Source organism: Heterocephalus glaber, unplaced genomic scaffold, assembly GCF_053883595.1.
Source record: "Heterocephalus glaber isolate CG9 unplaced genomic scaffold, H.glaber_assembly_v1.0 deba00001579, whole genome shotgun sequence".
Taxonomy (NCBI): Eukaryota; Metazoa; Chordata; class Mammalia; order Rodentia; family Bathyergidae; genus Heterocephalus; species Heterocephalus glaber.
In genome coordinates, this window is record NW_028258360.1 from 5,623,273 (window position 1) to 5,767,451 (window position 144,179).

Sequence of the window (144,179 nt, forward strand, 5' to 3'; positions counted from 1 at the left end):
CTGAGGGCTTGTCCTTCAGGAAGGTGCCTCCTGGGTCCCACTCAGCACAGGCTGCAGACCTGTGAGAGAACAAGGCTTGGAGGCTCCAGTATCCCATGGCTGAGAAGTTCTCAGTCCCGAGGTCTCCTCACTGAAGCTGAGACACCGGGAAGCAAAGCTGAGCCCTCCCTGAAGGCCCTTTTTTTACTCCTTATTATTACAGGCTGTGAAGATGCAGTTATCAATTGTCCTACCCTTCCAATGTAAGCTCACCCTTTCCTTATTCTCTTGTAAGCTAGGATGAGCCCTTTAGTTCCTTTCCTTCCTTTCTTCACCAGTGTGATCTTAGGCTTCATCTATAGAAGGCAGGTGAGGAAGGCTCTTGCAGAAGGAGTAGCTCCTTCAGGGTGATGCTTCAGGTAATTCCCTGCAGCCAGCAGTCCCCAGTGGGCAACTGTAGTTCCTGGGCACAGTGGAGGGACAATGTCTAGCTAATTCCACAGGGGAATTTTCAGCAAATTCCATCAATGGCTTATGCCCCACACATTGACCAATGAGCATGTCCTCAACAAGGGGATCTGAACTTCAGCTTGGCATGGGGGCAGACTCTTCCTCGGGTCCCGTGTCTCAGCCAGACTGGTAGAGGCTACTTGTATCCTATTCTAGCAGGTCGCATCATCTCACATCTGCCCATGCAATGTTATATTGCATTGTTTTACAATACATTATATTACATTATTTTCTACTCTTCCTATAAACTGTATATCACATAGGTATATTTTACTTAATTGTATTTATACTATATTACACTTATGTCTTCTCTCATGTTCTACTTATATATTCTCTGTTAATTCTTTAGATTTATTTTCACCACTTGATATTCCTGTATTGCTCCAATGCCCAATTATAATTAAGAATTTACATTATATATATCCTATTTTCATTTTTAATGTTATACTTGTACATAATGTTATGCTATATATGATATATTCTCACATATATATTTTCTGTTCAACTTACTGCATGATTTCTCTCACCTCATTGCATGATTCTCTCACTAGGTTGATAAATAAAGTATATTAAAATTCATGTGGTTTTCTGGGACTGACATTTGGGTGATGTCTTATCCACAAATAGTAACAGGAAACAGGATATAAATAATTAAATAATAAATAAATTATTGTAAATTTTGCTTTATTGTTTGAACTTGCAATGAGATCACACAAATTTTTTAAATAATTTCTATTCTAAGTTTCATTTCTTTGATTTCAAAATGAGAGTTTAAAAAGTTAAGCTCTTAACATATTTTACTGTGAATGTCAAATATATACTAAGATACTCAACATACGATGCAGGATCTAAAATAATTGGTCCTTTGTATATATCCTTCATAGTTCTCATGACTGCTACTTAAAATATTTAAATATGACATATATTATATGGCATGAAATTTAAGTTGTTCAGAAAACAGAACTCTGTCTAGTATGTAGATAATCACCTCATAAATCAAGAAGATATGAAATATCACCTTGCATTTTCATATTGCTGTACATTTTATATTACTTCATAGTTCTGGGTGATATACAAGGCTGCATTTTCCCTTCAACTTTCCAAATAAAGAATCCTTCTGCTTTTAACCCATCACCATATGGCAGTGCTTACTTTTTCCAAGCTCATCAATTACTTGCTCAATTTGGTAAAGTCTTACAAGGCTCCGATCCCTTCTTCAAAGAAGACCCCAGACTCCAACTCTGATGCCCTGTCTGTCACTCTGTTACACCTCCTCCACATGCATTGTACACTTCTTCCTCTGACCCAGGACAGAAACCAAGGCCTTGCAGTGGCAGAGGACCAGCCTGGTGCATTACCATGCAAGAAGAATAAATGAATCAATTAAAAAATGACTCAGTAAGTGAAGAAACGAATTTCATTTATTCACATTTCTAGGTTTCATTGAGCAAAACCAGAGAGCATAAAGACAATGCCAAAACAAGAAGAAAGCAAGTTGGCAAGTTATTATAAAATATTTCAAGTATTTAATATAATACATAGAAATGTACACATACAGAGTTTGAAATAAATATTGAGCATCTACTTTATATATATCATGTAATTATGTTTATATTATCCTCAATTATCATTTTTAATGCAGAAATATGAATGTATAAAAAAATGCAGAAATACATTAAACATTTCTCCTCAATTTTTCCATGAAGCTTAATATTATACAATTAATGTTACATAGGTGGTCATTTTCCATGTTAATTTTAAATGTAAAAGTAATAAAATGAAATAGTTATTTATAAAATTAATATAAAAAGCATTGCCTTTGATTATTGTGAAGTACTGAAACTACAAAGTCTTGGTGTTTTACTGCAATAAGATTAGAAATCAAATGAAATTACCTCATTTGTCTACGTGTGTGTGTGTGTGTGTGTGTGTGTGGTACTCCTGTTATATGCACTTTGCTTATTTTGAAGACAGAAAGATCAGGTTAGAATTCTTATATTGGAAACTTTCCAAATATTGGAAGATTTACTTAACTGAATGGGCTTTGTAGTTACTTCCTCTGACAGTTGGATGATATTCCATAATTTCTTGACTTTTGAACTGTTTATCTATGTACTAATTGGAGTTCTTGTTTCTTTTTCTGGGCAACTTAGGTTTCACACTGTATAACATATGTAGTATTTAGAATTTTTCCCTGTATTCTGCTTTTACAAGAACTTGTGGTCCAGTGCAGCTAAGGCAAATAGGGTTTACACCCATAGTCAGAGAGCAAGTCATCTGGCTGACTGGTAGCAAACAGTAGATCTTAAGCCTGACCTAAAAAACCTAACATTTGCACTGGCAACCTATGTTTGATTAAAATAAAATGTTAGTCAGATAGGTAATGTATATGGCAGAGATTGAAAGAATAAAGTGGTTAGATGGTAGAGAACAATATCATTTCATAATAAAAGGACACAGGTTCACAGGGTTAAGCTGATTATTTTTATCTAAATAAATACTATATATCACAATTAAAACAATATGAATGATCATACTAATGACTCCTGAATCACATCCTTAAATCACTGTGAGCCTTTAAAAAGGTGTACCAAACACATCATTGGCTTCATCTTTAGACCGTGATTTCTAAGCAGTGTCTGGATTGATCCTCTCCCCAAAAGTCATTTCCTAGTTTCTGCATAATTTTCCGTCTGGTGAAGGTAGAAAAGAGGAAATCCAGCAGTTCTGGCTCATTCGTATGTGACAGTCTTTCTCTCAATATTCTCTACTCTCAGTTATCATAAGGTGAGCTCAAGCCAAGTGGTACTTGAGATCATCCTCAGGCTTCCTTTCTGCCAGTTCCTAATACCATTTCCCAGATTTTTCTTTAAGCCACTCTGAAAGCCTCCTCGGAGCTTCTTCAGTGTCTGCTTCTTCTGGCCAAGTCTCTTTTGTGCATACTGTGTGCAAGGCCATCCCAATTTCTCTCCATCACCTTGTCCCTGGGCAAATTCCCCAAGTCTGGGTTGTGACAGCAGCACCTTTTTCCAGGAAACAAACTATTTTCCTATTCACCTGAAAGCTACATGATGTAAGACATCCACAATCTCTATTTTCTTACTAGTCAGAGCCAGGCTTCAAGGAGTCACATTGTGTTGGTCCCAGGAGGTAACATTGTGGTTTGAATTAGGAATGTCTCCTGAATGACTCATGTGTTCAGAGTTGAGCTTTTGGAAGGTGATTGGATCCACTGATGAATGCGTAGCTGAATGTGCTCCTAGAAATTGGGTGTGTTCATAAGAAATGTATCTCTGGGGCAGGAGCTGGAAGGCTAACTCTCCCTTCTCAGTTTCTCCCTTTGCTCTCTCCTTCCTGACAGCCATGACACGAGAAGCTTTTCCCTCTTGGACTCTTACACCATGCTCTTGCAACCTTGGAGCCAACCAACTCTGACTGAATCTTCTAAAAACCACGAGGCAAAATAATCCTCCTCCTTTAAGTTGAAGTGTCACATATTTTGAATCCTGGATGAGAAAATGACTAAGGTGGATTTTGAAACCAAGTGGGTCATTGCCGAAGATATACCTGATCATGTGTTTCAGAATCCTTTGGAATTGGATTGTGGGAGATATTGGGAAAGGATTGCAGATGCTGGCTAGAGAAGGCATAGAATTCTGTAGTCAATGCTTAGTGGGATATTCTGGTCAGAGCTCCGAACAGAATACTGGTGAAAATGCACACACAAAGGGTTTGACTAAGGAAGTTTCATTTGGGACTGAGGTCTGCATTAGTATTTGACTGGAGACCATATGTGCTATGCTCTATTAGAATTATTTTTCCACTTTTCCTTTGTCCTGAGATTTTGTGAGAAACTGAGATTAAGGGTGGTGGACTTATAAATTTGGCAGAAGAAATGTCAAAGCAGCCCAGCACTTAGGCTGTTGCACAGATACTACTGGCAACTTTTAGCCAAATCTATAGTGAAAATAAAGAGCAAATATTATAGCTAAAATATCCAAAATGTTTCAAATTTCACCAGAAAGGTAGTACCTGCAAAGTTAGGCCAAGAGACCATGGTTGTTGAAAAGATTAGCATTAAAACAAAGACAAGTTTTGGGTTTTTTTTGTTTGTTTGTTTGTTTTTTTGGTACCAGGGATAGAACTTGGGAACTTGCACTTGTGGGACAGGTGCCAGAACTACTGAGCTAAATCCCCTGCCCAAAGACAAGTATTTTGATGAGGACAATAGAAAATATGATCTGAGGGCATCTCAAGAATCATCAAGACTTCATGCTTCACTGGCTGAAGCATGTAAAGGACTATGGTAAACTCCTTTGAAAAATTTTGCTTTGAAAAGAAACCCTAGGGTGCCTTGCTCCAAAAGAGTTTCATAGGAAATTGATTCCCCAGGATTTGGTCTACACTGCTCAGTCATTTGGACATTCAGTGGCCTCTGAATCAATGATTCAATGATCCAAGGGGGTCTGGCTACTGCTTGACCTGGAGGCAGTCCTTGGCATCACCCATGTGGTGCTTGTTTGATGAGCATGCAGAATACATAAGGTTGTGGGTTCACAGAGGCTTCCACTTGGATTTCAGAAGAAGGCTTGGAAAGTCAGGCATCATGTCCCTGAGGGGAAAGTGCATGAAGCTAAGAAAGTAAAGCCATAAGTGCAATGGAGATCCCAGAAATTTGGGGAAACTAGGAACTTGGAATGTCTGCTGAGAAATACCTCAGACCGTAACTAGATCCACCATAAGAGACAGGTTGAGAGGGCTGCAACTGGCAGTGCTGCAGGGACAGAGCACTCAAGCCCTTTGGAGCTCACATTTTGCCACAGCTTGCCATGGTGCTGGGCCTGGGTCTATGGGATTTAATGCTTTTCCTGTTGGGTTTTGATTTTATTTCATTCTGATTTGTTTCTATCCACGTCTTTCTCCCTTTTGAAATGGGAATGATTATCCTGTGCCTATATATGTCAGCAATATGTAACTTTTTGCTTTTTACAGGGCCTCATAGATAAGAGTTTGCCTTGAGTCTCAGAAAAGACTTTAGTCTTGGAGATTTCAGCAAAAGTAAGAATGTGATAACTCTGGGAACTCTTAGAGATGGGATAAATACATTTGAGTACTGAGATGGATATGACTCTTTTGGAAGCCGGGGTTGAAATGCTGTGGATTTGGATCTGGAATGTCCATAAAACTTCATGTTTTTAGAAGTGAGGTTTTTGAAAGGTGATTAGATCATGAAGATATTACACTCATTAGTAAATTAATCCACTAATCAGTCCATAGCTGAATATACTGTTAGGAAGTGGACCTGGCTAGAAGAGGTAAGTCATTTGAAGCATAACTTCAGACGATGCAGTATCTCCCTACCAGCTCCTCCCTTCACTTTCTACATTTTGGTTGCCAAGAAGTGAGCAACTATCCTCAACCAGACCCTTCCTGCCATGGAGTCAGCAGAACATGGATTGAACTTACCAAAAAACCGTGAGTCAAAATAAACATCTCTTTTACATTATGAATATCAGGTATTTTATCCCAGGAACAAGTGACTAAGGTGTGTCACAGTGGCCAGCTGGAAGGCTGGGATGACCTGCTTACCACATTACAATCACAAAAGTGCTGCTCATTCATGCTCAATGAATGATACCAGCTGTAGGCTAAGAACCAAGTGCTCCACAGCCAAGGCAAGTGCGTGTGTTTCTACTTGTCTTTCTGGCAGCATGGTGACTGGCTCCAAAATGTAAGTTTCCCTTAAGAATATTAGGAATGCACGGCACCTTATTGCCTTACTTTGGAAATCATTTTTCATCACTCTCACCACTGTTTCTCATTTGGAGCAGCTTGTAAGATCCACCTGGTCTGAAGGGCTGGGATACATCCACTCAGTGTAAGTAGATGACACAATAAGAGAGGAGTGGGAAAAGAAGAGGTGTGGCCACTGTTGGAAGTGCAATCAACATAGTTGACAATGTTCTCTCCCTTCTGTAGTAAGAAATCATCAGCCATGGCACAAAATGAGAATTCTCAAGAAAAAGTCCTACAAATAGACAAGCACACACTTCCTTATAGGGATCCTTAATTTTTATTCTAAAAGAAGTGAGAGATGGTTCTTTTAATGGCCTTTAAACAACAATGAAATACCTTACAGGATTTCAGAACTGCTGTTCACTGGTGGTCATCGGATGTCACTGATTTTCCTCCATTTGGAGTAGGATGCTCCTGTCACCATTGTATGTTGTTTGGGTGGGGAGTGTTGAGGGAGAAGTCAGTGTCTCACCTGTTTAGTCCCAGGGTCTTCAGTCTGAATGCCATATGCAGTGGCAGCACTGAGGAACTGCCTCCCTCCCCGAGATGGTTACATGACACCACTAAACACTCAAACTGCTGCCATTTTACGGCTCATTTATGTCCCTCAAGACCTCATCGGTGAGATCAGTGCACCCCTCCCGGGCCTGGTGGTAGACATCCATATTCCCAGCATCCTGGGATCCTGAGGAAGGGGCATTACAAGTTTGAGCCCAGCTTGGCAGTGTAACAACATAGTGAGAGCCCGTCCTGTCTCAAAGTGTAAAAAGAACAATGAAAAGGGCTGCGGATGTAGCTCAGTGAAAAGGCCCTGAGTTTAATCCCTGATAATTAAACAAAAACAGCCCAGCTCCTCACAGTATGACTATATTTGAAAACAGAGTCTTTAAAGAGATAATTGAGTTAAAAGAAAATCATCCAGCTGCACTTTCATCCAACATGACTCGCATTCTTAGGAGAAGAAAATTTGAGAAAGCCAAGGAGAAGCCTTATGAAAGCATGAGGAGAAGCTGACTGGAAGAATCAGAAGGATCCAGCCCTCCTGTCCAGGATCTCTGACTTCCAGCTTGAGGGGTGGTGAGAAAATGTATTTCTATTGTTGAAGGCATGCAGCAGATATGCTTCATTCGATACAGCAACCTTGGCAAGTTCATGTATCAGGAGCCATGGGCAGAGCAGGAGGGAGCTTTGCCCGGGGAGAGGGCAGGTATGAATGGTGGTGTCCAGACTGCAGAGTGTAGCAGACCACATTTACTTGAAGAGCATATTTTTTCTTTTCCCTTCTTTCCTTTCCCCTACTCCCCCCACTTCCCCTACTTCATTAGACCTTTGCTTCTGGTTTCACATTATCCGTTATACATTTTGATCCTTATTTACACTTTTAATTATTCTTAATGTCTCCTACCTCCATCTTCCCTCTGGCTGCAGCATACTTAGAGGGAAGCTCTTCTTTTTATCCCTGTGTATGTCACTGTGATTCTAGTAACATTTTACCCTCCTTTTTGTTATAACAAACAGAATTCTAGCCCTGCAGGCAGCTATTAATGGTTATTGGCAAGAAAAAGCTGTCAGAAACCTGAAGCTGAGCCCTATGATGAGGGAAGGGTCAACCACATTAGCCCTTTCAGCCAATCCCAACTCCTATTCTAAATGGACCTTGCATAGGAAGTCAGTGGCTGGAAAAACCATCCAAACTGCTAGTAACAATGGCAGGAGTCAAAGAAGGTCAGGAGGTATGAATTACACCTGGAGGAGATAACAAGATTTCTGCCATTAAGAAAAAACAACCACCAAAAGATGAAAAATCTTTCCATGGTGAGTATGATTCTACTGGTAAAATATACACATATTTTGACACAGCTATAATTATGCAAAGTACAGTGACCCAGGGTAAAGTGCTTGCCTCACATGCATGAGGGCTTGGGTTTGGTACTCAGCACCACAGATTATAATAATAATAATAATTAATTAATGAAAAACAAAAATACTTTTATAGTAAGAAATACTAAGAAAACAATGTATTTGAAGTCTTCGGAGAAGAAAGGGAAGTGTGCATTTTAGGATCCCTTATCATTTGCCAATTTGTGCTGTTTTGGGATTATTTTACTCAAAAAGTACAAGATGAATTGCATGGAAAAAAAAGAGTAGATGAATGCAGATTCAATGAGATAAAATCACACCATCATTTAAAATGGACTTTCACTTCCTAACTTTCTCCAGCTTTGGAAAATCTCAGCATCTTAGCAACACCTAATTCCTTAATTCCCTTTTATCTTTGGCAGGCTGCATAAATTGTACTGATTAACATGTTGTAAAGTGCATTTAAAGCTGAAAGAAATAACGGTAGAGACCACAGATATCCTCTTCTAGTGCAAGCCTTTCCATTAACTTTTTTTACATAACTAGGTAAAACCTAGAAAAAAAATTCACCAGAACTTGGCTAATAGACATCAAAAAATATTGTTTTTCTAAAATGAGTACACGGAATCTTAAAGTAGACTTTAAATTCAGTCCACTGCACTCACAATAATCTTTAAAATATGGGGCCGTTATAATTTTGTCCTAAATCTTCTGATGTTGAGCAATGGAAGTATTAAGCAAAACTGCAGATAGGTCTCAAAATTGGAATGCTCTTCTTCTATTCTCTAGACCAAAACCAAGAGAAGCTGAGCTCGGCAATTGGAACGATCTAGGAATATGAGAATATTTTATCAAAATAAGAGAAGACAAAGAAACAATATGTCTTTTCAAGGACTAGAAACTATGCAAATGGCTTTCAAATGCCCCCTTATCATAGAAACACAAAGGATGAGAGGAGACAAGAGGGGACTTGGCAGTGCTGCTTTATTTCAATTCAAGAGCGATGCTTCCAGGCCTATTATGTCCATCTGTGTGTGAAAGTCTAACTGCTGCTTCACAGCCAGTTTTCTCTCACAAACGTACAAGGAGAATGGTCCAGGGCTTGATGAATGTAACTTTTCTCTGTTGGTATTCTCCTTTGAAATTGCAAGCAACTCTAGTGTAACAGACACTCAAATCTACGTACAGTTCCTTTTTAACCACGTTTTGCCTTATGAATAAATACAAAGCATACTTTTCAGTCTATATTACTTCTCTGTAAAGAAACTAAGATGTGCAGCCTTGCCCTAAACCCATCTTGATAATCTTTTTTTAAGGAGAGTAATTTATTATTTAGCATAAATACTTACTACTTAAAAATTATCAATGACCCACTGTGTTCTAGTCCTGGGTAAAACAAACACCATATTTTGATTTGTTTTTTTCAGTATAAAGTAAAATAATGAATCTCTAGTATTCAATTTTGGGGATTTGTTTTAAGGTTTGTCTTTTATTTTATTTTTTAAAATTTTGTGCCATTTCTGTGTAAAGTCTTTGACAAAAGGGAACTATATCTTAGAGTGGTATTTCAGCAATTATAGGGTTGCCTCAGAGTAAGTGTTCAATGAGTATTCATTAAATTAGTATGGAATATGAATTACTGAGTGGATGGGTACAATGCAATTACAACTCATATTAAATGAATACAGTCTATTGCAATTTCTAAGTAATCCAGGGCTTAAGTGTGTTAGAAAAGTTATTTGAATAATATTACCAACTAGCAAAGTAACTTCTACATCTCTCACATATCATTTTATGAAAAACTCTACTCAATACTAATATTGTTCATTATAAATATTATTAAGCTCATATTGCTTGATGAACTGTTATTGATGGATATAGTAGAAAAACAGAAGAAAAACTATGTAAATTTTCAGTCTACATGAATCAAAGCTCCAAGGGAGTCTGTAAATTTGTCTGTGCCTAAGACAGTGAAAGATAGACATGTGAATTGTATATTAATATTGAATTTCATAACAGTAAGGTGGTAAAGTTGTAGTTTGAATTACTTAGTATTAAGGTCAAGTAAAAGCTTTGTTTTTTAACAGTGCGTAGTAAGCTATTATCACGAGATTTTTTTTCAGCACTGGGAATTGAACTCAGGACCTTGCTCTTGCCAGGCAGGCATGGTGCCACTAAGCTACACCCCCAGCCCAATCATGAGAGTTTGAACAAGATGCAGCTAAGCAATATTTTCCAGTAGAGCTTAGGTCCATGCAATATTTCAGAGGCAGTCTTGGAAATGCAATGCCAAGTGCTGGCAATGGACACTGCTGAAGAGCACACCTTCAACCATCGGGTTCACTGAATTCCTGTGCTCCTCTGCTCTGTTACACATTCATTATTTTCAGACTTCTTGTGACAGAAGTATTGGAAATACTCACTTTTCTCTAAATCATATTACTTCTCATGAATTTATTCTCTTAATATGGACATATATTTAGCAGAAGAGGCACATTAAGAAAGAAGCTATCTTCTTATTCCAAGGAATGCATTAAAATAAAAAAGTTTGTTTTGACGTGAAAGAAAAATAATTTAAACTCCAGTCTTAGCAACTTTAAGAAGCAACAAACAAAAAACATTAATTGCATATGAATTGTCTAAAGTCTGAACAGATCCATTACTAAAGGTACTTACAGTACAAACAGCAATTCTGGCTTCCTATTTCACACTATACAAATACAGGATATTCTATGTGAAAACAGCAGGCTTCAGGAGTTAGGATAAAAAAAGAATATGTACATAAGTTATCACCAGAATTATTTAGTAAGAAACAGAATTAAATAAATCAATGTTATAGTTTTCTTCTAGCCTTTAGATCTATGCCATTTGGATCTGATAATGGTACAATGAAGTCCAACCAAGAGACAAACTGATCGAGAGAAAGGGCCATTTCTAATTGGAAAGGTCTTGGAGATGGTCCATGTGGAAACCAGTAGAAAACTTTCTTTCTGTAGTATGAAGCTGCACACCCAGGGTCATCTGAGTGTCATCTTTTATTACTGCTGAATGTAGAAATGCAGCAATACAGGAGCTTCCCCTGAGAACTGAGTTATGGATTATTCTATCAGAGAATTAGGCAGCCATTCACTTAAAAGCATTGCTCCAGTTTAACATCAACAAGACTTCATTACTTCCCCTGCTGCTACTAGGAAAACACTGCTACTCCTCAGGGCTTATATATGTTTTTGGTAAAGACTCAATTTCCTGAGGTTGATTTGTCTTAATAGTCATTTTTAGTTACAAATGGAATCTACTCTCACTGTACATAAGTTGTCAGCTCAACTGAAAAAGGTGTTTTACAAAATAGTGTGTCACTTGCAAAGAGTGCGGTGTGGTCTTAAGAATGAAGCAACATGATATTATTGAGTCCATTAAAAATAACACCAGGGAGCTCAGTGAGCATGCTTGATACAGATAAAAGTTACATTCTTAAAATGCTAAAGTTCATTTACCAAATAAGAGGTGTTCTGCTGTGTACTATCTTAAAGAAGAGCTGGAATTTTTGCACAGAGCAATCAAGATAATCACTATAGGGTAATTTGTTACATTTAAAGAGAAAAATCGCATAGCTCAGATTTTGAAATTTATGAGATTCATTCAGCAGTGTTTATTTAAAAACTGATATTTGTGATGCAGAAAAGTAAATTGCAACAAGGGTCTTGAACTTATCCCTACGTGTCCACAACATTCTTTCTGAGATGGCACATGTTATTTTAGCTCATACAAACAGAAGAACAACAACAGTGAATTCTGGTTTTTGATAAACTTAAAGCAGTAAAGATTTTAATATAAATGCCCTGAAGGGCAGAAAATAAATTGCAGCATAGAAAGTATAATTAGAGAATTAACTCTAACAGAAGCTATAAATGGAACTTGGAAATGGGGAAAATCAGAATTGTGCATTTCCTTTGGCATGGGGAACACAGGGTGCCAAGTGCCATTTCAGGGAAATTAGAATTTAGCTGTTGGTGAAATCATTCATGATGATCGTACACATAGCCCTCTGGCAATATCATTGGTTTAATGAAATTAGACACTTCAGCGTTGGTGGGGCATGTCTTAGTTGAGTTATATATTATTATAAAGTAAATAAGTTTTTAATTGGGTCCACCTTTTTATATTGAAGTCATGGTAACAGAATACCATCTATGTAAATCAATAATAAATAACTTACTCACTCCATGAAAAATAGATTGAATTTCATTAGATATCATTATTTCCTGGGGTAGAGTGAGCTGGGAACAAAGAAGGGTCTGCCCTTACTTTCCAATATTCCTTTCTAATATTGCTCTGTCTTTCCCACTGTACATTAGTTTATTTTTCCTACCAATATATGTCAGGCTAATGGTGCCAAATATGGCAGATCTCATTCCAGTAGGCAGACAGATCAACACATTGAAGACTGGATGCAGCTTATAAAATAAAATGTATTAAGGTTATTTTTATACATAAGGAAACAGATTTCAAGAAAGAATAAAACATTGCCTAAAAGCTAAAAATATATGAGATAAGACTCAAGAAGTCCTAATCACAGATCTTTCCTTCCTTTATTATTTGTACTGAATTCTGTATGAGGCAGGACAAGGAAGAAGACACTGGGAACATTAATGCTAATACTGGTTCTAATAAAAAGGGGGACACTTGTAGTGCTACCTTGAATAATATCTCCATCTCTGCTTGCGTCCTTCACGGGAGCCGTGCCACTGTGCTACATGCTGCTTTTCTCAGGTGTCTGAATCTCAGCTCCTGTGTTACCATTATAGCATATTCAGAGAGATGATTTTACAACATTGCCATCTAAACATATACTCACAGTTTTTGTTTCTTTCCTCATTATTTTAAAAAAATCATCGCTATATAAGCAAACAAATAGCTTAATACAATTTTATTATGAATACTCACAAGCCCATATAGTATTTTTGACTAATTTAGTTTTCTTTTAACATTTCAAAATTTTTTTAAATTTTATTTTGTTGGTACATTTTAGGTATACAATATAATGACATTCATCATTGGAAATTTGCACCTTTACATAAGCTCTCCTGGTTCTTATTTTTCCCCCTTCCCCTGCCCTCCCTTCAAGCCCTCCATCCCTCCCTATTTACAAAGACTTTGTTTCCTTTTTTCATTTTCTCATATGAATTCCATTCAATTCTTTCCTTTCCCCTACCCCTCCCACTTCCCCTTCCCCTTTGCCCCTTTTCTTCCTATTTCACATGATCTATTATACCTTTTAGTCCTTATTTACACTTTCAGTTTCTCACACCAGAGAGACTATTTGGTATTTACACATGTGTGTCTTATTAATTTCACTTAAGAGTATTGCTTCGATGTGCATCCATTTAGCTATGAATGTCTCTAATTTCTCATTTTTTATGGCTTAGTAGTACTCCATTTTTTTCATTTTCTCATATTAATTTCATTCCTTTCTTTCCTTTCCCCTTAATTTAGTTTTTGAAACAAATCAGATAAGCTACCTATAATTCAATTAGTGCCTGGCTATTTAATTAATGCATATTTCACCACATGGAGAATAAGCTATGTTTTGATGTTTGGGACCAGGTGGGGGCTTTGTTCTGTCCTGCGCATTGTGGGATACTTAGCAGCATACGTGGCCTCCACTTATTCCATGGCAGTAATCCCCAGATCCCATCAGTTAAGAACCTCAGGATCAGTTTATATAGCAGTCCCATGGTGAGAACATCAGAACCTATAAGTGAGTTTTACTCTGCTCAGCCTGCTATAACAAAAGAGCAGAGATTGGGTTGTTCATACTCAACAAGCATTTATTTTTCCCAGTTCTCAGATGGGTAAGGGTCAGTGCCTGAGGAGACTCATTGCCTGCTGTGTCCTCACATGGTGGAAAGCTTGAGGAGCTCGTCTGGTGTCACTTTGCAAAGGGCACTAACTCTCTGTATGGGGGCACCAGCCTTATGACCCAGTTCCTCCACAGTGGTCCCATCACCAAACACCACTGCACATTAGGAATTGGGTTTCAGAGTATGAGCTTTGGGTGGACGTGACCATCAATCCATGCTAATATCTGAACCTTAGTTTTTGCATCTGTTCTTAGCGTCTAGGCTTTCTTGGACTGACTCATTGTCTCTAGTACTTCACACCAGCAGTATTTCTATTGTTGCTCTGGAGCTACAGTCACTGAAGCAAAAATCAGCCCCTCTTTCTTAGTATTGCTGGGTAAAATCAGTTTTTTAGAATTAGAAGCCATTGGTGAAGAGAATACCTTATTTATCTTTTTCCTAGACTCACCCTGTACAATCAACCTTTCATTATCTGCAGGTTCCGTCCGCATCAGCAGATTGAACCATCTGCTGATTGAAAGTGTTTTTAAATAGTTGTGCCTCTATTTGAACACGTACAGAGTTTTTTCTTGTCTTTATTCCCTAGAACACAGTTCAACGATTTACATAGCATTTAGAGCACATTGTACGTTATAAGTAATGCAGCGATGTTTTAAAGTATAGCAGAGGATGTGCATGTGTTGTGTGGAAATGTTATACCACTTTACATAAGGGACTTGAGCAGGGGTCGATTTTGGAATGGCTGGGAGTTATGGAAACAAAGCCCACATGGAGTGGGGGACTGGGCGACCTTGAACACTGTGGAACTTTACCTCACATTGTGGATATTGAGTGCACTTCTTGTTGTTGGTAGGCAATTTCTCTGCCTATACTGATATAATCTCACTAGACACATTTGAAAAATAAGACATAAACTTGAAAGAAGTGAGTGAAATGCTAAAAGAAGTAAAGTGCTTTTGGAGGACAGATGACCTCAAAATATGGTTATGATTTTTTAAAAGACTGGTGCACTAGGACTTCACATTTTCAAAAGGAAACCTCTTATTTTTGCTAAAAAAAAAAAGTCATCACATGACATGAAAAAGGGAATAAGACAGTAAGTCATTAACCTACCATACACAGTTAAATACCCAATGTTTAAAATGCAGATTATCCCACTATGATAGAGATTCACAGTTTTATACTTTAATCACTGGTGTGCTGGTGCTACAGTACTCCTTCAGTACCACATGGTTAAAATTTAGCTTATTTAAGATGCCTGTGAGACACAAATAAGCCTAAAAATTGGATAAATGGAAAACTCATCCAGTTTTCCCTCCCGGGTTTGTCATGAGTTCTGCAGTTGTCTCCATCTTGGCTTCATTAGCATGGACGCCTTGACTTGACCCTCTCCTGAGGCCAGCTGGAGCCTCTGCAGTCCGTGAGCATCGCTTCTGCTCTTTCCTCCTCCTCTGCCTCACTGGTGGCTGACCGCTGTCCCTGGCTGCCTTCTCTGCTCCTTAATGCCCAAATTAGCTTCACAAGATTGCTCTTCTGAAACTTGCTAAGGTATAGTTGTATGAAATACACAAGAGATGAGCAAGTGGGGTAAAAGCACAAATAAAACAACAAAAAAAATTAGAAAGATCAAAAATATCATTTAGAATAGAATATTAAGCACTCTATGTATTAATGGAAAACTAACAGTGATGTTATAATGTAGTTATAATAATGTAGTTAAAAATTTATAAATATCTCTCAATCTTTTTGGAGATTCCTATTAAGGTATATTGCATTTTTCAATCCACTACTAAAGATAAAATCCCTAAAGAAAACACGTTTCATCTTATCACAAAAACAAAGGAGACCATTTCTACTTATCAGCAAGTAGAAGTTCGTGGCCTAGAGAAAATATGTATGATCTAAGCACACCCAGAGACAATACCCAAATTTAATTTAAATACTTGGCAAGTACAAGGACAACTGCCTGGTAGACACTTCATAAGTTTCACAGCCTGCTCAATCTTTCTTTTTACTTTATTTTTAGATCAAGCTGAGCACAAATAGTTTGGGAGAGGCATGCACACTCTGCCCATAATACTTTTCATTTATTAAAGATAGCTGTGACTCTCTGGGAGCTGTCTCATGCTAGCAGATTCTTGTGATTTTGAGGGGAAAAGGATACATTTTTGGTCTCATCATGTAGAAAGAGAAGAAGGAGACAAAATTTAACTAGTATACTCAGTTTAGCTTTGTCTATGCCCTTAATTGGTTTGGCCTTCCAGATTTTTCTACACACTGTCAATGAGCACTTCAATTACTGGAAAGGCTGCGGTTTGGGTAGTGCTTCCAAGAGTGTCTGGGAGTCCCTTAAGTTTTGGGCCTAAAAATGATTCCGGAAACAAATGCGGTTGGGTTTAAAAGACAAATTATAAGACAGCGGCTTCGTTTAAAACTTCAGGTCACCAACGTAGTCATACTCTTCGCTACCAGCTTCATTTCTTTTTATGTGCACTTCAGAATACAGTCTTTTATGTAGGCAGATGACTGAATTGTCATTTATTAGAAAATTTGTAATTTATTAGAAAATTTATAGTGGTCTTTTTCAATAGTTCGGCCCTACCCATGTTTGAGCACATAAAGCTGATACAGGAAAGTCTTCTGACACAGTGCACACGTGCCAGGGTGTGTTCCACACCAAGCAGGGAAGGCCTCCCCCGTGTGCCATGGACCTTCACGTGTGCACCTGACAGATGCCACTGCGGTGGAACACATGACAGCAGCTGCAGTCAGAAATCCACACTGACTCTGGCCTGCATTTCATGTTCATGACAAATGCTTTGAGCAGAGATGACACCTCTTGGACATAACTGCTTTTTTTTATTAGTTCACGTTTGCACGATATCTACATTTCTTGTGTGGAAGCGGTACAAGGACATAACGCATCTTAATGTTCTTTCCTCCTCTTTTCCTCCTTACCCTCATCTCTTCATCCCTGCCCCATTTGAGAAAGATCTATTTCCTGACTTCCGATTATCTATCTTCTATTTTGCTCTTTATTTACAGTTTGGGTTCTCATATAAGAGAAACCATGTGATAATTAAGCTTGTGTGTCTGATTTATTTGACTTCTCATTATGGCCTCAAGGTGCATCCATTTCCTTACAAATGACTTTAGTTAACCCTTCGTTATGGTAGAGTAGTATTCCACTGTGTATTGATACCACATTCATCTGTCAGTGGACATACAGGCCACTTCCAAAATACAGGCATTATGAATTGTGTTGCTATAAACATAGGTATGGATTTATCACTGGAACACTCTTTAGGAAAGATACCTGGGTCAAATGGAATTTCCAGTTTTAGTTTTTTGAGGAATCTTCATGTTGATTTCCATAATGATTGTACTAGTTTACAAGCCCACCAACAATGTAGAGGGTTTCTTTTTCCCCCACAGCCTTGCTGCAATTTGTTATTATTTGATTTATTGATCATGGCCATTATTTCTGGGATAAGATGGGATCTCCGTGTTCTGACATAAAATGTATACCTTATCCTATGATTTGCATTCAAAAAGGCTCTGAGGCTGTGAAACCAGCTGACAAAAAGTGACCACGTACCTATAAAAGTCAAAATTCAGCCTTTCTATGTCATGCAACCAAGTCCAAAACAGAATATATGTAAATATTTGGGAAAATCTTTAATACAGAAGAATAACTAGGGTTAACAGCTTGGGAAATATCAGTGTGGTAGAATTAGGGGGAAAACAGAACAGAAAAAAATAGATGTTCTGATGTATTGATCATTTCAAGAGTTATTTCAAAACATTGGGCATGGTTACCACAGTGACATTGTCTTAAATGTTGTGTCTCACATTCTTGAGAACTTTTTCCAAGTTCTCAAAAGGCAAATGAAGAGATATCTCAAGATTTTGTGCAAAAAATGCTATTTTGTTTCAGTTTTCATACCGTATGATATTGTAGATAAAAAATAGTCAAATGTGGAAAATTTAACATTTTGAAATCTTGGAAAATCTCTTTGAAAAAAATCAAAATTTTACTTTCAATTTCAGATACATTGAAGTAGCTTCTTCACGTGTGGCTTGCCTGGAAGAAAACAAATGCACCACTAGGAATTTGAGCAGTAATGAACTCAGAAACTGGGCTTCAAGACTGGCACAACTGGGTGCTTAATGTGGTAATGAGAAACAGCAAAGACAGGAATAGCCTAACACTGCATCCGTCTAAAAATTGTTTCTTCTTATGATTAAGGAATAACGTTAAGACTGTTCGATGTTACTGAATTGTAAGAAGAAACAATTTAAAATTTTGCTGATCAAGTACTTCTTGAAGTGGAAAATCCTGTAGGAATCAGCCATTGGTAAGTGGCCACTGCCAGGCACTTCAGGGCTGACTGCATCAGTAGGAACAGGCACAGGCTTTAGAAACAGGCCTGTGTCTGGCTCTGCTCTCTTACTTTTTTCGTCGGAGTATTTCCACTTACCCCAGCCAGTCTTCTGGCCCAAGAAGATAGGACAAAACCATTTAATTCCATGCAACTCTGGATTGTAAATTTTGAAAATATACAGAACAAAAATTTCAAAAGGTATAATTGAAAATGATTGACCCAAAGGTATCATCAATTACGGGTGAAATAATTTAACTGTTGAGGGTTTTTAAAGTAGCAACATCAAAACAACAACAAAAAATGCTGAAAAGGATGCCTGAGTTACCCTCTTGAAAATCTGTAGTGAACAAATATTATGCTAAGCTTTCTAAAACATTGTCTAAGAAGGCTAGTATATGCTTATCTTTGAATTAAAATTAGTCATTCATTTCTCAGAATGAAAACTCTTTCTTCCATTCCTCGTTTTTCAAGTTACTTAACTTCACAAAAAAGATATACATAGTCAAAAACTCAATTGTCTAAAATTAAATGCAGAGTTTGTTCTTGTAAACATTTTTTTCTTTTTGGTACAAGGAATCGCACTCAGGTCCTTGTGCTTGCGAGGCAGGCTGTGAAACCACTGAGCTAAATCCCCGGCCCTTGTAAACATTCTTTTTAAAGCAACCTACAAAGAATAGATCCCTCAGATAGCGAGGTAAAATGAAGCACAGATTATCAATGACTAAAAATATATGTACCTTTCAAAAGAAGTTTTAAAAGACAAGGGAAAAAAAGAAAAACCAGGGGTGAGAGTAATTCGACCTAGTTGAAAGATGACCGGTAATTACTCTGAGTCACAAAGGAATTGAAGCTGAAGGGAACAATATACATTTTTCTAGCAATTAGCAATTAAACTGCACAATAAAAACAGCATCACTTTATCATCTTTCACTGTATGAAAACATGAATACCAAACATCAAGGAGTTGCATGAACTATTAAGAAGGCACATAAATGAACTCCAGTGCAGAGTGTAAACAAAGATATCGATGGCAGCTAATTCCTAGAGTGCTGGCTCATGTCTCTCCTAGGGCCCCGTAAATCAATTTGAGAAAGAGATTCAGCTGTCTGTCACTTCACAGTGTGATGCCTTTTAAGCAAACGGAGTGCTTTGTGTCATCAGTCTCAATGTGCAGCAAGATCAGGAGTGAAGGAAGCTGGGAAAAGATACTCGTGCAGGAGTGACCTGTGTCCAGGGGACACGTGTTACCTTCGCACATGCAGGTGCTGAGCACTGCAGGGAGAGATCACGATGTCGGGAAGAGGAGAAGGTTAACAGGAAACACACAGAACCCCTGCTGCTCCAGCCCTTCGCAGTCTGACTTGACTTTTGCCAAATTCCGAGGTCACGAGCGATGGATGGGAAGGAAAATCACCACCACATCAGTGAAGTTCGGGTGACGGGCTGAGAATGGTGAATAAGCAGAGGAGAGGCAGCTGCTCAGATGGTAATAGTCACTGGAGAAGAGGGGAGCAGCTGAAAAGACTTGAAGTGAAAGAAGAATGAGTTTTGCGCTTCAGGTCTGTGTCCAGCGGAAGGGGAAGGTGTACCTGTACCTTACACAGCAGGTGGTGTTCCGGGCTGAAAATTTAAACACACAGTGTGAGCTACCATGACCTTCAGAGCTTCCAGAAGCCCACATTCAGGTTCAGCCAGATGTGATGGTGCACACCTGTAATCTTGGCACTTTGGGGCTGAGGCAGGGGAATCTAAATTTGAGCCCAGCCTGGGCAACTAATTGGTTTAGCAAAACCCTGTCACAAATTTAAAAAAAAAAACTTAAAAGGGTTAAGGGTAGGAATTGTGGCTCAGTGCAAGAACCCTGGGTTCAATCCTCAGTAACACACACACACACACACGCTTGCACATGTACACATGCACATGCATGAAAAGAGAAAGGAATAAAAGAAAAAGACCTCAGAATATCATTTTAAGAAGATAACATCCAGAAGTTTGAGCCTAGCCTACGTAACTTAGTGAGGACCTGTCTCAAAGAATTAATTAATTAATTAAATTAGATTAAATTTAAAAAGAGGCTGGGAATGCAGGTCAGTGTGAAGCCCCTGGGTTCAAATGCCAGTACAGAGAGAGAGAGAGAAAGAGAGAGAAAGAGAGGATGCTTCATGTTCATGTTCTCATGACTTAGTAAAGAACACGCATGTACTGTCCACTCATTCTGTACATCAATCAGAAAATGGATACATACATTCACATTCTCATACTCACATGAAATAAATGCATATATGTATACACTTTGCCTTTTAATATTTTTATTATTTCCAAAACCAATGACACAAACTCATCCTCATGCTATTTTACAACAAAACTATCCATCCCAGTCCTGGACTTACTTTGATTTTTCTCTATATTTTTATATTATGAGAATAAGAAAAAAAGAACCTCCTTACATTTCTAGCTATTTAAATAAGATTATATGTTGCATTTTAAGGTGCCGTTTACAGAGATGTTTTGTCCAAATAGAGTAAGATTTTATTTAAATACATGAAGAGTACTTTCAATTTTATCCAGATATTTAACAGGTACATTTAAGAAGAAAGTAAAAAATGCATTTTCAGCTTTGTAAAGTAAATTCTATGATACATTCATGAACATGTTTTCATGTATTGGGAAAAAGAACAAAGCGGACAGTATTTCTTCAGGGAGACTAGGCAGGGTGCTATTAGACATCTGTTTAAGGAGTTAAATCACTCACCAAACCTTGATCCATGTACTTCTAAGGATCAAACTATCCTGATTTTATAGAGGGTTACTTTGCTTTGCTAATTCATAGCTGTTTCCTCTCCAGTTGCCAGGATTTAAAATGAAGGGATTGTGAGAACTTCCACACTGTTTAGGAAGAAGGTGTAATTATGTGTCTCTACAGCATCTAAGAGGTGGCCTGCAACCTAGCTGGAAATTCTTGCACTGACGAATTTCCTGTACTAATAATGAGTGTGCCCCCTTTGCACAGCTGCGGGGTGTCAGCAGGAAGAGTTGCACTCTCTTTTCTCAGCAGTCCTTGTAAGCGCTAATCAAATCACAAGTTTAATTGATCAGATCAAGCTGAGGGGGGAATTAAAAAACTATATATACAAGAGCAATCTGACCTGTAACAAATAGTCTTAACCCGTGCTATTTTTATAATATGTACATACAGAATAGTCACCATTGCCCCTAAAGCATATCATCCAGGATCTTACCCCTCTAAGGAAGCTTAGACAACTCAGTCTCACCCCATAGCTGTTAATAACATTGATTTTACTGGAATTTAAAGACAACAGGAAACTTTTGAAGACAAAAGAGAAGCTTTCATTGTTATTGTGTTATAGCTGATTATACCGGTAATGGACTACAGGAGAGATTTGGTATTTTTTTCAACTGATTGTTCTATATGTCTTCCCTGAATTCTAAGGTAGGCACAGAAAACACCTTTTAGTGCTTGGGATGTTGCCATTTCCTGTAAATGCAGCCACATCCCCATCTGAGTCCAGAGGTCTCTTTCCTTCACATTCTGAGGGCACAGGGAGAGGACAGAGGATTCTTTTGGCATCATTTTCTATGAAGAGTTTGTCTTGATAGGTGGAGGAAAGTCACGGAGTATCTGCAATGGTCTTGTTTCGTTTAGCCTTTCCTATGACATTTCTGTGAGCCCCATTTCTTCTGTGAAGCTCCCCATCCACTATAGAGTAGCAGATCTAGTAGATCGGGTGGAGGCAGGCAAAACTCCCAGGAGGAGTCGCTCCTGGAGAGTGAGTAGGAGGTGCTGAGCCCCAGGGCAGCAGGGAGCCCCCCCCCACCCCGGGCAGAACCTTCTGCATTCTGTGAACTGCATGCTCTGTGATGTCCACAAGCACCATGCTTTCTTTCCCCCTTTAGCTTCTTCTTCTTGAATATTCCCTAGGAAACTGCTGTATACTTATTTTTCTAAGATTCTTTCTTGGAAATGGGGAATCCCCCTGTGGTGGATTGACTAATGGGCAACTTGGAGCACCCAGCTGAACTGAGTCAGCATGGTCTGGGCATGAAAGATCCACCTGAAGACTGTTACCAATAGCCATAAAAAGAGAACTGGAGGGGAAAATCTTGGCCTGTTGATTTGCTAGGAGAAGCTTGCTGCAGATGGTTTTCCTGATGTGAACTGGGCTGTTCCTGTTAGAGAAGGATCTCGGTCCTCGCTGACGCTGGGAATGGCTGCTGCTTTCATCAGGGGAGCTCTGGTCTTCACCAGAAGCATCACTTCCTGGCTCTGATGTGGATCCCTCAGCCTGGTGGCACAAATCCTTCACCTCACCAGCGTAGATTTTCTGGCTTCTAGCAGTGGCCTTTGGGCCTTCCAGGTACAGATCCTCAATATGGACAACCATGAGACATTGCTGTGGGCTCCAGGCCACTGGCTGGACTTGAGGAGGACACTGCCTTGGACTCTAGGCCTTCAGCAGGACTTGTGTGGGAAACTGCTGGGATTCAGGCCCTCAGTTGAATGCTTTGGGCTTCTAGTGTGCGGTGAATCTCTTGCACTCCTTTGCATTTGACTCTTTGGGTAATTATCATAAAATAACCTTATAAGTTATGTGTCCAGTATTTAATGTATTCCCTTGCCGAATCCTGCTGACTCCAACACCCACCATAATGTTCCTAGTTCCCTTTTACATTTCGCCTTGAGCCTAAGCATTATTCTACACACTTATCACCAAATATTCTTACTCTTGTTATGCATGTTGTATATGCTTACTAGCTATGCTCAGATGAACAGTATTACTAAATAAAATTAAAATAGGTGATGAAAATATACAGTGATGTTTACATTTTTAAAAATTATTACAGAAAAAGACACATTGCCATGAATCCCCCTCAAATGCTCCTCCTAGCTTTGCACTAATCCCATCATTCTTGCCCCTTGCAGAAGCACTTTTCCAAGCCCTCTTCCTGAGTGTCTTCATGAGTGTGATGAAAAGTGTGGTGAGTGCAGTGCCAGGTGCCCTCCAAGGGAAGTGCAGGTGTCTGAAGTCTGTGCAGCAGGGTGTCTTCATCGAGCTGTTCACCAGATGCAGCCCCAGGCCACTCCTGGCTGCTTCCCAAAGTCAAGAAGATCATGAAAGGTGTAAGTCTTGCATCGGTTCAGTACACTGAGGGAGCCAGGAAAGCAAGGCTGAAGACAGGAAAGAGGTCTTCCGGAATGAACTCTTAGAGTGGCCAGATAGGATAAAGGGGAGCGAAATCTTGAGAGAGATTCATGGCAATGTATCTTTTACTGTAATAACATTTTTGTTTTTGGTACTGGGAATTGAACTTGGGTCCTTGCACTTGCGAAGCAGGTGGCAGAACCACTGAGCTAAATCCCTGGCCCCTGTAATAATATTTTAAATCAAACATTCACTGTGCTTGTGACCATACCTCATACATGGCGTATTTATCAGTTGCTTATAAGGTTCAGGCATTGCCTCAGAGACCTCAGATAGAGTCTTGTCTTTCAACACGGGTCACCAGGCCCTAGCACTGAGTATAGCAATTACTCCACCTTCAGGGCACATCTGCAGGGTGAGCTGAGACACATGGAGTCGCTGAGGCCCCTGTGTGACTTCTCACATGGCTGCTTTCTCTCAAGACATAATTCAAAATCTTTTTTCTCTTGAGGCCTTTGAGATTTGGTATTTTTAAGACTGACTGTATGACCATCATATGGAAATGGGATGCTTTTTGTTTTCTCTTTATTTTGAGATGAGTAGTTTTACTATTTCTAATGTATTAAATATACTTCCAAAGTGGGTATGGAGAACAAACAGGAAAAAGAATTCCTCTATTTCTTCATTTTCCAGATTATTATTATTATTATTACTTATTGTACAGAGAGATGTCCTACTCAGAGAAAAGTATTTTGTTGATAGGACTCAAATCATTAAAACAGATAATCTACAATCAACCAATATTAAGAGGAATAGAAGCAATTAATTCAGATATACTCACACGTAATTGAAGGCATCATGTAATTCTACAGTAGTACTCTGAACTGTTAAATTACATGTGCTTTAATACTCAACTACCCAAGACCTTTCAGATAGATCAAAATTCAATGGAAGGTTATGCAAGTACTCTGAAATCACAGCCCTGCTCCGAATACTCCAAATGCTGATAAATGATAGCTAAATTGCTCTCACTCATTACCTTGAAAGACCTGATACATTAAAGTATCACATGAGTGCTGTGAAATTCAGTCCAAATCACAAATGAACAATAATATTCTGATTCCCTGGGTTCTATAGTATCAATTTAATTTGGAGGTTAATAATGTTCTTGATTACAGAGTCGTAGGAAATGCCACCTTGTGAGTGCGTGCGTGTGTGTCTGAGTGTTGGACCAGATCCGAGGGGGGGCTATGGCTTCAGACTAACACAGTACCAGAGAGTGGGTGATTTACCAGTGACTGACCTCTCACAGTTCTGGAGGTCGATGACTCCAGTATGGTGGTGCTGGCAGAGTCTGTGTGTGGGGACCCGCTCTGGTTTCCAGGTGGCTGGCTACTCATCTCATCCTCCTGTGGCAGAGAGCAGAAAAAGAGAGCATGCTTCCTGTCCTACTGACTCCACTCATGAATCTCTACCACCAGGACCTGACTACGTTCCATGCACCCCAATTCCTAGTATCATTTTGGTAGGAAGTAGAGCAATGACAAGTAAAGAACCAAAAGACATGGGGTATAAATTGAGAAATGAGACAGCAAGGACTCCTTTGTCAAAATATGAGAGAAGCAAGAGATAAAGGTCATCCTATTCCCTAAATCTCTGATGCATGTGCAAAACCAAAAGCACAAGATGCTGACTTGTGTCCAACTGCATTTGCACTGCAGTTTTGAACCCTGCCCTGGGCTTGAGGGCCATGAAACATCTTCTAAAATCCTTCTATCTACAAAAGTGTCCTCTTTCCAGTGGGTGGGCCGAGTCAGGCATCCACTGGGGCCATGATGCCTGCCAGTCTCAATTGCAGCTCCTCCCATGATCTCAGGACCTTAAGAGACCCAGCAGCTGTTTCTGTTGGGGCCATGAGCTCTTCACACTGGTGAGCTCCCACCTCCTGGCTTGTATGTTAGCTTCCGCTCTTAGTAAATCTCACTGTTGTTACTCCTTCTCAATATACTGTTGAATATCTTGTTCAGGATACCAAAAACCTGGAAACAGCTCCCCTAGGACCTTCTATCCAATAGCATCATGACACTGGGAGTTAAGAATTCAACAAATGAATTTTGGAGGTACACAGACATTCTGTCCCTAAAGGTAGTCCTAGGTGATCTATTGCCAGTAGCAACACAATGACATTCGCAATCTCTTTCCCTCTGGTTCCTTTATTGACTATTAGCTCTATAAAAATAATTTTACAAAACTTTCATCAAAATGGAAATACTTTAAGAAGTGCACAATTGTGTGGTAAATGAATATGGCAACACGTCAGCACACTCTCACTGTTCCGGAGAATTGTCCTTTGCTGGGTTTGCAATTCTTTCAAAAACAGAGAGGTGAACATTTAAAGAATTTAGAGGTCGCTTTTATGTTGGCCAAAGTGGTACTTTGACTTCCAAAACAAATCCCCATTTTTTTCCAATACCAACACAGAATTGTAGAACATTCATCTATTTCTCTGAAGAAATATTTTGGTTGAAGGGAAATAGACATAAACTAATTAAGTTGCACATTTGTGTCATCTTAAAGTGTATATATTACACTTTAAAAAGTTGAATGGAAATTAAAGGAATGTTTACTGTTAGGAATACTTTTCCCATTTTACTTCAGCATAATAGAGCTGCTGCCCCATTTTGGGATTAGCAAGGTGGTTGGCACCGGACTGAGGTGAAAATTGTTAGCTTCTGAGGACCAGGCTTGCACCTGGCTTCTCTTCTGTGAAAAGAGAAACAGTCTGAAGTGTACAGGTGGAAGGAAATTTCGGGTATTGGGCATGGCACTCTGATGAGTTCACACAAGTCTCCCAGTAGCTTTATTTTCTGAGATTTCTTTTCAAAAAGAAGCACTGCTTGTTTCTCGTGTTGCATTCTCATGTAACTTAAACCTCATTACTCTTATTTCTGTAGACGTAGCTATTCACATCATGTGTTTCTTGATCCATTTTCAAGATTTTAAAGAAAAATTTCACTTACATCTCTCAACCTGCTTTACTGAATATGTTTTTCAGAGAAAGACCAGAGTCCTTTAGTTCAATCCCTTATCAAATATTGCTACATGCCGACTAAATCTCTTCCAGCTTTGTGCCAGGGGACTGAAAGGAAGAAGAACAAAATTAAGGTAGTTTTGTAGAGAAAAAAGGGGCCCAGGGTGAAGAGGAACAGAAGCAGAGGCAGAAAACGGGGGTGTTTACGAGACACTGCCTGCAACATTCAGCATGCTACAAACATTAGCTCATTTAATCTTCATAAAAGAAGTATTTTTGTATCAGTTTTCCAAATGAAGATATGGAGAGCAGAGAGGTGGAACAGCTGTCGAGTGCTTGGAATCCTCACTGCAAACCCTAGATTTCGTGCCTTGTTTATTTCTACCTAATTCTCTCCTAACCATGGTCTCTCATGAGTGACATGTCTGTCTCTCCTACATCCCCCAAAGTCAGGTACTTCACCTTCTTCACCAAACACAGCATCTGTTTGGCATCTGGTGTACAGCAGCTGCTCAGTAAAATCAGTACAATACTGTGTGATCCAGGTGTGAGCTAAGACACTTCCCAAACTACTTCAGGAAGACTAAATGAGAAGTAGAAACTGACTTCTAAAAGAACCATTTCCGTGTCCTCTGAAAAAGGATTGCTCTCATTCATTCTCAGTGTAAAAACAACTTCTGTTTTTGGTTTTTTCTCTTAGCCATTACACAGAAACCAGCAAGATAATTAGGGATTACTTTTGTTTCTAAAATCCAAGCTGACCGAACCAGAACTTTTGTTTGAAGGCCATCTCTCAGGTGCAGGGACTCAAATAAACTCTGCCCATGACTTTTATGACCCATGAGTATTTTGAGCACACGTGATTAGCACTGTGTGCGCAGAATGAGTGTCTTTCAAGTAGAGAACATGCTGAACATTTTCTTTTTCTCATCTAGATGCAACTGTGCAGAAATGACTTCTAGCCTAACCACACCGTGAGCTCTCTGACATCCCTCTAGGGCCCCCACTTCAAGTCTTTACACAGGCTTCATGGATTTAATGAAATTTTTAGGAGATGCATAGCCTACTCTTCATCACAAGATGTTAAGATTTTTTTGACGCTGTGTGCATAATAGCAAATTAAAGTGGACGTTCACCACTTTTGATTTTCTCTGAGCCACAGTTTGGTGCCTGAGTTGCTCATATCTTTAAATGAATTACATTTCCAACTGCTGAAAACTAAAGGGTTCCCTGCAGAAGGCAGGGGGGAATCGTAAGTTTCTTAGTGAGCTTCCCAGGGTTGCTTCCCTTTATATGTCAGCCTAGGGCAAGTGAATTACAGAAAAGAAGCGGTTGCATTTCTTTTTTTTTTTTTTTGGTACCGGGAATTGAACTCGGGTCCTTGCGCCTGCACAGCAGGTGGTGAAACCACTGAGCTAAATCATGTTACATTTCTTATTTATGTGTTTTCACTTATTTCCTGGGAGAATCTTACCAGTCAAGGCAGGTCTCCTTTTTGGGAGGGTCCAAATAACATCACCAGGGCTAAGGGGCCGCCCTCCTAATTTAAGTCAAGGACCAGTGCCTAAACTGTATTGGGTCTTCTTGACATGGTCTCAAGAATTACAATTTCCCATTTGCAAACGTCAATCCAAGAAAAAGCCCTTGAGTAGTTGATCAATTCTATTGCATACTACGAAGAATGTGTAAGACACAACATTCAGCCTCATCCTGTGAATCAGGCAAGTACTAATAAATTCCAGCCTCACAATTCCTGTAGTCCTCCTGTGACACTCGTGTAGTATTCCTGAGAGCGAAAGTAGTGATATTTCCTTAGGGTGGATCACATCCTTGTTTTTGTTATGTACTCAACATCAAATACACAGTCAGTACCTGGCGATAATAATTTCTCTGCAGCTGCCCATTCTTGATTACTCATGGCATCCACAGTTTCACACTATTTTATTTAGCAGAATTTTAGGGATGCTCCTGAACTGGACAATGGATCTGACTCCTATGCAGAGGGGCAACTGCACAAAAACAGAAGAGAGGGAGTGGAGTTTTCCCCTTCGTCTCCTCCACCCCTGCAATGCTCACCAGTTGTCCCTGGCTGCCATCACATCAATAGCTTGGACATTTATTTCTCAAAGCCCTGGAGGTTGGTATTCCATGGTAGTGCCAAACCCTGTGTCCAGTGACGATGTTCTGGCCACTGACTTCCCCTGTGGCCTCTCATGGTGTAATCGGTCTGTGGCACCTGTGTCCCTGGGTCCCCAGGGGTCCCCACCTGCAGAGTCAGCCTCTGATGTGGCTAGCAGGAGCGAGAACACCAAATGCGAGCTGCTCTCCACCTTGTCCGGGCTGGAACCGTAGCCAGCACAGCCCCATGCAGGCTGCAAGGTTCTCCCCACACTGTACCTCAGGCCCCTCTAGCAGTGAAACTTTCGAGGTTGTTTCACAGAGGAACTCCCAGGTCCAGCAGGGTGAGGTGCACTTCCAAGGCTGCTGAGGCCAGGCTGTGGCTTCCTCCAGCGAGGCTCAGTGAGTCCTCTAGGAGAATAACTCATCGATTGGATTGATTTCTTTTATTACTCTTTCTTTATTACTTTTATTACTCTTTTATTACTCTTTCTTTTATTACTCTTTCATTAGATGTCTGCACCTAAAATACTTCTGAAATATTCCTGAATCATTTTCATTTAGATAAAGTCCTCAGTGACAGCGGGCTTCTCCTCCGGGTCCTGCCTGGACAGCAGTGAATTAGGATATTGATTGATGAGGACAATTCTCTCCCTGTGTAGAACTGAGAGTGATTTCAATGTTCGTTTCTTTGAAACTCTTTCTCTCTCTCCCTCTCTCTCTCTCTCTCTCTCTCTATCTCTCAAAGAACAGATTTTCTTTTGAAATTTCAGAGTAAACATTCTCACATCAAGAGTGACCATCATAATTTCCATGGGTCATTTTCACATTACACTAATGTGTGTGCTTTTTTCATCTGCTGTTGTCATGATTTATATATGCATTGCCAGGGATTACTTTTGAGCAGCAGTGTGTATGTATTCACTTGATGCTTACCGGGGATTTGGGTGGGTTGCTTCCTCTGGTGATCATTCTACTCAAGTGTAATCCTAGAAGCACTTTCACTTCACAGCAGAATGGGAAATGTGTCCTCTCTTCTGGAGCCTGGCACCTGAGTCGCTCACAGATCCCGCGCCCCATCATGGGAACCCGTTTGTAATTCTGCTCAGTGAACCAATGCTTAGGGTGAAGCGCACAGTGCCTCTCCTGGGGCTGTTGTGACTGATCACTCCTAACTCGGTAGCTGAAAACAAAATAAATTTACTTTCCCACTATCTAGAGGCCAGAAGTCCAAAGTTAGTGTCACTGAGCTGAAGTGCTGGGATCGGCTGGACAGCTTTCCTCCTGGAGCCGCTGAGGAAATGTCCCATCACCCTCTCCTGTGGGTCACGTCTCTGTCTGCCAAGGACCTGAAATATGGTGTAGACCCCACTAGAACAGCCAGCACCGTCTTCCCACCTCAAGACCCTAGGGTTCGTCACATCTGCAGAGACCGTTTTATCACATAAGGAAACATTAATAGGCTCGAGGGACTAGGACTTAATACCGTCAAAGAACATTATTCAGCCCAGTAAGGATGAGAGAGAGAGGAGCAAAAGAAGTGACAGTGACATTGAAACACTGGCTGGATTCACGCTGGAGGTGTGTATGACAGGAAGGGACAGGAGTGTGACCATCACTGTGGCACTGGCAGCAGAGGTTGCAGACCAGGGCATCAGTCAGGAGAAACCTCCGGATTCCCCTGGGTGCCCTCAGTAACTCTCCGCAGGACAGCAGCTGTCACAGGGGCAGTGACCAGGGCAGATTTGGTGAGTTTGCAGCAGTGGCTGAGAGAAAATCAAGAAGGATGGCAGATGCAGAGCGCAATGTAGGAAAGGCAGCTGGAGGGGAACTGAAGGAGTTTTCCAGAAAAGCAACCCCTCCGGAAGGCCCCAAATAGAAACCCAGACTCACAGCAGAACAGTGATGAGTGGATGAAGAGAAACACATGTGGACACCGGGTTTCCTGAGTGGCTCCTTCAGTCTGGGAACCCCAGTTCCACGGGCACCCCTACCTGTTGGTCTCCACTCTGCTCACCGCCTCTCTTTGTGACCCCACTTGGAGGCTTTCTTTGCGGACCATTCACATTCACAGTGGCCTCGGCATAGAGAGCCAAGAGGAATTCACTGTGCAGTCACGCATTACAGGGAGGAAGTTTCACTATGGGGAGCCCCTGGCTTGGCGCCTACAGCTCCGCGTGGAAGGATGTTTGAGATGCATGTGATTTTCCAAGAGGAATTCACAGACACTGCTCAGAGCACACAGCCCCCTGGCCCTGCACTTGGCCAGTGTCCTTAGGGCAGCTCCGTCTCTGCCCTGGGAGGTGGAATCTACCAAGAGAAGGGAGCACCAAGCTTTTTGTTTATCCTGGACGCCTGAGACTCTCCAGACATTGAGTGATCCTGGTGACTTACTAATTAATTCAATATTCTCAAAGAGCTTGCAGATTCCCACGATAAGAATGATTAGCTCTTCACGTCTTAAGGTCTTTTGTGCAGCACACAATTTCTCTGCACAATAAAAAATCCAATCGAAAAATGAAATCATTTCACTTGAATTTTTGTCCCTGGGGCCTTGCATAAAATAGGTGCTCAGTAAGTGACCCTAAATTGAAACAATGGGTTGAGTACAGGTATGTGCATTACTGATTAATACACACAGCTCTGGAGTCAGAAAACCCTATATTCACTTTTTTGGTTTCTCCAAAGATGGAAAGATTTGACTCTCAGAGCAGAATTTTTAATTTGTTTCACCTCAACCATCATTACGGCTGAATCTTACAAACAGCATAAACTTTCCCCATGCAAGTTGCTAAGCTCACCTTTGTCACTCTCTTTCCCTAAATGGCGTGGTCCCCCTGTGCATTATTTATACGTTTCCACAGGAGCAGATGCCAAGGGAAACAGGTCGAATTGGGCCTGGTCAGAAATGCAGTCGGGGAGCCAAGAGGGTAATGGTAAAACCCAGCCGGAAACTAATTTTTTCGAAGTGTGGTCCAAGGCCAGGTGCTCAGGAAGAGAAATCGAAGTAGCAGTGGGCTGAGGTGCCAGGCAGAGCTCGGGTGAGCACGGACCGTGGAGCAGGGACAGTGGTGATGGCTGCGGGGCAGACCCGAGGTAAGGGGCCCCAGTGTGGCGGCCTGGCCCCATCACAGCTGGACGTGTCCTTCTCCAGAGAAGCAGCCCTGCCTTGGTGGACCGAGCTTCCAGTTGTCAAATGTAGATACCTATAGCGCGTGCATGACACAGGTGTGGGACTACACAAACTGACCGCAACACCACTAAGCCATTTCCCCGGTGTGGAGCAAAGAGAACCAGCTGAGGACATTTGCGCTAGAGGTTTCTGAATTCATCAAGGAAAAAAAATATCCTGTTCATTAGGCTTCCGTCTCCAAATTATTTCTTAAAAATATTATTGAATAAAATAAAGGGATGCCTTGGCTGAAAGCCCACAGCCTGTAGGTTTTATGTGCTTGTTTGGGAAGAACTGGATTAGTGTTGTAAGACAGGGAGGCTCTGTGCCTTGCGCCCCTCACAACGAAACCAGCCCTGTTGAGGAAGAGTCTCCCGGAAGTGGAAGGTGCTTCTAACGTGCTCGTGTCTGCTCTCATGTGCACAGGGCTTCCCAGAGCTCACGGGAGTGGGTTGGCTGGGTGGTGCCCAGGGGACAGAGCTGTCCCGAGGGCCGGGAGCTCACGATGCCAGAATCTAGACAGCTAATGACCCACTGGGAAGCGCAAGGCCGTAACTGAGAGTTCTATTTGAAGACAGACTTCAGGTAAGAAACATCTAATTTGGCAGTGAAAACACAGGCTCTGAAACTTGTTTTCCCATTGGTGGATTTCAGCGAATTGATACAATGTTATCTGCCCCGGGATCTGTGACTGGGCTAGGTTTGGTTGCACACGAGTGATACAGAGCACGTCTCACGTCTCTCGTTGGGTTTACTTTAAAAGAGCGTTATGTTGATAACTGAACAGCAAATGCTTTGAACTAGAGGAAGACATACATAACCAAATTCAAGTTGATCTTAACACTTTTTAGACGTCTCAGTGTTCTGAATTTACTATATAGTTCCTTACCACGGAAGATGAACACACTGAAGTGGCATGATAAGTAAAATTGTGGAGGGCTTTCTAGTGACAAAAATATGCATTTTATATGTGTATGAAGTTATTCAATCATAGAATTTACTTACAAATTAGGAAGACCATGGCAGTCAGGAACTGCTTTTTTTTACATTGAGGAAGCAGGGTTAGTGGCTAGTATTGAAAAAGATGATACCAGGTCAGCTGCGCATGGTGGTACTCGCCTATAATCCCTGCACTCGAGACCGAGGCAAGAAGATTGCATGTCTGAAGTCAGCCCAAGAATTTATTGAGACCCTGCTGCAAAATAAGAAATAAAAAATGGTGTAGACACGTAGCTCAGTGCAAAGTTCCTGTGTCTGATCCCCAGTACACCAACAAAAATAAATAAATAAAATATTTTATCAGGTCAGCCTATGAAAATTTATATATGTTTTTACTTATACATAAAAATTGCTCAATATTTTAAAGCATCATCTTCTATTCTCTTCATGAAATTCTGACAGGAATAAGTGAAGGCTTCTTTTGAATATTTTAAATTTGGGGAATGCACTCGTGTTATCTATTATCTGTTTGCATAAAAATTGCATGTCATAGAATTTAAACTTCCGAACCACTCACATTCTCTTGAAAACATTTTTCTTCAAAGTATTTAGCTCTGACCATGGTTTCCTAATGGTCATGATGTTGAAATGTTTAATTAAAATCACAGTTGACTGTTAGCAAAAATAACAGCTCGGCTTGGATATGCAGCCAGACTGGAGCAGCATAAGTGACATGGCCCGCTACAGAGCAGGTATTATGTTTCCTGCAGAGCAGCATGGATGGCCAAAGCCAGTCACACAACGCTCCCAGATGGAGGCAGCCAAGCACATTGCAAAGGGCCATGGCAGAGTGTGAGGTGGGATCCCCAGCACCACATGCCGTAGGGAGCCAGCCCGGGCATTTCCTGTTGTCCACCTGTGGGGCTCATGTCTCCCTAATGGAATGAAAAGTAGTGTGCTTTGAATTCCAGTATTCTGTCAGCTCTGCAGATATCACTGTGCCCAATCAGGGAACCTAGGAGAAATATCACTAATACATTAGCAGCTGACTGAAGGCTTGTTGAATTGTATTTGTAACCTTGACGTGGAATAATGGTTTAAGATTAGACACATGCATTCTTCATTTACACCCTGAGAAGAGAGAGTCAAGTGAATTGTCTTCAGTGTTGTATTGCTCTCGACTGTCTTTTTCTAATTTTTATTTTATTAGTCCCTGTTTACAGTACATGACTGCGTTCATTTGGGGGGTTGGTCCATGTAAAGAACGAATCTTAATTCTCTCTTCATCCCCTCCTTTCCTCTCCTTTGCCCTTCTTACATCTCCTAGTTCCCTTCCCCTTTGCAAGAGATCTATGTCCTTGTTTTTTATTATTTATCTTTTATTTTGTTCTTTAATTTATACTTTAGATTTCTCATATTTGGGTGTGATATTTGTGTGTCTGATTTATTCTATTTAATATCATGGTTGTGAGGTGCATCCATTTTCCTACAAACGATTCCAATTTATCTTTCCGTATGGCAGAGTAGTGCTCTGTTGTATATAGATACCACATTTTCTTTATCCTTTCAGCTGTTAATGGACACATAGGCACCTTAAAATGTTCAACATCTCTGGCCTTCAGAAAAATGCAAATTAAGAAACACTGAGTTTCCATCTTCACGAAGAATGGCCATCATCAAGGACTCAAACAATAATAAGTGGTGTGGAGACTGCAGGGGATGGAGAAACTCCAGTCTCCCAGCTTCCTGTTTCTCTAGAGGCAGATGTTCTGGTCAGAGTAGGTGGGCTGAGCCACAGAAGTATTCTACGCTGAAGTCTCAGTGGCTTCCTCCAGTGAACACTCACGCTCCCGTGGGCTCCAAGGGCATCTTTGCTTAGCAGAAGACCAGGCTCCTGTCATCTTAACTGATGCCAAAGGCCACTCAGGACTCCTCGGGGGAACATTGGCCCTCATCTAGCTGTGAACATAGAGAAGGTATGAGGTGTAGGTCTTGAATGATGCCATCATTTCTACCCATATCTTGTGACTGCGACTCACTGCAAGGCTCCCTGAGCTGCAGAGGGACTGGGAAAGAGCATTCCTATGAACGCAGAGACACTGGGACTGTTTCAGGCACCCACACTATATGACCTATCTGGTAATAATCACCACAACACTAGTGATGTACTCCAGTATTTCACCCCAGTGCCTATCTCTTCTCAACAGATTCTGCTCTGTCTCATCAACGTTTATTAGTTATCAGGAAATTATCTGCATTGTAAAACAATGGGCAGAAAGAAATAAAAAGAGTGCTTTAGAGTACTCCATATAGGTGTTATTATTATACCAAAATTATATATATATATATATATACACACACACATTGAGCTATAGTAAACATAAAAAGGGGAAAAGAAGCAAATGATTATGTTCATAGCTTTAATGTCTCCCAGATGACTGGAGATTGATCATTTGGATTTAACAATAATATAGCAAATAATTACCCAGTAATTAGCAAATGGATTTTTATAAAAGTAATATGTTGACAAAAGGTACAATTTAAACAGCTACTAAATCATATCACATAAGAAGCCTTTCATTTTTCTTACAGGCACATTCCTTTCCAAATAGAATACCAATTACATAAAAAAGCAGAGCATATCTTCATTTTTAAGACATTTAGTTTATGGGACTATTTTATGCATCAATCACAACTCACACTTTCCAAACAAAAGTATTACACCCTGTGGTGGGTGGGTTGGTCTCCCTCACCACTGTAAGTTTTAAACAAAACAGAAATCCTAAGTGATCACATAACGGATTTATGCAAGTCATGTCCTAATTTTCAGACTTTATATCCACTGTGCCAGCCTTGTTACACATAGATGGATTAAATGTAGAAGCATGTAGAGCTCTTTGAACAATTAGCTATGCTCACCTTCCACCTCCACAGTGAGCTAACGTGTTAAGTCAGAAGCGCATAGCTGCATTCTGCTGAAACAGGAGCAGTGTAATAGAGTAATAATGTTATGGAAGGGTAACTAATAATTCTCCTAAGTTTAAAGACACATATGTAAAGTCAAAATCCAGCTCAGGCCAGGACTCTCATTTAGATCTTAGGTTAACTGCTTAACCCAGGAGTATTTCATCACTGACACTGTATAGAACTGTCCATTGATGGTGATAATAACAGCAGGTCAACTTCTAGTTAGCTTTGTTATTTTTAAAAACATCCTTTTTTCATACATAATTACTGCTTTTAAATTCTCTGCAGTCTGTGAGGGTACAGCTCTCACTGCCTTGCTTCAGTTACATTACTGTTGAGCACTGGGACAAATACCTTACCTGGTTAGACTGGGAATCTTGGAGGATGCTGAAGGTGATGCTTTTACATATTATGACTTCAGAAGAATCAAAATCTAAGGCAAATAATACATACCCTAAGAGAATAATTAATTCTAGCTGTTTATAACTATATGTAGTGGTGTGGTCCAATCCAATCCTAGCACCTAACAGATAAAAAATGATTGTCCAGGAAAACTCACTGTTTAAAGCTATTTAAGTGAAGCCAATTCAAAAGTTTACTCAAAAATTTTTATTTTACCTATATAGGTGATGATGACTCTTGGAAACACCAGGTAGGTGGCAGGGAAAAAAGAAATAAGATGTGCTATATACACACACTAATTCCCCAGAAAAATATAATCATTATGTACTACAAACATGTGCCAATGTAAGCAAATGAATTAATAAATAGATAAATAATCACATGTCTGTGAAGGGCTCATTTTGCTGGAGGAAGTAAAATACATTCAGTGCTCATTTCAAATATGAATGAGCAACAAGAGTAGGTGGCAGGGCTGTCCAGTGGGTGCAGACACGATTTTAGGGTATCTTCCAGGACCCTAAAGTCTTTGGACTTTATCATAAGCAAAATGGAGGTTACACAAAGTGTTCTCTGAAGAAGTGACATGGCCAGTAGCTGTTTTCAGAGACTGCAGTGGGCACATGGATCTCAGATTGAAGAGCACAGAGCAAAGGAACCAGAAGGAGAGACAGACTGTTGTTCCCACAGAGGGAGTGAGCAAGGGAGGGGTCCAGGATGACTCCCCGTTTCCAGAAAATCCGGGTAAAGAAGAACACAGACAACTGCAGCATGGAACAAGTAGAAGTGCCAACTACAGAATCTCAGCGTCCTAGAAGAGGGACAGTGTGTGGGGGAGTTGAAAAATCAAGGGTTTTGTTTCCCTTGCTTTAAAGCCCATACAACATGGAGTCAATTGTAAATAAACCTCTAGACAGGAGTGGAGTTCAGAAGTAGAGATAAGTGTTCAAGAGGCCATCACATAAGGAAGGATTATGCAGAGAAAGATGCTCCAATTCTTATGAATTCTTTCCTAAGAAATAACAATGGTACTCTGGGATTTCAATTGTATTTTTCTATTCATGATGCAGTATATAACAATTAATTTTGTAACAAGAAACACTTTGCTGGAGTTAGTAAGCCCTTTAAAGCAAATGAAAGATATTAAAATCAGAGCACTTCAAGTGAATTTTAAAATAAAAACACATATTTTGCTACAAAATGGTACTTTACATGTGTTACTTGAAACAAGATTATGTCAATAAAAGATTATCTTAACATGATTATATACACATACAATTTGAAAGAAATATCCAGCAAATAAGAAAAGACACCAATGAGTTATCAAAAATATAAAATAAAATGGATAAAGGAATGCAAAGGAAAAAAACAGCTAAACAATTTTATCTTGGATAATATGTTAGCCTTTTCCACTGAATAACATTATTTTTAAAAACCCACATTTTAAAAACATGAGCCAGCTATTTGAATTATGACAGAGTTTTTACTCTGTGTTGAAAGATGACAGAATGTCTGTATCATATTATAAATCCAGGCAAAATAAAGACATAAAATGCTATATATTATGTTCATATCACAGTAATCTAACTAATATATATTGAGTAAAGATTAGGTTAGAATGTTAATTACCCTTCACAAAATGAATATCTTAAAATAACACAAGACATTGTTAGTGATACTGTTTTTAGTAGATACAGTTTGGAGTGCTGTTTAATATTACCCTTTGGTAATTAAATCATTCCTTTTATGAGTAGGTTTTAATAATTTAAAATATTAATGTGGTTTATATTTATAAAATCCCTATTTAAAGTTTTGAAGGAAGTCATAAAATATAAAACCCAAGTTAAAATAACAAGTGCTCATTGACAAATAATGCATTCAATATCTTCTCTCACTAGAAAACACGTGATTTGGGAAACATGCAAAATTTTAATGAACATAGGTCACTAATAAAGCATTTCTATCAACGTCTGAAAATGTATTTAATATGTTGTTGTAGATGATTTTTTGTCTCTCATTTTCAGTGAATGAACATGTGCCATTGAAATACTTTAGTAGATGTAAGCAGAGATTCTGAAGTGTAAATTCAAATTGGAAATAAATAGAAAAATAAAAATACCTGTTTCAAGATTCAGTGACCACGTTTTATGTCTTCTCTTATCACCAGCCCAAAATGTTCTAAGATTATTATCAATATGAAGGTGAGGTTGGTCCTGATTAGCTGGGTAGTTCAGCTTGGAGAAATGCTTCCACTATGCAAAGACGTTAAAAGGCACACAGCTAGGTCTCCACTGATCAATCTACTTTCTTAAATCCTTACCTGCTAGCTTTTTGTAAAACTATACTTACTGAGAGCTCTCAGAGTACTTGAGCGTGCTGCATTTTCTTTCTCGTTTTTCTTTGCGTGACTGCCCTTCCCGTCTTCGGAGGAAGCAATGGTGACTCTCACTCACAGAATACACGTGCGCCTGTTCTCCTGAGCTTCCGTCCACTGCAGTGAGAGAGTCTGGCCAGGCTGGGGTCTTTCCAAGGGATGGACAGAGATGGGTATGCAGGCCCTGAGACCCTAACCTTTGACAGGGTAAGAAAATAACCCAAAAAACATGCCCTGCACAGACCATGGACCACCCTTGTGTAAGCAACTCAGGCCCAGTCCCTTGGTCTAGCAGTATCACCAGATGGTTCAAAGCAAGGAGGAGTGAGAAATCACTTCCTTATTAAGAGATTAGTTAGATGAAAATTATTGGAAAGAAAACAGAAGACCAAGATGTTTTTGTAGCTGCCTGAGCCATAAATGCCATCAAAAATAAATACATGTCAAGAGGAACAGAAACATGAACTTCTCTCAGAATATTAAAAGCAAACGATCATTCTTCTGAATTGGAGTGTCATTGGATTACAGTTCCAATGCCTCTGTCTGCCCCTCGTCACTCCTAAGAGATAACACCAGTGTAGCTGGGGTACACCTGAGCATAGTTCAAAGGAGGAAAAGCAGCCAAGGGTCACCCAGAATCAGCATCAAGGTAGGCTTCCAGCTGAGCTGTAAGCAGACAGCCCAGAGCACCAGGGTTGGGCATCAGCATGAAGTCCCCACAAAGGGCCTTAGTGCCTGCTTCCCCACTCTGAGGAGTTCAAAGAACCTAGGAGATGCTCTTCCAGGTTATTTGTAGTGTATTCCACCTGAGCTCCACAGACCACATCCTGTGCACCAGACCTTGGGTACCGTCTATTTTTAAGTAAGATTTAATGGGACTACAGCAGTGCCTGTTTTTGTTATTCTCTCTGGCTTCTTTCGTACTATAATGGTAATGTGAAAGTACTTGCAGCAAAGGTGGTACCACTCACAAATCTTAACCATACCTTACTTTTTCCTTTGCAACAAAAGTGTGCCAACCCCTATGTTAAACTGTAACAATTCTATGTGCTATCTACTACTATGTCTAAATGTTTGCATTACAAACTAAACTTTGGCCAGCGTCCTCTTATATATCATTAAGAATCATCAGGGAATGAATGACTCCCTCTTTTCTAATCTAAAAGATTTTCAGGTGAAATATTAATTGTCTATCAAAAGGATTAGCTTTTGCAGTAACAGCTGATTTTTTTTCTCCTAAAGCAATTGCTAAAATAATGTGCATTGTGATGCACCCACAAATAGAATGTGTAACATGAAAATAGTGCAGCATTTTTCAGACAGGAAAGAGAGAAAATCGTGGCTGTGGCATTACATACTCATAAATGCTCCCAGAGACATGTGATGTAGGACATGCGCTAGGCCCACAAGGGCCATATTGACTGACAGGAGTATTTTTCCGTCCTCATGAAGAATGACCTCTAGTGGGGAGCTGGTCTTCCTTAGCTTGCATAATGCCTCTGAAATTGCAGCTGTGCTACAGGTTAGGACAAAGACGCATGGGGCTTTTAGCACTGCTGGGAACAAAACCCTTTGCAGCTCAACGTGAGCTTGGCTCAGGGGAGAGAAGCAGAGTAGAGCAAGCTCCGAGTTTGGTCCAGGCCCACAGACGAGCAGAGGTGGGAGCGCCACACATGTCCACAGCAGAGGGGAAGTACCAGGAGACCACGAATATACACAAAAGCAAGGAAAGTACCCAAACCCAGGGCTCAGTCTGCTGCTCTTGATTCCCAGGGAAGCGTCTCTGCTAGTTTTCACAATGAGCAAAGCAAATCTTCAATGGGTAACATTAATAGCACATTAAGCACAGAATAGGTGATTTTATTTTCATGTTGCTATTTTAATTTTTTTCAAAAACTAAATTTTAAATAGAAACTTTTAAACTACAATTAAATTAAAAGGGAGGTAAAATACAGTCTCTGAAATATATGATGATCATGATGATGATGATGATAATGATGATGATGATGATTCTGAAAATACATTCTGTGCTCTATAGTAATAAAATTGTATGTGTTGCAGGTTGGGCTCAGCTTATGAGAGAACAACACACTCCCAGCTGGGGGCCAAGGCGCGGGAGGTAAGTGGGTCCCCAAATGCCCCAGATGCAGGTTCCATAAAATGGAGAACCTCGGGCCAGGGATTTAGCTCAGTAGTTCTGCTGCTTGCCTTGCAAGCGCAAGGACCCAAATTTGATCCCTGGTACTAAAAAAAAAAAAAAAAAAAAAAATGGAGAACCTCTTCTGAATCTTCAGTCTAGCCCTTTGCTCAGCGAAGTGCTGGCACATAACAATGGCTCATGAAATATTTGTGAGTGCTTCTGTAGGCAATTTATGTATACCAGGTATTAATTGTGGCAAATAGTCAATATTCAAACCCAGGTTAGTACTTTCTCAATCCAAAAACTGAAACAGGTACTGTATTTTAATTCTCTGGGATGGAAAACACAATCATAGACTACTGACCTAATTTGTGAGGTTGTTATGAAAACCAAAGATTTTATTACAAGTGAATGTGTTTGGAAAACTTTGAAACACCCGGGAAATATGGATGATTGGAATATTTAGAAAAACAGTAAGTTTTTACCAATCATTTCAAATTGAAAGTACTGTGAATATTCTCTAGGAATAGAAAGTTGGGGAAAGCATCATTGTGAATCAGTTATTTTCTCTTTATATACTGAAGTCCTAAAAACTAATATATTATTTTTTAAACATTCACTACTGTATATGGTAGCTTCTTAGCTAATAAATTATTTTTGGTTATTTTAATATAAACTAAGGAAATCATTATACTTCATTCAACACAAGTACCAAGAAAACTATTTTCAAATTACTTTTCTCCTCCCATACATGTTCCAGCACATGTGAACACATCTGCAGCATGGAAATCTTAATGCTGTGCTCTTGTATTTGCCACAAAATAAAAATATCCGATTTCCAGGAGTCCTTCTTGAATGATGGAGCCCTGAAAACGCCACAAATGGTGGACGGAGTTTTTAAGTCATCCTTCACATTTTCACTAAAAGTCTCTAACTGGCTGGGTCTCATCAGTGGGGATGGAATGAATAGTGATACTTTGAAAGAAATATTTTACTCAACATGGAGGGAGTAATCTCAGCTTCCTCATCTAAGGCTACCTAGTGCTTTTTCTTTATTTCTTGGTTTAAAATTCTTGCACAGGCAATCTAGGATTTGGATACTAACGAATTTCAAAAACTGCTGGATAAACAGGAAAAAATACAACAGTCAACTCTGGATTCAACTTTGAATTTCATAGTTGTTTTAAGACCCTACTGGACAATTTCCTGTATTATGCTGGTTGTAGTGTTGCAGTTTTTGTGTAGCATTGTCAGAAAATACAGAGCTCCTTTCATACGTAGGGTCTGATCCATTTCACGTGGGCACAAAGTGAGTGGGTTCTTCGGTAAACTGCAGCTACGGAGCTCACAGGTCCAGGTTAGGGCTCAAGATGCTGCAACTATCACAAGCTCTCAGATGAGGACTGCTGTACAAGATCCGTGGGCCACATTTCCAGAAGCGACGACACACACTACCTCTCAGTGAGTAGCCGAGTCCTGGGCCAGAACTTACTTTTTACACAGCTTTGAGCACCTCCTTCCCACATGACCCAAGGAAGATAAATTATTATACTGTTTTGCTAATTTGCCTAAGGTTCTCAGAATGTCTGAAGGATTTTATTTTTAATTTGGCTGTTTTCCATATGCCTCACTATATTAATTTTTATTAATTCACAGTGCAAGTAATTTAAAAATTCACTTATACAAAAATTGGCTGATAGCAATTCTATTAAGACAGCTCATTTCTTCCTGTAACTGTACCAAAGTATTTCAACCACACAGTGGCCTTTGTTGAAATAATGAAATCCAAAACTACACCCAGGTGTGTCAAGAAAATAAATTTAGTTACTAGAAAGGTGTCAGGAAATCAAAGAATCTGTGTGAAGCTCAGGCGATGGGGAGGAAATCATCATGATTTGCACCCAGCTGAGATTTCACCCTGGCCCACAGGCAGCCGCTCTTATACTTGATCCCAGTGGCCTCCCTTGATGTCGGAGGTCGGCTGCATGAACTCCACAGTCAAAGCCCTGGGAGCAGGCATCTGAGCAGCAGGCCTGGGTCTCCCCTCCCACCCAGATCGCAGGGGCATGTGGTCTCCTAGTGGAAGCTGCCTGGGTGCTGACCCCGGAAACAGTTCTGACTGCTACTCCAGCGCAGGGTCTTCTGGCTGGAGAGAATGGCTGCCACATACAGCTACACAGTGCTGTTCTACTGTGGTATATGGCGTGTTATGCCACTGTCGTTAAACAAATACTTCAGAAGACACAAAAGAACTCGATTACAGACACCTGCCTAAATGTCACAGGATGCCATTTTCTTGGTTAAAGGAAACAGTCATATGTGAAGCATTCTCTGAGTTTTGTTTTGCTTTTTGGTAGCAATTAAAGAACAAACAAATGCGGTATTTTCTTAGGAGAATTTTTCCTCTTGAAAAACAATTATCTTGTTGTGTGAGGTCTGGACACTGGGTGTAATGTGGTCTGTCTGCTTTCATAGCACTTTCTAGTCACTTCACATCTGTTGAATGGAAATTCCTTATTCCCTTTTTAGTGACTATTAAATGAAAGTAAAACATGATTAATTCAAAAAATCTTATAATCTCCATGATATGGAAATGTCATGTGTACATAAATAGCACACAGTAGCATCATTTTAGTTTAGAAAAAACATATTAAGTATATATCTGTATGTTTAGTGTGTATGTGTTTGGTAGTTCCCTCTTTAAACAGAAACACTTAGTTGTCTTTATCATGTCTAGTTATTTAAATTATTTTTTAAAATGGCAAAGTCCCTGGAATTAATCATCTCCATCTGCATACACAAAAGACATGACACATGGAACAAAACAGTGACTGAGGACAAAACGAGGCTTCCTTTCACAAGCAGTCAGGAAATTAGTGTCATCACTAGGTTGAAGACATAAAGAGATTCAAAATTAAAAACCCTTTGAACGCTTCCAACCAGATTCCTATAATCAGCTGAAAGATAAGTAACGATCAGAGCCCTTTAAAACACTATTGTTCCCTCCATTAGAAATGTTTAAGTGTACCCTACTATTCACCAGAAATTACACAAGATTACTCCAGAAACCATGCTATTGTTGCGTCAGGCACCCAGATGTTTTAAAGATGGCTTTCTCCATCGATGTGAGGTTAAAAACCAAGACACAAAACCAGCTGCAGTTATAGACCTTAGTTGCAGGCACATCCAACAACATAGGTGCTCAGTTACCTCAAAAAATGGGTTCATCCTGAAAAGGGTGGCCTGGAGTTTGTGCTTGGAGATGGAGAAAGGGAGAATTGAGGAATGAGAAATTTCTTCCACGTATGGAATCAATTTTTGAAAATTCTTCCAAACAAACCCTTCTGAAGCCTCCCATAACTTTGTAGCTGAGATTTCTTGACATCCTCCAGATTTCTTTTTCATTTAGCCCATGCTATCTCAGATCCAGTGTGATGAGTGAAAAGAGATAAGCACATTTCTGTACACCTTATTACAACTATTGTTTTTTGCCATTGCCAAGGGGACACTACACAGAGCGAGGCCATCCTGGGATCTGAGAACGTTCTTCAGTGGGAGTCCAGAGTAAGGTGCACTTGACAGATTCAGTAACTCTTTTATTGACTTGCTTGAACACTGTAAAGTTTTGATAACGTCACTACTATTGCTTTTGTTGATAATCATTAGGAAATGATCTCTTCCCTCTTCATCTTCCAACATTTTGAAGATTCCACATGACAGTATTCATTAGCACTGGCTGAAGTTGGAGAAAGAATTAATAGAATTTTAGAAACAAATTTCTGCAAGCCATTTGGAAAAAAAAAACTTAATTCTAATTTTGTATTCCAGGCAGTATCAGTTTAAATGTCACAGGCAATACCAAGACCAATGATCCACATATAGGCAAAGGGAGATATAAGCTAAGTACAATGTCAGGGGACTGTGAATCAAATCAAAATCAATTAAGCAGAGGCTCAAATACAGTAATGGTAGTGTTATGTTTAAAGCTTCCAACATAGATCTGAGTACATTTAGCTCTAGATATTTTGGAAAATGTAACCTTAGAACCTAGAGTTTCAGAATTCCAAAATGTCCCAAGTGTCCCTAGTAGTTGCTGAAGATTTGTTAATTCCATGATCTTTTTTTTTTTTTTTTTTTTTTTTTTGAGACAGAGTCTCACCAAGACGCTAAGTTTTTCAGGCTGGGCTAGAATTTCACATCCTCCTGACTCAGCTTGCTGTAGTGGTGCGATTACAGAATTCAATGATATTTTTGACCATTAAATGACTTTCACAAGTGAATAAAAGTTTCAGCACCGTCTAGAGAGTTAAGGTACAGAATAACAAGAAGCAGTTCCTGTGTTAATCAACATCATTAGGGTTGCTATGTTAATCAATGCCAATACATATTTTTTCCTGAACCCATGTCCAGTTTTGAATATTATTCTTTGAGAAAGATGATAGGAGATACATTCCTTGTAGTAAACAGCAATGTGATGTGGATCCTATGAAATCGAAGACAAGTTGTATCCTCTGAGCTTTGGGAACCCTGGCATGATCCTGGATTAGAAATTCTGCTCACCAGCTGCAGTTCACCCTCCCATATCTTCACCTTCCATGGGTCACATTCTAAATGAGATCCGAACAAAATGAACCTACTTGGTATTCTGAGAGAATCCTGAAGTTGGGAGCACCAGTCATCTTTTGCAGTTGGATAAGTGCAATACCATTGGATTTTTCTTGGGATCATGAAAATGACATCATGGACTCTGATATGCAAATGCATCATCATCATCATCATCATCATCATCATCATCATCATCATCATCATCATCATCATAAAACGTGTTCCACCAGGACTTCTGGTGGCCCTCCCTTCTGTGCTGACAGGTGAGCTATCTCCCTATCTCCGTGGGAAAGGCAGCCCAAGAGTGTGATGTTCATTCCAACAGTCATCCTTTTTACTTAAGGTTTTTTGTTAAATTGACAGATCAGATTTTGCACATGACGCCTATGGACTATAGACACTGTGGATGCCTAATTTAGTTATTTACCATACCTGCTGCTTCACAGTTGTCATGTTTGTGGGGAGAAGGCTGAAAATCTACCCTCACTCATTTTCAAGAATATAAAATATAGTTAACAACTATACTGTCACCATATTGTACAAGAGACCTCTTGACTTCATCCTTCATAGCTACTAAAATTCTCTGTTCTTTGAATGTTTCCCCCTGTTTTCTGGCCACCTCAGGGTCTGCCAACCACCATTTTACTCTTTACTTCTGTGAGAGCAACTTTTAGATTCCACATACATTTAAGATCATGTGGCATTTGTCTTTCCATGCCTGGCTTCTTCCTTCAGCACAGTGTTCCCTGGGATTACTTTTGTCATTACAGTGATAGGATTTCCTGCTTTTATATGACTGAGTAGTACCCTACTGTGCATCTCTTCCACACTTCCACACTTCCTTTACCTGCTTATCCACTGATAACCTTAGGTTAATTCCATACCTTGTCTATTTGAGGTGAGGTGACAGTGAACATGTAAGTGAAAATAATTCAACACACAAACTCATTTACCTTGGATATATTCCCATTAGTAAGATTGTGGAATCACATGTGATTGTGTCTTGAATATCGTTCATAATGGCCAGACTGTTTTACATTCCATCGATAGTGTATAATAGTTCTTCCTTCTCCAGATCTCCACCAACACTAATTTTCTTTGTTTTTTGGTACCAGGGATTGAACTCAGGTCCTTGTGCTTGCAGGACAGGCAGTGGAACCACTGAGCTAAATCCCCAGCCCTCTTTTGTTTTTGATAATAGCCATTCTAAGAGGTGTGAAGAGATATCTCACTGTAATTTTAATTTGCATTTCCCTTATAATTAGTGACGTTGAACACTTCTTCATATACACGATGGGTATTCGCATGTGTTCTTTTCTGAAATATCTACTGATGTTGTCTTCTCCCTCTTGCCTCAAAATAAAATTGGGTCACTCACTTTCTTGTTATTAAGTTGAGTTCTTTCTACATCTTTTATATTAACATTAACCTCATAAAGATGTGACATATATGGCTTGCACGTATTTTCTTCTATGCTGTAGGCAGTCTCTTCACTCTCTTGATAATGCTTTTTGCTGCAGGAAACTTTTTAGTTTGATAAAATCCCATTTTACAAGGACCATGATTCTTAAATACTAGTGGCATCACAAATTTCATCAGGGGTAGTTATCCCTAGGAACAATACTAATGATAATAATCATAACTTACAGGACTGAGCATTCATCACAGTCTTTTCTAACCATAATCCAGCAAAGCTTTTCAAGGATACAAATCTTTTAGGGCCTGGGATTCAGCTCAGTGGTTCCGCCACCTACCTCACAAGTGCAAGGTCCCGAGTTTGATTCCCAGTACAAAAAAAAAAAAAAGGGGGATACAAATCTTTTAGAAACTCAGATTTGCTAAAGGTAAAGTCCTGACTAAATCAGTTTCATTTACACAATGGTTTAAAAACAACAGCAAGAAAGGGGACATGACTAAGCTAGGTTCCGAGCCTGGGCTACAAGGGCTTACTAGTGAACAGAAAGATTAGGAAACTTCGGAGAAAGCCTGGCACATTCTACCCCAAATGTATAGGAGTCTTAGAATCAACTGACTTGAAGTATCTTTTTTGAAAGCTTTAAAATTTTTTCTGCTGTTTCCAGGTGTACATTTTTACACCTCTCCATCCTTAATCGATATTTCCAAATTTCTTAAAAACATCTATAAAATGTAGCGGCTCATTGTTACATCTGGTACTATGTTGACCAAAAGCAGCCTTTGTAAATTAGCATGTTTGCTACGTGTGAAGAAGATTTACAGGAGTTCATATTTGATTTTTAAATTTCTTTTGCATTATATAAGGAATGAGTATTGAATAAATGTTATGTGCTCTAAGTTCTTAGCAAACTACTTTTAATAATTGTTTGAAGTGATTGACATTTCAGTCCATTATATATACTGGCTCTTCTATTTGGATTTATTCTTTATCATTCTAAGATCTTTCTTCTGGTAGAACCTAAATCATTTTCCCAGATCTTGAATGACTTATTATATTTGATAAATGCAATGTAAACTCCCTAGAGAAGGCACTGTGGATTCCTCAAGGGCAGGCAATAATTTCATTTATTTTTCCATCACCTGTGCCTAGTAAATTATTTTTCTAAACACAGAGTAGACATTCTAAATATGTTTATTAAGTTATTAGTTTTTATTATTAAACAGTTTTTGAGAGTGACATAACATTTTCAGATAAGATAGAAGTATAAAATTTGCTTTTATGAATATATTTCATTGAGAAATTTGCATTTTCTTTATCCATTGTTTGCAGTTCTCACAATTGAAGTTTGAAATAGAGTGTATGGAGCTTCATGGTGTTTGAATTATCTAATATTCGATTTGAGAAAGAGATGGTTAATGAGCTTACCCTGGAGGTGGATTAATTTTCCCCCGACAGTGTGATAAGCCATAAACAACACTTACAACACGGAGGGTACACTTTCTCCGTGAATGTCTCCATTAACTGACTTAAAAAGAATATATAAAATGAGCAGGTTTGCTTAGCTGCTTTGCTCTTTCCATGAGAATCGCAGTTTCTTTCCAGCCTTTATTTCACTGAAATAGACCAACAACTCTGAACAAGAGTTAAATGATTGACTGATGTATCTCCTAAGTAACGTGAAGACAACTAATCAGAGGCCTTTTATAGAACATACAAAATAATCCAGCAAAAATCTGTGCTAAAAGATGAAACTCCTTAGGGCTCTTACATAAAATTGATATGGAATGTAAAGGGTAAACCAAGCCTGACTCTTTGAAACAACTTTCTCATGGATAACTTTGGTGAACTCTGAGGCAACTGCTATTTTGCATGGGATACTTTGTGTGTTAGATTGTTACTTGGATTTGCTTTACAGGATAAGCTATCAACAACAGAGAGCAAGCTAGAGTTTATTATATACTCTCAACATGAGTCCCTAAGATTTTTATTTTTGAGACTTTAAATGTATACTTAAGATATCGCCTATCTTCACCATAGACAAAAAAGGAATGTTAAAATCTATTTAAAACACACTTTCTCAAAGTGATTGTTCTGGATATTTTCTACATTATTGCATTTTAACTTAGCCATGTCAAACTCCTGCCACTTAGTTATGTTGGCAGGGGTTGCTAAATAAGGTAAAAAGGCAGAAAAATGGGGGTGGAAGGGAAAGAGCTATAACAGGATAGATGCTCTGGTAGCCCTAGACTGAATTTGTTTTAATGAATCCCATGTCAACCTGCCCTCATTCACCTTGATATGAAACTGGCACTTGAATACATCAAACGTCAGCATGAGTAGCACAATTTGCATGATTTGTTTTGAAAGTCAAACTTTTTGTTCAGGCGGACAGCATTCAAATCACAATACAAGCCTTATTTTCGTAGTTACAGATAACGTAATTTGAGGTTTTGCACCATAGTGGAATTTGGGTGAAAAAAATAATGAAATGAGACGATGAGATATTTATCCTAGAATAAGGTCCCCATCTAATTACTTGCTTCAAACCAACCACACCTAGACATAGTGAACTTCGTCCCATACCTAATGTCTGCATGCGACTGTTTTTGCCCAATTTTCTAAGGAATGAGAAACATCTGTCTTTTTTAGTCTCTTCACAGCATTCAACCCCATGGACAGATGTTTCCACAGCCACTTTGTCTGTGAGCATTTAAAGGCATACTATATTTGCATAAACTCTGGGAATTCCAAGCTCCGTGCTTTCCATACTGTTTTAGTTTTTTAAATCAACATTTTTTGTTCTGTACCCATCATTCTGTTTTACTCCTCATAAAGCAGACATTGTGTGCACACATCTGCTAAATGTGGGCTGCATTTATTACAGTTGTGTTCCTCCAGAAACAGGAAGGATTAATTACCACGGACGCGCTCTAGAAGCACCCCATGTTTCTTAACACACAAAATTAATTCAGAGTTGACAAAACTCTCTTAGACACAGGCTGCTTCCTGCTGAGGGCGCTTTATTAGCATATTCTTCCCAGAAAAAAAAATGCCTGATAGACCCTTTTTACCTCTCCTCTGAGTTCAATTTGTACAGCACTGAGTGACAGGCAGCAAAATGGCTTGAATATATCTAAGGCAAGTTGCCAAACTCCTCCCCATAGCAGCACTTTGGAGCCTTTGTTCCGAGTACATTAAAGTCACAGAAGGTCCATGTACTGTAGACAGTACGGGGCAGGCAGGATGTTCTCAGTAAGACAAAACAGCAGGTGATAAATGACATTAAATAACAGTGAGAATCTACCACAGACTAAATTAACTACTGGAGTGAAATGTTTGCAGCTCTAAGGCTATATTAACAGTGAATTTATAATTAGGTGATCATCATTCTTTTTAGTGATGGAGGGAGTCTATATGTAAAAATGATGAAGACAGCTCTATTCGACTCTGGAGACCTACTGCTGGAAGTGGTTGTAAAACCGCTGGAGAATAATTCTTCTTTCAAGTCTTGCGAAGTCACTTATATAAATAAGTACTTGGGAGAGAATTGGATTGTTGGGTATCTTACACACACACACACACACACACACACACACAATTATTAATCATTGCTGATTCAGAGAGCTGATTCGCCAAAAAAGTAAACTCTTGAAAAATATAGTCTTGTAGATATCCTCAAAACTAATGGGAAGTTGTGTTCTGGGGTGAGAAGTTTTTCATGTGAGCCTATAATTAAATGTTTGTTTTTTCTATTAGACACTTATCTTTAAAATATGCTCCTTTTCTATACCCAAGGCATTCTTTTATGACTGGGTTATATTTATGGCATATAGAATAATGTTCCCATTTGGATTTCACCCTGAAATCTCTGAGAATCTATGAAATTACCAAATAATCTTTCAATCCACATGTCAAGGACAGAGAATGAGCTGCTGAGTTTATCATTGACCTTGTTGTCTTAAAATCATCACGCTGCAAAAGATTTGCTAAATACACTTTAATATTAATAAAAAACTACATACTCTTTAAAACATTCTTAAAATCTGTTTCTGTACACATGAATTTTTTTGCCCCAGACTACTTGTATGTCCAGTGACTAGCATTTCAGTTTCTTGCTTATCTAAAAGAACCCTTTTTGAAAGGGGAACAAGCTCCTAAGGGTGAGAGACGCACACACAGGGTCTGGGTAGAATTCTCACCTTGTAACATCTTGTGCACTTTCCACGGGGATTTCTCGTAAAACCAGAACACTTCATATTTGGCAACCAAGCTGCATATGTCTAGACACATTATAGTGCTTGGTTACAATTGCATTTCCATAATAAACTAGTATCCATTCATTCATAACTTGCTCAAAAATTCTCCTTTTGGGTTTTAAATTCTCTAGGCTCAACCTCAGCCAAAAGGTGAATATTTGGAAAGTTTCTGCTAAATCCATTTTATCAGATATTGACTTGTATGACTCAAAAAATCATTTTCCATATGTCCGCAAGAATTATTACCCAAAAAAGGAACCCATGAGGAACTGACTTTTATAATTTAAAATTCTGAATTTGACTAGTCCTTTGAGAAACAAGCTCAAAAGCTGGAATGAAAAATTCAAATTCAAAACCAAATTTTCTTTGTCCATGCATATTCACCCAAAGCATAAACACATGGGCCCTTGACTTCGCTTTTGAGTCCTCTTGGATACATTCTTTCTCATTTACCTTCCCTCAAAGCAATTACAGTTCAAACCTGGTTGTATAAACTCAGTGTATACAAAGTGTAAATATTTGTAACACAGAAATACTTTCCAAAAATTCAGGCTCCAGAAGTACCTGGCCTGTGCACTCTCTTGCCTGGGGCGTTGCCTGGAGGAGCTGAGCAGCCCTCTGTGCCTTTTCCTCTATTGATCTGATCTGATCTGAATGATCATAAGCACAATATGTATCAAATAATTAGTAGCATTTGATCAGATTTGCTTATCCAAGCCACTTCCTCTCTTACAATCCTCTCTGCCGGTCTCAGTTTTCTGAGCATCTACAGGGATTTTTCTTTAATTAATGAACACCAAGCTAATGATAATGTGTCAGCCCTTCCAAAATTACTTTTATTTAAATAGAAACTTATAAAAGCAAGAGTAATGGGAGACAATGCGAAACACTGATGAGAGAATTTAAGGCACTTGGTACTGTGGCAATGATGGTATTTTGTTCAAGATAATTCCACAGCAAGGATTTATCTAGCCTCCCTGGGCCTCAGTTTCCTCATCCAGAGAATAGAAAGCAAAGCAGTGCCCATAGAGATGGCTAATTTAAAAGCTTCATCAAGATTGCTACCTATGTCACTTAGATGAGTTCTCATTTAAAATGTCCGCAGGAAATATTAATTACATTAACAGTTCTATTATCTATCCAAAATAACTGTGATTCTCAAAAGTGATTATTGAAGATAGCAAGCCTACCAAAGATGACAAAATAATGCACTGGAAATTTTAATTCTAGGCTTAAATCCAGTGCTAACCATAATATATTTTTCTTTCCTTCAAATTAATGAGCATTATGATATTACAATATATATGAATTCATGCGCGCTGAACAAAAGGTTTAGTATGCGCTCAAATAGACTTCCTTTTCAAATTTGTAAAAAGGGATAGTAACTAGGAATGCGGGTACGCGGTTAAGCGTGGAGACAGTGTACGTTCACGAGGGGGTGTGGGGCACCGGTGGGTGGTCTGGTGAGATGCGCATGCTCGGTGGGTGCAGCTGCCCTCGAGCCGCCCCCTCTCGTTGCCCGGAAACCTCGAGTCACTGCCCAAGTCCTCTACAGCAAACTGACCACTTTCCTCCTCCATACTGTTCCTTTGTAAATGAACTCAAAACATGAGTTTAACAATTAGTCTCTGTGTGCTATTTGTATGGATAGACAAGACATAAAATATCTTAGCCCTGATCTTTCATCTTAATCCATAGGAGCCCACGCTCTTCAGGCAGAGCCAAAACGCAGTTAGAAGCCTTTGAACAACTCTGTAACTATGGACAGACTTGGAAAGAGCATCCATAAAATTTTAAAAATATATAGTTTGATTATATTGCAGAAAAATATTTTGGTTATTGTTACTTCTATTCATCAGAATATGGCAAAGAGACTAAGCAATTTTTTGTGCTATTAGAATAGAAAAGATACCTGCCAAATAATACCTGTTACGATCATTTCACAGTTAAATTCAGAACTGAGACATTTTAAAATAACTCAGATAATCAAAATTAAGATAGGCAAATATAAGTTCACTGAAGTAGAGTCATTTTTAAAAATCCATATTAGCAAAATATAATAAAATGTTAGGACCTTTGTCCTTAAAAATCAATAACATCTTGACTTTTATTATTAATAGCAATTTATTTTTTTTATAAATATCTTAAAAGGTATTTGAGTACAAATTTTGCATTCAATGCATTTTCTTGCTTTCATACAAGACCAATAATGATTTCTCCATTCAATAACTCACCTATATGTAACAACTACTCATTTAAAAATCATTTTGCTACTTCAGAGCTGACTTCATTGTTATAAGAACCTCCCGGTGTATTCATTAATACTTACATGTTACAACTGCAGGCAATTGGTTTACTCAACCCCTGCTTGTATAAATTACTGGAAATAAGACTTAAACTTAGAGCTTTCAGGTTGCAAATTCCATCTGTGGCACTACTCCTGCATACTATTAAGTTGCAAATGATAATTCCGTTTGGAATGACCCTTCAATAAACTTGAGAATTCAAGTCATAGACAAAAAAATAATAATAATCCTGAGAATTTACAACATACCAGGCAAGGTTGTATATTTTATGCTCATTATTTTAACTGACATTCAAAACAACAATGTGAGATACGAGCTTTATTTGTGACATCTTTTACAAGAGGAAACCGAGTTTTGAAATATTTCAGAATGTTCTCAAAATTACACAGCAGTAAGTAACAGAGGTGGATGTAAACCCACAAGTCTCTTGCCTTCAGAGTTTGTGGGCATAGTTCAGATTTTTGAAGAATTACTTAATACTGTTTCAAGGAGACATTGTTAGGGGACTTCAGAAAACATACCCAAATTCTTGAAGCAAAAGTGGAATAATATACCCATTCTGTGATGACTGGTGAACACACCGTGTTGGTACGAGGGGATTCACCTTGTCAATTCATCGCATCAAGGAGTCTAGTGAATTGTGAAGTTAAATGTGAGGTTTTGGAAACAGAGTATGAGCATGTAGATTTCACAAAGCATGTGACAAAGCATTGCAAGCAGGTGGAAGCTCTACTCTTTGAACTTGTAAAAAGAAGCCAATCTAGAAAAAACAGTGGGGGAAATGGCACACTGACTCTTTCAAGATGCTTCAGTGAAATCATTCTGCAGGAATCTTTTTGGACTAAGTGAAATGTGGCTCAGAAGGACACGAGGTAGAGAATATGTGACGGAGCATGGTTTTGTGAAAGAGGATCATGTTTAATGGAATCATGCAAAAAGAATGACTAATACACGAATGAGATTGTTGAAAATGGCATATCTTGGCCAGAAATAAGGCCATGATATGAAGGCCCTTGGAATCAAGTGCTGTTAAGTCATAAGGAATAAAGGAGCCTTTTGCAATCATTTATCCCTTCTGGATTGGATCATGTGTAAGAGGAGGATTAGGGAAAAGTCAGAAAAGCTCGAAGCCAGGAGTCAGAGAACTACGAGATAGACATTTCATTCATCTAAATGTATTACTTAGCCAGGGTCTAGACAAGGACTTTGTGAGTAGGAAATAAAGAAATGAGTAAGTTTAATGAATAGAAGTGGGACCTAACAGATTTAAGATAAGAAGCATCAAGTTCAAATGCCACGTACCTCTGGGAAAAAAATATGAGAAAATTCTTATAATACATAAATACTGTAGGAATTACCAAATTATTTTTCAGCCTGTCTGCCTGATGGAGGTTGCATAAAAATTGAGAGGAATGAAATTTGCTTTTATTTCTTTTCTTGTGGCCTACAGATACTATATTTTGCTGTGTAGATCATCAATTTAATTTCTAGAAAAAGGATTTTTTTTAAAGGGATTGCATCAAATCTTCTTACAAGGCTGATGGATTAAGGTATTGATTTTTAATTATCTTTAACACTGAATTCTGTAAGCTATATATGCAACAAATTACCTGCTTGGATAATAATCTTTAGTGTTTAAGTTATCTCTAAAAATTGCTTTTTGTGTTTAGGCTAGCAATTCCAAGGACTTCAGATTATATTTAAGTTATGAATTTTTTTAAACTTCCTCCTCACTTTTCATCATTCAGCTTGATATTTCAGGTTTTGGAGCTTTTAATACCTGTGTCTCAGACCTCAGGCAACCCTCCTAGCCCTGGCATTCAGTCAAGAGATTAGACCCCAGAATCCACAGTCTTTCATCAGCTGTGGGGTGTATGTAAAACCCCTTTCCATTTGCTCTTCCTGATGTCAGTTTTCTGATCTTAAATCTTTCAACTTGTTGGATGATGGCACAAAAATGTGTCAAATGTGAAAATGTCACAGTTCTCTAAATGCAGCTCTGCTCTCTGTGGATTTCAGTGAAGCTGGGGCTTGAGGATCTGCACCAGGGTTTGCAGTGCTCCCCTGCTCCATATCCCAGACTGGCACTTGGGCATCCTGCAGCTCTGGGGAATAAAACACTGGGGACTCCTCATAGCTCCTAGTTTTCCTTAAGAACTCCTTCAAAATTGCAAAAGAAATGACTCTAAGTCAAAGTCATCTAAATTGAAGACATCAAAGCCAAGTATCAAAACAAGTAGGCAGTCATTCTCACCACTTTTACTCAACACAGTATGAGAAATTCAAGTCAGAACAATTAGTTCAGAGGAGAAATATCTGAAAGAATACACTAAACTTTTAGAAATAAGAATTAAAAACATCAAGAAAATCTTCAATTATTTTTCATGATATACAATCAGCACACAAAATCAGAACTATTTCTATACACTAACAATCAAGTATCTGTGAAAGAAATCAGTAATATAATCCCATTTGTGATACCTACAAAACAAATACAATAACTAGAAAAAAATCATCAAAAATGTGAAAGTTCCTTTTAGTGAGTACTGTGAAATATTGAAGAAAGAATCTGAAACTAAATGAAAAGATATCCCATGTTCATTGATTAGAAGAATTAATGTGGTTAAAATGTTCACTCTACTCAAAATAATCTACAAATTCAATACAATCTCCATCAAAATTCCAGTGACATTTTTCATAGATAAAGGAAAAACAGAACTAAAATATGTATGGAACCACACACTCACACACACTGACAAAAATAAAGAGCCAAAACAATCTTTAGAAAGAAAAACAAAGCTGGAATCACCCCATTTTCCAATTTCATACTGTATTACAAAGATATAGAAATCAACACAAAATTATCTCAGCGTAAAAGTGGACACATAGACCAATGGAACAGAATATAGAGCCCAAAAATAAATCCAAACATTTATAGCCAACCAATCTTTGACAAAGTTCCCATGAACATATAAAGGTGAAAAAATCCTTTTAATAAAATGAGGCTGGAAAAGTTGGATATTCACATATTGAAGACTTTTAGACTTTTATCTTACATCATATACAAAAATCAGTTCAAAATTAAGCTTCACAGATAAGGCACAAAACTACAAAAAATAGAATCAATGCTCCCTGATATTGCAGTGATTTTGGGTTATAAGCACTGGTCACAAGACTAAAAATGAACAAGTTGGATTACTACAAAACTAAAAGCTTCTGCACAGCAAAGGAAACAATAAAAAAAATGCAGGGACACCTTATGGAATTTGAGAAAGTATTTGCAAATTGTATATCCAATAAGGGTTAATATACAAAATATAATAAATGCAATCAACTCAATAGCAAGAAAACAAATAACCTGGTTTATTACTAGATAAATTAGACATGAGTCAACATTTCTCAAAACAAGACACAAATACTCAACAAATATATTAAAAGAATACTCAACATCCATTAGATATCAAATTAGTTATCAAATGTCTGTTAGAATTGATATTTTCAAAAAAGCAAAAGAAAAGTGTTGGGAAAAATGTGGAGAATGGGGGAAATCTTGTATATTGTTGATTAGAATGGAAATTAGTATTTAAAAGAATATGAAATTTCCTTTAAAAATACAGTTACCATATGATCCAGCAATCAGAAAGAAATAATTCCAGTATGCTGAAAAGATATTGTCAATCTTGTGTTCATTGCAGCAGTATTCATGTTAGCTCAGAGATGTAATAAACTCATGTGCCCTCGAAGGAAATGTGGTTTGTTTACACAAAGGACCAGTATTCCCCTTTTTAGGTTCCTTTGTATTGGTTCCTGTTTGCAGTACATAATATTTGCACCGCTAGTTTGGAGTTGGTGCTTGTCCAGAGAGTATCTTGCTTCCTTTCTTCACCCTCTCCTCTCCCCACCTCTAATATTCCACTTTACAAAAGAAAATCTTGATAATTACAAGATTGATGAAACATAGGACATTATGAAAAGTAAAATAAGAAAAGCACAGAAAGATGTATGCTGTGTAACCCCACTTATACATAGAATATAACAACTTCGGTTCATAGAAGTAGAGATTAGAATGGCCCTGCTGTTGTGTGTGTGCATGCACATATGTGTTTGTGTGTCCGTGCATGTGTGTGTGTGTATGTGTGTGTGAAGAAGTAAGGGAGAGGTTGGTCAAAAGGAACAGAATTTCAGTTACGTAGGAGGAATAAGTTCAAGAGATTATTGTATAAAACAGAATTATAGTTAATAATATACTGAATTATATTCTACAAAAATACTCAGATTTTAATTTTCTTACAAAAGTTATAACTATATAAAGCTTATTAGCTCAATTTATTCACTTCATAATGCAAACACATTTCTAAATAAGATGTTTGCATGATAAATATATTCAATTTTAATGGTCATTTAAAAATAGAAGAAGTAGTAAAAGACGAACAATGATTGGTGATGATAGAAGAAATGAAATTCTCCTATGTTTCTGACAGGAACACAAAATGGTGAAGCTGCTTTGGGAAATAATTTGGCTATCGCTCAAAATGTCATACATAGACTTATTGAAATTGCATTGAAATGAGAACCTATATGCAAAATAACTTTACTCAAAAGTCTATAGCAGCATTATTCATAGTGGCCCTGAAAGAGAAACAATCTAATACTTATCAATGAATAAATGGATGCACAAATTATGGTATATCCATATCGTGGAATATTATTCCACAACAAAAAGAAGCTAAGATTGACATGTGCTATGGTAGAAAGAAAGTGTGAAGACATTATTATGAGTGAAAGGAACCAGTCAAGAAAGACAATGTATTACATGATTGTATTTATATAAAATATCTTCAGTGGATGGACATGTAAAAACAGAAAAGAGGTTATTTTCTGGAGAAATTAGAAATTGTTTGCCTACAGTTGAAATCAGTGCCATTGAGGAGTGACGGCTATTGAGTACAGGGTTTCTTTCTTTGTTTCCTTTTATCCTAGCTGTTAAATATGTTCTAAAACAATTTGGGAAATGGAAAGAAGGAAGAGGGAATTGGAGGGAAGGGACATAAAAAGAATGGTGACACAAGTCACCATTATGTACAGCAAATGTACAAAATAAAGTAAGTAAGTAAGAAAAGGGCTGGGGATGTAACTCTGTGTGAAGACCTTGCGTACGCCCCAGTGCTACAAAACCAATCCACAGACCAACCAAACAAACAATAAATAAAATAAAACCATGACAGTAAGAAGCCTTTAATGTTATAATTGCAAAAATAAAACTAAGCAAAAAAGTATATATATATTTATATATATACTTTACATATATATATACACACTTTACATATATATACTTTACATATATATACTTTACATATATATGCAGGAAACAAGATAACCAGTATAAGAGAGAAAGAAACAGAAGGAGAGGACATAGAACAAAGTTCCAGAAAGTAGCATTTCAGTTCGGTTTTTATAAATTGTTTTACTTTCACTTTTCTGACTGTCCTAAGTACTATACATTCATCTTTTTTTTTTTTCTGAGACAGGGTCAGGCTGATCACAAAGGCGTGGTGATCCTCCTGCTTCAGCCTCCCAAGTGCTGGGATTACGGGAGTGCACCAGCATGCCTGGCCTCTGCATCCATATTTTACCACTCACATAACTAGGAGTATAATTTCTCCTTTGACCTTTAATAACTTTCAGTTTCCTGGTCGGTGCCGGTGCAGTTATATTTCCTCCTTCCTAACAAGCATTTATTTTTGTATAAAGTTGCAATAGGAACATCCCTAGAATCCTTTGCAGGTAGGTTTTCTGTAATGAGGAAATGGATAAGTTAACACAAGTGACTCTGGGTGTGTATGCACTTTCCGATTTTGCCCATTATCCTTTGGGCTCTCAGTCTTCTCCCTGCCTGCCACAAGAGTATGAGGCCTGGAGATGAAGCAGCAGGGCCACTAATTGAGAATAAAAAGCCTCAAGGTAAGCCAGAAATCAGAAGACACCTGCCTGTGTCCCTGATCATCAAGAACTTCATCAGCAGTTACAGAAGCCCTGTGCTACTTCCACTTGTGTTTGTTTTTACATAAGAAAAGATAATCCCGTGAGGCTGTAAATCTCTCTGGAAGGATATCTTTTCCATGTAGCCAAATGCAATGTGAACTGACAAAGAGGGAGAGAAATGTCGTTCATGAAGATTCTCCGCTGTGTTGTAAATGATGACAGGGCACACACCTCTAACTCTAGTGGACCTTGGAATCAGCAGGAAGCAAAAAGAGGAAGCGCCCTGGAAGAAACTGCAACTGGGGAATTTTTTCAACATCTTCACCAGATTTCCATACTTCATGCAGAAGACATACTTGATAGACAGGGATTTCTTTCCCTTTCATTCTCAACTTCACAATACTGGGGGGATAGGTACCATCCTAGTTTCCTTTACTAGCTGACTGTCAAATGTTATGCAATCGGATATATTTACCTTTAGGCAGGAAAGATTGCAAGTAGGAATGTTCATGTAGTAGGACATTACATGTCAAGTGATTTTAAAAGAAACATTATATATTACCATGAAGGGTTTTCAGATTAAAAATAGGGCAGTGAATAAAATCCTGTCAAGAAGCAAAAGAGGTTTGACCATTACACACGTATCAGCCCTGGAAAAAACATCAGACAGAAAAATAATCGGTTTTGGTCTTTCTCCAGACTTATTCTGCCTTTGTATGAGCCTCTTACCCTGTGTCATTTTAAATATGATTCCTATTTGTAAATGTCCATTTCTTCCCTCCTACCTTAATATAGGATTAAAACTAGCTTTTGGCGTTGACCAAATGTAGAAGCCCATATTGTCTATGCATAGATGCTGTGTCTCTTCTAGACATAAGTAAAAGCTCCCAGCTCTAGAAGCTATACCATTAAAATCCATGCAATTTTCTAAATGACTGCCAGTGAACCGTAACCAAATAGCATCTCCTCTTTCTGGAAGTGATCAGACGGGTTCAGAGAGAATATTTGATGATATGCCAAGCCAGCACATTGCTGCAATTATAAACGCAATGCCTGCACCCCAAGCAGGCAGACTCCTCTTCTCTATATGGAACAGCTGCACCCAGCAGTGACCCAATTTAGCACAAGATAGAAATTACTGCACCCTGTCCATGTTCTGTGACATTTTCCAATGACACCGGATGCAAGGAGAATTATTTAAAAATATTTAGGAATATATGCGACAGGGAGAAAATTGAAAGTTAAGGTCATGTTTTACACCCTTATACCTTCTTTTACTCAACACTGAGTTGTCTCTTTAAAAACTTCAGTGAAGAGTTGAAAACAAGCCCCTTAATCCACGATGCACTCATGGACCACATATCTATTGAGACAATATTAAAACTGAAGATTCAGGATTAAAGTGCTTTATCACATTTCTAATCCTGCTTCTGAATGTGTTTCTCTTCATATTTTGATTGTTCCTTTAAACTCTTGTTCCTCCAAAGACCTTCCACATAGATGTTGTATGAAACTCTCTAAGTTGAAGCTTGGGATGTTTCCACTCTATTCAGTTCCACGTGTTTTACATTACTGCCACAAACAAAGAACACATATTTGCTTTTATATTATCTGTTTTAGAAAAAAGCCTTAGTTCCTTATTATGTGCTAACTGCAGCACCATACCTATTTTATTGTGCAGAGCCATATGGATATCTATCAAAATAACAGAGTCTCAGTCAGGTTAGATCTCAAGGTAATTTAGATGAAATCACTATTTTACAACATATTAAGAGTAGCATTTTCAATGTCTGGAGAGATAGCATATTTCTGAGAAACAGTCACTGAAATGTCTTGACATATACATGTGTTGGTTCTTGTTCTGCCTTCAAGAGCCATAAAACATTCTCAATATTATTTCCAATAACAACCCTGGGAGGCATTGAAAACAGTTGCTTGCCTTCCAATCCTTAAACACTTCCTTCTCAGTAAGTACGCATCCTCTTCAAGATAAACCTCCTCAGTTCTTCCCCAGGATCCTCCTAGACCATCATCTCCAAGCTCATCTTCCTGCTATTCCTCCAGATGAGTTTTAATGTGTTAGGGTGCCTCATAAGGAGCTGCTGCCAGTGGTAGGCATGGGTGAAGGAGCATGAAGCCTCCCTTCTTCTTGATGGGTCCACATCCCAAGAATGCTGGGCTCACTCATGCTTGCCTCTCTTTTCTTATATTGAACTTCTGGCCAATTAAGACCCTTAGATTGTTTTGGATACATGCCTACATCAATCTATGTCCAGCCCTATCTGTAACCATGAGCGTCCTCTTTTGGACTTCATGTTGGTTTCTATAATCGCATCTACTTGCTTTCATATACTCTAATTCTTTTTTCCACCTTTTCAACATCTTCTCATTTTCTGAAATGTGTTACTGTGAGTCTGATAATTTTGAAAGATTTTGCAAACCTCCATCAAATTATTATTATTTTTACCTTCAAATTATATAAGAATCCACCCAGTTCACTAAAAATCCCCAGCCTAGAATTTAATTTATTCCTATTACTGGATTTTTTCAGTCTCAATTCAAGATCGGAAGTTGCTAGTAGGAGTTGAACCCATTTTCCTGGGAATAGTTCTCTTTGCCAAACAATACAAGTCACCCTTTTTTCATAGTGTACTGGGGACAATTTCATCTACTAGGATAGCTTTATAATTGACTTTATTGTTAGGCAGTTTTGTGAAGGTGATTGAAAATACTTAAGCTTCAAGCAATTATAAGTTGACTGTCTTTCCAGGGGAGACATCTGCTTCTTGTAAAATGTTTCCCAGCCTTTATGCTTAATGATAATGTTAATTTTATTTAATAGTTTATAACATCAATTATCATGAATTTAAAATCATTATCACATTTCAAATAATTGAAATGATACTAATCTTAAAAATACAGTACTGTGATGTTCTTCCTGATAATTTAATCTAATGCAACTCCTCCTTAATTAAAATTTCATTACATTCCTTTATGGCAAAGGTTTTACTCTAATTTATTGTTTTATACTGTGTTTCTTCTTTTATTTTAGACTTACTTCCTGGTACTTGAAACTATGTTTGTTTCATACTCATTCCGATAATTGATATCCTCAAAGTAGACACTCCACTATTATTAGTTGAATTGAGTTAAATCAATTTGGTTCTTTCATCTTATGATCTCTTATGCAAACAAAAACTCATTAGAAATCTAGATTGCTGCTTATGAAATAATCAAGAGTACATTCCTATTTTGTAAAAAAAATTAGAAATAATTGATTTCATATCTAAATTTCTTTGAAATTTTAAAACAGTTGTGTGTGGTGTGGGGAGAGATATGTACAGAGAGCCTCGGGCTGTGGAATGAGTGTTTCAGAAGGGAAATGATGCCCAAAAAGATAAAGAGGGACATTCAGTCCCAACAGGAGAGAAACGCTGTGTTTTCTGGATTTTAAGAAGTAGAAGCAATTCAACAAGCATCTTGGCCACCTGCTATGCCCTTTGAGTTTAGAATCATGGCATCATATGACACATGATGTATATCTTCTCACCAGTCCTGGGCTAGATCATCCACCTCATCCCTGTTAGAACCAACTCTGTGTTGTAGGAATATGGCAAGCAATAAGGAAGGCCATGGCAGTCATTAAAGCATATCTTCTGATCTCAAATGTAGTAATGTCTATTCCAGTGGACCAACGTGAAGTTAAATATGATATCTTCTTTTTTCTTTTGGCCTTCTAGCAGCCTCTCAATATAACTAAACACCTATAATAGTTACATATTAATGTATCTAAGTTATAAATGCATGACATTCAGTATGTGTGTTTACTTATTTTGCATACTTGTACCCCCAGTATCTGTGGTGCCTTGAGAATTTTAGGAAACTCAGACAAGGTCTGAAAATATTGGCTTACTTGATAGACCCTAGGTAACTTCAATTAAATAATGAAAACAAACAAACAAACAAAAACCCAAGAGAGATGTTGGAAGACTTGAGCCAAGGGAATAATTGACATAGATGAAGGGGAAGAGGAGTAACTAATGAGATTATATATGATCTGAAAAGTTTCCTGTGTATTTACATGGTCTGAACATGCAACTTACCTTCATAATACTGTCCGTTCTTTTAGCGGTACGAACAAATTATATAAATAATACATGACAACATTTCAACAGGACCAGTATCTTAGTGAATGAGCAGGCTGAGCCAACAGCAAGGAGCTTAATGACCTAATGTAGCTTTCCTCTCCATTACATCAGTGATGGATTTTTATTTCGTATTCCTCAAATGTGTTTTTCGTTATTCATAAGAACAGTATCTGTTACGTATGATTTTTCTAGAAAATGTTTAGGTTAAACTGAAAAGTATTGATGAATGTAGTATTGATTGTATCATTCTTCAGCCTATGGAAATGAATTAACATGTTACTGAAATTTGGATTATATTAAATTCATATAATTTATATATATATTCTATTCTGAGGGTTGAGCCCAGGGTTTTCACACTAAGCTACATCCCTAGTGCCAGTCCCCTTCTGATTTAGGGTTTATGCAAAGTTGTTGAGTTTCCAAACCTGAGCTTGAACTTGAGATCCTGCTGTCTTGGTTTCTCTGAGTGAATATACAATATCGGCAAGAAAGTTTTTTATGAATTCAATATCTATTTTTTTTCTGTAGTATTTAGCTATAGTGATTAAAATGTAAGAGTAACCATCTCAGGAGTGCTACAAATCATGAAGTATTTTTGTTAATCTTGACCTATAAATTTAAAAAGATATTGTTTTCCATATAATTTCTTTATTTAGAAATAGTTTTAAATATCTATACAAAAAACCCCCATAAAATAAAGTGTTTTCCCAAAGATTTTATGTCTCTATAATGGTTCAATCCTTAAAAAATAAGCAAACAAACAAAAGAAAACCTTTCAAAAATTAAATATTGATAAATATTTGTAGACAAAGATAAGGAGAGAGAAAGCAACATTAATATTTGGAATCAGATATGTAGTTTATGATATGGATAAAGAATACTTTATATTTCTTTGCACAAACACAGCTGATTTGTATTCTAAGAATATTCATTCAAGTTATTTTTAAGTTAAAATATTCGTTCCATAATTTTTCAACTCTGACAAATCAGTGCGACAATTTCAAGGTATATGACCAAAATGAAATATGAGTTTGACTACTTTAAACATCAGTTTGAAGAAAGGAAAATGAAAATGTCTATTTCCAAAACAAATTTTATTCTGACACCATATTGCAAAATTTACATCGACTTAGAAAACTTCTAAAAGGCTAAAGGGAAACATTCCAATATTTTAGGACTAAAGCCATATCCATAAAACTATAAAAAAACAGATTAAGGGAAAGAAAAATCACTGGAATCTAGTATTATGAAATATGGACATACAGTTAACCTATCAAATATAAACCTGGAAATATTTATTAAAACAAAAGAAATATTGTACTTCTGCATTGATCACATAGTCATGTGCAAAGAAGTACATAAATTATTTTTGATGTCAACCAAAAATATCATAAAAGAAAATAAATCTTACATATACATACTTTATTATCTCTAGAACATTTTAAAGGAATAATCAAAACTATTATAGCAATATGACATTGCTCAGATATGAAAATTTTTTCACTGAAAATTTTATGAATGCAAATGGAAAGTCAGGAATCTCATAAGTATTTTAACATGTATATCATAGCAAAGATGGATTCTAATTTCATAAAATATTGACCTCCACCTTATTTGGTCCAGCTAAGCTCAAAAATGCATGGCAGCAAAAGCATTACTGATCTTACTTATTCAAGGACTTAGAATTCTATATAGAAAGTCATTACATTAATCTTAAAGCCAGTGATATTATATATTTGACACCAATTGTTCTGAAATGGTTCATACTTGCATGTCATGTCAGTTCTGTTTGAAGCCAGGAGGGAAACCTGAGCAAATCTGAGTTAAATCTCACTGTTTTTGGAGCTCAACATGTTAGGGTGGAAGCCCCATTGCATTGTTATCTGTGCAACTAAGGGCAACTCACAAGGAGGATAATTTTTCTATTTTGTCATTTCATTTAGAGTAGGTTCCATTATGTGGAGTATATATTTGGCCTTTCCAACTGGTCTAATTCCTCTGAATTAACAGTATTAGGGATTTTTTGTTTTTCCCTTTCCTTGTTCAACTGGTGAACACTGTTTTCTCAAAAACCCTGTAAATGTAATCGTCGTCTTTGTGAATGTGGTTTTTTCTGTACCAGTGAAGATCAATCCTAGCTGTACATTAAAATAACATAGGAAACCCTTTTGTTCAAATCCTAACATGAGGGGAGGATCATGCCATTGGAGAATCGGACTCATCTGATTTGGAAGTGGTACCAGATCATCAGCAAATTTTAAGATACTCTCCTGTGAACTAAATTATCATCAAAGCTGAAAACTATTAAGACCCGCAATTCGCAGCACAAAAATCTGGCATAAAAAAGCGAGTACACTTACAGGAACACAGTCAAAAGAAAATCACCTCAAAGAAATCAGAGGAAATAGGTCTCATTGAGAAGAAAAATCGAAAAATCATTTTTCAAGATATTTATGAACAAATTTCCAAAATGTATTGCATCCATAAAACAATAGCCTTCCAATATCTAAAGTGAAAAAAAGCTATAAAATCAGTCATCAGAATGGTACTGTGGTGGTTGATTAATTGGTGGAACTTGGGTGGGAAGGCCCAGCTGAGCTGTTAGCAAGGTTCTAGGGAAAGGAATAAAGGAAGAGCAGGAGGAGAGGATTATACGCCGATTTCCCTCAGAGAAGCTGCTCTGTTCTCTTAGGCCAAGCTCCGGTCTCCGCTGAGGACTGCTGTTGCTCTCTTGGGAGGAGCTCGGTCCTTGGCTTGCCTTGAGCGTGGTCTGCGGGCCCTGGGCACAGATGCTTCTGCTTCCGGCACTGGCCCTTGGACTTCCGATACAGATGCTTAGGCCTCCTGATGCCGAGGACTCGCATGGGACACTGCGGTGGGATCCAGGCCCTGGGACGGATTCTTCTGCTTTCTAGCCAGCGAACATCATTTGCACCGTTCTACATCAGACTCTAGTAGGCAGTGACTACTAGATACATTGACTACTAAGCACTGGTACAATTACAAATATTGTTTTTAAAATCTCAAGGATAATACGTATATTGTGTTTAGATGTATAATGAGATAGTTAATACTTAGGTTTTATAATGTTCATTTTGTAGAAATTGCTATAAATCTATAATGTTCGAAAAGCTTAAACTAAAGAAAAAGGTTAAGGAGTAAGGGATAAATGAACCTATACTAAATATTTAAATTTAAATAATAGCTCCTCTATATTTTTTAAAGGTGATATTGTATTATACTATTATTTTCCAAATTGTTTTGCATATGGGGAGGATGAAGAAAATAATTCATTGACTTGGTTTATAATCCAGTTGTCTGGCTGGACGTAGATTCCTGCCACTTTCCACTTTTCTGACCACTGATCTCCCCACATTGTTCCCTGCATCGGATGACTTGGTCCAAGCTGGACCTATGCAGATCAGAGGGGGCAGGTTCTTCTTTTGCTAAATCCCTGGGCATGACAATGATGCAATCCTATGTCCCAAAGTCAGCTGAATATGTTGTACCATGGGGGTAAAACAGAAGTGGATGGTGGAAAGAGACAAGCTTCAGATTTGTACCTGAGGCTGTAGTAATCCTGCTCTGGTGAGTGTCCAGCTAGCTGGATTCTTTGATGTCTCTGAGTCCCCCATACAAACCCATTTCACCAGTCGGTTTTCTGTGTGAAATAACTTATCTAATAAATTATTGAAAGCAAGCAACGTCAATAGGTGTCATTAATGTAAGTGGAACAGAAGTGCATTAGGTTAATGTTAGGAAACACAAATGTATCATTTGCAGACCTGGCTTAGCAAGGTTTATGTTTGAGGAAATCTCCTATTACTGAACAGATAATTCTTGCGCACTCCCAACTTACCCACCTGTCTTCCAATGTAGAATCTCACCTAGAGCTAAGTTTCGCTTGAAGCGCCACATACTCAGAATGATAGACTGAAAGAAAGGCAAGACTTACCTGAATGAGAAATATTTTTGAGAATGTTCATCGGAATGGATTCTGAAGGAGCTGGAACAACTGAGAAAATAACTACGATAGGAACAATATTTCAAAGTGGATCTTTGCCCAAATAGTTTGAATAAAGTTATATTGAGCAGTTGGGCATGTTTCTGTTTAATAAATGCATTGACTAAACTTTAAGCTCAGTAGAATCCCAAAAGAGAGGCAATGCTAGAAACTAATTGGACATATGAAGTATATAAATACTACAGTTTTTGTCAGGATTATAATTAAAAAGACTTGAGAAACTCAGTACATCTCATTCATTTCAAGGAAATATTTCTATAAACTTGGGACCATTTGGGTTTGCTTCCAGTACAATTCTCTGTCAAAATCTTTGGATGCTCTGTATTCTGTGTTTGATCCGTTGACTAAGCCAAGTGTGGTGACACACAACTGTAATCCCAGCACTTAGAAGGCTGAGGCATGAGGAGTGCCAGGAGTTCGAGGCCTCGAGCATCGTGAAATCAAGGCCAGCCTAAAATATACAGGGAAACCCTGTCTCAAGAAATAGAAAAGAAAAAGAGTTGATTAAAATTTAAGTCACAATACCATGATTTTGAAAGTACAGAACAACTTGAATAACAATTCAATAATTGTATGTGACCATTTTGAGATTTTATTTCTAGTTAATTTTTCTGCATATTAGCATCATATGAAAGCCAGCAGAATCAATCCCAAAGAAACAAAATTATAGCCTAGTACTCTTATTCCAGAATTTATTGTGTGATGTGAGTTTTATGATTCTCTGCCAAACTTAGCCATATGTTTAAATTCTCCTTACTATCAATCACTTATTATAAACAAGTTATATATGCTGCTTCATAAGGGATATGTTTTTAAACTAAAATTAATAAAAATATGTTTAGAGAACACAGTGCATTTAGCCCTTATGTCTTGGGGATATGCATGGGAAGATCAGTGTTGGAGGTGGTTGTCTGGCACCACTCTGGCCATGAAGGCAGAGGGTACACATTCTGCAGGGCCTTGCCCAGGACTGTGATGTCACAGACACTAAAACAAAGCCATAAGTGAAGGGACAGCCTCACCCACAGGGAGTGGACAGTGCAAACCACATCGCCTTCTCAGGGTGGAAACCGCCTGCTAGGATCAACGTGGCACTGGTCAGAGGCCGGATTATTCAGACAGTGGTGCTGATCAGAGACTCAGCATTAGTCTCTCCAGTTGGCAGATTGGACACTTGGGAGGACCAAAGCCAGCCTCGTGAGTGAAAGCCCATGCATGACCTCATCCTTGACAGCGTGACCCACAGGCCATGATGGGGGGCTGGAGCAGTAACTGAGAGGCAGCTACAGAGCAGGCCACCCTGTCCACGTGATCAGTAACTTCTCCTCGGCCGAGGCCCCCTTTCCGTGAGCATCTCTAGGCCACACAGACATCTAAATTCTTTTGCCCAGAGAGCTCTGTGCGTAAACTTCTTCCACAAACTTGCTTGTCATTAATTTCCTATCATGTTTTTCCCAATTCCTGACCACACAACCGAAACTTTGGCCCCGGCCCATAATCTGATGTTTAAGCACCTTTGCAAATGTTTCCTCTTTTAAGCGGCATGGCAGCAGATTCCATGGTGAAGTGTCTTTTCTCCTGGCCCCTCCATCATCTTATTGAATACAGAGACTGTGACTTCGTGGTTAAAATCCTGCTATGACAGGGCCCAGCCAGCGCCGCCTTGAGAGTGCAGCCCTTGCACACTCAGAAGTGCTTAAGCCCCTGAAAGCAGCATGGATAACGAGGCTGGCAAGTCACCTCGTGCTCACCTGATGTCCTGATTCTAGAGGGAGCATTTGATGATGAATGGGCTCATTTGTCTTCCACTTCTGCCTCTGCCGGATGGATCTACTATCGGTAGATGTAGCCAACACACTCAATAGGAGGCATTCTATATGTCAGGAAACAAAGTGTATGGCTAAAGATGTGAGACACTAGGCTTGTTGCCTAAGGATTCCCCCGTGTTACCATGTGCCCTGGTGGAACATCAAAGGCCCAATGAGGAGTCAATCTGGGGCCACATGGGCATGAAGTGTAGCAAGATCGAGGTTCGGTATGGAGCATGCAGTGTAGAGCTACCATGTTGGTTACTGGTTTCTCTAAAATGTAGAGAAAGGTCGTTTTAATTCTATACCAGGATAAAACACCTTAGACACTTCAGGCCTGAAAACTCCTGTGTGTTACTGAGGTGCTCTGAAGGACAGGGAGGGTGTACTGGGCAATGGCAGATGCAAGTCATTTGGCCTCACAATCTAGTGTAGGAATGAGGACCTCAGATTCTGCACACATCACCTTACATTTCTCTTTTTTAAAGGAGATATTAATAAAGAAAATATAAAACCACTTGTATGAAAAAAATAATTTCATTACAAAACAGAGAGTAACAATGATAAATACATTGTGTATCGTGGTCTTAAAAGAATATATTTTCAGGAGCCAGGGATTTAGCTCAGTGGCACCACGCCGGCCTTGCAAGTGCAAGGTCTAGAGTTCGATCTCTGGTACCAGAAAAAAAAAAAGAAAGAACATATTTTCAGTTGCTAATCTATCTCTCAGCTCATCTCCTAAGAAAACTGAAACTTCTTTTGCATACGACATTTTAATTATTAACAAAGTATCTGACACTCAGTACTATTTTGAACACTTTCTTCCCATTTCACGATGTCTATTATAAATTTTGGTCCTTATTTACATTTTCAGTTCCTCAGAGAAACAATGTGATATTTACAGATGTGTTTGATATATTTCACTTAAGAGTATGATCTCAAGGTGCATCCATTTACCTAGAAATGTCTGAAGTTTATCCTTTTTTTTTTTTTTGCAGTAGCGGGAATTGAACTCAGGACCTTGGCCTTTTGAGGCTGCGCGGTGCCACTGAGCTATATCCCTGGCCCAAAGTTTATCCTTCTTTATGACCATTATTAAAAAAAAAAAACTCTACATCTTCTTTATCCAGTCACCAGTTGATGGGTAATTGGGCTGCTTCCCAGATTTAGCTGTTACAAACTGTGCTGCTATAAATGTGGGTGTGCATATATCATTGTGGTATGATGCTTTTAAATCTTTTATGAAGATACCCAGCAGAGGAATAGCTGGGTCAAATGGAACTTCTAATCCTAGTTTTTTGAGGTATCTCCACACTGATTTCCACAGTGGTTGCACCAGTCTGCACTCCCACCAACAGTGGCAGTGGAGAAGCGTTCCTTTTCCCCCATGACCCCACCAGCATTTATTATTGGTTGATTTCTTGATAGCAGCCATTTTTTTCTGGAGTGAGGTGGAATCTCAGGGTTGTGTTCTCATTTGGATCTCTCAAATGACCAGTCACCGTACCTTTCGGTGTGTGTGTACCTTTTGTATATCTACAAATACATATGTACGGATACATGTGTAAGTGTGTATGTATTCACATATTTAAGCATGTGTATAAATAGATATAGATGTTTTTGGGTAATTTGGTGGTGGTGACGAAGTTATAAAATTATACTTTCACTTATAGGTGATGAAATACTGAGACAGTACTGAGGAAAACAGGAGGAAAGGGGCAATCAGAAATCCAGATCTTAGAGATAAACAAAGTAATGATAGTATGTTGGAGCATTGTTTGTTATTTTCTGGAGAGGGTAAGTATATACTTTTTATTTTCATTGGTCTTATGAGAAGGGAAAGGATGTATGAAAAGTGGATGTGAGGGAGTTATAGGTAGGATATGTATGATCAAACTATATGCATTTTCATATATGCATATATGAAAATGCCATAATGAAACCAAACGTTTTGTGAAATGAATACACAAAAATGTGAAATATATGTTATGTATTGGAAAACTAGAAAAGGATATATGAACAGGCTCTGCAGCAAAAGGGAGTAAGTGACCGCGAAGGCCGCTATGTAACTGTCATCTAGATTGTGACACTTCTTCCAGGAACATGTATTTAGCCGTACGGGATATCAGCTGTAAATTGGGACTATCTCACGGGAGCTGGGCCATATGGCCATGCTAAATATAGTGGACAACTGCAAACTATGTGGATGCTTAGCTTCCAAATCCTCTTCTTAGCTTTAGGAATTGCAACTGCCCATTAAGAGGGCTGTGAAGAAATCCCACGTGCTCTGTCCACCTCTCAACCATGGTAGGTAAGGACAAGCACATCGCATGCGCTGCGGGGAGGGTGCACGGTTGAAGGTGAGGTGAGGTTGGCTTCTCAGTTAACCAGCCCAGTGGCCTCTGCGGTGTAGTGATGGCTTCTGTCTCTGACCAGACTGACTATTTCTGAACATCTTGAATAATTCTGTGTTTTACACAGGTTGACTTAATCGTGAATAGCCTCCTTTCAATGATCTAGATATGGGGACCCAGAGATTAAATTACTTGCTCAGGAACACCAAGGTCTGCTGAGCAATGAAACGGGATTTGGACCCGACCCCCTGGCTGCAGAGCCTTGCCAGAGACACCTGTGGGTCCCCTGTGGCCTTTCTTCCCTTGGCATTGCCACTTTCCAGATCACCCCGGTTCTGTCAGGTATCCGAAGCCTGCCTGTAAACTATTTTCCTTCCCTTAATTTTTGTTTCTGCTACTACCAGTTGCAAAAAAGAACCTTGGTTGGTATAACTGAGGTTCACTATGTGCTTTCATTTCTGTTCTCTCCCCTCTAGTTGTAGTGCCTAAGGCATTTAATAACATTCTTTATCCAGAAAAGCATCATAAAGAAAAATTGATGGGCAGAAGCTCAATAGCTTTGCGAACTGTGATTAGTGCAGAACATTTATAAATGGCCCTTAGTACAGACTTTCATTAGCATGGTCAAGGCAATTCATTTTAAGAGCTTGATAAATATTATTTATAGCTATTAAAAAGAAAAATGTAAGTCATCAGAGTACCCCTTATTAAAATAAAATAAATAGTAATATTTTACATTTATTCTAGGAACTATCAAGAATACCAATGCATTCGTAGTGGTTATTTTCTCCCAAAAGTTAACACAGATTAAATTTGAGAGAGCTGAGTTTAGAATAAGGTATCCCAACACAAACAGCCATGTTCTGTTTGGAACTTTCTGAAAACTTAAATGAAGTTTAAGTCTCTTACATGAAGGGAGTTAAATTTCAAGAAGTGCAGGCTGGAAATCCAACTTCATACCTCATCACTGATTTTTCCCATTGTGCCTATTTATTTCCATGTTGTCCCAACAAGTGCCATTTGATGATCTAAATGTGGTGTCATCTGTAAGATGTCTATAAAATATCAAGCACCTTTTATGAGAACTTGTTTCTTATTGGTCATTGTGTTGTTTTCATATATCATCTCCTTTATTAGATATACAAACTTTTGATGTGGATATAAACACTTTTATGAAGAGAAATAAGAGTGAAAAGCTGAATTAATTTTCCTAAAAGAAATACAAGAAATGCTGAAATAAGAACCACAACTCGTGTGTCTGTTTTCATATTGGTTGTGTAACTTCTCACTGCACTAATGCAACAATATTAAATTCTAATTTCATAACCACTATTAAACAAAGGACGCGAATGTGTGCTCAAGGGTATATGCTAGGTTAAAGTCCACGATATACGCATCTCAGTGTTCATATTCATGATTAGTAACATAAAGGTCTGCTTTCTCATGGGTGGGGAAAGGACAGTAAATGGCACATCCCCTTGTCTGGTATCGTGTTTACATATTTTACCACTCGCCACCCCTATGAGTGGCAAGATTTATGGCTCCTTTTCCTGATCAATGCATGGTGTTAAAATAATATGGTAGTTTGCCCTCGCTGACATAGCTAATAATAGGAAGATCTAAATTTCAAGCCAAGTCCAGAGAATTCAAAGCTGGGACTTTTCTGTCATGCACACTGCCTGTCTGTCTATTCCTTCTCCTGGATCCAAACATCAAACATTGCGTTATATCAAAGAAAAGTTGCTTTTCTATGTCTTTGATTGCCAAACATGAAGAGATTGTAAAGTCAAGTTAAATAGAATGGCCTAATACATTGTTCTGTTGTTCCTATAGAACAGGAGTGAGTGTCGAGGATATAAGCACACAATTTCAATTAAAATGTTCTTCCATTCACGGACACAGTGTGAGCCCAAACACATACCAGTATTAAAGCTGGATGACCATTCCTGAGGTTTTCACTTAGTAATACATTATTTTAATGTGACTTGCAGAAAGACTATTGCTGTTTCTTTGTTTTATTTTTATTTTTTGGTTCACAGGGAAAAAGCCTAGCTCTGCTAAGCTTTGAGCTCTAACATTTTGCTATAACTTTTATGAATGGATGTTCCAAGTACAATAGAACCATCATTTATCATTTAATTCTTGAGATCTGGAGAAATTTCTAAACAGTGTTATTTCATTATTTTAACACACTGAGTTTTTCCCCTAAATTTGTCTCTTCTTTAAATTAAGAAAATATATCAAATATCCATCTTTGCACCTGTTAAATATTTTCCAGGCTTGAATTTTACTCAGAACACTCAGAATAGGCCTCTCATCAAATGGTCCTAGAACATTAAGGTAGTTAGAAGAAAATTGCTGTTATACATTGGTTCTAAATGAGCTTCCACTCTAAATATTTTTAAAAGTGCTTTACTACAGAAAAACCTCAATCATAGAATTCATAGAGTCCTTTGAAGCAAGATGAAAAGAAAAAAGTGTATTCTAATGAATAAATTATATCAGATAGTTTTCCTTTAAATAAGAATGACTGCTATTGTTGATACTGACACTGTATGCTCATCCCCATTCCAGTCTTTCTTCATCTGCAGTTCTCTCTTTGAGGTCCAAAGGTGCCAGAGTGATGCTGGAGGACTGAACCATCACTGATTCCTCACATGTTCACTGTCAAACACTGGGTTCGGTTGCAGGGTGACAATGGTGAGCAAAAAACAGACCTGGTCCCATCCCAGTGGGAAGAACAATGCATTGCAGGAGTCCCTCTGGAGTGGGGATGCCCTACTGCTGTTCAATTGTCTGGTTTTTAAACCTGAATTCTCAGATGCAAGTGGCTAGCGAGCCATAATCTGAGTAACAGAGTTGTAGACAATAGCACTAGACCTTGGCAGGAAGGCTCCAAAGATGAATATCTCCCAACCCATCAACAAGATACAGTGGGCAGATATGGAAACTCCTGAGGTGTCCAAGATGCGAATCGTGTGATGTGGAATGACCCGCAGCATGAACTCCATTTCCTGTGGTTATACTGCTTGCTGAAGGTGCCCTCTCTCCAAAGAAGTTGATGAGAATCACGCTGAGATTTGGAAGATGGTGAACAAGGCTGCATTCAGGAAACAGTGAGTGTTTCAGATGGAATAACTGACATGAATCAGTTTGTTTACTGTTTGACAACTGTGTAGGGACTCATGGATTCTCCATGTCTTTTGTACCTAGCTGTCAGATAAATTGCAGTCTTCACAAATTCAGAATCTCAGACTGATGAAAAGCATCATTCCTCGGGCAGTATTGCATGAGCCACAAAGTACATCTGGGAATTCTAGTTGGGAGACATAGGAAAAGTGGAAACCTTACTCCTACACCAAAAAACATGAACTTTCCTTTAACTGGTTTAAGTACAGATGCAAAGCCGTGGCTGCCAGATAGTGCTCCCTGTTTCGTTTGCTCAGAAGGCATGGGTATGGTTCGTTCTGTGTAAGGATGTCTCGCTTCATGGATTAGGGAATGTGAACTTGTTACCCTATAGGATGGTGTGTGGAAGGCATGTCACTAATGAATAAAGTGACTGCCCACCACAGGATTCTAAAATTGGTTTTCTTGATGACTATATATATATATATCTCAACAGGAATTTTTCATTTTGAAGTATTCTAAACTGGAACTCTGGGTGATGGGAGTTCAGGAAAGGTAAGTTCTATGGAAGCATAGCTTCTGGGGCAGAAAATAGGTATTTAGATTAAATCATGGGTCTGTCTTCGTCACTTCCTCACTGCAGAGCCAGAGTACCTGATATTGGTAATTGAAAGGAGGAGTGGTTTATTTTGTGTCACAGTTTCAGTGGGTTTAGTGCATAGATCCCCCTGCCAAGGCACAAACAGCATGGTGGAAGGGCATGGGTGAGCGAAAGTTGCTCAACCATGTTAGACAGGCAGCAGAGAGGAAAAGCAGGAGCTCAGGACAAGAGCACAGCTTCAGGTCAAGCCCACGTTACCCACCTTTAACCAAGCCCCACTGACCAACAGCACACTAAGCTACTGAACTCCTGAATGGATGAATTTGCTGATAAGGAGAGCACCCTATTAGCCAATCACCATCCACAAGCCTCACCTCTGAATACATGATGGACGTTCTAGATCTAACCCATAGTAACATCTCACCTTATGCTTATGAAATCATCAAGGATCTAAAGGGATTATTTTGAATCTTTGATCACATTTCCTTGGATTCTATGATGCAAAATAAATTTCAAAATGTTATTCATATATTTGATAATTTATAAATGATACATAACTTACAGATATAGTTTATAACTACCCATAATCTTTTTACAGATGCTTTATAGCAATGAAGCGTGTTCCTTTATTTGCAATTATATGTCTTCTGAATGTCTCTTTTTTCAGTTAATAAGAAAGAGAGTTGATTGAATCACAAGACATAATGTAACAAATGAGAAGTCAGGATGATATTTAAAAATTCTTAGTACTCTCTGAGACTTTAATTTTTCATTTGATTTCCATGAAAAGTCATGAAAGTTTTGTAGCCAGATGATGTGTAAAAAAGCAGACACAAGATTGACATCATTCAGGAGGCCTAGAAACATCCTTCTGCCAAATCTTTAGATCATATTAAGTCCATCCACAAAGGAGCAACTCAAAATCCAATTTCTCCCTTTGGCTTATATTGCTATTGATTCCCTCATCTCACAATTGCTCTTCACACCCCATTCAGGGCAGACATTTTCAGCATCATCTTCATATCACACATTCATCCTTGATCTCCAACCAAACCTTTCCTTTCTCGCTTGGCTACCAGACAAGCTTCCATCCTTGTACAATTAAAAGATGAATAAAACTATTACTTTCCTAAAAGCATGTTGTTTTGCAGACTCATGAACGTGTGAGAGAGCAAATATTCAGAAGGAAGTTTTGCATCAACTCCTTGTCCATTGATTTATTATTTGACTTCAAAAATTTGAAACTATGCTTACTTTGTGTAGAGTGTGGGCCCGACATAGCGAGGACATTTAGTCACTGCATTTGCAGACATTTACCAGCAAGTGTAAGTGATTCTTCATAGGAGAACCAACACTCTTCCTGAAAACAAACAAGGAATACCTCACTTTCACAGGCTCTCACTCTGTCTGGTAAGGAAAATGTCTGGAGATAACACGACTGTGAAAATTGTTTCTGAGATAAGTGCTCAGATGACAGTTTAACAGTGGTTTGAGAAAAAACAGATGTGTATCTCCCTTAGCAGATAGACAGCATTAATATTTTTATCAGCCATTTCCTTCAGTATTTTACTCAAAATGCACTCAGCTGTTAGCTTCTTAGCCAGAAAACAATCAAATGCACAGAGATAATCCTTGGGTACTTGAAACCCACTTTAGCACTGATGCACAAGGGGCTAAAGTAGGCTGAAGGTCCTCAGGTCTAATCTGTGAGGCTTTGCACTCCCACTGTCCAAGGAAATTAATTGAACAAGTTGGACTGTGACGTACAGTTCACAAATTCCACTGTTAATGTCGATTGTCCTCTGCCTCACAGATCACCATAAGTCAGCCCTTACCACTGGCTGGTTGTGTGCTCTGGACCAACAGGGAGAACTTGGTTAAGATTTAGAGCAAAAAGAGCAAGGACAGGCAGTGCTGAGCAGCTTCAGTCCTGAAGGCTGTGGGATGGAAGCAGAAAATAGAAGGTGTATCAGTTAGCATTTACTAGAAAAACAGATATAGAAATATATGAGAATTTACAAAATTGGCTTGCAATGGCCGCCCACAGAGTCGGATGAGGAAGAGAGCAGAGGGTCCATCTGTACACTGGAAACCGAAGGACTCAGTCGAAGGTCTGGAGCTCACTGCAGTGTCCCGTGACAGTCCGTATCAGGAGGCTGATGGGTCTGCGATGGAGGCTTAAGAGTCTATGCCAGAAGCTGAAGGATCTGCGCCGGAAGCTGAAAGTCTGTGCCAGAAGCCAGGGGATGACGTCCAATGTGACAGCAAAGACTGGAGCTCCTCCGAAGAAACAGAAACCCATCTGTCCTCCCTTATTTCCCCTTTATACCACCCAGGCGATGAGTCACCCTAGGGTGGATCCTGCACACCCTGGGATGTGGAATTGTAGCTGATTTAGTTAAGCTTCTCCTAACCTAACTTCTCTAGTTGACACAATCAACCATCACAGAACAGTGATGCAAAGTCTTGTGAGAAGGAAGGGCCTCAGAGCAGACTGATCTGGTCTGTCGTCTACTGTAGAGGAGGGATATTTTCATGCTTTTCTCTATACTATCTTATTTAATTAGAAGTCTGTTATCCAGTATAGACATTTTACACATTACATAGTCAAAATAATACCAAAAAGATAAACTTGTTGGTTAAGTTGATTTCTATACCATCACAAGCATCAGGTGTTCAAGTAACTTGAGTGAGGAGAGCAATCACCCAGCCCACAGCTCATCCTTCACAGAGCCCTCCTCCAACTCCCCCTTCCCTGCCCGGCCTTCTCTGGACTTACATGTGGATCTCAGGCAACAGAGCTCGCGATCTGCTCAGCTGCAGATGAAAGTTTTGAGTTGAGGAGTTGAGGCTGAGATGTTGCCACTGTTCTCACCATCCATGGAATTCAATATCAGAGAAAAAGGGATGTGCCCACTGGACTGGACTGAGCTTTTAAAGACAGAAGTACACATTTTGCTCCTTGTTCTTGATGGCAGAGCAGAAGTGTGTGGTAAAATTTGAGAATTGATGGCAGGTGTGTACATAAATCTATCTCATGTGCCACAAGTACTCTTAGACCCACATATAGATACACAGGTAGGTATGAGAGGTAGGGGTAGAGATGATCAGGGATGGGAGAGAGGGAGGGAGAAGAGAGACACGGGGGGGGGAGAGAGAGAGAGAGAGAGAGAGAGAGAGAGAATGAATGAGTGAATAAATTGCCAAAGCAATAATACATTGTCTTATTCTGACATATTTTCCCCAATGCTAATTTCTTACCATACTCCTCATTATTCTGCTTGTTTCAGAATCTCCCTTCCCAAATAAGATTTCTGTTTGAATGACATTACCTCATCCCCAAAGTCTGCCCACCACTATCATCCTCCTTTATAAAACTTCTTTCCAAAGTTCATCCCATGTGAAGTTCCACTTTCTTAAATCTTACGTACCTTCCAGGAGAAGTAATTCAACACGTCCACATTTGTAATTCCTATAATATTATAGATACAAAAAAGGAATACCAGAAGAGCTTAGATTCCTCTCCAAATCTCAGTTGCCTAATACAATAATATTATAAAAGTTTAAATACACACAACTTAGAAAAACTATTAATAACAAATCTCTACATGCTCATTACTGGGATCAGTCTATGATAATCATTAGGAATGTTTACTTCCTCTGTGTGTGTGTGTGTGTGTGTGTGTGTGTGTGTGTGTGTAACTGAGAATTGAACCCAGCCACTTCACACTGAGCTACTTTCCCAGAACATTTTATTTTGTATTTTGAGACAGAGTCTCACTAATTTGGCCACACTGGGCTCAAATTTGTGAACCTCCTTCCTCAGTTTCCTCAATTTTTGGAATCCAGGCATCTGCCACCATGCACTGCTTAGTCTTTTTTGTTGTTGTTGCTGCTTACACATTATAAAGGTGATTCTAGACACTCATCTACGTAACTGTAACACAATTTACACTACATATAAATGAAATTAACTCCTGTTTATTCCAAGACTATTAAGCAGAAAAAATTTGAAAGAAATGATACAATAAATAAAAAACTAATCAGAAAAGAAAAAGATAATTTAGTTCCAGCAATATGTCAGAATTTAATGTAACTTCAGCACCAGGAAGGACGCTCCCCCACCACCATTCCCTGCTCCTAGGGCAGAGAAGCTGAGCCAGTCCCACAACGCAGAAGGAAGCTCCCTTGCCACCATTCCACACTCCTAGGGCAGAGAAGGTGAGCCGCACAGGTGCCAGAAGCAGCCTCCCACCCCGTGGAAATCAGAAGACAAGTAAACAAGTCTCAAAAACAGACTTCTAGATCATCTGCAGCAACTCCAAAGGGAAATGAGATGGAACAATCTGATACTCAACCACCAGGACTCTCTGAACTGGCAACAGAAGAGGATCTGGGAAAAATGAAATCAGAAATAATTACCAAGATAACAGTAAAGATTGTGCTCATAGTGCAAGATGTGATTAATAAATCTAGAGAGGACACAGATTTAAAAAATAGAGGATCTGAAGAACATGATGGAATCCCAACATAAGAAACAAATGGAATCCATAAAACAGATGCAAACAGATTTCCAGGACATGAAAAACTCCATCAAAAGTCTGCACAGCAGAATGAACCAATGTGAGGATAGAATTTCAGATATAGAAGATAAGATTGCAATTAGTGACCAGGAAAAGAAAAATTGCTTCAAAGTTGTAAGGGAACACGAGAAATCAATCCAGCAGCTGCTAGACAATGCAAAGAAGAATAACATAAGACTGATTGGAGTCAATGAAGAAAGAGGAGAGAGTGCAGATGACATAAAATAACTGTTCACAGAAGTGATGGCAGAAAACTTCCCAGGGAGGGGAAAAGAACTTGACATACAGATGAGTGAGGCATATAGGAGGACTCCAGCTAGCCTTGATCAAAAAAAATCTACACATATGCATATAATAGTTAGGATTCCATAAATCTAACAGAAGAATAAAATTCTACAAGCAGTGAGAGAAAAGAAACAAATCACATATAAAGGAAAGCCCATCAGAATCACAGCAGACTTCTCAATGCAAACCCTCAAGGCAAGAAGAACTTGGAGTGATGTATTTCAAGCCCTAAAGGAAAACAGCCTCCAACCCAGCTTGATGTACCCTGCAAAACTATCTTTCAAAATTGATGGAGAAATAAGATACTTTCATGATAAAGAGCACCTCAGGACCTTCATGAATACCAAACCAGCACTCCAAAAATTTTAGACAATATCCTAGGAAAAGACAATGAGGATCACAGCCCCAGGAAGCCCAGCAGAATGAATCCATTGGGTGTGACAAATTAAACACAAGGGGGGAGAATCCAACAAAAAGAAAAAATCATGACAAGGCTTTTAAAACTTTTAACTTCATCTCCCTAATGAGTGTATAATTCAGTCTTGTTACTGTACTGATTAGTATTTTTCTGATTCTAGAGTTGCATACCTTTCCTTGGGCTGTACTGGCTATTTATCATCTTCTTATGTCTACTTTTTAATTGGGTTGTCTATTAATGATCTGTAAGAGTTCTTTAGATAGTCTGGTCATAGGTTATATGCATTGTAAATATGGTCTGTTTAAGGACTACTTTTCATTTTAATGATGTCATTTAAAGTTCTAAATTTTGATGGAATCTCATTTATCAATTTTTTAATTTTATACATCATTTTTTGTATTCTAAGTAGTTCTTGCCTACCCTAAATTCATAAATATTTTCCCTTATAATTTTTTCTTAAAGTTTGATACTTTTAGGTTTTCATATTTAGGTTCATAGATCCCTTCAAGTTATTTTTATGTGTGAAAATAAAGGGTTGAAGTTAATTTTTTATATACGGATACCAGGTGTTCTAGTGCTGTTTGCTGAAAACACTATCTTTTCCTCGGCTCTTGAATTGAGTTTATATTCTATAAAATGCTAATGTTAAATAATAGTTCAAAGCTCAGTGGACCATATATATGTGGTTTTACTTCTAGATTCTCTGTTTTATTCCAATAATCTATAGGTTTTTCCTTACACCAACATTGCCTTGATTACTGTAGCTTTAGAAGAAGTCTTAAAATTAGATACTAAATGTCTTCCAACACTTTTTTTTTAAATTATCTAGGTCCTTTGTACTCCTACATAACTTTTAAATTTCAATATTCAATTCTTCATTTATAGCAAGTATACACAGACCTGAATTTTCATATATACCTTGGATTTTCTAATCCTGCTAAATTCAAATACAAGTTCTAGGGGCTCCTAGAGATTTCTTAGTATTTTCTCTGTAGATGATCATTTCATCTACATATAAAGATTTTGCTTCAACCTTGCCAATCCTTTTCTAATTGTGCCATTTTATTGCCAGACTATTTAGGTTGGGCCTAGGTTTCAAAGTTGAATGGACAGATAAAGAGAAAGCTTATCTGCCTTTATTCCCCACCTTAAGGAGAAAGCATTGTATCTTCTCCATTCATATAAGGCGTTCTTGCTGGAAGTATGGAGTACATGTCTTTAATCTGTTGAGAAGTTCCTGTTCTACTTCTAGTCTCCTGATAGCTTTTACCATGAACACCTGTGGAATTTAGTCCAATACTTTTTCTCCAACTAGTGACAGGATCATATAGCTTTTTCCTTTCCTCTGTTAAAATGATGACTTTTGGGGTGGATCTTCCAATGCTGAACCAACACTCCCATCCCTATAACAAAACCACTTTCTACATCCTGCCAGATCTGACTTCCAATAGTTTGTTTTGTTAAACAAATTTCTATCTATGTTCATACTTTTTCTTCTATCATCTTTATCCAGTTTTAGGATTAGCACAATGTTGAGTTCCTACAATGAGGGAAGAAGTGTTCCTTTTTTTTTCTGCTTTAATTGTTTGATATAATTTATCAGTTAAAATGTTTATGAGGCTGCTGTTGTCATATAGGTAGGTTTTCAAGCTAAGAATATACTTTCTTTAACAGGTGCTATTCAAATTTTATATTTCTTACAGAGTTGGTTTCATTAATTTGTCTTCCAAGGTACTTCTTAGAAGTTGTCAAATTTATTTCAAAACAGATTTTTGAAATATGCTTTCTATATCCTTTTAAATTCTGTAAAATCTGTGGTAATATCTCCTAGGTCTTGATATTTTAATTTTAAAAATGTGTAATTGATATTGTGTAATAGGAAGTAAAGCTCTAGGGTGGCATAGGAGGTGGGAGGGGGGAGGGAAAAGAGGGGAAAAAATATGAGAAAGGGTAAAAAATGGAAAGGGGATCTTTGCAAGTGGGGAGGTGTGGATGGGGTGAGGGGAGGGCAGGGGAAGGGGAAAAAAAAATAAGAACCAAGATACTCATGTAATGGTACAAGATCTCAAAGATGTATGTAAATGTATTTTATACTGAAAATGTACCAATAAACTTAATGGTGGAAAAAAAGGAATTTAATGTAACTATTAATGGAGTATGGCCTGTGCACGTAGCACATAGACAGAAAGGTACAAGATGTGACCAAAACATGCAGTGAATGTTGAAATTAAAAATATTACAGTCAATTTAGCTCAGTGATGCTGCCACCAGCCTCACAAGCACAAGGTTCTGAGTTCGATCCCTGCTATAAAAAAAAATACAGTAAAAGACATGTTACAGTAATCACTCTCACGATACTCCCCTTACTTGGAACCCACTTACCCCAACCTTCTTGCCACTTTCTGAAGAATCTCTGGAAATCCTCTTTCCTGAGTGTGTTTCTCATGTGTCATCAGAAGTATGGAGAACGCTCCTGCTGAGTGTCATTCAATACAAAGTAGGTTAATAAAAACATTAGTGTGTTCTCATCCATTTTGTTCACTCTGGCACTGTGTATTCTGCTATTCCCCATCATCAAGATGAGCATGAAAGGGAAACTTCCAAATCAATTTGTGTCACTGAGACAGCCAGGACAATGCAACTAATGACACTCAGGACAAAGCACTTCCAGAGCTGCTGCAGAAAGAGACAGGAACAATGGGCTAAATGTGTTCAAACCAAGAGGGGTTACTTTCAGAAGTATTAATGTGATGTGTCTTTTACTGTAATATATTTTTATTTGAGTATATACTGTACTTTTCAGTCACACCTTATGTATCATTATATAAAATTATGCTACTTTTATAGATTAAGAATATCTATCTATATTATAGACACTGATAGAATCATATACAATACATTACAAATTTTTATAAAGGGGGATACAAATGATGAGTATTCACTATTTTCAGGGAAGGAGCTGGCAAGGTACAGAAGGAGGCTCCTTTTCTATGATTTTATAACTCTTTACTGTTGGAATTTGTGTTATGTACATATATTCCTCTCATTTAAAAAGAAATGAAAATCATTCTGAATCAAGTTGAACTGTGCTGAAATGCCCATGTTCCTCTCATGAGTTTTATGACTTTGAATTAATTCCTTCTTTCTAGGCAACAGTTCCCCCTGTAACAAATGGGAAAATGAATGCACCTTGAAACCACCTTGAAACTTGTTAAGTGAAACAAATCAGAGACACACACTTAATTATTATATGGTATCTATTTAGAAACCAAATGTAAGTAAAAGTCAAAGTAAAGATAGATAAAAGGAAACAGGAAGAAAGCTCTTTTGAGAAAGGAAATGAAACCGAGAGTTGGAGGAAAGAGGGAGAGAAGACAAGGGAAGGGAATCGAACAGAATCACGATGTGTTATACACAGGCACCGCCTCCCAGTCCTTCCGTATTGCAAATATGCACTACTGAAAAATGAAAATAGAGAAAAACCAAGTAGGCTACTCATTAGTGCCTACCTTACACAATTATTGATAGTTTAAATAGCCGCATGCAGACTACAATAAAGGAAGATTCAATGAATGAGTTGTTGCTGTTGTTTTTAAATAACAACTTTATCATTAATATTTTATAGAACTTTCACCAATAGAAATGTTTTGTCTCAATTTTGAAGTACTATGCCTTATTTTTATTTTTTAATAAATGAGTTTTATTTTAGCAGTGTTTCTAATTGTTTTATCCATACTAAGGACATACTGAATTAGTCAATGTATATTGAAAGTTTAAAAGATAAAGTTTGCATGTTTACTCCTAGGAAAGCTCACCTATTGGCTCACATGAGGTCATTTTTGAGAATTTTAGAATGTTGGAGTGGATTTTTAAGTTAGAAATGTTATCAGTCATACCTAACACAGAGCTAGGTGCCTGCACATCTTATGCATTTATCCAATCCGTACTTTTTAAATTTATTGCTGTAGTACAGAAAGAAAACTAACATGGGGCTCTGTACAGATACATTAGCAAAGCAAAAGAGCAAAAAACAAAAAAGCTTCTGGAGTCTTCCTTATGATGTGCCATTCCTGGATCAATACAACTGTGGGAGTCCCACAGAGCAGTGTAGAATGACACTGGCTTTCAGGGTACCATTGTCACTCAGTGGGGAGGGCATTGCTAATGAAACACAACTATGACTCATGATTGAAAGGTTCTAGAACATTATTGGCATAAATGCATCAATGTTAGCATGGATCTAAGTTATTATCATTTCAACATATTATAGCACCATTTAAAAGTTTAAAATTATTGTTATTGCACATTGCTAGGTAAATGGATGCACCTTGAAATCATACTCTTAAGTGAAATAAATTGGATGCACGTGTGTAAATATCACATGGTCTCTCTGCTGTGAGAAACTGAAAGTATAAATAGAAACAAAAATATATAATGATATTGTGAAACAGGAAGAAGTTGTTCAAAATTATACCGAGTATGAGATATTTTTTCAATAATTAAAATGTTTCATGCAAAAAATGTCAATGTATATTTTGGCCATAGAAAAACCACTCTCTTTAATAAGGTGAAGACCAATAAAAATCCCTCAGATGAAGATACTAATATTTACATCATTGTGTTTTTTCTTCACCAAAGTGGCATTACAATGAATTAAAACTTTCATTTTACATGTCAAATGGTGTCAGGGACATATGTTGCTTATACACATTCACAACCCATGCTGCCATGAGTCCTCCATTCTAGGCTGTGGCCCACATGTAGGAACTTGTCCATAGTCAGCAGAAAACTGACCTAACAGCAGGACAGTCACCTGAAGGGGTTTTTGGGGGTAACATTCACGTTACATGTGCATTTTATTTATAACAAAGTACAGCAGAAAGAATGCTTGTGTGCACCTACTTTGAATGTATTTCTGTAATCTATACAAAGATTTAATGATTTGAGGAGAAAAAATAGCAGAAAGCAGGGTATAATGGAAGCAAAAAACAGAATTACTTATAAAGATAAATTGCTCCTCATCTCTGGATGTTCCTCTTTATGCTGCTTTGCTCAGGCACACTCCCCGCAGCATCACCATTTTATTTATGGTGTCCCATAGATGGGCTACTAGCAGCTAGTCTGTACTAGGCTCACCATGGCTTTGAAAACTTTTGGGAATTCTACTTCCAGAAGTTTGGAGAACTTAAAACTTCACAGTATTTAATGCAGCTAAATGCAACTTGTATCAAAATTCTACAAAACTACAGTATGGCTAGACTTGCTGGTACAATTATTTATGACAAAAGATTATGGTATAGGAAAAGATGAAGGAATTATTTAAGAACTCATTATGCTTTAGTTAATAAACTTATTTTCATGACCTTCACTTTGATTGTTCTAGTCTCTGCCTTTTCCCAGATACATTTGGGCAAATTTTTAAGAATAATGATTATCAACTCTATCAGACCAAAAATAGAGAAGCTAAATGAGAGACCCAGACATGCACACTCTCCAGAAATGACCTTCACTTTGATTGTTCTAGTCTCTTCCTTTTCCCAGATACATTTGAGCAAATTTTTAAGAATGTTTATCAACTGTATCAGACCAAAATTAGAGAAGCTAAATGAGAGACCCAGACATGCACACTCTCCAGAAATGATCCAAAGAAACTAGCAAGTTTATAATAAAGAATAAATGCACAATAATTGCCCCATGACACACTTGATAGACACTAAGTTGGATGACCATTAACACACACACAAACACACACACACATTCTAATGCAAATTCTAAGCAGTCTTGCTCAAGACTTACAATTGAGTTTAACGAAAGCAATTCCACTGCACTCATTTGCAAAAGGATATAATTAGTTGTTCTTTTAGTTATCTAGATAAAGATGGTACATATGAAAAATAATAGGCTGTCAATACCATAAAGGGTTATCAGGATGAACTCAACAAAAGGATATTTTTAAAGGAATGACAGTTTATTTTTTTCTTTTAATATCTGTATTATTTTGGGATTGGTGATGACATGAAAGCATATGGTTAACCTGCAGAATTGATGCATTTATATTTTATTTATTTCTATTTTTATATCCTGAGATACTTCTAAAAACATTTTAAAAACATTTAACCAAAAGCAAGCTTACATAGTAGAATAACATAGAAGGATCTCTCTGAAATGTAGTTTCTCGGGATACTCACGTACACTCCTCGAACTCACTGATCAGTAAACATTTACAGAGGTATAAGGAGAATGGAAAGGAGTAGCAGAAGGAAAAGGTGGTAGAAGAGACAAGTAAAACAAACAAAAACAACAAAAAAATGCCTATAATGAAATTTCTGTGGTAAACATTAAAATGTCAATGTGTTTGCACATATTATGTTAATATTCTACTTTATCGACCAACATGAGCAGAGTACAAAAACACAGAAGGTATGCGCATTATTAAAATACAATGATTGCATATGTACATAATTTAACTCTCTCTATATGTCATGGTTTGTGTCTAGATGTTTCCTCAAAGCCTTATGTGGTCATAGGTGGCTTTCTCAGATGTGGCTGAATCTCCAGTGTGATGCTGGGATTAACAGTGTGTGATTACTAAGCCACTGATTGGTTTGGCTCCATTCTGCTCCTGGTAGTCTGGATTAGATAAAAATGGGAGCAAAACACTGTTAAGGATCCCCTGCTTGCTTGCATTTGCTGCCTTCTGCTGCCATGAACCGTTGCCCTTCTGCCACTCTGCCTAGGACCCAGCCAATTATGGACAGAAACCGCTACAAACTGTGAAGTAAATAAATCTCTCCTCCCTCAACTTTGGGTGTCAGATACTTTATCTCAGCAACAGGAGAAAAGCAACTAACATGATATATATGCAATATATGGTTCTTAGTACCTTTCGATATACTTCTCCAGCACATAGTAGATAGTAAAAATAATAATAATAATAATAATAATAATACAAATCCTCACTATCCAACATCAGTAAATTCTAGACCTGTGAGGCCCCTGAAGACTGGGAGGCCACCAGGCAGTGGCAGGTCAGGAATAGTGGCCTCCGGGACCAGAGACATGGTAAGAGTTAGGTTGCCCTTTCTGTTCATCCCAAAGCTAGGCGACAGATATGCTTACTCCCCTTGTATTAGGTTAGCTCTCTCCGAGGCAGACGCCCACACTGACAGTGTCCAGGACAGAAGTAGTCTGTGTTACAGATGCTGTTGTAGTCTTTTCTTTCCAGAGTGATTTCTTTTAAAAATTTGCCTCACAGTAGAAATTACCCATGGGATTGAGCTCAAATGTTGTCAGGATGCAACAAAGACTGTAAAAGTGAGAAATGGTAAGTGTAATAAACTGCAAAGGGACAAGCAGGGTGTGCTGAGGGCATTTACCAGGAAGCAGCCCTTCTTACATAAAAGGAAATGTGTCTCTAGGAGAGTCACTCCTGTCCCCATGCAGTTATCTAAGAAGACAAGCCACAAACCTCAAGCTGGTAGCCACAGCATTTACAGGAAGTGACAGACAAGACCCAGACATTTCATCAGGAAAGTCAGGACAAATGAGAATTGGAAGCTCAGGAGCTCCACAGTGTCCTGGGACTCTGAAGCTCATGAGGTCTTCTGTACCCCAAGGAGAGAAAGCACTCACACTAGATTGAGCCCAGCAAAAGCCCAAAGAGACAGGTGTAAGAAGACAGCCGTGGTGTGCATGTGACAACAGAGTGTGTCCAAGGTACAAGATTTAGCGAGAGAATAGAAGGATGGGTGTGCATATAAATGCCACACAAAGGTAACTGTGACACAAACCCTGGAGACAATGGCCCAGCCTGCCACAGTGCAGACCCAGGTGTCCAGAGCTGCTGCTCAGCTGTCATTAAACACTTCCCCACTTTGCATCTGTAGCAAGAAAAGAGAAAGAATGCTTCTCTTCTAGAAGTCTGTCCTTCATGTAGCACTGATGACTGTTGCTATCTGTATGAAGTTTTCACTCTTGAACACATGGCGTTTTCAAATCCTGATGAGCTCCAGCCCTTCCTGGCACTGCAAAGGACACAGCTGCCTCCACAAGGGCACATATGCACATGCTCTCCAAAGTGAGCAGCTGGCCTTGTCACACGCTTTCCTCCTACCTGGGACTTGGCCACCAAGGGTGGCTTTTCAGACCTAGGTCCTCAGAGGACTTGTCTGAACCCAAGGGAAACATCTGACAGTAGATAGCCATTAAAAACTGTAAACTTTCATGTGAAAAGTAGAATTTTGGAAATGTGGACCTACCACCATCCATTTGACAGTTTTAAGGGCCTTTAGCGCATACAGAAACGGCATTAACAAGTGTGACTTATATGATGAAATGTGTCAACAGCTGAAAAGTCATTTATGGGTAAATCATTCAAAGTGTAAGGCCATCAACTGATTTCACTGTAATAGATTACAAAAGCTTATTGCTACACTTCCAGAGTCTTCAATGTAACCAATATGTAAGTAATAACCACTTGAGTTTGATTAGTGTCAAAAAATTTATAATTTTCTAAAGAAATAATTTAAAGTCTTTTTTCTATTTGATTATACACTTTAACCCTCCAAAATAATAAAATTGCGTAAATTAATGACATGCAAAAGTTATTTTACATACTTTTCCTCTTTTAATATATAGTGTAGTCACTATTGATACATGAATCCTATACAAACAAGCTCTTCAAGGTTCACAGTGATTTCCAGCACTATAGGGGTGTTCTTAAAATAAAAATGTTTGTGAATCATTGATATCTTTTAAAAGAACCTTGTCCAATTAATTATCATTAAATTCTTTGAACCAAAAACAGCGCCCAGCATATACTAGTAAATAAACACTTTATAGGAATTAAACATGTCTCAGCCTTATCTGATTAGGAAACTGTTCATAACAAGATGTTGATAATAACTGAATGCACACGTGTACATATGTGTAAACATTTATACTTGAGCAGTGATTTCAGTTAATCTCTATTTGACACTTTTTTATTGTCATATTTCACATCACATAAAATTCTCCATGTACAAGAATACACCTTGGTGATTTCTATGTATTCATTATGTTCTACAATCACCATCACTAACCAAATTCAGTTTGATCGCCCAAGAAATAAACCTCTGAAGTGTCAGCTGTTAGCCCCGATTCCCCGCTCACGTGGCTGCTGATAGCCACTTGATCTCCTTGATGTTTCCGTGGATTTGCTATGCAGATATTTTGCAGAAATGGAAGCACACAGTGTGGGCTACGTGTCTGGCTTCTTTCCCTGTGCATCCCCCTGTGAGGCTTCAGCTACTCTGCAGCATCTGGTCATGCTCATCTGCTCCTTCTCATGCTGGGCCATTTCACTTTGTGGAGGCAATAGTCATCCAGCCACTCTCGACTTCAGAGTATAGTAAGTTCTGCTAGAGATATTTGTTAAGATTTGTGCAAAAGTAGAGCCGGGGATTTAGCTCAGTGGTTTCGCCGCCTGCTGCTCAAGCTCAAAGACCCGAGTTCTATCCCCGGTACCAAAAAAAAAAAAGATTTGTGTGAAAGTATGTCTAACTTCCCTCCCAAAGGCATTAACTAGTTGGGGCATTATGGGGTCATGCTTCTTTTTCTATCTTTTATTAATACTGTTCATGTCTGCAGTACACAACGATTATACTAACTGTGGGAATTGGTGCATGGACATAACACATCTTAATTGCATTTTTCATTGTTTTCTCCTCCTCTATCTCCTCCCTCCTTCCATTTCCACCCTTCCCTTTTGCAAAAGATAGCTCCTGTATCTTATTAACTTTTATTGTGCTCTTTATCTATATTTTGGGTTTCTCATGATATTTGAGCTTATGTGTCTCATTTATTTCACTTAACATTATGGTCGCAAGGTGCATGCGTTTTCTTACAAATGACTCAAGGTTATCCTTCTTTATGGCAAAGTAGTACTCCATTGCATATAAATACTACATTTACTTTATACATTCCTCTGTTGATGGACATATAAGCCGCTTTCAAGATTTAGCTGTTAGGAAATGCTACATTTTTCTTTATACTGGCTGTACCATATCATCTTTCATCTAGCAATTATGAGGGTCCCAATTCTCTGTACCCTAACAGTCATTTTTCTTCTCTATTGATTTAGGGTTGTGTTTTCATTATAACCATTCCTGTAGGTGGTTAGTGGCATCTCACCATATTTTGGATTTTTATTCTGTAATTACTAATGACAAACATCCTTTCAAGTACTTATTTGTCCTCTGTATTTCTTTTTTTGAGGGGAATAGCTTATTCATATACTTTGCTCATGTTTTGATTGGATTATCTTTGTGCTGCTGTGTTGCAGTAGGTTCTCATACATTCTAGATATTAAAATTCTTGTCAAATATGTTTACAAACATTTTCTCCTAATCCCTAAGTTGCTTTTCACTTTCTGAGATTGTATCCCACAATGCATAAAGATGTTTAATATGGTTGAAATATAATTGATTTGTTTTACATTTGCTTTGTTCTAACTCAAAGTTACACAGATTTTCATTTATGTTTTTCTAATGAGTGTTTTATAGTTTTCATCTTTAAATTTATCTTTGATCCAGTTTGGGTTGATTGTGGTATGGAGCATAAAGTAGGTGCTCATACTCTTTCGCAGATGGATAAACACCTCTGTAAAAGCATCTTCTTTGTAATGTGTCATTTTTATTTTTCTTACAATGAGAAGGATATCTGAGTACCCTGGGTGGTGGCTGCTTTCACCTGCTCAGCAGCTTTCTCCTTTTTCTTTTCATTTTATAGACTCCACCCTTCTGATGCTGTTGGTAATCAGAGGCATTTCTTGACTTAGGACAATTGGGATCCTCCTTTTCAGGTAGCCTCTTCCTAAGGAAAATGTATTGAAGCTATCTAGCATCAGCAAACATGAGAATAGAATTTGTTAAAATCCTGGATTTTACAGGAAAATTATGATATGCAATTTGTTTGTGACTCATTTATAGGGTGACCCAAACATCCTCTAGTTTGGGGGCAATTAGAAAAAGCATGTCCTCTGGCCCAGCCTTCAGCTGTACAAGTTCACCTCTTGGCCCGTGTACCTATGTCTCATGTAGGACATGCATGGCACATGTAAATGTGCCGAGAGGAGAAGTTGGATAGGAAGAATATCTTCTAATATCCTAGAGCAGACTGATTAACAGTGATTGAAAACAATCAGTTGCACATTTCAAAATGGCTAATAGTATGTCGACTGATGTCCACACAAGGAAATCACATACCCTTGAGGTGAAGAATATAGCAGTCACTGACCTGATCATTGTGCATTGTACACCTGTCCTGAAATCTCCCACTCTCCATAGATATGTATAAATGTTATGCATCAGTTAAAAACAAAAAATTGAAAAACTTAAAGGACCAAATCCTAAATTCAGAGTCACAGTGCTTAAAAATTAGTTCTTCTTATATGGTGATAGTAAGAATAAAGTAACAGTGTACAAGCTAATCAACAGATGTGACCTCAGAAGGTTTTTTTTTTTAGTTTGTATTAGTACGCATTTGCACAAATGATTACGTTTGTGCATGGACATGGCATATCTTAACTCTTTTACCGCTCCGTTTCCTGCCTCCTCCCTCCCCTCCCCGATATCCCCTCTGTCCCTTCTTCCTGGACAGTCCATGCTGTAAGGGGTGTGCACCAAGTATAGGGTTGCATTAGGGCCACTGTACATGAGAAAATGGTTCAATCATATTGATAAAGACCTTTTCACCTTTTGGGGGTGAAAAGTAAAAATGATTAACTCATCTGATATCACATCTGTTTACATTTTAATCTGAAAGGAAAGAAAAATGGAATTCTAATCTGGGGAAGTACAGTCTGAGCTAGCAGGGTCCAGATGGAGAAAGAAACCCACAGGTCCATGGGGCTGTCTGGGCAATGCCACGTGGGACCCGGCCCATGGTGGAGGCTAGGAGGGTGGAGAGCAGAGGGCAGGTTTCGTGCCCACACCCAGGTAACGTGCCTTCCCCGTACCACTCCTGCCTGGATTCTAAGCCCTGTGAAGTTTTCTGCATTTTTTTCCTTTTGTGCATGGAATATTAAGAGACACCATCACCAGGCACTTGTCTAAGAAGAAAGGCAAGAAAAGCAACTTCTGTTTCTTTGGAAACGCACTGTTAAACTGAGTCTTATTTTTGCAAGATTGCAGATTTCTTTTGAACCAAAAATTATAGTTTCTAAAAATGGCTATGCATCTAAATTGTGCATATGATTTTTGTATCATGTAATATTTTGAAAGACTAAAAAGAAGGGAATAAAATCTCTAAATGCAAGACTCCTCAGCTTTGACAAGGGCAGTTTTGTCATACGTTTCTCATTCAACAAATAGCAATGGACTACTTAATAGCTGAGCACATTTCTATTTTTTATAATATTTTACATGACCTGGAATAAATATTATCAGTGGAGGCACTTGAAAGTATAATAGATATATGATTTATGAAATACATTTAAAGAAATGTTTTTGGCTCATTAACTGACCTACAGTTAATACAAAAAGAAACTACTAAAAATAATATTTGATGAACATGCCATAATTAAATACCCATTCTTTCAACTCCAGATATATGTTTTCTATTGTTAATGAAATAAAGTCCAACCAATATGCTTTTAAAATAGCTTTGTAATTTTGCTTAAATAGGCAACAGAATTCAGCAGTTGAAAGAGATATTATATTATGTCTAAGGGTCTGTAGAATCCCTTTGTAGATATGAATATAGAGGACTTCACATTTTGCATGAAATTTTCATTCTTCGAGACATGGAATTTCTCTAAACTCCTAAGTCGAGACTAATTCTAAAAAGGAAGTCTCATGTTACAATTTCTTTGGCAATCTTAAGCCATGGAATGTCAATAATGAGATCCTTCCCCAGTGTAGATAGGGTTCTTTGCTTCCCACCCTGATGACAGATAGACCTGCAGGGTCCAACTACACAGTGCAAGATCTGCAGTTGGTTCAGTCTGCCAATGCAGAATCCATTATATACAGAAGGGGGACCCCGAACCCATTTATAATGCACTTGCTCCGCAATGCAAACCCTGACACATTTTTTAATTTGGGGCAATTGTGTTATTTTATGTTTTGCAAATGGGCTGAAGTAATTGTTTTATCCCCCCATATGAAATGTGTATAAAAACATCAAACATGTTCATCCTACAGAGATACCATAATTTTAACCTGTGATCCATGGAAGCAAACAGAGTACAATACTGCCATAGCCATTGGTGGTGACAGGTCTTCGGGAAACCTCCTAATGTGATGTGTTTTTCAAAGGAAGGCTTCTAGCTCTTCACTCTAAAGCTTCTGCTAATGCACACAATCCCAACATCAGTTTCTCAGTGGGCACAAACCAGCAAAGCTCAAGGGAGAGGGAGATTTATACCAGAATGCAAATATGTTTGGTTAGAATGCGAAATAAATCTACCAAAAACACCAATTGCTTCCACCGGTTGGTCAGTTCAGCTGCTCAGCATTTAAACAGCTATTTGATCACCTTGATCTACACTTCAGTAAAACATCACTCATTATTCGACCGCCCACAATTAATTCATATGTTAAACAGATGTCAAAGTATCTGACCTAACTTACAATACTTCTGTGGAAGTAAAAGAAGATTGATCATGCTAAAATATACAGTCTTTTAAATGAATTAAGTTATTAACTAAACAGAAAAAGAAATATAGGGATTTGTATTATAAATTGTAACTTAAATATATTTTATGAAGATAGAATTATTTATCCCTATAAACATCCTCTTTTGTGAGGAATTTCTTTTTTTGCATGACATTCAAGATTATCTTAATTATCAAGGTCTTTAGGTGGATGGTATTTAGCTGAAATATCACTTTCATTATTGTCATATATCATTTCCGAATCTACTCAAAAATATATTCAGATTTTTGAATAATTTCAGATTTTAGTGACTTCAAAGAAAATCTGTATGTAAATATCTAGAGTCCCTTAATAGATACCTCAGAACATTAGCCTAACCATAGATTATTTTGTAAATGAAACTTGTGACCAGAGTATAGAGTGAAAATGATTGCATTTCCTAGGAGGTAGAGTGGGTAGGTGTCTTCAGGATTCGACAGGGAAGCCAGAGGGACCAAATTCCATTGGTTATCTCACTGGACACCAAGGCTGAGAGCCGGGTCAGGGGTCAGGATGCAGGCAGGTATAGCGATGAAAAATTCATCAGATTCAAACAGGCTTGGGATGAATCCTGGGGGCTCACATGTCTCAGGGGACCTAAGAAAGTAACTAATATTTTTCACCATTTGTTGTTGTATTTTTTCTGTTTTTTAGACACATCTTGAACTGAGCCCTAGCATACACACAGCAGGGTGTGTAAGGAGCAGGAATTCCTAGTCACCTGGATGGAGACACAGGTGATGGCCTGAACCCCAGGTTTTCTCTTCCCTTTCCAGGTCCCCCGCTGAATCTACTCCAACAACTACTCTCCCTGGGATATTCTTTTGCCTGTTCAGAACTTCAGTGCAATGCTTTCTGACCTTCCTGCTTGGTTTCAGTCATTTGGAATTACTCATGCAAATACCTCCCGTCTTCACTTCACTTTTAGTTGTTAGGATGATAATTCTCCACCCACCTCTATCTTTCTTGCCTTGCTTCTCATTCTATGCTTTCTTCTGTTCACATTTACCCGCTGAAAATAACGAAGGTTCTCCTCTTACTTCCCCTTCCCTTCCCTTCTTGTCTTTTGTTCTCCTGCCCTCTTTCTGACTTGCTCTCTCCTTTCATTCCCTTTATAGCTCCCTCATCTCATCCTCTGTCCTCTTCTGTTCCACACTGAAATTCTGGGACCTCAAAGAGTGCCAAGAGTTAGATGGTGAACTCTGATGTCTAGAGCCTAGTGATATCTGCCAAGGACTGTTTCCAAACTGTCGATAACTGCGTGACTCCTTCCTCGATCATCAGAAATTTAGCATGTTTAAAACCACTTCCTTTCCGGTATCCTCACTCTTCTTGAAAGAAAACACTGTTCAACTCACCAACTCCTGCCAAGCCCTGGAGGCAAAGCTGGGGACAGCAAGTCCTGGGGTCACACACCTGCAGTCCCAGCACTCTGAGACTGCAATTTTGAACACAACTTGGGCAACTTAGCCACTTTACAAGACCTTGTCTCAAGAAAAGAAAAAGAAAAAGAAAAAAAAGAAGCAAAGTCCAGGTATGTAGCTCAGTGTGAAGACCTTGAATTCAATCCCAGTATAAAATAAAAGAGTATTTCTCTTTCTTGTATTCATTCTCTTGCTTGGAGCCAAAATTATTTCAGACTCTGCCTCACTGGTTTCCACATCTGATTCATTCCACGAAGGTTGTTTCCTAAAATGTATACTTTTTATTTAATTCTTCATTCTGAAATTTTCTCATGGGTCTATTTCCTGTCTCAAAAATATACATATCCTTCCAAATCCTTTAATTTAATCTCTTGCTGTTTTTCTGCTTGAATAAACATCCCACTCTTTCAGCTTTAGTGCATATGCTTGTCTTCTCAGTGTCTCTTTCACCTGGAAAGCTCTTGCATCACCCTCTGCAAAGACCGCACTGTTGTTTCCCTGTGAGATTCACCTCCCTATGTTTTGGAATGTTGTCTCTTCACCTAAATGGAGCTGATTAACCCCTTTTCAGTGTCTGTATTCTTCCTCTATTTTTGTCCCAATGATTTATCCCAGTTATTTTCTGCTTCAGTATACAGATGGATAAAAAGATACTACCCGGAATTCTCTTTTTACAGGGCCAATTTAGGATTGGCGCTTAATAAGTATGAAACAAAGATGTCAAAAATGAGCAACAATATACTTTCTTGTTCTGAAATTTAGCTTATAGTAATTTCCATCCACGATGTGCACAGCATCGCATCTGATGTAGAAAGGCAGATATCACTCACAAATCCCTTCTCCCTAGAAGCTCACAGTGTACAGAGACTCACAGAAATATGTGTGGAAAACTCTGACAGAAGGCTCAAGTTTGTCTGCAATAATCGGGGTACAAATAAGGACTAGATGGAAGAACATCAAAGTTAAAGTTGAGCCTAAATTGGGCTATGGAGGGTTAGAATGTGGACTGCAGAAGTGGCAAAGTGGTAATAAAACCAGGGTTAGGTTAAGGTAAGTTTATGAAATACTTTAAGAACCATTTAGAGAATTTGGATTTTATTGCACATGAGGACAAGCCATCAAAGACAGGATAAGTGGGGATGGAGTAAGGAGATTATGCAGCTTAGACCAGTTCTGAAGTATTTATTAGTGTGTACGGTGTGATACACAGTGTGGTAAAAGTTATGGAAGATGTAAACATCTGCTAATAAGAAAACATTAAAATGCCTTAAAATCACTTGATGGAAGACTTGGAGTCAAAATCCGGGGCCCTGGGGTGCTACAGGAAGCACAGAGAGGGAGGCATGGGATTTCCACCTGCTGCTGGGGCTCTGCTCACCATGGGTGAGCGTTTGTAGCTCTGTCCTCCCTTGAGTCCTGCTGTCCTGATTACGGGCCTGTGCTCTGCTAATGAAAGCTGACATGCAGAGAAGGGTGCCACAGGGGAATCAGCTACTGGCATCTGGGCTGGCGCAACATCACCCTGGAGCTGTGGCGGAATCAGAGGTTGTGTTTTTACGACATATGTACCTTTTTCTGGTAAAGGAATCCACTCCCCCGAGAGGAAATGACTCTTCTGCTATGGCGTGTCTCGGGAAGCCTGCCAATGAGGGGACTCTATGCCCTGACACAGGGTCACCTTGAGTATCTGTCTGTGTCTCTGACCCTCACAGGAAGAAAACCACACAGGTGACTGACTGGTCCCTAGGGAAGGATCCAAAAGAGGCTGTGGACCAGCCCATTGCAGGGTTCCCCAGGCCTCCTCTTCCTCCTGCCTTTTCTCTAGCTGTTTCCTCCCTGTGGCCCCTCACCCTGAACTCGGCAACTTCTTCACTTACACCAGGTGAGCACAGTTGGTCTCTTTCATTCGCCTTCCAGGAACACAGATGGTACAATAGTTGAGGGACCAATCAGTTTTGCCTTAGCTGTACATTACAGTTTGCTAAGCACTAAGGTAAAGCAGGGAGGGACAAAGACACACATAGTTCCCTGCCAACCGTATTCAGCCCTATTATGCATAGTCAGGTTCAGGTGAGCCTGTTGCAAATCTGGTATGGAAGCCTGGATATTTTCCAAAGCTTGGTTTCATGAAACTTACCTTTCCTCACTTATCTAATGTTAAAGGAGGTGTGATGGAAAATATAGTACATGAATAAATTTTTAGAAATTATTTCCTTAAAAGCCACATTGACTTTGCTCTCTCTCCAAATACTCCTCATCTCATGGAACACACTTAGCCCTTCATTCCAGGCACTTTCTGCAGCAGTTCTGCAAGTCCATCTCGGTGAGTGTCACTAGTTGTACTTTCCTGAATGCCATGATGTCCTGCATAGGACAAAATGTTTCCCTTTCAAGGTCATTGTGGCTTTGTGGAAGTCAGAAGTCACAGGATGCCAGATCTGGTGAATAAGGAGGAAAGGACACACACACTGTCATGGTTTTGTTTGTCAAAAATTGCCATAAACATTTTGATCAATTTAGGACATGGAGGATGCTATGAATAGACAAGAAAGAGGACTTCCAGAATGGCTGCAGAAAGTGGTAAGAACTATACTTCGGCCACCCTGTGTGTGAGTTCTTATCTGGCTGGTCATTAAAGTCTGGTTATGTTCTTTATTTCTTAAAACTCATCTGAGTTGAAGAACTAACCACAGTGGTTTTGAATCGTGTTCTTCGGGTGTCCTGATGAGAAGCACATTCTTGTTAAGAATCATGTCAATCTAGAAAGGCCATTTAGATTGGACAGAGAAAAGGGAAAGGATTATGAGAATGACTGCCATAATGATGAATAGAGAAAGACATTACCTATAGGAGAACATGTTCCTTGAGAACTTTGTCTTCTTGAAGACTTCAGAACCTTTTGGTATGATTTTGAATTAAGGGCTGAATGCCTTGGAAGTTAGAAGGATGTGTAGATTAGGTGAACGGATGAAGAATGTCTATAATAGTGAATCTAAGATGTCGTAAGCAAAGAGACAGCTGCACAGGGGACCGGGTAACTGGTGACAGTAGAAACATTACTTTGCTCTTTATTTTTTTCCATTTAGAAAATAAAAACTAATAACCTTATAATTTCAATCAAAGGAATACTGGGCCAGGATAGGAAATATTCAGTGATTTTTTCTGTTAATTTTCAGAGGGAACCAAATGCCCAGGAGCCAAGGGTGATTTGGTGGGAACTTTCCCATCTGCCTGTCCTTCTCTTTACTCTCTGTAGTATTGAGATGATGTTACCGAATGCGCCTCTGCATTCAACCTGACTGGAAGCCACGCAAAAGGATAGTTTCAGTCAATCAAGATGTATGCTTGCATATGCTTCCTTTAGTTCTGCAGAGACACTTAAGGCCCTAGCATTGACAATAATTTAATTTCCTATCATCAGGTACAGGACATAAATCTTCCACTATCACAAAGGGATAACCCTGGATTTTAACACTTTAATGGGAGAGAGATTTTGGACACAATATTCACTGTCAAAAGAAATTTTTTTGGGGGGGGGTATCAGGCATCGAACTAGGGTCCTTGCACTTGCGAAGCAGGAGGCCATACCACTGAGCTAAATCCCTGGCCCAAAATAAATTTTTATATGTAGCTCAAAGAAATTTCACTTCAGCCAAAACCACGTCTTCTTGTTATATATAATAAAATACATAATTAAAAGTTACGTTTTACCATTTGTGAAGTAACAATATAAGAAAGGCACAATTTTTCTTTATCTGAAATGGAAAAATGCAATATCTTTTTTCTTTAAAGTCTTCATCTCACATATATTCCAGTCTATATGTAAAATATATTCATTTTAGCCATTGAGTATTACTGATGTTGTATAAAGAATGTAATACCTTCTCTGGTATAAGGAGTGCATTAGGTAAGAAATCTTCAGCAAATGACTTAACATCTCTTACTTTCTCATTCATTAAATAGGATAGTAAAAATTACACCATGAATTTTGTGATATGACTTCAATAAGATAATAAGTATTACACTAAGCATGGCTGCCTAAATTTCCATTATTAGTATGGATTCCAGAATGTGGACATTTATAATGAGAACAAGAAAACATTTCCCAATGATTTATCAGAATAACCAATGGTAGTTTGAGGATACAGTTATTGACATTAAAATTATAATATTCTTGTTGAGCATGTATATGCACTGTCATTAGAATCAAAAGGAATGATTGTGACTTCCACTTTTTCAGAAAGATACCTAGAAGAAATATAAGATGAACTGAAATCAGGCATAACAGAATCCAGAGTACCAGTAAACAATTTCTCAATTTCTTTGATCATTTTTTCCAGAAATACTTCTGCTACTTGTTAAATTGTGACTTTAATAGTTAAAACAAGGCAGATATTTTTCATTCTTGGCAGTCAGCTCATTTTATAATTCCTCCCCACAACGCTGGTATTGTATTCCTGAAAGTCCTAAGTACAAGACTGAAATTTCATATTCATGAATTAAGATCACTGATATATTCAGCATAGAAATTAATCACGTGTAAAATAATTTACAGGAGATAAATCCAAGAATACAAAATATGAATATAACTTTAAAAGAAGTAAATGTAATGTTTTGCCAGTATCAAGTAGTAAAATATTTCAAAATGCTATCACATACCATTGTCATACAATAAATTTATTGAAAGAATAAAATATACATAAACCATTAAATACAGCTCAGTGGATAGCACTCTACAAAACTGCTGGTTAAAAGTAATTAAGAAAAAAAATTCCCTTTACATCCTGCTTTACACAAAAGACACTAAATAGATATTGTCTTTCCCTCTTCCCCCAAGAATTAGCAGAGCTAAACTACTTACAAGAATTTGTTCCCTCTCTCTTTCTCTCTCTCTCTCTCTCTCTCCCTCTCTGATTCTTACGCACATGTTTTAAAAACCCTATAATATCCTCAGTCTTATTATTAACAATAAAGACTTGCTTCTTTAGTCAACTGAAACAAATATTTATTGATCACCAATTATCAGCACTGGGGTAAATTTTAAAGTTATAGAGACAGAAGCTGTAATAAGATTGTCATAGGAGGAAGCCTCATGACAAATTAAGTTTGGATACAGACCACTTCAATACAATGTGTAAGGGATAAGATAAGGCTTGTGCAAGGTGCCAAACTTTTATTCTAGTATATGTGCATTTTCACTATATAAATCCACTCTTTCGTGCCACATTGTATAACCATCTTCATTTCTTTATAAAGATTACAGAGTTACTTGACTCAGTAAGTTATTTCTAGTTCTTGTAAGCTTCTTATGATACAATGTTTAAAACATATATCATATACAAGATGATTCATATTTCCTGCAATATAATCCACCTGTATTCTTTAAGATATTTGCAGTATGTATTCTTACAGAGTTTTGACAATTCACACAATGCATTGATTCTATGAGTAATTTAGCAAAGCAAATTATACATTTACATCACTTTGTATCTGAGTGCATATATTCATGTGCATACATATATTTTCCTTTTGAAAAATATACAAACCATTTAAGGTGCTATAAATTATGTACATATTTCTATGTATACATTTCCTGAATATTTCCCTCTGTGATTGCTATCTATAATAAAATGTGATATACATATCTTTTTCAGTAACACTGATAGACATCAATCAGCACTTGGTGAGGTTATCTTTTTAGAGAACTGTAGAGATAAATATTAAAATATAAATATTCAGGCCCAAGGATTTAGCTCAGTGGTGCTGCTGCCTGCCTCACAAGTGCAAGCTCCTGAGTTCAATCCCTGGTACCAAAAAAAAAAATCTATCTATCTATCTATCTATCTATCTATCTATCTATCCAAAATTGCCTTTCTCTTAATGTGTAGAAAAAATGATAGATTTGTTCAGGATTCCTAGAATCTATAATAACAAAAGATATCTTACACTATTTGCCAGAGTCAAGAGTTAGAACATACAAACAAACAAAACAGATGTAAAGCAATAAAGATAGTCGAAGTTTTGTCTAATCAATGGCAGTTAGCTGTAATTTCGCCATTCATTACTGAGCAGAAGGGTGTAATAAGGAGTAAATCTCATTTTCTTTTAAAATCTATCCTAGGAAGAAAGGTCAAACAACTTCCATTTGAAAGAGCATCTGTGTAATGCAAGACGGTCAAGTATACAGCGTGTACATACGAGGCACACCTTGCTTTCTCCTCTCATTCTCATCATAAAATTAAGCTCAGTAGCTGTTGGGTTAGGTTTTGGGTCGTGTCATGGTTGAGAACAGACTGCAGTAACCAGCGGTATGGGGCCATCTCTCTGCCTGTGGTTTTTGATATGCTGCTTTCTGAGGCCTGAGATTTGAGGGAGGTTATTTTGGTTCTCGGTCATTCTTTCCTACCCATATCTACATTAAGTGAATATGATGAAGTGTTACTGGCACCGCCAATGTGAATAACTCAGCCAATAATTGTGGATGTACAAAGTTGGAGTAGGTAAAGAAAAACAGCACTGCACTAGGGAAACACAAAGGCTTACACCTGGAAGGAATATCTGCTTCTGATTTCTAAATCAGGTATAAAAATTCCAAGCTTCTAAGAATTACTTAAAAGCAAAATTGGGAGTCGAGGTCAATTTACAACTAATAATCAATTACTTTGTAAATGTTAATGACTTCGAATTATTGAAAGTATTGCCATTTAGTAAAATCTTATGCAAAATCTACTCATATAACTGTAATTCTCTTGATTTTTAAATAAAAAAGGAAAATGCCAAACTAGCATTCTTATGTTTTTGTAAGATTTTGCAACTTTACTATCTCAATTTTATTAGGTGATATTGGGGCCATCAGATTAATTCAAGTATTTTAAAAATTAGAAGGACAAAGACTTTTAGTTGTTCATAAAGGGGTTAAATTCAATAGCAAGAAAATGTGTCACTTATAAATTAAACTACCCAGAATAGTACCTTCATTCCATGCTCTGTGAGTTCATTCTATCTGTATTTTTAAATAGAATCAATAAATTATGATTTTGTATCATTCACTATGTGCTTGCATAATGAACACACTTGAGAAAATGTTATATTTAGTTATTATCTTTTTCTTTTCAGAACAAGGTTAAAAATAGAATTAAGATGTGTTACGTATATGTACAAACTCCTAATAATGAATGTAATCATTATGTACTGTAAACATGTTCTAATAAAATTTTTTTTAAAAGGCTTGTGCAGCAAAATCTTGTTTAGTCCCATCTTATCTGTGATAAACTAATCTCATGAAAACAGGCTTGTCAAAAAGTTTAATAATCACTTTTGTTTCCAAAAATACTTTGTATAGAGTGACCAAATCTAAATCTTATGGAAAGAAGTTAAATTGTAAATCATCACATTATTATTCCAAATAGAAAATTACATATGTTTCCTTGTATTCTATATGTTTTAACTGATTCCACTGATTATGCCAACTCAATTTATTTATGTATTTTTATTAATTACATGTTTGCAGTACAAAATGTCTACATTTCTTGCATGTTTGTATATGTACATAATATGTCTTAATTCCTTTTTCATCTCTTCCTTTCCCTTTCTCACTCCCTCCATCTGTTAAATGTCCTCCCCCTGAGAGAAAGATTCACTTCCCTACTTCCTATTATCTATCTTCTATTTTGATCTTTATCTATAATATGGATTTCTCCTGCACGAGAAACTATGTGATATTTAAGCTTGTATGTCTGATTTATTTCATTTAAATAATTATTTCATTTTATTGTATTAATTTTATTTTTATGCTCCCAAGATGCATCCATGTTCTGCTCATTTTTAAAGAAAAAAGTGAATGAATAAGGATGAAAAGAACAGCACTAAACTATGGATAAAATTTAACACTTAACTATTGATTGAGACTTATCAAAAGTTATAACAAGATTGAACTTCTGATATTACAGAATTTGAAACCCTAAGTAATTTTCCTAATTAGCACACATCTGTTAACCTATTACAATATATCCTAATGTTTTGTTTCCTTATTCTTATCCATTACACTTGAATTGAGAGTGCTATTCTTGATTTCATACTTCAGTGATTTATATTTTATCATAAAGAACTTTGGTTTCAATCCAGTTGGTAAAGTTATATTCTGGGACTTTCTAGGGGAAATGTCATCTTGGAAGGTTGTGAATTTAATTTGGAATCACCTGCTGAGTTCTCAGTGGAATATTTGATAATTCAGAAACCATTTCACCCACAAGTAAGAAGACCAGAAAAAGGAAGAGGAAACTTATTTTCAAGTCTCTTCTGAATCTCCTCCCATAATATGTAGATCTAAAGTAAGTCTTGAGAATAAATAAGTGAATTAATGTTAGCATTTAAGGCAGTTTATTAAAAACATAAGTTTAGCAGAAATTCTTTTCCAAATCTATTCTGAATACTCAGAGGTGAAGAAATAATACCAAATAAGTAAAGGTTATTATATGTTGGCAAGGAAAATGATATCCTCAGTGGATTCATCTTGAGAAATTTGCTAAACTATATTTATCCAAGATCAGGATATCCTGCATTCTCTAACCTAAGCTCATTCTATGTGCTAATTGTGTTGTCCTTTATGCTTGTTGGAATTCTCCAGATATTATAGAATTCAGCTACCAGGAGAGACCAGGATAGAATGAAACCAATGTCATTAGGAGGCAGAAGGATGGCTCCACATTTGCAAGGATTTAACATGTGCTTTTCATATTATGATTCCCCTCATTCCTCATGTGTCACTCCAAAAATTTTATGAGAATATTACTTATACTATCAAAACATATCTTCAGTGGAGATATAAATTTCCATAGGATGGCTATATATTTAAAAGTTCCCCCTACTGATCTATGAGCTTGTCACCATATGCTTAGCAGATCTCCTCCTTTACTAGGGAGAATAATGCATCAACTGCTGGAAACTTCTTGTTCCCTATTCAATGTGCATTTGGTCTGTGCCTCTCCCCCACTGGGTGTACATATTATTCTGTAGCTAATGCTTGACATACTGTCAGAAGAGCCGAAGTAAGACATGATACATGATACAGTGAAGACATCACCGGAAGGAAGGGGAGCATCCAAGACCACTCAGAAAATAAACTCGAAACAAACCCTGCCTATAGTCCTGGAATCGCATGCTGTGAATGTCTGCTGAAACTATTGTGGGCTTGTTTTGTCTACGAAACTTCACTGCTAATACAAAATTTACTGCAAAGTAAGAAGCAACGTGATTTTGAGCCCTGCTTTACTCATTTCAACTTTCTTTGTTTTAGTCTTACTTCAATATTTTCAATAGCCAGTGGAAGCAAATGTAATTTGTTTCAGACATTTGTTATAATTTTCAGTTTTGGTATTACAGCTAAGAAAAAAAGTTAAAATATTTTTAAAAATCTAGCAATCATGGATTAACCGGGATGATTTTCAAAATAATAAATACATAATATCATGATATGGTATAATAATAATAACACTATACAGCCATTTAGGACTAGTAATCACAGGGCAGACACATGTTATGGAGCAATTTTCTGATTTAAGGACCTCATGGTTTACTGAAGAGTTGATATAAACAAAATATGACTATACTAAAAAGCATCCAATTCCTCATTCAGCTGCATTTCATTTCCTTTTTTTTTTCTTTAGTAGCTATCTGGGTCACACTGCTACACATACAAAGCAGTACCAAGTCATTTCATTGGTAACCCGTTGCTTTCCTGGTCTAAATTTAGAAACTCTTGTGTTGAAAAATGATGCCTTTCATGCAGCTTTGCTACCTGGTCTTAAGGAATATTCATTGCATTTACAAAAATCTCACTTAGCCTGTTTTCTACTAGACATATTTTATTTTCAGTTTGGCAAAGCTGACATGAAAATTGCAATCTGTTCTAGTAAAAGAGGGACACTTGAGCAGCCCATATTGAATAGATTATAATAATTTGTCTCTCATATCAAATTGTTCAATATAGGTTATTAAGAATACATATTATATTTTGAAAATGCTTTGTAATTTGCTGAACAAAAAATATCTGTGTATTCTAACATAATGTGAGTACGAAATAAGACAACATCCTTGCTAGCATCACTTGAGCATTCGTTCTTATTCCCGGTCAATCTATCTACATCTACAATTTTGAGTGAGCTACAAATGAGTACTTGTGCATCTTCAATATTTTTAATCTTTCATATAGTGTAGTGGCAAAATTATGCAAATAAGAGTCTGTTATTAGAGGGCTTTCAAAAATGTCATCGATTATTTAGATGCGCACTAAACACTTTTAAACTTCCTCATTGTGAAAAATAGTTCCTCTCCTTTACCTCCCATTGGTCACAGTTACATTGATTGTGCTTTCAAGAAAAAATCTAAAGCTAATCTTTCTTTTCCTCATCCGTTCTTCCCAACACTAGAAAGGCCTGATTGGCTCTTTTCGTAACATCAAGGCTCCTTCTGTCCAGAATCTCCATGTTAGTGTCTCTGACTCACTTTCTGACCTGGGCAGACAGTGAGAAGCAGACCCAGTTCAGCTGTGGCAACTTGTGGGCCACAGGCCCTATTGGAAGCTGAACAGGTCAATCAAGGCAACGTGGAAATGTAGAGTCTGTTCTAGCAGATCTTTGCAATTTCAAGAGATCACAATCCTAATTTTTGGTTTGATGTACATCTCTTAATTTTTAAATCTTGGCTCTTGGTTAGTTTTTTGGTCAAATCACCTATGGATTGGCTCATATGTGCAAAAGATGGTTGACCCACTGGCTACCGTTTCGATCTCGTGCTTCAGATGATCACTGATCCAATGCTCTTTTCCTCTGTATCGGTGAGAAAGAATTTCTGATTACGTTTGAGAATACTCTAAGCTCAGTACTATTTATCCTATGTGCATGGCTCTCTATAATCTGCCCCACACTACACAGACATCTGCCTTCCATTTCCAGCAATTGAACCAGCCTACTCAATGTCAAATGATGGCTGTGCATTCATCTTTACCCGTGCTTTCTTTATTCTCTCCATTTTTAGCACTTTTAGCATTATTCTCTCCACCTTCACCCATCCCTGTGTTACCACTTAGCTAATTCTTACCCTTGTCTTTAATATCAGCCAAATATTTACTCATCTATGACTTCTTGAACTACATCCCACTTTCTTTTCCTTCCTTGTTAAAATCCCTCAGAAATTTATTTTCATAGAATTAGTCAAGGAATTAGTCAATTCAGTTGGCTCTTGGAGACAGTTTAGTTTAACCCTTTCAACTTACAGTGATCTAGACACAGAATTTGGATATCCAGCACAAATTAAAGCAAGGGAAAGGAATTCAATCCTTCTTATAATCATTTCTTCTACTTATCTTGTTATAGTTTGGATTTTCTAAAGACAGAAACTAGGCTCTACAGTACTTTTATGCCCCATTTATAAGAATATTAAATGCTCCTGGCTATATACTTTTAATATTAAGAGGGTAAATATTTCTCATGACTGTCCGAAATGGAAGTTTTGACATTTGATTACAGAGAATGAAGTTGCCTTTTTAAGCATGATCAGATAAAGATGGTCTGTGATTAGATGGTAGACGTGGCTGCTCCCATGATGAAGCCCATGGATACTGATGGCACCATTGTTAGAAGGACCATTGCTGATATCAGTGCTCTCATGGGCTACCATAATCACCTGCCTGGAGCAGATAAGACTGGCCTGATTTGCATAGCCATCCCAGATAGTCCATGCAGAAAGCTCCCCTATAGAAAGGCATGGTGAAATGTGGATTTGTTGCTCCAAATCCTAAATGTCCTTATTGTTTCAACATAGCTTTTTTGACAAAGGCAGCATGGATGAAATTTTGAGACACTCAAATGGGACTACAATGGTGTAATTTATTGAGTGAATTGATTGAGGCTTCTTTAAACATCCTTTACCAGAGCATTATGGAAATACAAGGGCACCTTACTTTTTTATATGCACCATGATTTTCTTTCTTCACACACACACTCTCTCACAGACACATTCTATATGAATACAGAAATGATTTAAGAGATATTATTCTGTTACCCTCTGTTATCTTTCAGTGTTAATCAAAACATATTACAACTCTGCTAGCATTATCCATAAGGTGGAAATAGGCACATTTTCTCTATCAGAAGCAAAACAAGGGGGGATTATAGTTAGAGTGGCTTAGATTAGATAGGGAATGGACTTCCTGGAGATTTACAGGAATCATCTGAAAGATCACTTAAGTAGTAGCTTTCATGCCCTTGAGGAGAATTAGTGAGAAAGACACAGTTAAATTAAGAGGTTCCATTTTCCAGGATTATTTTCACAAAATTCTGTATGTCAGTATTTCTATGAAGAGACTAGATAAGTTCTGTAGGCTTGCTGTCATTAAATAATGGCACTGTGCATTTTGTGAACATAAGTATGTACAGATATATTTAATACATGAGGCAAAATGGAAAATAAAGTATAAAAGCAGTATCTTGTGGTCTTGAAGTGACCCTTCAGAGTGCCTTTAGGTCAGACATCTATAAAAACTAGAAGGAAATACCTTCTGTTTCTATGGCTCAAATGCCTTTTACTCCTGTTCTCCTTTTCATATCAGGACTTAAAAAATATAAGCCTTAAACTGCTCTCAATTTGAAGCTACATCTGGGAAAATGGAGACTTGTATGATGTCTCCCTCCTACTCCTTTTGTTAATCTGACAAGTGTCACAGGTTGGAGCTAATATACTATTCTGTTCTTATCTTCCAAAATTCACATGTCTTCCAAAGCCAGAATGCAGTAGAAAAACAACCTGGATTCTGGCCACCTCTCAAGAGTTAAGATAGGTTCTGGTTCCTGCCTTAGAATGTCCTGACCTAGGAGTACAAATTCCATGCTTAAGCCATGCTGTCATTTAGATGAGTTCCATTGTAATGGCGTATCTGCAAACCAACATTTTCTGAATAGGTCCTTGTTTCATTTGGTCCTTTCCTGAGGAAGTTTTATCAGCGCTCAGATGTATAGTAACCTGATAAGCCTTTATTTAGCACCAATACATCACTGTTTAACTTTTAAGGGAGGCAAAAGGCAGCCATGCCTTCACCCAGTTGGGTATGATAAAGTATTCACCAGGGCTTGAAACACATTAACTAGGTACCTTTCCATCTCAAGCCTTATTAAGGCCCTTTAAACAATAACATCTGTCTCTGGAGAACTGTATATAAATGAGAAAGCTTAATTCCTTGTAACTTTAGGAACACACCTCACCTCATAACACAGAAATGCATACATAAGCACACACACACAATCAGCAAATGATAAAACTATCACAGTTTAAACTATTACATTTATTAAAAAGAAATATCTCTGTACAAATGAGAAGTAAAATCTCGAAGAAATGCTGAGTTTTAAAATAAAGATGTCATCTTTTTTAATAGCTTTTCTTCATAGCTAATCTATTTGTATTTCATCTGTGTATAAATGTATGATATTCATATGGGTTATGGCCAATTATTTGTGTAGTAGTTGGAATACTATTAAAAGTCAGTTCAAATATTTTTATAGGTAGTGATATTTTATTTCATAGAAATCATGGCATAAAATAAATCTATTAGATAAATAACTCTTTTAAGATCTTAAAGTCAAGCCGAGTCTCCCATTATCTTGTGGGGCTGCAGGAGCACTGCACACATCATCAGATGATCTTAGATTGCATTATGAAGCAGCTCTGTGGAACCAATTTCCCAAACATCATCAAATGCATTCATTTCAATTTGTAGTAGATAGCACTCTCCTTAGGAGACATTTGTCAGATGGTGGCCTTAAATGTTAAATGGTTCAGGGCAGAAGGTCCAGCAAAACCAAAGCACAGAACTACACAACAATGGTTTATCCAGACAGTGGTCAATATTCTTCTTGAGAATGGCTGGGTCCATTCATGAGCAAGAGTGCTGTCTGAGTGCTGGGTGGCCCTGAATCTGATAACCTGCTATGCTATGCCACGGGGCTCGGGACCAGAGGATCAGATGCTTTGTTAGTCAGCGGGCCTTCCTGAGAATAAAATTAATCTCCATAGAGAAGTTGTGAGGAACACAAGCTCTTGAATTCACCGCAGACTTAAGCATCAACTTTAGGGATGCAGCCCAGGAAGAATGTGCTTTTAAAACTTTACTGTAAACCTGGTGCTCACTGCCAAGGAGCTGTTAATACAGGAAAGTAACAATTTACTGCAATTCACTAAAACCCTTGCCACAGCCTCCGTGTAGACTTACTCTATTTATGCTAACTATCATGATCTATGCTCGTGCTGTGAAATGCATCTACTTAGATCAAAGTATCTTGTCCTTGAATTTAGAGGCCATTGACTTTCCTAGGACATAATAATAATGCTTAGGACATTTTAGCAAGTATATCTGAAAAAAATATGGAACACATTTATATTTTGTCAAGAAAAAGAGAGGGATGCCTCTACTATGTTTGAACCTGAGCACTCATGTTCATCACAGGAAGTGTGGTCACCAGAGAGCCACAGTCACTGAAAGGCAAGGCAGGCAGCCAGGCTGCTCAACCAAGGCACACTGCATTTTGTTTGGCTTGGGGCTTCGTTTTCATTCTGTGCTTTGAACAAGCTTTGTATCCCTAGGGATCCCAATAGTGCAAAGTCTCAGACCTCGTGATACTCACACAGGTGTCCGAGCATCTGGAAGCCTGAGGACAGCAGGCTAGGGAGGTGGGAGAAAGGGGACACCTGGGAGCCATGGTGGCGAGCAGCAAGCCAGTGGCCCACAGACACAGCATAATGTGCACTCTTAGTTCTCTAGGCCTCTGTTACCTCACTGACAAACACATGGCTGGATTGGATGGAGCTGTTTGTGATACACTTCCTTGTCAGAATACACCACAAAGTAGAGAACCTCAGGAAAGCTTAATTTCTCTGAACTGACACCTAAGCTTCCATCTAATCTTGAAGCATGAAATATTACAGGATATTCCCTTAGGGATAAATTACTGATAACTTGTGCCAAAGACACGATTCCCACCCTTTTTAATGACCGATAGTCAAATAGGTCCATTTTTTCATAGCTCAAAACCAAGTGAATATAAAATAAAAACAAGATAAAGTCAAAATACAATGGGTCAGAAACGAGGACATTTTAAAAAAATAATAGAAGATAAAATATAAGTGACCATGGTTTTAATTTTCTGACATCATATAAATATTAAATAGAAACAAATGGGCCGGGGATTTAGCTCAGTGGTTTCGCCACCTGCTGTGCAAGCTCAAGGGCCCAAGTTCGATCGCCAGTACCAAAAAAAAAAAATGAAGCATAAATAGAAACAAATGAAATAGAACACTTGAAGAGAAACATAAATTTTTAAAATTTGAACAAACAAAATTTTAAAACCATGTGCAGCCCTAGAATCCCACTTTTGAATGACAGATTATCTTAGGGTGGCCCCTGTAACACACTGTCCTGGTCCAGATGGCTTATACACAAGTAAATCTTTCACAGTTCTGGAATCTAGGATCTGCAACATGAAACTGGAGCCAAAGTTGGCAGACTGAGAGGGTGGAGAGGGTTCATCTCCTGGGTCAGGAAAGACCAATTACTCACTGTGTCTCTACATGATGGGGGTTATGCAGCACTTCTCAGGGGTGTTTCTTCAAGAAGGACGAAACTCCCATTAGTAACAGCTCACCTTCATGAGCTGAGTACCTACTCAAGGTTTCATATCCAAACACACTTTTATGAATTTGTCTTTGGCCATAGCTCAGAGAAAAGCACTTATGGGCCCAGAGATGCATTAGGATTCACTATAGGAACAGAAGTTGTATAAAATACATGTCTAATTATACAGAGGATTTATTAGACAGGCTTACAGGATCAGAATGGTAGAAGTTCCAGTGGTCATCTGTGGAATCAGAAGTGGAAGAATCCAAAATGGCAGTGTGCTCAGTGGAGAGCTCGAGAATCCAGTGGAAGATCAGAGACCTGAAGCTCTATACATCGCCACCACGTGGGTCTGAGTTGGAAAGCTGAAGAGTTTGCTTGGAAAGCTGAAGGGTCTGTGCTGGATGCCTGAATTAATAGGACACCGATGTCTGAACTGTGATACTCCTCCAAAGGGCGAGTGGGAGAAGAAAAATACTTTCTTCTTTCCCTTTGCATTATGTCCAGTCTGCAGATTTATTTGTTTAATGCCACCCTCATGTGGGGTGGATCTTCCTTCTTCATTTGCTGGCCTACCTGTCAATCATTCACAGACACACCAGGAGCTTGACTGATCTACTCAGCAGCCTTTACTAAAGTCAAGTTGACACATCACAATGAATGGTTACAGCAGAGATGGATATTTTAGTCTGGATTGTAATCCCAAGGAGGCAGAGATATCCACGGAGTCTGCTACAGGGAGAGGGAAGAATAATGGGAGGAGGGCACTCAATGAAACATCCCCCAGCAGTCAGACATGCACATATTTCATCTTTTGGTAAAGTGTCCTAATTTCTCTCAGGAACTCAGAAGGATAGACATTCAGGAGCCATTCCTCCTGAGTTTCTTTGCAACAACTCATGATATTGCCTTTCCTTGCCCTCTGCTGACTTGAAATACACACTATTCAGATACTAAGGCTGATGCTGGGCTGCTGTGAAACAATTTCTTCTACCTCTTCACATCGAAGCCTGGCCATTTCTTGCAACCTCCATGACAAAACACTGCATTTCACTGTATATTTTCACTCATTGTCAGTTACCTTGTATAATGTTCACGTTTCCATCTGCCAATGAATAGTTTTCCTTCCTCTCAGCCTATTTATGTATCATAGGAGATGAGCGGATTCTGACAAAACTCTCTGGCCAAGGTGATCAATGATGGTTAATTCTCTGTGTTCTAGTGCTACAGGTGCTTCCAAGAGCAGAGGAAGTAAAGTGTTTCCAAATATTTTGCAATTCTATTCTTTATTTAAATGGTTAATGTGCATGAAACACAAATACAACTTCCTACTAAAACAGAAATGCATCGGTGAAATTTGCTCAGTACCTTGGTGGCTGATAAAGCTCCTTTCATTTGTTGTACACAAAGTGTGCACCATGAACCAACTCCAGAGTACAGAGTGCTACAGACAGGGATGGTGTACATGGAGGAAATGGAAATGAGCTTTTGGAAACCGACATTAACATTGCCAAGTCACCCAGCCCTTCAGTGGCTTCACCTCGTGGAGCAGGACAGAGACTAGTCAGGGTTTGGCAAATCTGAAGAATTACATTGCCAGCTGCCAGTGGGTTTGGTTATGTCACAAGCTGTAAAAATGTTACCCTATGCCAGAGCCATTTGGGCCCCCAAGAGACTGAAAATGGAAAGAAATAAAAAGTGCATTTTAACTCCACCAATAATCTGGGAATGCCTGATCACACTGCATTTGTGGTGAGGTGGCTAGGGGTTTTGCTGTGATAGTAACAAAATCTACTTTCCTGTGGGTTTTCACTCACCTATGGATTTGATTCTAACTACATCTTAAACCGGCATCAGGAACCAGATGGTTTGGGGAGTCAGGCTGGAGGCTAAAGGTCTATGAAAGCTGAGACTCAAATGAAAGTGCTCTGAGAGCTCTATTGATTTTTACAGATATTTTCAGACAGAAGAGAACGTAAAAATAGAAGAATACAGCTCAGCATCCAATTACTAAAATATCATGGTAAGGTTCGTTCTAGCACTAAATTCCATGATTTTTATGTCAAGCATGAATCTGTATAAAAATATATAAGGCCAAATGAGCACAGCAGAGGAGTTAGGCTGTGAAAAGAGGGAGAATATTTCTGCTTTTATGGAAGATGTTTTGTCTTTGGAATAAAAATATTGCAAACTAGCCCACCCACTCCCACTCACTACTTGAGATCCACAGCAGAATGTATTTCCCCAGGCAATGTTTTCATTATCTACAAGTTTTTCAAACTGAAGTAGATCTTGCAAATAAACTGACTCTCCCAATGAGTAAATGATTCCTCTAATCATTATATTTTTATTTTTATGTAATTCATATTTTATTTGTTTGTGCTTCCACAAGGAATAAAGACAGGAAATCAAAACTTGAAACTTTTTGAGAAGCTAATTTTGGTAGCCCATATTCCTCTTGCTGTTTAGCTCAACTTAATCTTGTAAAAAACAAAAAACTCTTCCCCAACCAGTTAGAGATCTTGATCCCAAGCATAACAGAAAGGAGATGTAGGAATGCATAGTATAGTGAAAAAACTTTGCTCGTGTTTCTTCATATGTGTGATTATTTTTTAAAGTATTTCCACCCTGTGCATGTAAGAAGGGCCGTGTGTGTGTGTGTGTGTGTGTGCGTGTGTGTGGTTGTATGTTCATTAAAATCCCAGGCAACCTCAGTGTCTGCACACACTATGAGGCTGAGTGGGAAAGAAAATTCGGAAGAAAAATACATCTTCTTGGAAAGGAATTTGCTCACAGGTTACAAGCACAGCAGTAGTTTGGATCTGGCTTTGACATAGTAGATGGTAAAACAATGTCAGTTTTTGAGTAAAAGTTTGGAATTAAGACTTCCTGCAGAATAGGCCGAGGGATAAACATCCACAAAAGAGAATTCTAATTTTGGTTTTTGTATAATTATCTATGGCCTCATAAGGCTGTGGGAAAGAGATAATAAAAGTAATATGGAATGTTTAAGATTATATATGTCCCAGTTCTTATATATTTATTCCATCCTCATTTTTATTGTAGAAATTTTGGCTAGATGAAATTTACAGATTCATTTTCAGAATATCGTATCTTTAGCTCATGCACATTAGCCTAAAATTAAGGTAGGGCAAATATCAGAATTGGACTCTAACAGGTTATGAACCCAATTCACATAGTTAATGTAAGAAGAGATTTAACAACCAGGAGAAATAGAACTTGTCTGGCTAGTTCCTAACAGAAGGTTATGGTCCTCTTCCCCAGAACTACACAGAGAGATACAGAGTTCGAAGAAATAATTCTGTTTGAAGCTTTTCCTTCCTTCTCATTGTGTGTACAATTCTTACCCAGTAATGAAGAGCCACGTCCTGCAGCCATAACCCTGCATAATCACCACTTTTCACTGCTTTCTTCGAAGGTGGTCAGCATTGTTTTTCTTGTTTCACTTAACTTGTCACTTGACTGCTTGTTCTTGCTTCTCTAGAAATCCTTTATGTGCTATGGGCAGAATCTATCACTATTGGCTTAACTAAGCTCTTTGTCGAAAGATGTAGAAGACTCACATATCCACCATAGTAACTATGGAATATCTGCCAACTGATAGATACTCAGAAAAGGAATACTAAGCAGAAAACAATCTGTCTCCCTATAATCATCCCAGAAAGTTTTTGTTAATTATCACTTTTTCCACAATATTTTGTATATATACACATTGAAGGAAAACAAAGGTCACAGCCTTAGGGGTACACTTTTTTTATACAGGTTTATGATGAGAAATTGCCTACAGTATTAATCTGGAAATTAAGTAAAATTTTTGTCTCTTAAGAACTGATCTTCCAAAGATAATTGAGGAATATGATTTTCTCCTCCAACTGCTTAAAAATAGTTTGAGTCTGAGCATGAGTTTAGTCAGTCAAATAATAAAATGTGCAACACAACTATCATTCTCCTATAGAATTATGGTCTAGGTCTAAAATGATCAACAGGAGTCTGATGTGTCCAGAGGTGATTGGATCATGAGAAGTTCCAAGCCAGGAGTAGATTAACCTTCTGATGCTATCATGATTTGATGTCATTGGCAATGAAACAACAGTAGAGCTCCAATACATGTTTGTTTCCTCAGTACTCAGGCAACGGAACCAAGGCCTAGGTGAAGGGAGTGGGTCTGTAGTTGAGGACTGTATACATAGTCCTTCACTCTTCTTCTCTGGCTCCTGCCCTTTTTTCTGCACCCCACTTCACCAACTGTGGTCCTTCCCTCACCATGCTCTTCCATCATGCCTTTCTGCCATGATGTTTCTGCCTCAACTCCAGCCCAGGGACCATAGACTGACACCTCTGAAACTATGAGCCAAAATAAATCTTTTCTCCTTTAACGAGATTTACTCAGGTATTCTGCCGCAGTGATGAAAAGCTGACTAACACAGATAGTCCTCTTCCCTGTTGTAATATGTTTTTCAAATTAACTTAAACTCTCTGATAATCAGCCCTTGGTAGGAATTCGAGATAGTTAGCATAATTCAAGTCTCTTAACAACAGTTCTCCTCACCTGTGAACAGAGAGACAATTAAAAGAATATGGTGAAATACATCCTGAGAGTTTTAATCTAAAAAGTTCCATTTTTACCTAATTTCACTCTACTTGCAGCATGTTGTTTCAGCAAATTATGTGGATCAGAGGGGAAAAGTAAACAAGTTAAGGGAAGCATGGATAATTCCAGCTTTTCTGTATTATCAATCATCTAAGAACAACTACAAATCATGCTATGAATACATTGGATAAATACAACTTACTGTGCAAGGATAAAATTTCACTTTTTCTATTGAAGCCATGTTGGCCATTAGTATTTCTTAAGGATAAATAACATAGAAATATTTGGGGAAGCAAATCAAGGAATACCCTTATCTAGTCTAAGTATGGAGTAGTAATATTTTATCTTGTTGAGCAATTTGACCCTGAATGAATTACACTTCACACACATGCCCTTCACGCTTTCTCTTCTCTTTCTTTCCTTATGGTTTTTACCGGGGATCGAACTCAGGTCCTCGTGCTTGTGCAGCAGGTGGCGAAACCACTGAACTAAATCCCCGGCCCTTATAAAAACTGACAAGACTCCTGTCATGGCCTCCAAGTCATGGGTTTATTCCCACTCCATCCTATCTCACAGGACTCAGCTTGACAACATCTACCAAGGGCACTCACATGGAAAGCCTAGTGTCATTTGGATTACAAGGATCTTTAAAAAATGAAATATATCCAGTTGTCCTTACAGTGACAGCAACTAGATTTTAAACTTGTAAATATAAAAGATTCACTGTTAAAAAAAAAAAAGAAAGAAAATTATTTGGAGTTAATTCCCACAGGGAAAATATTTTATCAGAAAAATGTAAGAAGGAAGAAATCCGGGCTTCAGGGCAAGGGAGAAATTTCCTAATGGCAACAAGTCAGCACTGGGGGGTGTTGTACAGAGAAAGGCAGGAAAGCCATAAAAGAGTTCAAAAACCAAACTCCTGCTGAGTAATTAAACAATAACACTATGAAAACCCCAATATATGTTTGGTTTTGTTTTCTCAGTACACAAGATAGAACCCATTTCCCTCACACATTTTCAGCTCTTTGTTATTTTTATTGTTTTTTTTTTGAGACAGTGTCTCCCTACTTTGTTAGGAAGCTGATTGTCCATAAATTTTTAAGACATATCCCATAAAATAGCTTATGCCCTAGTCGATTCCCTTGGAATTCTCAAGGACACATAAGCTCTGTGGATGTCAGCCTTCTTGCAACCTCTCCATCTCTAATATTGTGAGCACTTGAGCTCTGCAAGTTCCCTGAGATCGTAGCAGTGACAATAAATGTTGTGATTTTAATGTGACTTAGGTTATGGTTATTACACTCACCTCCCCAGATTTTGAAAACAGAAATCTAGGAACTAAGAAGCACCAAGTCTACACAAATGCTTACTCATTAACAATTACATTTTCACTAAAATGAAAGAATACAGCAATATGAAGAAAGCCAAGTAGCTCTCTATCCACTCCTATACACAGCCATCCCTTTCTACCTGAGCCATAGGCAGAGTATTTGGCCTGGGCACAGAGGGCTGTGCCTATAATCCTAGTGATCTAGAGGTGTGAGCCAGGAGGATTTGGATTCAAACCCAACCTGAGTGATTTAACCACTTAGCCACACTTTGCTATCAAATTAAAATTTTAAAATTAAAAATAAAAAGAGCTCAAGGTACAGCTCAGTGGAAAAGCCCAAGGTTCAATCCCTATTAGAAACAAATAAAATAAAGAAAGAAAGAAAGAAGGAAGGAAGCAAGGAAGGAAGGAAGGAAGGAAGGAAGGAAGGAAGGAAGGAAGGAAGAAAAAGAAAGGATATTGAGCATAAAAGTGGTAGCTGTGGTGGTCCTATCAGAGCACTAACTTTTTTAAGGGGAAAATCCCAAAACACAACAGAACAACAACAGAAAAAAGAGTGCACCCCATATTTTGTAGTACTGGGAATCAATCCTAGGGCCTTGCACATGCTAGAAAAATGGTCTATCTTGAGTTCTATCCCCAAATCTTTTTACAAACTTTTATTTTGAGACAGAGTTTTGCTGCATTGTCTGACTCAAACTTGGAAATTTGCTACCTTAGCCTTCCAAGTATCAAGTGTATTTTTTAAACCTGTGACTCCTATGAAAATATAGTACCTAAATATAGTTTTAAATACTTAAGTAAATAAGTCTAGCCATGATGAACGAAAGTGCATTGTTTATTTGTTCATTCAATATTGACGTATACATTGTTTTAGGTAGACAGGAAAGAATGAACCAATGTTTTGCCTCAAAGGCAGCAGTGTAGTAAGGAGCACATCAATGGATTGTGCATGTTCAGTGTAGTAAATTTTATGGAAAAAAAGAGAGAAAAAAGAGGCTGGTTACTACTGGAAACAAAGAAAGGACTTGGAGTCAATGTAACATCAAGGGGAGCAACGTGGTCTTTTACTCTGTGATAGTCTGAGTCTTCCACAGAAAGGTCTGCCACCATCTCTGTTTCAAGGACAGCAGCACCTATAAGCAGATTGTGACGCAAGCATTCTTCACTTACATCACACAGTCTCCTTAGACAGGAGTGATTAAAGAGAGCTCTTAATCTAGTGTAGACATGTGAGTGAAGAAAAAATAGCAACCCAAGATACATTGGGTTGAAAACACTTTACTTTGATTCATTTTATCAACATGACTCTGCAGGGCCAGCAAGTGACAAAACCCAAATGGCTAAAACACGCTTCTCCCATTCCCACATCTCGGATGCCTCTCTGGCCTTTAAGGTTCCACCCAACTCCCCCACGCCAACCTTCCTCTCTCCAACTGTACACACACCCAGCCTTCTCCTGCACACTCTCCCCTTTATGCCAAATAACTTCTCTTTGCCAACCACTATCAACATGTCTACTTCCTTAACGGAAATTGTATCTGATGCGTGCAGAAAGGTAATCTGGTTTTTAAAGCACTTCATGCTAAAATAAGGTGACTTTTCTGTGAAGCTTAAAATAGACCAGAGGTTGGTTGCATTTTGGATGAGAATTTGTGGGCTCAAGTAATTCTCACTGGAAAAGTTTGCTTTTTAGGGATGCAATGAGGGACTTGCTACAGAGGAGCTTCGTGGTTTCCTCCACTCCTCAGATGCAGCCCATCTGACCAGGTACAAGCAGAGCCTGGTCTGCCTCAAAAGACCCATCTGAGATGGCAGTGACCATAATGTAGGGTACTTTATTCACAAGGTTTTGTTCTTCATATGTTCACACATGTAAAGGAGCACACAGGAAGGTGGTGAGGTCTACATCGGATTTCCTGGAGATCAGCTCAGCCAAAATTAATCACTCCAAGTTGTAAATATGTAACAATAGTCTTCTTGCTGTTTCTCCTGGTCTGATAATTGTTCTCACACTTTTTGTCAGATGCTGGAATTATAGACTCTCAAAGGCATGACATCCAACCTAGCCACCTTCACTGGCTTCCTATCTGCTGGTTCGTGGCAGGAAATTCACACATAGATATTCATGAATCTTAGCGTAGAATCATCCCACTACATCAACCACTGTACCCATGGGTTAATGGCCGCGCCAGTGTTTTAGGACAATAAGCATACAGTAAATGAGTCTGCAGTCTCTCAGACAAAATTTGAATAGATGAGAGGAAAGGAAATTATTATAGTGAATAAAACGGAAGCACACTTCTTTGAGGAAGAAACAACAAATAAGGTCATGATATTGAAGCAAGCAAAAGTCTTAATTTGATGGATTTCTCCCTCTTCTACTTCCTTTGTATAAAGGAGACAAGATCTCAGAGAGGAGGGAAATCCATGAGGCAAGCTAAGGCCTTCGCTGTGATTAAATAACTTTCTTGAGAGAGCAAATGCAGTCATGGGGGCTGGAGAGAACACAGTCAACTCTAACAAAGGGAAGGGTAGTTAACTGGAAGTTGACACATGCTGGAAAAGACATTCAACTCTCAACTAGGCTTTCAGATAAGAGGGCAAGAACAAAAGGTATTGTTTGGTTCTACATGCCATTTTATTTCTGTTACTTGTTTCACACACAAAAAATCACAGAGATACTGACCTGCTTCCACCTGCCTGAGATGTAATTAACTCAGCATTTACTTTTTGTATATGTCATGTTTAACAAACTAAATACATTGGGCAATATTCACATTTTAGCTAAATCATGCAATATACCAAAATTTGAAATCTAACTGATTATATGAATAAGGAACAATATAGTTTTACTAATATTATTATACTTTTGAAGCCACATTACAATACCTTTCTTATTCTAACAAAGAATAAAGCAAACAAGAACTTTCTGAAGGCCAAGTGGGTGGCTATAATTTTTTTGAAAAACCTTAATTCACAACCCCCATATAAAATAATTTATGGATTAGGTTCTAAGTTGAGATTGTCTCGATACTTGGTTTAAAGATTCTCAAATAATCAATGGAAGAGTTAAACAGTGAACTACAATGAACAAATCAGTGTTTTAAATTTTAATTGTACTTGATTTTTCACTCTATTTACCAATTGTGTTTGTTATTGACCAGCAAAATTTCGCCTTTTCTGATTTCAATCCATTGATCTTGTACACTGAGATAAAGTTGTTGAGTTTTTATATTTTAACACAAAAGTTCAAAAGCTTGAATTTTTTCATTTTTATTAATTTTAAGAAAGTTTTTTCTATGAGGATTGGAGGGATTTTCCTTGACACATTATTTTGCAGGTCTTGAATTAATAATCAGTGTCTGCGTCTGATATAGTAGGGCGTCTACTCATCTGCTCTACCATTCTCTACTGTGATACTCTCCATGTTTGGGGACAAATTGCTTTATGTGCCATGCAATGTCTGCAACTGCATCCTAGAAATTTTATTTAAATGATAGATATTAAAATTAATAATGCTTTCCCTTTACATAGGGATTATTTAATTTTAGGTAATTACCTAATTACTTTGAATGCAGTAACTAACTTAGTCTCTAGCTGAGTTTATGAATTCTGGTTTACTGACAGAAAACCAAGAGTTTGGACTCAGGAAGTTGGTCCTTCAGTCCTGGTGGACCTCACACTTACCCCTGCATCTGGTGTTTCCTGTGAAACAATTATACCTTCAATGATTATACGGGGTTGTCACCTCTCCTCGCTACCATGGAACATGTCATCACTAGGCAAGTCATTTATGATTGAAACATGCCTTTCAGCGAATGAAATAGGGAGCTAAGTTTATTATTAGAGTCATATATAGCAAATGGCCTAAAATGAATTATTTATTGAATATATTCAGCAAAAATCACAGGAGTTCCTACTGTGTGGTAGAAGCTCTCCTAAATGCTAGACATAAAGTGAACACAAGAGATATAAAACTCCTCCCTCATGAAAGTTATGTTCACATTCTACTAGACATTTTCTTTTTTCCAAATCCACATGCATAGCAAACATTTCACTGTGTAGTTTGTTTTAATAATTTTTCCCCTAAATCTTCAGCAAAGTCTGCAATGTACCAACATATTTTCTTGGCAATATAATGTATTTAGGCTTGTTGCTACCTGCTTATTATGTACTATTTTTATAGTAGCAAAAAGAAACTAATGTTTTCCAAAACACATGACCTTTCAACTTTATTAAAAACACCTAAGCCAGGCATAGTGGCACATACCTCTAATCCCATCACTCAGGAGTCTGAGGCAGGAGGATCCCTAGATCAAGATCAGACTGGGCTACATAGTAAAATCTTGTCCATAACAACAACAACAAAAAGAAGGTTAAAAAAAAGAGGAAGACACCTGTATTCATCACGAAATTGAACACAAATATGTAAATTCTACATTGACTATACACAAGATACTGAACATTGCTAATAAATTTGTTCACATTAACATATTTTCATGCTTCATATTCATTGCTCTTTTTTCTTTTTAAACTTTCTTTCCCCTTTACCAGATTGCACTCCTTGGAAGGGGTTTGCTATGCATAGCCACAATGTAAGAATTGGGAATTATACTCCAGGACTTCGATAAAATCCTTGGGATTCTACATAGAGGAATAAATTCTCCCCCATTTATATGATTATTTATTGCTATCAGTATGGATCCATAAACATGTGTTTTGTTTTACTTCCAATCCAATAGTCAAATCATTAATTTTGTTCTCAAATTATTTCACTCATGGCCACTAGGAGTTCTTCCACCTGGTTCATCTGTCTTTTGACAAATTCCATCAAAGTATAGCAAAATGTAAAAAAAAAACTTGTTTTACTTGGTTAATCTCATTAAGTAAACACATTAATCACCACATTTTCATCAGCAGTATGGAGTAAGCAGTCTTTTGTAAGACCTCACTGGCAATCAAAGAGACAGGGATAGTTCTAGGATGCATTTTGCAAGGACGGATTTTCAGTGAAGATGGTTCAGGGACTCATCCGTCCACACAGTGTGATCACAGAGAACACAAATCCTCTGGCATCTTTTGGTTCCAGTCCATTCCCCAGTATTTTTACTGAAATAACCTGAGAAACACAAGGAAATAAACCTGCACTCCTTTTCATTGTTATTAGGTTAGATTACTATTTCTCTTCAAAAGTAATCATTTTCAATATAAAATGCAAACATATTTGTAGCTCACAAAAATTTATCAAAGCAAATGCTGTGCATAATGTTCTACAGCAGTTATAGAATGACACAAAAACTCAAATGCTTCATAGTATTTTGGTTGCATCAAAATTGCAAATCGATACTGGAATATCATTTCTGCCATACTGTCTTAAAAACAAAAAGCACAGACCACTGAAAATTTAGATTTCACTATTATGGAGAATATTTTTTTACACTGAAATATCTTCTGCATCCAAAATAGGGCCATTTCACCCCATTAGTGGAAAAAATCCATTTTTTTTTTTTTTAGTTCATTTTCACCTCAGGGAAATAATACAAATCTTGGCCTAGAGCATTTCCTGCAGCTTAATAACCAGCTGGACCTGAGGCCTTCACCTCATCTCAGGTATCCATTAGTTCCCAGGAAGCACTGCCTCGATCATTATTGCATAATTAAGACCATTTTGTGTTCCTTTAATGTAACGTGTCAATTATTGAGGAGAAATATAATACCAGGGAAAATGATGACTTTGCTTTATATGTAAAAGAAGAAGAAAAGAGAACAGACTCGAGTTTATTTCAATAACTGCCTTTCAAAAGAAAATCAACATCCAAAGGAAGTTTCTGAAGACTTTATTTCAATATTTCTACTTGCATATAATTTAGCAAAATGGATAAATAAGGAAGAATACAACAAAGACACTTGTCTTCAAGTAGATTTCACAAACCTTTGAAAATGTAAACTGCAGTGTTTTCAGTATAATCTCCAAATTCAGGTAAGTCAGAAAACTGAGCAGCTGACCAAATGTTCATGTGACCGGCTGAGTTCTTGGGGTAAAAATGAAAATAATTCAAAATGGACCTCTTGCCTTATTCCCCCTCCATTGTGTTGGCTGGATTTGTTTCCGTAAGAAAGGTGGCTAGAGAAAGGAAGCCTCTCCATTCACGTGCTTTGGCCACAGATCCCTTCTCATTCACCCTTTTCAGGGGTCAAGAAGCTGAAATGTGAAAACTAAATCTTTTTAAATAAAATTCTTAGACCAAAAATGGCCATAATGTTTAATGCAGGAAATGATGGGACACAGAGTTCTGCCACGTATGTATGTTTGTTCCTGCTGTGCGTGTACGTGTTCGTGTATGTGCACGCCGACGTGTGTGGTGTTGGAAATGAAGCTCAGGGCTCCAAGCTTGCTGCGCTGCTAAGGATATTTCCAGCCCATGTGACTTAGCAGGCTCTGAGATGCTCTAGTTGCCACCCACTCTCCGAGGACACTGGAGATCCGGACCAGGAACCCACTGAGCAGTGGGCAGGTCTGAAGTGGTCCAGAAGGGGAGAAGCTATGTGCACAAATAAGACGGAGAGAAACACTAACATGATTCCTTTATTCATAAAGTGAGAGGGGCATCAGCTTCAAGCCAGCATTCTTGGTAAATTATTATTTGATGACTACATTTTAGCAACAGAATGTACAGTCTGTTGTGTGTGCATATATTTAAAACTAACACTCGTAGACATCAAGATTCTGGTACTTTTTGCTTTGAGTCACTCTGCAAGAAGAAGGCTTGGGAGCCGTGTTTGAGTGAGTTCCCCATCAACCCAGAGCTAGTGAGAGGATGACTTCGTAGTGGGACAGGCATGGAGGTGTTCTGCTGTCTCAGGCCAGTGTCACCTGCACACTTATAATGTCAGTCAATTTTGCCTTATAAAAATATCAGAACTCATTGCTGATGTGCCATAAATTGTATCCAATGCCAGAAATTATATTCAAAATTATACAAAAATATCACCTTAGCACAGCATTGCAACTGTCAGGTGAAACGAAGGAGCTCGGTCACTTCCATGGGACCCCTTCCCTCATGGAAGTCCCTCTGTGTCCTGTTGCCTCTCAAGACTTTTCCAGAAAATCCATTTGTGCATTTATATTAGAGCTTGGCCACTGTACATTTATATTTAAAACTGCTGGCATGGTGCTTAAAGTGGCTTTGTGGAAAATCAGTGCAGTAAAAGGTATTAAACAATGAATTCTTTGATTGCCATTTAACTCATATTATGGCAGCATAGAGCATTACTCTGTGGATTATTACCAGCATGTGTTCAATAAAGGCACTGCAACTTACTTGGAAATATTTTTGTTGGTAGATGGTCTAATGTTACATAGGTATTAATAAATATGCTATGAAAAGTACCAGATAATTATAAATATTCATGTCCTTTGCTTTCTAAATTCCCAACATGTGCCGCTCAAAGCTGGTATGGCCAAGGACTCGGCCGACCAGCTCCAGGAATGCGGGTGTCATGCTTTTCCTGCTGGGGCTCCCTCCAGCCCAGTCGAGGCAGCTACAGACCATGGAGCTTTGTGCCCATGCCTGTTGGTCTCTTCTGAATGTGACTGTGAGTTCAGCAGGTGACTGGCTTTGTCCTCTTCAGCTCCCAAATCACAACCTGAACATCTTAACAGACAGAATAATCTACAGCAATCAGCTCCTCTCATAAAATCTGATTGTGTGTACCATCTTGATGCTCTTGCTGCTTGATTAAATCATAAATGCTTATAATCATCGCTCCTTTATACTTTCCCATTTAACCAGAATGGACGATATATGAGAATTGTCCTCCCACTTTTCAACTCTCCATGTAAAATAGAAATGAAGTAGACATAACTAGATGTAGGTAGGTCAGAAGAAATGCATGGAAATATTGCAATAAATTACAGACAGTCACAGAACTGCTTTTTGGCTTTTTCTCTGAGCCATTAACAGGAGCTTACTAGCATCATGTGTTGGGTCGTCTTGTACATCACTGGGCACCATGGAATACCTTTCCCAGCTCAGACACAGGTCTCATTGGAATTGATGCAGTCAGCTGTGTTTGAGAAATTTTAAGGAAAGGAGTTGGGAAGAATCCCTGTGCTCCTTCCTGAGGTGGCAGTTGCACAAACCTTCACCACCCCAACTCTCCCAACCCTTCAACTATTGGAACAAACTGTTAGCAGATAAGGAACTTGCAATTACTAAGCACAGGCTGCACCCCTGAGCTATGTCTCCAGCAATAAGATTTAGAAAATTTTAAAGAACGAGCAAGCCAAGTGTGGTGGTGGATGCCTGTGCTTCGAACATTCTGAGAGGCTGAGACAGGAGGATCTCAAGTTCAAGACCAGCCTGGGAAACTTAGTGAGACCTTGTCTAAAAATAAAAATTAAATTAAAAAAAATAGGAAATAGTTAGGGATAAAGCTCAGTGGGAAATCCTGAGTACCTACCCCTCAAAAGAATTACCAACCCTTAAAAAAATAAATCGACAGCCTTGATATTGATCATATGGTAGGATCTCAGTTTCTCTTTTTTCATTTGAGTGATTGCATTGAATCTTTTCTATGAATATAATATTATGTGAAGGAAGGAGGGGCATTCCTTCACCACGTATCTCTCTCTCTCTCTCTTTTTTTTTTTTTGTATTGAGGATTGAACTCTGGACCTTGCGCTTGCAAGGCAGGAGCCGGAAACACTGAGCTAAATCCCCAGCCCAGTCACCACATAGCTCTTAAAATGTCAGACCCAAGACTTAGCTCTCCAATTGTTTTCTCCCAAAGGCTTCTGTGTAATGTGCTCTGATTGGATAGCAGAGAGAGCTGAAAACCAACTTCTAACAGAAAATGTTTTCCTAATAAAATTAGATGGCAAAGCATTTGCTTTCTAAAGCCCACACTGTCCTCATCTGAACACGAAGGTAGAGGGTACCCCATTATGTATATGGATTAGATCCTGCACAGATTTTAATAAAAATGGAGCTTATAAAAATATATACAAAGTATTGGAAGTTGAGAAATATTTAAGTGGGGTGAACTTTTCTTGACATAAAAATTGTAAGTATCTGACTGCACCCTAGCACTGTCCATTTCACTGTGGAGGTTACTATTCCCAGGGTCAGTACTGGTCAATCACCTCAGGGCTGCAGCTGTTGTATGGTAGGTCAGAAAAAGAAGCACGATTGTAAGAAAATGAGCTTTCCAGGTATTCTGGGAAGTGCTTTTTTCTTGGCAAAACAGACAGCATTTTCTAGGTTTAGTTCCCATATTCTTCTAGTATAAGTATTGACATTCTGGAAATTCTCAGCTTGTCTTGCTTATTAACAAGGAAAGTATCATTTGCCTTTTTATGCGGGAAAAGAGACTGCCATTTAAAGAAGATCCCACCAAATGTTAGTATATGGTAAGCGACTAAAATTCTAAGCATCAGGCAACCAAAGGCGTGAAAAGTCATCTGATGCTCTGTCTGCTTTGACGATGGAGAACTGGGAGTGTGTTCAGACCATGGGGCTGTGCACAGCGGACCCCAGCAGCTCTGCTTGCTTGGTCTATGTGCTGTGGCTTGGTGTCATCCCATTCCAGATGGTGTGTGCATCAGCTTTTCTGCCCCCAAATCCCTGTCCACATGCAGAGGACAAAGGAGCAAAGAGAGAGCCAGCAGCCCTTAACCGACTCCTGGACCACTCAGAAGGTCTTCTCAGACCCTGCTTTCCCACCCCATCCTCTCCGACTCCATCTCTCCACCCTCCAGGCGGCAACCTGAGAGTTTCAAGCTGCAAATCAACCTTGTGGCCCGCACTCCACAGCACATCCCTCGAAGGGTTCCGTCTTCTTCCAGGATAAACTCCAGACTGCCTGCACACTCTAGTCGCTGCCCTGCAGCCTCATCCTCCTTGGTCTATCCAGGGAGGATCAGCTCTGCCTTCCGTGAGCCGCTGCCCCCACCTCCTGCTCAAGGGCTCTGCCATCCCTCTTGCCCCGAATAGACTGCACAACCCCGGGCTCCTGTCCTCTACCCCAAAGACTTTTTTCAATTCAATGGACAATTTCTTGGCAAGGCTTCCCTGGCCGCCGGTTTGTACATTTAAATCAAGTCTACATCTATTAATGTGATTATTTCACTGCCAGCATTTTCCTCACTGGACTGTGAGCTCTATGTGAGCAGAGTTCTTGAAGCCTATGGAGAGGTTTGATGAACACCATGAACTCTAAACCTAACACCAGCATGGGCATGGCTGGATATTAGACAGACTTGTGAACAAAGAGCAAATGTTTGCCCTTATGAGTTTTACAACATCACATTTTTTAAAATTTTGTCCTTTTTATTTATCATTTTAAAAGTATACAAATATTTTAGAAATATAACAAGGTAAGACAAACATAAAAACAGGTTAAATAATTTAAAAATTATATGGATATACTATTCTAGCATAGACTTAACAAAACATGCTGAATCCGTATTAAATGACATTATTCAATTTATACCTCAAAATAAATAAAGATGACAGTGATCATATAAAGATATAAAGGCAATTCTCTAACAAGAACTAATTGTTCTTAATACACATATCACTAAACAAAACACCCAATAATATAAGGCGAAAACATGAAACTGAAAGGGAAATGATAGGCACAAATATTACTGAAAATTTCAAAACACAATTTAACACATTTTTCCAAGTAGGAGTTGATTTTATTTTTATATGTTTAAAAAATTTGTAATAAACTTAGTTGATTTGTTCAGTTAAATATACAAATTTTGAAATTTATTTAAAATCAGAAAAAATAATTATTGGATTTATCAATAACCAAAGAATCATAAGGAATAACAAAGTTGTATCATAGAAATATGCTTTTTCACCAAAAATAAAATGAATAAAACAAAACCATCACATATATCAGGTTTTCTCTGAAGAAATCCTCTTCAAAATCTAATTTTAAATTATGATATATTCTCACAAGCTGAGTAACAATTCACATACAAAGGATATTTTCAAAACTCTGTTACAATGTTCAGCTTGATGGCTAGACACTGATAACTACCTATGGAAAGTTTTTGGAATAGTACAATGTAATGACCTGAAATTAAAGGATTTCTCACTCTCTGAATTCTTAGCAGAGCCCTAAATTAGTTATTTAAGCAAATTACAATGACCTATTACTTAGTAACATTGCCATATACTTTAAATTAGTTATGAAATATGAAGAAAGTCCTCAGAAAAGTGCAATGTATTGAAGTAAGACTTTTTTATTGAAGGGCTATCAATAAAATTTCACAATTACTCTTAAGATTTTAAGAAAATCAAGTAAAAGAAATTAATCAGGATTTCTCTACAGCCTTAAATAACTTATATTCAACCTGTAGTTTTCATTTCAAAAATACACTCTTGAGACATTCAGGAGACCCGAATACACACAAACATCATCATTTGTTTGATATCTGATGAGGTTACAAAGTACTGCTCTTTTCTATTACTTTTACAAAGGTAAGATTCTACACAAACTTTGAAATGTCTTCTGACTTTATATCTGAAAATGTGCACTCACATGCATTCACCAAGGGGAAAGAAATAATAAATGTTCCCATTTGCATGACAACTGAACATAGTGGAGGCAACCACTGCAAGCTTTGTTATTATAATTTTGGACTGATATATCAGTTGGAAAGTTTTGAGAATGTTAAAAGACTGTATCACTTGAAGCCCCACCCCACCACATTCTGCTTTGCTTTTGCAAAAAAAGAATAATAATAAAAAATGGAATGCTACAGCAAATGATCCAGCTATTGCTCAATTCCTTCCTACAAACTCAACAGGTTTTCTATAACTTGCTAAGTTCAAGGCTCTTTGAGAGTTGAAAATGGTTAAAGAACTTTCAACCAGTACTTACTGTTCAGTTACTTTTATTGAACCCAGATGTCTTTCCAAAGAATGAACTCTCATATTTATGTTTTAAAAAAAGAGTTACTCATCAAAGTGGAGTGAAATTGTCTATCTCAAAATGTCCTTCTCCAGTGATCAATATAAAATCTGAAGGGACACTGTGTCTAACCTGACTTTAGACTCCTGTTTAGATGGCTGTAACATAGACATGTGATCTCAGGATGAGTTCAAATCATTTTTTCACTCACTTACCTTTCCACCAAAATCAATGCTCCCCTCTTAAGGTCAATAGGAGACTTTCCTGACAGCTGGACGGTGATTCTACACCCTATAGCTCTTCTTTCCAAAGAGGGGAAAAGGTAATTATTTCATCCACACGAAGCTCTGGTGCCAGTCAAGAAGCCCTGTGCTTGCTAAAGCAATGATTTAGGAAACCACAATTAAACTTCATCAGCGAGAGAAAAAGGCCTCTGTGTAGAGAATCTTTCAACTCACTTTCTTTCTGATTTTGCAGAGCTATAATTTCGTTTCTGTAGATCCTAATTCCAGACAATTTTTTTATGGCCTATGAAACCAGATTTGGAAAGATGCTATGAGAAATTTCTCAATGAGTTCTTAGCCAGCATTATGTTTTGCATGAATACTTTTTTCCTATCTCAGATATTTAATGAATATTTCCCACACATTTCGTTGGCTTCTTTCTTTGCAGAGTTTCGGAAACCTGTTGTTTTAAAAAGCTACTTGTTAAATTTTCGGCAGACACTTCTGAAGAGAGAGCGTGTGGTGAACATGGAAACAGAGACCAGACCTAGATGTACAGATCCATGGATTGATAAGTAGAGAGAGAGAAACAGCCAGATTCCCTCTAAGGCACTGCTCATCTTAGAAGCCAATGTAAACAAATTAAATAACCAGTAGAGACCAATTAATTTATACACAGAAACACTATAGAGGCATTACAAGGAAATCCACCCACATTGATATGAAGTAAATATGTATAGGCATAGAGGGCCCCAACCATACACTGAGTAAATCCAGCTAAACCTTCAACATGACACATATTGCTAACTACTTTTGCCTTCATACTGTACAAGCAGACAACTGAGTTAAAGTGAGGGAATGCAAACTTTCTTATAATAAATAAAAGGCCAGGTCTACCAGCATGTGTTAGCTTACTGGCAAGAAATACTTGAAGAAATCATGATAATAATAAATGAATGAATAATAATAATAATAATAATAATAATAAATGCTTTCTCCACCCCTAAACTAATTAACTTCTCACCTTTGAGTGCTGTCTCATGTTGGGCTTTAAAATCGGTAATAAAATGCTGATAATTCTTCTGCTTGTTCTTTTAAAAAAATATTTCTTGTCCTTGTCCTTTAACATTATAATGATTTTTATTGTGTTCTCAAGCAAAAATGTCTACAAATGAACAATCCTGTCTTTTCACAGATCGCTTGAGTGCTGGCATTCATATTTGTTTCCTGCATGGAATAATTGCTTCTTCTGTAAAACCCTCTTGATTCCTAAATTGAATTATTGGGTTACTGTTCACAATGACAGTTGGGGAATTTCTTTTTTTCCCCCCCCATTAAGTTTATTGGTACATTTTAGGTATAAAATACAGTTACATTCATCATTGGGATCTTGTACCTTTACATGATGCATCTTGGTTCTTACTTTTCCCCATTCCCCTGCCCTCCCTTCACCCCCTCCACCCTTCCCTATTTGCAAAGACTTTATTTCCATTTTTTTCCTTTCTCATATTTTTTCCTTTCCCTTCTTTCCTTTCCCCTACCTCTCCCACTTCCCCTACCCTTTTAGACCTTTTCTTCCTGTTACACAATATCAATTATACATTTTTAAAAATTACAATATCAAGATCCAGAAGACATTACCACAGATTTTACAGAATTTAAAAGGATATAGAAAGCATATTACAAAAAATCTTTAAATGTTTGGTATAATTTATCAGTTAAAATGTATATGAGCCTGCTGTTGTCATATGGGTAGGTTTTCAAGCTAGGAATATACTTTCTTTAATAGGTGCTATTCAAATTTTATATTTCCTCCAGAGTTAGATTCATTAATCTGTCTTCCAAGGGAATTTCTTCAAGGGATGCACGTTTTTCTCTCTTGAATCCTTTCAGAAAGTGAGTTTTCACATGTCGTGGAATGTATTTCTGCTGCAATCAAGTGCATACTCTTTGTGCTGTCCTTAAAGGAAAAATATCATTTGAGGAAGAGTGGCTGGGGCACAGCATCTCTCCGGCCTCGAACTATTTCTCCCCTGGGGTGGTGTTTCCCAGTTACCCTCCTCTGACTCCATGGCCTCCTCCTTGTCTGGACCCTTCAGCCTCCCAGTCCAGTTCCTGGGCAGCACGGGCACTGTGGAAAGCAGGACCCCTCAGTGAGACACGCGTCTGGGAAGTGCATGACCCTGCAGAATGGGAAACAGATCAAACACTTCAGGGCGAAAAACAGGACGTGGGACTGGATAGGTGGCCTAAATGTCTTGCCTGATTAGGAAAAATTCTAAGCAGAAAAGATAATTTGCTTTAAATGAATCCAAAACAAATTTTACCAACGTATCGATCCTCAGTTAAGCACTGTAGAAAATGAAACATGACTTAAAGTCAACCTTGCATATAAATATGGACTTTCTGAACACATACAAATTTCTCTGTGAGTACATAAAAGATGCTTATATTTCACAGAAGTCTAAGGCAGCTCCTATACTCACACATTTGTTTTTGCAAACACCTAAATTTCATTATCTGCCACTCACCAAGAAATGGAACCATAAGACAAACTTTAAAGGCAAAATGTGCTGTTTCAATTTTGTTTTAGGCAACTGTGGAAGTGATTTTTTTTTTTTTTTTTGTATATTTGTCTAACACAATAAACGTTTAGCCTACAGCCAAGGGGATTGTATAAATTTTCCCCTGGCATAGTTACTCTTTCCAGTACTGCTCAGAAGTATATTATATTTGCAAAGTGTGTATATATACACATCTTCTACATTTGTTAGCATTAACATTTATTTTGTTTCCTGTTATGCATGTGTATATATATGTGTTTTATTTAATAACGTTAGTTAACATTTTCCTTTTTTGTAAATAATGACACTATAATTTGAAGAGTCTGGCTCAATTCCCAGACTTAGGTCAGGCTAATATATGAATATATTTAGCTCACTTTATTTTTTATTGCATTTTGATATTGAATGACTTTTTTGAAAGAGTACTTTTCATGTTGTAAGTTCTAAAAAAATGATTCTAAATAACACCAAACCTTGTTTGTTTGTTTTGCTTTGTTTTGCTTTTTTAACTGCAATAGAAAAGTGGATCTAATTTAGAAATTCCAATTGCAGTGTATTTGTGCTGCAGATAATGTGGAAGGTTTAAAATTACACTGGACATGAGGAATTGTTTTTATCTTATTTCCTGGCATGAAATCATGTTTTCCTTTCTTGCTTTTGCTTGTCTCAGAACTTCAGAAAAAGAAAAAGTGTGCTCCCACAATTAGACAAGTAATTACAGATTTACAATATCTAAAATGAACCCAACGGATTCTCCTAAATCTTCAATTTGTTTATAGCTCTAAATTGTATTACCTTTCTCTCTGACATGAGAGTGACAACTTCAAAATTGCTGTGGACTTCTTTATACCTGCCTTTCAAGATCTTTTTAAAATTAATTCTTTTTGTTCGCATTTTGGCCCAGTGTGAAAACAATTATCTAAGTATATTTGAGTTTTCTGATTGTCTAATGACTTTTGACATAATATGTGTTTATTCTTGTTTCTCATTTTCTACTGAGTGGAGCTCACTGGAATATTGAGATGTCTTTACTATGTGTTCGATTTGTAACTGAAAATTACTTCTAGTGTTTTTAAACTCACCGATCTGTGGACCAATTCTAGAGATTTGAATTCATTTTGCTGAGAGTCAGCATGGGTCTCCAAGTCTGTAATAAAGTTTATTGTGTCTTAATGTTATTAATAAAATAGTCCATGGGTCACCTGGGATACTAGATCACTAAGTAAATATTTGTGAAACAAATGAGTTATTAATTATCTCTGTAATTCATTCACTATCAAAGCAGCATTTCTGGCTACCAAAATATCAATGCACTTTTTATTTCTTTCTTTTTCATTAATTTTATTGGTACATTTTAGGTATACAATATAACATTCATCATTGGAAATTTGTACCTTTACATAATCTATCTTGATTCTTATTTTTTCCCCATTCCCCTGCCCTCCCATCCCCCTCCCACTTCCCCTTTCCCCCTTTTCTTCCTATTTCACATTACCTATTATACCTTTTAGTCGTTATTTACACTTTCTGTTTCTCACACCAGAGAAACTATTCAGCATTTACACGTGTATCCTATTTATTTCACTTAAGAGTATCGCCCCATTGTACATCCATTTAGCTATAAATGTCTCTAATTTCTCATTCTTTATGTCTAAGTACTACTCCATTGATCTCTCCTTATTAAAGAGCTTCTGCACAGCAAGAGAAACCCATTTTATTTCTAATTAATATTATTGGTCCACTTTTGACATACATAATGGTCACATTCCTCATTGGGAATTTGTATCCCTTTGAAAAGCATTCTTTGTAAAACTTGCTATGATGAGAAATGATTACATGTGTTTGAGATATTACTATCCGTAACAACCACATAAGTTAAAGATCCATAAGAACAAAAGCCTTCTTCTCTTTGTCCATCAAAAAGTGTCTGCATTAGCACCTTGTATATATAGAGTTGCAGGAAGTATTTGCTATGGATGAAGGAGTCCAAGGATGAGTTTGAAACAATGCATGCATAAGCAGTCATTACTAGAATGTTCTCAAAGTTCCTGCTATGTGATTTCAAGGACCAGCAACATCATCTCTAAGAACCAACTGCTTTTAAGGTCTCCAACAATTGGCAAGTTTTAACATACGTGGAAACAGAGTATCACACTGAGATTTAGCTTCCTGCTGCTGTTCCAGTTCCCAAAGAACATAGACTAGTTCCAGAGTGATACAGCACTAGGGCTACCATCACTGGATAGAGAAGTACTATTATTACCTTTCTGTTGTGTGGTCAAAATAACCTTATGATGCTGTCACAGCCAAGATAGTAGCCAAGGCTCCTATAATGGAAGGGCCAATGTGTCCCACACAAAGTCTCATTAACCAACTTTCCTGATGGGCAGGGGGAATGTCTACTCTCCTAGGGAAGATCTTGCCACCTGAGTGCTGGCTTTCCCCTTTATCTCCCGTTTTTATTTCAGACTCTGTCTGGTGGGGGTGCCTTTCCCAAGGCCCTGTACCATGCCAACTGCATAGAGCCTGGTGCATGGGCTCCACTGTGCAGAGTCTCTAAAGAGGGTCCTTGCTTCCTCCCTACCCCATAAAGGACAATGCCAGGCTGGAAGTCCCAGGTCATCCTCACATCTCCAAGAGTGTCCAGCAGGTGGCCTTGAAAGGCATTCCCAAGGCTCTGGTTCTAGCCAGGAGCCAGCATCCACCTGAGATTCTACAGGGCTATTGAGAGGTTACAGCCAGATCCTGCAGAGAGGATCATCAACGCAACCATCGCAGCAGACACTCGGATGGTTATTGGGGTTGCCCTCAGGCTGTAGTAGGAATTCACCCCGATATGTGGAATTGCTGTAAACTCCACATCATGATCAATGCAAACACCTCAGCTCCCTGAATAATCTTGTCTGGAAAATGTATAGGCTTAATTACTCCCGAATTTTTGTTACTTCAAAAAGTTGACATCCTAAAAACTGGCATAGTTAGTGGGGTGATTTACCATTTAAAAATTACAGAAACATGGGCAAAACAAAACAGTTACAATATGGAATGTCTCTGTGGAAGACATCAATAAAGTAACCAAATATCTTTAAGTGAGAATGATGAAAAGCATTTAATATTTTACCAACTACAAATGAATTGACCACAATAATACTGATCTTGAGTCAATTTTTCCTGGAAAAAATTTCTATTTAAAAAGTACTGTAAAATTTGAAAGCAGAGTGAAGGAAGTCACATGTATGTGAATACCGAATTAGTACATGGAACAGTGCTCTGATTGTGTTTTGCTGCGTAACAAACTACATCTCACCTTAGTGGCTTACAGTTTACTTTTATATACCCTGATTCTGTGGGTCAGAGACTTGCAAGGAGTGTAACAGGGAGGACTCCTCCCTACACATAATCCCTATGATTTTACTGGAGGACCCTAGAGGCTGGAACCCATGTCAGTTGCTGAATTTCCCTTTGGCCTCTTGAATTCTTTACCTTGGAATTCCCTACAGCATGGCAGACTCAGAATTATGAGGCACTTTTGTGGCAGCCCAGGTGTCCCATGGTGGTCTTTCCAAGCGATACCAGAAGAAGCTGTCAAGTTGAAAGGCTGAGTTGGCTGTCCTGCACCTATTTCTGCCATATTGAATTAGTCAAACAGAACCTGTCCAGGTGTCATTTGTGTTCAAGGCGAGGAGACACAGGCCCACCATGGTGCTTTCCTTGAATTCTTTGTCAGGTCGCAGGGATTTGCTCAGTATTATGTGAATTTGGGATTGTGCTTGTGCAGATTCTCCAGAAAAGAGAGAGAGAAAAAGAGAGGCACTACTTTGCAAACTTTATAAGGCAGAGGCGTGGGAGCCAGTCAAACCTAGAATGGCTTCTCCTCTTAGATACTTGTGGGGCTGTGTGCCTGCAGTTATAACAGAATGTGAATATCAATTTCTTCAACTGAAAATTTACCACAAACTTAGCCGTCAAGTGGAGTACTGCTCAGTCATAAAGAATGATAAACTAGAGACATTTACAGCTGAATGGATGCACGTTGAGGCCATACTCTTAAGTGAGATAAATGAGACACGCATGTGTAAATACTGAACTGTCTCTCTGATGTGTGAAACTGCAAGTGAAGTGAGGGCCAAAATGTATAATAGACAATGTGAAATAGGAAGCAAAGGTTCAAAAGGGAAGGGGAAGTGGGGGGAAAGGAAAGAAGAGAAAGAAAAAATGTAAGTAAGGAAGGAAAAAACAGAACTAAACATTTTGTAAATAGGCAGGGGTGAAGGTGCAGAAGGGAGAGAAAGGGAAAGGGAAAAATAAGAACTAAGATACATCATGTACAGGTACAAATTCTCTATGATGAATTTGATCATAATGTACACCTAAAGTGTACTGATAAAGTTAATTTTAAAGAAAAATAAACATTCATTTCTCCCAGTGCTGTCCATCAAAAGTTTGACAGTGATTGTCTTACCTGGCTACAGAATGTCAGCTGCAAGCCAAGCCTTCTCCCAAAAGTGGGCAATGAGCATCTCTCCAGCCAGTTTTCCTTTCCATCATGTCCCTCTGGGCACTGCTGAGAAAAACAATCTTCTTTAAGGATTCATGTGACTCAGGTTGACCCAGCCCGGGCAATCTAGTGTATTATGCCCTCCTCCGGATCCTTAGTGTTATTCACATCTGCAAAAATCCCTTTGTTGTGTAAACACATAGATTCTCATAATCCTGTTCTAAACTGAAATTTATTTTGTCTGAATGGTACAAATGAACAGTCCTTGCATGCCAAGTTTTGATATTTGGGCATTTGACTCATCTTACTGCTGATTTCTGACCACAATTAATGATTACTTGCATATGCTAACTGTCATTGTATTTACATTCATTTACTGGAACAATCATATTTCAATTAGTAGATTCCCCTTCACAACAATGAAAAGTCTTAAATATTAGCTGAGGGTAACCAATAAGAAATGTGTTTTTAAGTCCAATCAGTGCTTCACAGAACAATTTGAGAAGCAAAATAATTAGAACCAATTTTCAGTGTAAGGCTCGAGGTATGTTAATTTCTTCCACTTAGCCCTTAACAAAGCCAAGGATGTTGGAATGACAACAATCCAATTGTCTTCTAATAACGGCCTTGCCTTGAAACACTGCTCCCTTCAGAGATGCATTCCTAGTGGGGGCTCATGATAAAATATTATGAAAATAATTGTGGGTAAACAGAGAGCAGACAGATGTCAAAAAGAGTGAGATCTTGGAGGAAATATCAGTGCTGGTATAAATCTTGATAGATGTACAAAGGCATGAGTAAGACATGTTAGAAAAGCTGGGGAATTTTTTCAGATCAAGCCTCTCTTTGAAAGCAAGTGTAAAGTTAAGAACAGCACCAAATGTCAATTTGCTTTAGCTTGTGTGCAAGTAGAAATAGATAAGGCATCTACATTTTCTTCAGGTAGGAGATTTGTCATCCCCTTTAGGATACTTAAGCACTGTGACATATGGTTCAATAATATTAGTGTTAGACAGAATACTAAATCCAAAAGAGCTGCAAGGCAGAGATTTTATTGTGTTCTCCTCATCCTAGACCTAATCTCAACCTCTAAGGCACAGACTGAGGCTCCTTGTCTGGATTGCTTCCCTTTCAATTTACAAAATTTTCCTGCATTCAAACTAATTCTGTGAGGTCATACTTCACTAGGGTCTCATTTTCTAATAATAATAAATGAAAAAGAAATTCACATTATCCAGTCCTAACGACCTTCTTATTTCTTTCAGGGATCCATCAAAGGCACACACAGAAAAATAAGGGCTACAAGTAATGTCTCAGTGGTGAAAATGTTAACGATTTCTGACAGGTGGATGGCATGTATATTGTATGAAATAATGAGCATAGGAAAGACCTCAGAACCTGATATTTTCTCTGCCTTTCTGTTCCTTGTAAGAGTTTGCAGATTTTACCAACTAGGGCTTAGAAATTACTTTCCAATTATGGTTTCTCTACCCAAAAGTAATCACAGTAGATTCAAACGGACTTTTCAGTAACATTCTTTCTTGCTTTTAGCTCTTTAAAAAGAAGCCCCAAATTTGCCACTAAAATAATCTACATGAAGCTGAATTTTGTGAAACAGAAGAAATAATTGAAGCAATGCTTTTATAATCAGCAGATTTATTTTCATCATATTTCTGAACATTCACAACAGCATTTAATCTGTGACATTTGCACATTCTTAGTTCCCATTGAATGAAAAAGAATCCCCACATATCTCTTTTTATCCATTTTGAAGACTATTTTGCTTTTCTTTTTCTGGGACAATTGCTTATTGTTTGCTTTTACAATGAACCCTAACTGCTTGCGTTTCACTTGGTAAATCTGCCTAACCATAATTTGATCCATTTTCTTGTCTCCAGGCTTGACATCTTTCTTTACAGAATTAACCTTTTTGCACATTTTTAAAAATTTGAGTGTAGTTAGGGGAGATTGCAGGAATATTCTTCTTATGTCTATGATGGGAACAATTGAGATGAAAAATAATCCCTTAAGAATTATCAATTTCTAATGTAAAGCAGGTAAGTGTGTTATATATTGAAAAGATTACTCTTTTGTAAAATGCTCTAACTTTACAATTTTTAAGGGCTTGAAACTTTGAAGAATAGAGGCTAACTCAGTGAAAGCTAAATGCTTTACGAAATCCTATCTATATGGATATAATAAAGCAAATCATACATTTAAAGTCAGCCCAAATCCTTTCTCCTACCGAAACTATTATTTGATAAGTGCTACAGAAATTAAATCTGTGTCAAATGCATCTCATTCTTACCAAAAGGGAGCATAGGGAACTAGAAGAAACTGTGTAATAGTTCACAGTTGGGGCCAGCTCCAGAGCAAAGAAGATATTAGCACTGATTTAATAAGATAAAACTCAACTTCAAGAAGTTGAATCAGAGAACTTTCATGAAACATTCATGCTGCAATAAAAACATAAGTTGGTGGGCTCATATTTTTGAGTAAGTGTTTGTTATTTACTTGAAAGTAAAAAACAGAATACATACTGACTAGAAGGAATTGTACTGAATGACATTTGTATTTAAAATGTTTAATTTCAAACCATACAGATATAAAATGAGCACATCAAATACTGTATCTGAGTCATTTCCTGATGGTGGAAATAATAATATGTTCCAACCATATCGAAGGGAAATTTAATACCATGTACAAGTGAATCTGTTCTTTTACTAGAGTAATACTTGCATTTCATTGGACACAGCAGCTTATCAATTGTATGGGAGGACACTGAGTATAATTTTGTGAAAGTTTATAAAAGTATAAAATAGCATCAAGATGATGAAAGACAGAGAAGTGTTGGAAGATTATATGAGGCAGGGTATTTGGGAAACTTCAAGGTCCATTTTGAAACCTGTGACAATTTTACCCTATATTCAATATCACCCACAATTCCCTTTATACAACAAACCTAATGAAACCATTTAACCTAACCTAAGATCTAAATTCCCTGCAAAGAGCTGAGGATTTAGCTCAGTGGTTCTGCTGCCCTCACAAGCACAAGGTCCCTAGTTTGATCCCTGGTACCAAATTAAAAAAAAAAAAATTCCCTGAAAAAAACAGTCTTCAGGAAAGCAAGGGAGGCAGAGTCAGTTTCTAGTCTCACTAAAAGAGTGAAGAAGGGTCCTTTGATAACAAGACTCGGAGCTTTAGAAAGACTGCACCTGGTTATACGACTATGGTTCTGTCACTGCGCTTTATGTGAAATAAAAGGATGAAACACCACGATTAATTTTTGCCTCTTAGCATCTTGGTACTCTTGTCTTACAGTAATTAAATGATTCAAAGTGTAGTCTGATCCAGAAGGAGACACCCTGCCTTTTGGCTGGATTTCAAAACCCAGATGTTTGCATTTCAAGCAACAGCAGCGTTTATTAAAGCCTTTATTTGACAGTATTCTGTCTTAACAAAAAAGTTCTAAAAAATAATGTAAATAGACAATCCCTCTAATCTCCGCACAATCATGAGTCCAAGCATATGTTAAAAGATGTGATGTAGTCAATATGTAGTACGTGTCCATTTCAGTAGTGTTGCCCCGAAAAGTGAGGCGAGAAGGAGGAAGAAAGGAAGGAGGAAGAAAGAAAGAAGGAATTGAGAAGGAGGAAAACCACCAACTCTTTATAATAACAAGTTCTCTGGGGTTTTTTAAATAAATTTTCATTTTAATTTCTTCTAGCTCAAAAAGTTTCTATTGCTTTATAGAATAGTATCTATTTTAAAACTTTTCTCACTATATGCTAGTAGTTGTTCTTGAATTTATTTCTTATAAAATTTCTCAAAAGTTAATTACATTTGCAGATTTCCAGGCCTCATACCACCTATATATCTGGATCACCCATAAAAATAAACATCTTTATCCATCACCCTGGGGAGTTTTCATACTTTCGTTCTTTGAAGGCAAAACTGTTATTGAGAAAGGGAAAGTACGTGTGGAAGGAAGCAGACCATGTAACGGGCAAGGTGAACTCCAAGAAAGCACACAGCAGTACCAAGGAAAAGGAAAGGAAGAATTGCAGACTGCCTGCACTGTGCACAAGTGTGCATGAGTTCAATATAAAATACTGAAAGTTGTATCTTAAATTGTTTTCAACCAATTTCCAACCTCTATCCATTGGCAATATCTAATTCCTTGTCTTTTCCTTTATGACAGCTGTTTAAATAATTGATTACTTAAATGATAGTATGTCTTTCCCCTAAATGATTTTTTTTATTTTTTATAAGTTAGACATAATACAGCAGACTGAATATTCAAATGGTCATTTTACCCTTTTAGATGAAAACAGATATAGTATAAAAGAGGTTACGTTAAAGTCAATAATAAAATGTGATTTTAAAATACTTCAGAAATTCAATGATCTATTATTTTTTAACCTGACACTTTCATGTTGATTTTTCATGTGGTATCAGAGGGTGATTTAAATTTGTCATTTACTATATTTTTGAGGCCCTTTAGTTTGTCACAGAAAAAAAAGCATACACAAACAGCTAGAAAATAGCAAAGTCACTGAGTGAAATTATATTTATAGGCATAGCAGCAGAACTATTACAGAGCAACTCTACAGTGATTTTTAGTCATACTGATGGGCTATAATCTGTCTACAGAGTAATAAAGGCCATAGTGTATTGGTCTGAACCAAAGTTAAATTTAGACAACTTCTTGAAGAGGTTATTTCTACTCATTTTCAATCCAATTCTAATCAGAACTGTCTGATCTTCATACTACAGGAAAGTGACTTAAATATGTCCTCATATCTGTAAAGTGAAGCTTGAATTCTTCAATTTTCCTACCAATATTTCCTTTGATATAATGAGCTAGTGCATATTATAGGTAAAGTCTTGTAAAATTCCTCCATGTAGAAATTTACGTGGCCAGAGTTCATGTTAGATTTCACAGTTTTACACACAGTCCAATTGTGAAATATTTGTATTTCATTAATGTGTATTGGTTATTTCCATGATAAGCACTATATTGGTTTATAAAGGTTTCCAGGTTACCATTATTATATACATAATAAAGCTTTTTATTAATATTTGATCTTTGTTAAGAAAAATGTGGATGTAGCTATGCTATTTCATAGCTGACCTTCAAGAAACACCAAAATAGAACAATCTCATAGAAAGAGAGAAATCCCTTTAGTTTGATGAACATCTTTGAAAGGTTTAGTCTCAGAATATCACTTATTATTATTAGAAAAAATAGATAGAAGTGTATTTATTTTGAAAGTATAGTAATTCATAAACATATTGTCTTACTAGCAGATCATTTTTCGGCTGCATCAAGATTGTCTCAAGAAAGAACAAATAACCAGTAGATTATGATATTCCACTAACTTGAATATGAAAATAAAATTCAATAAAGCTGTAAATTCATCATCAATTATTCCACAGTTAAATGAATCAATTTAAAGTTTATGGATTTGAATGCCTAAAATCAGAAATCACATGTACAAATATGAAGAAACAAAATCTGACAGTTAAATTTATAAAAATTTCATGAAACAAATCAACTGCAAGAGAATATTGTAGAACAGGAAAAAAAGATTCCGATTTCCTCTTTTCAACTTGGAATAAGGAAGTGGGTGGGAGGAAGTTGGATCCTAGCCAGACTCAGAACTGTGCTGAGAAGTAAAGAAAAGTAGAAAAAGTGTTCTTTTACTAATGTCCTTAAGACTTGGAAAATGTCATTCCTCTTGCAGAAATCTCGTGACTTTTAAAAAGTAAAAGAAAAACTTTATGATAAATCTAAAATTAAGCAGAAGATTGTATTTCCCTTTTCTACCACTCACCTCATTTTTTTCTCTACATAATTTCAGTGTGATTCTAAATGGCAACTTGCGCTGTCATTTTAAAAGTATTTCTGAGACTTTCGTTAGGCATTTGATGGAAGGAGACGGGGATGGAAAGACCTTAAGCTCCTTGCCCTTCAATAGATAAGGAAGCAGAAGTTAAATCAGTCTTGGAAACCAGACGCCCCGCGGAGGGCCTCCATGCTTAAGCCAAACTTACATTTAATACATCTACTGTGGCTTTCACCATGACAAAAACTGAAACTGGATCCATGAATGCAGAGCTTTGCAGGGTGCTATCAGCATTACACACTATCTTTCATCTTGAAATCTCACAAAGCTTTATTAAACTGTTCAAAAAGGAAGTGTTATTGTTCCCATGTACCTCTCTCTCGCCCAAAGATAGCTCAAGTGAGTTTATCAGGTGGCTAACTGGGGGTCCTAAAGAGGTTCAATTTAATTCAGAAGAAGGAATTTCCCTTACAAACACAGAAGCCTTTGTAATGTCCGTGCTAAAATGGTCCCCTTGTCCAAGGAGTTAGGTCCAATGAGATCCTCTGAACAAATTTAGAAAATGAGAGGAAATTGGCCACAGATATTGTAGTACATTTGAAAACCCAGAAATACATTTTCATTCCATGGGATAAATAAAGGTGGGAAGCTTAAAATGTTTCAGACTGATCAAAAACTAAGTCACATTAATCAAGGACTCTATTGGTATAAGCAGACAGAAGCAAACAATTGGCTTAGAAATTACTTGGATGATTTAGGCTGAAAAATGTTACCTCATGAATCTTTAAGACAATTTTAAAAACAATCATTTTTTTAGTTAAGAAATTCAACATATGGATACTATCTATTATATTTAAGGCAGAGGGTAGAATGTAGATGTTATTTTCATTGGAATACCTTTAGAGAATAATGTTTCCATTTATTTACTTTCCTTTTTTGCTCCTAATCTCTCAAAAATTCATACACACACATTTTTAAATAAGTCCTATTAAGAAGAGAATTATTAAATCAAATTTTTAAAAATTCACTGGCAGCTCTTCACCTTAGGTTGATTTACCAAACTTTTATGCCAATAATTCTCCAGAGTGATTGCAACCTATTATTTTTCAGGCTCTTCCAGAGACATTTTACTTCACCATTTAGAAAAACCAACAAGAGAAGAAAAAGTTCTTATCTGCAACCTGAACTTACCAGAACTCACTTGTCTGGCAATTAGGCTGGGAATATCCATCCATTGGGATTTTCCACTTTTTTTTTTTTTAACTTCTTTAAATACTGGGAGCATAAAGACACATCCAAATGTCTATTTTTTTGTATTTTCAAATATGCCATATTTTAAATATGCCAATAACTAGCGAGTATGCTTGACGACTCTCACAACATTCATAGTTTACCCAGAGGTATCTTGATAGAAAATAAAATCATGACTCTTTCCTCATAAAACATCCACTTATTCCCCCAAACACGAGCTTGTCCTTCTATTAGCTTTTAAAGCTCCATATGAGATACCAAAGAAAGGGAGGTCAGCAGGCCCACCTCTCCCTCTGGGTGATTGATGGTGTGGGTATCAAACAGGAAGCTAGTCTTCACAAGGAGATGGAGCCTTCCTTTACCTCAGTCTCAATCTGCTCACAGTGTTGATAGAGACCTTTGTCTTGCCATAGCCCCAGTTACTCTGAATTTTCTTACACTTCTGCCATTTCGCTACATTGCCAGTGGCTCCAAACATCACAGTCTCACTACCGTCTCCTCATTGTCCTTTGGCTGCCCACAAAGAACTCTTCACGTCCTGCTGAGACAGCAT